General features: G+C 44.6%; 1 protein-coding gene and 1 long non-coding RNA gene across 23 annotated transcripts; one reads left to right on the top strand and one right to left on the bottom strand.

The window, feature by feature from the left end:
• The first annotated feature begins 9,233 nt into the window (after positions 1-9,233).
• BCL11A (BCL11 transcription factor A) lies at positions 9,234-111,465 on the top strand. 22 transcript variants are annotated; one of them, XM_009442501.5, is made up of 5 exons: positions 9,234-10,147; positions 17,069-17,398; positions 94,438-94,539; positions 101,204-103,226; positions 110,957-111,465. In XM_009442501.5, the coding sequence occupies exons 1-4, from the start codon at positions 10,093-10,095 to the stop codon at positions 103,222-103,224; spliced, it is 2,508 nt and encodes an 835-aa protein (XP_009440776.1). In that variant the 5' UTR covers positions 9,234-10,092; the 3' UTR covers positions 103,225-103,226; positions 110,957-111,465. The 22 variants fall into 22 exon arrangements, with proteins under 22 accessions (XP_009440776.1, XP_003309073.1, XP_001158448.1 ...); XM_003309025.7 differs by having other exon boundaries at positions 9,243-10,147; positions 101,204-101,346; XM_001158448.8 differs by having other exon boundaries at positions 9,254-10,147; positions 101,204-102,946.
• Positions 89,296-91,932, bottom strand: LOC107973473 (uncharacterized). The gene is made up of 3 exons (XR_008546248.2): positions 91,847-91,932; positions 90,363-90,457; positions 89,296-90,044 (listed from the first exon to the last, which is right to left on the bottom strand). It is a non-coding gene; the product is annotated as an uncharacterized LOC107973473 (long non-coding RNA).
• Positions 111,466-122,444: the final 10,979 nt, after the last annotated feature.

Here is a 122,444-nt window from a genome sequence, read left to right on the forward strand (position 1 = left end):
TCTTGAAATTTGGCTGTTTGAATATTTTGCTGCATTTCAAAATCTGAGAATTGAGAACAATAAAAAGGACATTTTGTCTATGGTAGATAGGATTTTGAAGTTCCTGGGAATCTAAGTGGTTTACTTTGTAAGTCTTTGTTCATGTACCAGACATTTTCCTAAGGTTCTACTCTGTGCTGAGGGAGAGAAAGATGAAAATGACAGAGACTGTGCCCTATAAGCTCTAACAACTTAGGACTTGGGTGATGTGGTGGCTTTTATGACATATATACAAAGATATTATACACACATATATACACAGATATTATATGGAATATACACAGAGAGACATGTAATTGTTTCCCCCGATGGAAGTGGGTGTGGAGTTTATAATATGTAGGTTAAATAGCAGTGCAAATGGCCCATGTTTCTTAACTATTTAAAAAATGAAATAAAATAATATAATTTTCAATTATTGAGTACTTATTAGTGAGCAACGCAAATACCCATGTCTTTTTCACTGGCAGCAGCAACTGAAAATATATTTGTGGAATTCATTCCTTGATTCAGGAAATGTATTAAGTGCCTACGTGTTAGGGAACCAAAACAAAAAATTGGCTGGACGCAGTGGCTCACGCCTATAATCCCAGCACTTTGGGAGACCGAGGTGGGTGGATCACGTGAGGTCAGGAGTTCGAGGCCAGCCTGGCCAACATAGTGAAACCCCCTCTCTACTAAAAAAATACAAAAATTAGTCTGGCATAGTGGTGGGCACCTGTAATCCCAGCTACTCAGGAGGTTGAGGGAGGGAGAATTGCTTGAACCTGGAGGCAGAAGTTGCAGTGAGCCAAGATCGTGCCACTGCATTCCAGAGGTGAAAGAGCGAGACTCCGACTCAAAAAAAAAAAAAAAAGGCACATTCACAAATACATGCTAGGAATAGTCCATAATATTGCCTACAAAACAAGTGGTAGCACAGAAAGCTCATTTCTCAAAAGTAACTAGTTAAGCCATTTGAAAACATTATAAAAACTGTGATAGAGATAGATGATCACAGATATCTATGACCAGACCTCATTATTTACCATTCTCATTTATGGGAAATCAAGTTTTTTCTCCAGAAAGTACAAATCTGGTGTCAGAGTGACCAGAGCTGTGTTGCCTCACATAGATCCTCGCTATAGGTTTAGAACCGCTCAAATTAGTAATATGAAGCTAGGGCTATACAAAATAGGATAATAGTGTGCATTTGTATGGCTTTGGCATGTGTGACTGGTGAACTTTATGTGACATGCTTGTGCCTGTGTATGTGTGTCTTACTGCCTTAAAAAACAAAACAAAACAAAACCAATCATCCAAAAGCAGGGACCACATCTTATGTTTGCACAGTGCAGTGCTCCATAAAGAAGGAAAGAATAACAATTCTTAGGACCAGATTCTTCATTTTATAGGAATCTGGAGGTTCAAACTTGTGCAAGGATTTTTTTTTTTTTAAGAGAAAGAGAAAAACAGGCAAATTGTGTGCAACCGGGAATGGGAGAATAGAGAGATTTGTTTATTCTCTACTAAGCTGCCAAAGAAAGATGACAGAGGGATAGGTATTTTCTCCTAGAAAAGTTCCCTTTGCTGAATTTGACAAGAAAAAACCAAAAAAGACTATTGACTATCACACACAAAAAAAGTCTTAATTTCTAGAAAAGGGACCAGAATAGTCTGGGCTGTGCAGTGCTCTCTGGGAATGACTGGCATTCAGCTGGAGTGGTTATGGGGTTAGGCAATTATGGGGTTTATGAGACACTGGTAGAGAAGGAACTTGAGCCTGGTGACATGTTTTGATGACTGCTTCCCTTTTGTCACTCATTGAATTCCAGAGGAGACCAACTAAAGCTATTGTGAAGTGAGAACGATCAAAGCCTGTGGTCCTCAGTGGCCTAATTTGGTGGTCTGATCCCAGTCAGAGGGAATAGAGGAAAGGAACTGCTCTTCTGAAAGTGAAAAGATTTCTGAATGCAGATGTGGTTGCTGCATAGCTCTTGGTGGGCCTTTCTGTGTGAAGTCAGTGACCTTAGGGTCTGCCAACAACATCCAGCCAAGGTCACATTTTGGTGGAGGTGCCATGAGCTGCATGCATTTAAAAACTTCACTTTAACTTGTCCGCCACCTGATGTTTATGGAGTGGCTTTTCTAAAGCAACAAGATTTGGAGAAACAAAGTGTTAGAGCTTCTAACCTTGCCCCATCTTTCATCCTATTTCTACTGCCCTCTGGTGGACATGTTAATTAGAGAAACTGCCACTCCCCACCCCATCAGCACTACCTTCTCCATCACCATCACCACCAGTATCATCACCACCACCACCGCCACCTCTATCGCCACCATCATCATCATTACCACCACCATCCTTGTTTTCCTCATGCATATACTCAGCATCGGCCACATCATCACCCATAAACATTAGTTTCATATTATGGTGGTGGTATACCAGGTTAATAGTACATATTTCAAAACTCTGGTCCACTGGATTATACAAAGTAAATTCTTCATCAGTCTGTCAACAGTCAAAGTCAAGCAGAGAAATACATGGTGTTTGTGTACAGTCCTTGGGTAACTCAGGATGACTGCACCATGCTATTGCCTTCCAAACAAACCAAGTGATGCCAGGAAAGCTGTACCTTTTATGAAATAAGATGTGAATACTAACTCTTATTTTTACCACACAGTTGGTAGACAGGATTAAGATGATCTGAGGTGCTTTATTTTTCCTTTCTGGTAAGTTCATACTTTTTCATCAGAAGGTAGCACAGAATGCATACCTCTGTGTATATGTATGAGGTCGCAACATTCCTTGGCATATAGTCTTGATTTTTAAGTTGTTTCTTTCTGTGTGTGCGCCTATATATATGTAGGAACACACACACCCACACATACATACTCCAGGATAAAATAATAAAAACTTATAAAATCGCAAAGAGTACTTGTCCAAATAAAGGACTAACTGCCTATAAAATTTCCTTTTAGGCAGTGAAGTCATAGCTGGAAGTTGGCAATAAGACAATCTGAAACTACTAAAAACATTCTGAAATGTTCTGGAGGAGAGAGAGGGAGAGAGAGAGAAACAGAAGAGATAGAGAGAGAGAGAAACAGGAGAGAGAGAGAGAGAGAGAAAGAGGAGAGCGAGAGAGATCCAAAAGCTTCCTCAGCTGAGTTATTCTGCCTTTTATAAAACAAGTTCACATCTGGACTGATAACTTGAATTCCACCCAGTGCCATTTAAATAGCCCAAGTTATAAACCTCTTAAACTTGGGGTTTATAATAGAAACACTGACAGACCCTTAACTATAGTGCCTCTATAGTAATGAAAGCACAACTATTTCATTATAGCAGTGTCTGGCAGGGCTGCTATAATTAAGAGTCTGTCAGCGTTTCCATTATAAACCCAAATTTTAAGAGGTTTTTAACTCACATTGTTTTAAATCACATTGGGCTGAAGCTGGCTGTACAAAATGTCAGACCAGATGTGTGTGTGTGTGTGTGTGTTGCTTTTTTTTTATTTACGAGAGAGAGGGAAAGAGAGAGGCATATAGGTGAGGTTGTTTTTAAGATTGGGTTTGAAAAACACGTATTAAAAAATTATTCCCTTGCTAAAGGTAAAAGATGCATGGGGTAGGGAAGCATAGAGAATCAAGTTTGAAATACCTTTTATTTTTGGTTGTTTTGATTGTATTTTTTTTCCTTTAAAAGTAGTCTCATTTGAGAAAGCAGATTTGTATGTATCCAAAAGCAATGTTAAAAAAAAAAAGAAATCATTTGATACCAGCTTATTGATACTGGCTTATTTGGAAGATATTTGATAATGTATGCTGCTGGAGACGATGGAAATATCTTGTATTGTTACTTGTTCAGCTGCTCTGATATTCGAGATAATCTTTTCTGAGCTCACCATCCTTGGTGGGAATCACTTTTATGTTTAAACACACTCTTGGAATAGGGTTGCCTGATCAAAGCCTTATTAGTTTTGGGGGAAAATGAATAGAATTTGGATGGTTATGTTGGTTTCATGTATGTGGTGATAGGATTTATTAGTTCATTATTTATCAAATTATTATTTATCAGATAACTTTATTGATTTATTATTTATCAAAGACCATTTATTGGACATCTACTGTGTGCTGATTATTGCATTAGGAACTCTCTAGTGCAGTACATTCATTGGACTGGCAGCATTGCCCAGCACCTATGTGTCTTTGATGTCAATATTAGGAAGCTAAACTGAGCATTTCATTCAGTAGCGTTCTAACTAGAACTCTTTGTCTCTTCCAAGGGGCCCCTTACTTATGTGGTAAGACTACTGCTCCCTCTTCCCCATACATTATTGACTTAGCACACAGCAGCCTCATCTAGAGGAAAGTATAGACTTAGAGCAGGTTCAGCTCGCTCCTTCCTTCCTCCCTCCCTCCCTTCCTCCCTCCTTCCTTCCTTCCTTCCTTCCTTCCTCCCTCCCTCCCTCCCTCCCTCCTTCCTTCCTTCCTTCCTTCCTTCCTCCCTCCCTCCCTCCCTCCTTCCTTCCTTCCTTCCTTCCTTCCTTCCTTCCTTCCTTCCTCCCTCCCTCCCTCCTTCCTTCCTTCCTTCCTTCCTTCCTTCCTCCCTCCCTCCCTCCTTCCTTCCTTCCTTCCTTCCTTCCTTTCTTCCTTCTTTCCTTTTCCTTTTTCTTTGGATAGGTTCATTCAGGTATTTGAAGCGCTGACTGCTAGCTAGCTAAAGGCCCAGGGAGCCTGGAGAGAAAGATGCCAGACTAATGGTTCTCCCAGGAGCCTCCTTGAGAGATGTCTGTGCCTTTGTAGAAGGTATAGATACTGTCCTCCAGGGACCTCCCAACCTGTGGGTCACACTGGGAGTAGAGGAGGAAAAAGAAGCTCATCCTCTTCCACAAGCAACTCCCTAACATTTTTATTATTATTTTTTTGAGACAGGCTGTTGCCCGGGCTGGAGTGCAGTGATGTGATCTTGGCTCACTGCAACCTCTGTCCCCCAGGTTCAAGCGATTCTTGTGCCTCAGCCTCCCAAGTAGGTGGGACTACAAGCATGCGCCACCATGCTCAGCAATTTTTTGTATTTTTAGTAGAGATGGGGTTTCACATTGTTGGCCAGGCTGGTCTTGAACTCCTGACCTCAAGTGATCCTCCCACCTCGGCTTCCCAAAGTGCTGGGATTACAGGTGTGAGCCACCACCCCCAGCCATTCCCAACATTTTAAAATTCATTTTTCCTTTGTCTTAACAACAGCCTAGCACTTCCATCCTTGAGACCCAAAATACAAAACCTATGCCAAGCATAGAATCCAAACCTAAGTTTTATTTTTATGAAGATGACTGCCTGTTCTCTATTTTGTGACCTGCCGATTAGGAAAAACAAAACAAAAAAATAAAAATTAAAATAAAAGAAAAGAAATAAAAAGAAGAAAAAAGGCTAAAGTAAAAATCAAGAAGGAAATGATTGTATTTTTAATCATTCATTCAGTCATTCACTTATTTATCTTTGAGTCTATGAAGGTGTTTCCCCCTAAAGGCAGACAGTGAATATTTTATTTTAATCTTGTAGTTTCCATCCTGACAGACCTTTTAACCCTTCATCTTCCAGCTCAGCCCGAGTTCCTCGCGCCAGGCGATCCTCCGTCCGAGGGCTGGGACTGTATTAAGTCTCCCTCTTCGAGCTGTTTGTTGACCACATTCACGTTCAGAGCCCTGGAGCTAAAAGCACTTTACACCATAAAATAAAAGCACTGTCTTTTTTTTCTAAAAGGTTACGTCTGGAGGCCACGAGGCTCATACTTCATACCGAAAACTACTGAAAGGACTATGAAATCCTGTATGATTTACACTCTCTCACTGCATTAGGGTATAGATCTACTCAACTCTAAAAATACGGTGGGTTTCTAACCGACGTGAATATATGTGCATTATTTCAGAAAGTCTGTTAGAAAACTTGTCAACACATTATAAAGCATAAACTAGGACTTGGCTATTAAGTACGGAGATCAGAGGCAGAATATATACTGCAGGAAGTCCTGGGGCGTCTCCTCCGCGGGCAAGATAAAAAGGGGGAGGAGGGAAGGGGAGGGGTCGTCTGCTGGCCTGGAGTTTACACGCAGTGTCGTCACCAAAGGTTTGGGAAAGAGCCCACGGAACGTAATTACCCTTTCAATGGGAGCAGCAACAGCTCTACAGCCCCAAACGAAGTTAACTGAACGGCCAGAAAATAATTTTAACGTTGTCATAATTTATTACTTTCTAAAAGCCACTTCTGGAAAGGTAAATATACTTATTGTGTATCCAAGTGTGCGCATTTAAAGTGACCTTTCACCCCCTCTACAAAACCACCTGCATCATTAATCAATACTTACGTAATATTTTAAAATCTCTTAAAACGACACATCTTTCTTTAAACACACATACAAACCCTCCCCTCCCCCACTTTCGGGCTCTTTAGCGAGCATCCAGCAGTGCTGAGGGAGGGGGTGTCGCCCTAGGGGAGGGCACCAGGGGCCGGGGAGGGGGGTCGACGACCAGGAGGGATCAAATGCCGACACACAGCCGTGGTTTTCTGGACTGGGTGAAATCTGGCTGGGGGAGGGGCGGGAGCGGAGGGCACTTCCCATTTCACCCTGGGCATATTATGATGGTGAAATTAAATGTATGTCGGGGAATCGTCGCTGCTTACCTCTCCATTGGCACCCAGGGAAAGCAGCTGCAAAACTGGCTTTTCAATGTATGTTTTAAGATGTGGTTTAGGAAGGAACCCCCTGGAATCTGAAACAAGTGCAATAACATAGCAGACCTACTTGTAACTAAGTGCTTAATTTCCTATGTTTTTTTTTTTAAAAAGGAAAATCAATAAAATGTTGCCAGTTATTTATTGGAAATAGCCACAGATAGCAGCCCTGATAGGGTGCCGTCGTTAGAGCGCACACAATTGTGTAATGAATTGCAATTCAGAAGACTGTTAAATGTGAACCACAGAACCTTTCAGAGGTAATAAAGTCATTACTTTTTACACTACAGCCAACCCCGAAAAGCTTTATACACACCATTATATATAAATCATACATATATATATATTTCCACAACACTCACTCGCTCATTTATATATCTTCTCCATAGATGGACTTTTATGGACGGGTGGGAACAATATTCAAATCTGAAAAGCTTGGTTCTGAAAGAATCTGGCTCACTATTGTTACCTGAAGGGGCTTTTCTTTTATTTATTTATTTTTCAAGGGCCTCCCAGTTGCACTTTCTTCTTCCCTCTCTTCACCTTCCCTCCAACCGTCCCCCACGCCGTCCTCCCCCGCCACCCCCCAAGAAGACATTCTTTTGGTGACTCCAAGCCTGGTTTAACAAGACAAAAAGCAGACTGTGGTGGAATAGAGATGCTGACCTGCTCTGAAGAACTCAGTGAAAAGGGGAAATGGTGTCACACACAAGCTACAGAGCTTAACTTCTAGTGAATCTTCCCGCTTCTTAAACAGAATTTGAGGTCTCCCTCCCACAAACTGGAGGGAAACAACAACAAACAACAAACCACATTGACACAATCCCAGTACAGCCCACATCTCTCTCAGTGTTGAGCATCAAAACCTCCTTTTCTTCCTTAGAGGGGTCCGAAGCTCCGCCGAGCTAGGCAAGCCAGTCATTTTCTAACACAGTAGACTTGAAACTTTACTAAGACGAAACAAGAATAAACAGCCGCTTGCCGGCAGGGCTGCGGGATGGGTGAGCGCGTGCAAGCCCGGGGCCCTCGCTTAAAACAATAAAGCCCCCCCACCGGGTGGGTGAGTTTACGGAAGCGACACCCTTTAGACTGAAGAGGGGGATGAGAAGACGGGGGTTGTGGAACCGCTCCGAGGAGAGGGAAGGAGGGCTCCTCGCTCTGCAGACACACTCACACATATCCACCTGCAGCTCAGGGTCTCGCGGCCCATGGCGACCCGTCTCCACCCTGCACCCTCCGCACCTCCCTTGGACCTGAGTCCATTCTCCTCTCCCCCCAACTCCTTCCAGATTTGGAATCGGACTGCGATCTCCCCGGCGGCGGCGGCGGCGGCTGCAGAGTGGTGCTGGCAGGCAGGGAGGCTGGGAGGCGGGAGGCGCCAGGGGACTTTACAGGCACGTTTCTGAATAAACTTTCCAATCGCAGGGGGTGCTGTTGCTGTACATTTTACGTAAAACTGAAAGTATCCCACGCCAGAGTGAAGCCCGCTTTTTGACAGCGGCAGCACGCGCGTGTGTGTGCGTGTGTGCATTAAAGAGACAGGGTTTTATTTCCAACAGGTCTTCCCTAATTTCCAGGGAACGTCTGCAGAAAGGCGAGAGGGGGCTGCTGGCTCCCGGGTGTGCGCCTTGGCCGGCGGCGCCTGGGGAGCGCGGCGGTGACCCGAGGCGGTCATCTCACCACCGTGGTCTCCCCGCTGCTCCTGCGAGCCTGTCGCTGTCTCTCCATTCCCATTTTCTCTTTCCCTGGGTAACAGCACAGGAACAGTTGTGCTCTGCCCGTAAGAAACATTTTCTTCCCATCCCTCTGTGCTTTTGCAGTTGCTCTGGAGTGGGAGGGGGTGTGTCCCTCCCAGGGACCCGGCTCGGGGACCTCCCGCGGCGCCGTGAGCACATTCCCAGGGACTGGGACTCCCGGGACTGCCCGCGCTTTGTCCTCGGCCTCTCAGAGAGGTGGACGCCTCGGTGCCTCTCTTGCCCAGGCCCCCGGCGCTCCCCTCCGGGGGCCAGACTCTGGCTCCTCGTTCTTTATTCCTCGGGCTCTCTTCCTGCGACCCTTAGGAGCCGGGGACTCGGCGCTTTCAGTTGCATTCAGACCCAGTCGCTTGGCGGGGCGCTCAGATTCCCGGTCCCTGGCTCGGCCTTGGGGGCGCCCTCGGGCCCCGGCCTGCGCCGCCTGCCTCTCCCCGGTCCCCTCTTTCCAGGCCGCGCGGGCTCCTGGAGACTTGGGCGCTGCCCTTCCGGACCCGCAGCCCTCCAAACTTAGGCTGTATTCCGCGTTGCCGTGCGCTCCCTCCCACCTCCCCTCGCCCGCTGCGGAGCTGTAACTTGGAGGCTCAGCTCTCAACTTTGGGTGATTTTTCTTTGCTGTCCTCTCCTCGGGCAAAGTTTCCCGAGCGCAGCCGCGGGCTCGGGGCTTTTACTTCGGCCCCTGGCGTCCACACGCGGGGAGCGAGCGCGGCGGCGGCGGGGAGGGGAAGTGGGTGTGCGTACGGAGGAGGGTGTCCGGGAGCAACTCTACCTGGCTTCCCTCCGCCCGCGCTTCCCCAGCCCGGGGCTGCAGCCTCCCGGTGCACTCTCGCTCTATTTTTTTCTTTTTTGAATAATCTTTCATTTTAGAGTCCGCGTGTGTGGGGGGGAGCAGGGCGCACGTCTTGCTCCCCCCCACCCTTTCCTCCCACCCCTGCCACCCCTTTCTTCTCTCCCGGCCACGCCACCGCCGCGGCGCTCGCTGCGGCCACTGGTGAGCCCGCGGCCCCAGCGCCCCCTCCCCTCGGCCCGCCCCTCCCCCGGGGGCCGCGTCTGGCGTCCGCGGAGCCCCCCGCCCCGCACCTCCCCCGCCCCGCACTGGCCATTGGCTTGTCCTGGTCTCTTTTTCATGTCCAGCCCCTGATGTGTGTCCATTGGTGTGAGCTTCCCCTTCCCTCCTCCCCTTCTCTCCTGCTCGCCCTGCCCATGTTTTGTGTGTCTCTGTCCATCCAGACTCCTGACGTTCAAGTTCGCAGGGACGTCACGTCCGCACTTGAACTTGCAGCTCAGGGGGGCTTTTGCCATTTTTTTCATCTCTCTCTCTCTCTCTCCCTCTATCTCTCTTCTCTCTCTCTCTCTCTCCCTCTTTTTTTTTTTTTTTTGCTTAAAAAAAAGCCATGACGGCTCTCCCACAATTCATCTTCCCTGCGCCATCTTTGTATTATTTCTAATTTATTTTGGATGTCAAAAGGCACTGATGAAGATATTTTCTCTGGAGTCTCCTTCTTTCTAACCCGGCTCTCCCGATGTGAACCGAGCCGTCGTCCGCCCGCCGCCGCCGCCGCCGCCGCCGCCGCCGCCCGCCCCGCAGCCCACCATGTCTCGCCGCAAGCAAGGCAAACCCCAGCACTTAAGCAAACGGGAATTCTCGCGTAAGTAACCCAATAATAGTAATAATAATTATTAATAATCACGAGAGCGCGCAGGACTAGAAGCAAAAGCGAGGGGGAGAGAGGGGTGTGTGCATGCATTTTTAAATTTTTCACGAGAAAAACCTCCGAGAGTCGAGGTGAAAGAGATTAAAGGGGGAAAAAACCCTCATCCCATCTGGAACCATTGCCGTGTATGCACTTTTGAGACAGCACGCACCTTTTAATTTTATTTAATTTTACAAAAATTTGACTCCTCCTCTTTCCTCCTTTCCGCCGCTTTATTTCTCTTTTCGAAAAGGAATGCAATGATTCCACTCCCCCCCCCTCCGCCAGTTTTGCAAAATAATGAACAATGCTAAGGATGCGAACAACTCACATGCAAACCTGGGGGTGGGAGCTGGTGGGGAAAGGGAGGTTGCTTCCCACTCACCGTAAGAAAATGGGGGGGGGAGGGAGTGAGTGAGTACAAGTCTAAAAAACGATTCCCGGGGAGAAAAGAGGTGAGACTGGCCTTTGGACACCAGCGCGCTCACGGTCAAGTGTGCAGCGGGAGGAAAGTAGTCATCCCCACAATAGTGAGAAAGTGGCACTGTGGAAAGGGGCCCCCGGCGCTCCTGAGTCCGCGGAGTCGGGAGAGGGGCCGCGGCGACGGGGAGAGCCGTGGGACCGGGAAGGACGGGAGACGCGGCCGGCACTGCAGCCTTTTGTTCCGGCCAGAGGTGGGTGTTTGTCCCGCTGCCTTTTGTGCCGGCTCCTCGCGCTTGCCCTCCCGCGCCGCCGCCGCCGCCGCCGCCGAAGGGCAGGAGCTAGGGCCGGGGGAGGAGGCGGCCGGGGGCACGCGGGAGAGGGAGGGAGGGAGCCCGGACTGCTGCCGCCTGGGTTGCCGCTGCCCTCCCCTCCCGACCGAACCTCAGAGGCAGCAAGGAGAAGACTGGCACATAAATAAATAAATACATAAAAATAAAATAAATAAAACAAGGCAAGAGAATGTACAATTTCTTGCCCCCAAACCGAAGCCAAACGCTCTGCCAACCCTTTTCTGTGACGGCCTTCTCTTTGACTCCCCCACCAGCCCCCCTGCAAAAATCTCACAATCTCTCATCTAGAAAAAAATTTACAATCACCCTCTTCCCCCAAACCCCTTCAGTTGCAAACTTAGGGCGCCGACGGCACGGAGAGGGAGAGAGGAACTCCCTCCTCTTACTATTTTTTGGAAGATTTTCAAAAAAAGTGGAAGTGGATTTTGATTGGGAAAAATCTCGTGTCTGAATGTTTACAAGCACCGCGTGTGCGGGAGCCTCCTGCCAACAAACAGACAGAGGACCGAGCGCGGCGCGGCAGCCCCGGAGCAGGCGGCGGCGGCGGCCTGGCCTCGCCCGGGCCTTGCCCGACCTCGCCGCGCCCCAGCCCAGCCCCGGATCGCCCACCCGGCGCCCGGCGCCCACCCGCCAGGCACGGCGGCAGGCCACGCAGTGTCTCCGCGCCAGCCTGGCCCGGGGTCCTGGTCCGCCCCCAGCACAATGCCGAGACCTCTTCTCGACCTCCCAGACTGCGAAATCGGCTGGGTGAAACTCGGCTTTGCAAAGCATTTTTATTTTGCAAAGCAACTGTAAAAGCGCGTTCTGCGCCTCCCCTCCCCTCCGCCCTGGGTACTTTCTCAGACGTCTCTTGTCCACAGCTCGGGACCGCGAGGAGGTCACCACGTGCTTTCCCTGCCCACCCCCCACCCCGCCCGGTCTGGTCACCAGTCCCCCTGCGCCCCGAGCACGACTAGGCCAGGTGGCGGGGTTGCCGGGGAAGGGCAGGGGAGAAGTGTGTTTGAGTGTGCATTTTGAGGGCGCTGGATCCTGGGACCCCGATCACTTCACCCTTTGGGTCTTGCCCTCTTCCCCAGGCCTGGCTTGGTCTGAGGTTCTTGTGAGTCTGTATAAGAGCTGGTGGTGGTGGCTGTCTCCCGCTGACTGCGCCTGGAAAGGCGGGCGGTGGGCACTTAGGAAAGTTTGGCAGCAAGGGAAAGAAAGGCGTGAGGGCCCACATTCCCCCCCCCCTACTCAATTTATGATTCTTACTTTAAATTTTTGATGCAGTTTTAAAGGACCACCTATACTTGGTTCTGTGTTTTTTTAAAGGGGTGGTGGTGGGGGGTGCGCACAGGGAATTTAATTTTTCACTGGGCCCTGGAACTTGTCACACACTTCGGAAGCTCCCCCACCCCGGCACGTTGCGCGGCCCTCCCTCTCCCCACCCCCTCGCATCCCTCCCTCGCCGCTCTCCCCCGCCCCCAACTCCCCCGGCCGCGCCGGATGCGGATCAGACGCGGCGCGCGGCGGTGTGAAGTTACAGCCCGGCCAGGTACCGGCGGGAAGGAAGGGCAGTGTTCGCAGGACTCGGGAAAGTCAGGCCCTTCTTCGGAAGGATGCAGTGGGGGCTCAAAGGACAGACCGGGGCGCGCAGTCCAGGCTGCTCCCTCGTACCCCTCTCCCTCCTGGGTCCATCTTGGGACACTCTAGGCTGGGAGGGTTAGTACCCCCTCCTCCTGTCCCGGGGTTAAAGGGCCAGTTTGGGAGGGGGTGAGGGGGCCACTTCTTTCTCTCCTCATTTTCTGGGTGCTCAGAGGGGGCAGGAGCCATCCCGGTCCTCAGGACCACCCCCCCGCCCCCCGCCTCTGCTATGTGGGCTGAATGAGCCATTCGGTCGCTAGGAGGCAGAACAAGATCAAGAAAGCTCAGCGAACTTGAACCTGTACCAGAGCCTCCCCCACCTCCTGCCCGGCGATTCTCGTCCGGGGAGGAACGAGCTTTGCGAGGGTGGGGGTGGGGGGAAAGAACGGTTAGGCAGAATTCCCTTTCTCTCCCCCATCACCCCGTATGTCTTTGTTCTTCATTTTGACTTTAAAAATGCTTCTGGCCGGGGCCGCGGAGAAGCGACCGGGCGCGCGGCCGACACCCCCGTGCGCGAGCTGAGACCAGCGCGCGCCGGGCTGGGAGCACGGTGCAGTTTTCGCTTTCTTTCGGGGCCGGCATTTTTGGTAGGGAGGAACCGGGAGTGCGCGCTCTAGGGCTTCGGGGCATGGCCGAAGAGGGGGATATGGCAAGTTTGCACTTGGTCTCCAGCCTCACTTCTTCCACCCCCTCACCCCCATGCAAAGCACAGACCTCGGTGGCCTCGGCTGGCTTGCTGGGCGGCTCTGCAGCCCGACACCCCCCCTCTCGCCTCGGAGCTCGGAATCACAACAATAGTAATAGTTATCATCATAATGATGCGGGCAAGCAGCGTCATTAATAATGAATAACCGCAGCCGCCGCCGCGCACACCCAGTGCCCAGAATTGCGGGGGAAATGCATTTGCAGAGATCCCCCAAAGTAAAAAGTGTAAGCTTGTGGACACAGAATGAATCTCAGGACCCGCGCTTGAGGTGTGTGCGGAGATACTGAGACTGCACCAGGTTAACCAGCCGGGTTTTCCAAACCTCACTTCCTTTTTCACGAACTGGCAGGCCCAGGGAACCGTCACCCCGCGGCCGAGCTGGCCGAGCTGGACGGGCATGGAGGCAGCAGTCAGGGCCCCTGGCTGCCCTCCGTCTCCGGGCCCCCGGGCCCCAAGGCCCCGCGGCCGCTGCTGCACGTGTTCGCAGCAAGCGCGGCGGGAGCCTGCAGCCAGCACGCTGCTCGCTTTGTGCCTCAGAGTCCCCGCGCCCAACTTCACTTTCTGCACGGTCCACCCCTGTCGGGGCCCCTGCCCCGGGCCTGTAGCCCCCGGCTTTGCTTTTGTTTCTTTGCTTTTCCTCTCTGAATTTCAGCCTCCGTTTGCTTCTTTACCCTGTTAAGACAATCAAGGAGAAGGACTTGGAAAGCAAACTTGAAGACACATCTCCCTTTCCCCCTCCCCCTCCGCTCCCCGGCAGCTCTCGTTTTGCTCGCTCCCTACCAACATTTCCTATAAGGATTATTTTTTTCCCTTAAATTTATTCTTTTGCAACTACACAGAGAGGAAAGAGATCTCAGTCTGTCACTGAGACATTGAGACGTTCCAGGCTGTCTTGCTGTTTGAACGTAGAAGCATTTTATTTTCTATTTCTTCCTCCCCTCGTAGAGAGAATTCGCGGCTAATTATTATGATTATTTGCCCACTCCCTTCCACTTCAATCGAGGACTCCCTGTTTTGTAGCCGGAGTTTAGGCCGGAGCTTAGAAATGTTGGTATTGTTGGGGCGAAGGAGGATGGAGTTGAATTGAGGGAGGGGGTAAATGGCTGAGGGTTAGGAAGGTTTTTAGGGAAAGGGGAATTTGCATTAAAATGCAGAGAAATTATCAGATGCCCAGAAAGGAAATGTTGATTGCCACTGAGAAAAGATGTCAATGCAAATCAGTAGACTACACCATGAGAATTGTATTTTCATATTTTCTTTGTGTCCCACTTTGTCTGATTTTTAATAATATACCAGCAATGATAAAAACACGTTTTGGTATTTCTCTGAACACCACTAGCCAAATGTTTTGCAAGGAGACCGATGTTAAACGTATTTCATACGTTAGGATATAATTCTTGTTAATTAGCAATAATTTACGTTAAGAGCATAGAAAATGTTGAGGTTACAGGTTTTATATCTGTACATTTGATCATCTTGTTATTTTCAAGAACTTTGCCTCCTATAAAATTAATTAGGTGAAATGTGGAGGTGTAATCAGCAACCTCTGAATTACCACTTCACTTCCCGGTTTTGATTGTAAATCAGTTCAGTCACTACATTTAGAAGACTTTAACCAAGTCTGTTTTGAACCACATTACCTTTAACTATTTGATACCTAGGAGAATATTTCCTTTTGCACCTAAATAATATTCCCACTTTTAGAAATGTGTCAGACCTTGGGAACAAAAAAAAAAAAAAAAAGAATCTTAACGGTGGAAATAAAAAAAATTTTTTTTTTTGCAAAGGTTCTATGTACTAGTAAGTTTGATAAAATATTTTCCTAAGTCTTCCTTCAGTCTGTAAACCTCAGAACTTGTAGCTAATGCTAAACAAAAAAGCCACATTTATCAATGTGTACTTAAAATCCTTAATTCAGACAACAGGAATATTTTGAGAATGAGTTCCCTATTCCTCACTTGGTCAAAATGGAAGCAAATGTAAGAGAAGAATGACATTAAGGCACAATGCAGAGGCACTTCCGTTTGTCTTCTTTTATTTGAAAAGTATGCATATGTATTCTGTATTTATCTTTTGGCCAGTATGTTGGGCAAAGAAACATAAGTGCTTACTTTACTGTCTTTATTAGTAGGAATATAACCTTCATATTCCTGTGGTGACCTTATGTTAAATTAGGAGGAGTACCAGAGGCTAGAAATTATGAGATGTCCTACTTGAGCACAGGTGCAGCTAGGCAGGGCTCTCTCAATATTATTTCACCTAGCACATCTGGGAGTTACTCCAGATCTTCCCCCTCAATATTCAGCCTGGGTAGGGTTGAAATAAATTTAACCTGAGTTCACTGGATTTTTGCACTTTATCAAAATCTGTTCCAATATTCTACACTCAAATTAAAATCTATTTTTTGATTCTCTGTGGCTTTAAGTTCATTAAATGTGAAATTGGCAGCTTGCTAAAGAAGGTCAGACTGATTAACTGTTTAAGACTTTTACATTTTCTGCTTCAGTTTTATTAACTGGCAGCATCCTGGATGTTTTGTATTTTGTGATTTTTTTTTTTTTTTTTTGATAGAGCAAGCATAAGATTTCACAAGCAGAGACTTACCAACTCTCTTTTCCCCTTTGGAAGCTTAAAAAATGATAGAAGCTGGTAAAGTAGATGCTGGAGTATTTTAGTACAAAGTTAAAAAAAAAGCAAACAGGAAAGAAAGACATGTCTACCTTGTTATACCATCCGCTGGTGATTATGTGAGCAGAAATAGTCTCATAATGAAGCATTTTGGAGCTCATTCAGAAAATTAGTCCACTTTGACAACATTAGGCGAAGTATTTCAAGTCTAAAGAAAGGACTTCTCAGCCTTGCTCTGAAATGTGGTGTTTGCTTGACCATTCTGATTTTTATATCATAGATGCCACCAAGTGCAAACATGTTTAGAATATTATAGGCATTCCATTTCTCAGAATAAAAAAAATGACTAATTGGCTTATTTTCTTAAGTACTCAAAAGTATCCCATTTAGCTAATGTGTCTGAGAAATACTGCCCGTGAATTTGGTATTTCTTTGATTTTGTGGCACTGCTGAGAGTGAGAGCAGAAAGGTTTTTGGCAGTTTGAATTATGCTGCGACATGATTATTATTTAGATCCGTTTCATAGGTGCATGCAGTCGTTTTCTTATTACAGCAGTGTAAATGTGGCACATTTTTCGTGTGACATAGTAGCTTTCTAATTTATGAAGCCATGTCTGTTTACTTAGGAGTATATACATTCACACACAAAGGGTGTGTGTGTTTATTCACCTCTCCTTTCATTCTTTGGCACAATGGACAACTTGGTGTATAGGAAAAAAGAAACAAATTTGGTTTCTATCCACTTTTTTTTTTAACCAGTTTTTCTTGTAGTTATTATTTAAGCTTTCTTTATGTTCCCTGTGTTAACTATTTAAGTAGCATTCTTTCTAAACTTACAAACCAGACACATTTGTTGCTGTGGGTGTGTGCATGGGTATATGTGTGTGTGTGTGTTCTCTGGAGTTATGCAAGGAAGACTGTTTTCTTTACATATGTGATGATTTGCCTCATTGACAAATTTGCTCTCTGGTTGATAACCTTCACATCCTTGTAGGTTTTGTATCCTCACATTTTCTGGGTATTATATAGAGAAGCCTAGAAACACTTTACATGATGTGGTGGGATGGCATGGGGTTGAGATGTGCTTCTCCCCTTTCTGTCCTCTCTGGCACTCTAATAATTGTGCTTTTGTTTCTCCAACCACAGCCGAGCCTCTTGAAGCCATTCTTACAGATGATGAACCAGACCACGGCCCGTTGGGAGCTCCAGAAGGGGATCATGACCTCCTCACCTGTGGGCAGTGCCAGATGAACTTCCCATTGGGGGACATTCTTATTTTTATCGAGCACAAACGGAAACAATGCAATGGCAGCCTCTGCTTAGAAAAAGCTGTGGATAAGCCACCTTCCCCTTCACCAATCGAGATGAAAAAAGCATCCAATCCCGTGGAGGTTGGCATCCAGGTCACGCCAGAGGATGACGATTGTTTATCAACGTCATCTAGAGGAATTTGCCCCAAACAGGAACACATAGCAGGTAAATGAGAAGCAAGGAGAAAAGCTGTTTGCATGTTTTCTTTTCATTTTCAGAGATGCTGTAGCCAAGCAGTAAGGAGTTGTGAAGTGCTTTCTCTATTACTCTATGTGACTGTCCATGACAGCCCTGTAATGTTAAAATAATCATTTCTGTTGCTTACGTCCAGAACACAGAAAAATAAATATTTTCCACCTCACTGAATCAGATGTAGGCAGGATAGGTACACACATCAGACACCTTCTCTCTGGATCTGTCGATTTTGGATTTCTTTTCTTCCCCATCCCCACCTTCTCATTTTGAAGTACTGAGCTTTACTACACCTAGTCCAGCTTCCATTGTCCATTTCCAGCCTTGGTGATGTGTCAGAGGCAAAGTGGCCATATAGGCATTTGCAGTTCAGCTAATGACTTGTTTGACTCAGAACATCTGGCCAGGCCTCCTTAGGGGTTCAGCTCGTTCTCAAGGCTTCCCTGAAGTAGAGTGGGCTGGCAGGGTAGTTGGAGGTGGTGGAAAGAGTTAACTGAGCTTCAGGGCTAGCCTTGGATCCATATTGGCTGTCAGCCCGGATGGGGCTGTAATTAAACACAGCCCCGTGGTGGGATGACACCATGACCTTGACTTTAAGATGCCATTTTCGACTGGCCAGGCCAGAGTAGAGAGGGCAGTTGCTGAAGCGCACAGACATGCTTACTCGAAAAGTTTAAGGGCATGTTGGAAATTTCAAAAGGTTGGTTTGACAGGAACGGCTGCTCCCTGCAGCCTGCCTCCTCAGCTAAATGATAAATGCTTCTCTGTGCTCTCTCTTGTCTCTGATGTGGTTTTGACAGATGTATCTTGATTTTGTTTGTGGTTTACACAGCCACATGTCACCCTTACAAATGTCCAGTCCAGACTCCACTGTTTCTGCTATAACACAATGTAAAAATTTTCTTGGAAAAATACACACACGTATTCAACAGCCCTCCCTCCTTCGGTTAATTTTAGCAGGGAGGCAGCTAGGTGTGTGGGTTTCTCGGCAGCTCAAGGGAAAAGGAATTAAAGGCTAGCAGTGGGACTTAAATTCCCTGCTCTAAGTGATAAACACTAACACTATATAGTGACCCTCAAAACATTTTTTGCTTGAGCATGTTAGACAAAAGTCAATGCAGATTCTGTGATGACAGACATGCCATGCCTGTTGGTGGATCGCTTTCTTCCATCTACCTACCAGCCAGCTCCCGAAAGGCAAGAGGTTTGTTCAGTTTTAGGAAAGGTAGTGCATATCATGAATTGATTCACTGGAACTTGTCTCTCCGACCTAGTTTGACCACAAAGTTGAACCATAATAGGTCAGTGGTCTAGAGGGGATTAAATGTCATATTATTTCTCCTCTCCCCCTCTAGAATTTGATCATTAAAACTAAACGTGGCATTTTCTTTCTTTTTTTAATGCTTTCTGTGATAACACTCAGATACTTTCCCTTTAGTGAAATGGGAAATCTGCTGCTAGGGAAGCTGCATTTGTGGAGTGTATTTCTTGAATCCACCACATTTACCTTATGTGACATGTAGGTGAAGATTTTATCTCCCCTACCCCCCAGCAGGATGTGGGAATGACCATTTCCATGTGTTGTCTTGTGACTGGAAGGAAAATGAACAGAAGTGTAAGGCATGATTAATGAAGCAAGAGCAGGCGGAAGGGGATTTGTCGTCTTCGGAGATCCAAAGCCTTGCTAAATCACCAAATATGGAGTAACACTTGCGTGATGTAACATCGTATTTACATATCGAGCTGCTCGTTTAAAAGACAAAACACAGTGTCTGTCAAGCAAGAATTAAAACCACACTTCTTACTGAGGTCCCAAATAGGTTATTCAGTCTTAGATTAACCAGCTCAAAAATTCTGTGCCTCTGTATTTAGAGGAGGAATCTAAATGCTGGGGGGAAGGCCTTACATATAGTTAAGGCTTTTACTGCTATAGTTGTGAATCTATGTAGGGAAATAAGAGATATTTGCTTGAACTCCCTGGTTGTCTAAAGGTTCTGTTATTATTTTTTTAAAGAACAAGTATAATAGCAGAGCCTAGAGAAGCCAAAACCAAAAGCAAATTTAAAATATATTTTATAGCGCTAATAATCAATCATTTAACTGAGACGAAAAGCTCTCTAAGATGTCTAAGATATTCAGTGGGCGCACAACAAGTGCTGTGACCCAGGTGAGGTAAACCTTTCGTGCATGAATAATTACAAAGTCTTGATTTCTTTCATTGTGTTTAATCACCTGTTCCCACCCTGGAACTGGCTGAACATAAATAGTGTGGTCACATCTCAAAGTGAGATGTCAGTAACTAGAATCACGACTTCTCATAATTCACAGTAATGAATTAAGAGTTTCCTATGGTGAAGTTAACATTCTACCATTGCACATAAATTCCGATGCTCTGGCCCTCAGGTGCCCCTGAAGCGAAGTTCTGGAAGACGGCTGTGTGTGTACCCCCAGCCCATTTCTCTAAAGCACGTCTGCACAATTCCAAGTCTGCTTTTCTTTTTATGATGAGGAAGGAAACAATAACAGTAATCATTCAGTAGATATTTGAATTGTGTCACAAAAAGAAAGGAGAAGCAATGCCTTGTATTAAGGAAAGAGATATATTGATGAATCTCTAGAAGAATATGTTTGGCAACCACATAAAAGGTAGTCATTTAAGCGTGCTGGGTAGGAAAGGCTTTATTAAAGTGATGTAAGTTGGATTTGAGTTCACTGTGAGCCTGTACCATTTTATAGGCAGGAAGCAAGAATAAAACAGTGACAGATCTTCTTCCTAAGATAAATAAAGCTTAGAATTCGGGACTTTCAGATAGGAGAATAAGGCAGAGTTCTTTAAATCTTGAGTAAAATGGTATGCATTTTCACTGTACTCAGGCCTCTCCAAGCTGAGTTTTTTTTTGTTTGTTTGTTTTTTTTGTTTTTTGTTTTTTTTTAGACAGAGTTTTGCTCTTGTTGCCCAGGCTGGAGTGCAGTGGCATGATTTTGGCTCACTGCAACCTCTGCCTCCTAGGTTCAAGCGATTCTCCTGCCTCAGCCTCCCAAGTAGCTGGGATTACAGGCGTGTGCCACTACGCCCAGCTAGTTTTTTGTATTTTCAGTAGAGGCAGGGTTTCACCATATTGGCCAGGCTGGTCTTGAACTCCTGACCTCAGGTGATCCACCTGGCTTGGCCTCCCAAAGTGCTGGGATTACAGGCTTGAGCGACCACACCTGGCCCAAACTGAGTATTTTTTAGAGGATTCTTTTTACCTGGTGAATAGATGGGTATGTGCTCCCCCACTTCATCCACGTACACATATTAGCTGTACACATAGATGTTAATCAGGTTGCTTTTTTCATTTTATTTAAATATTCAAAATATTGTGTGATTGTGATCCATTGAGATCATTGAAGTAGTATTAATTTAGCTGGGAATTAGCAGCTTATGTTGTGTGGGCCCAGTTCATCAATATGTGTGTCAAATATCCACCCTCAGATATCAGCAGCCTTTGACTTGCAGTCAGAGCTTTCAATAGGGGTTTTGTTTTGTTTTGTTTTCTTTTTTTTTAGTCTCATATTTTATGATGGGGGAAATATTCATGGAAGATTACTGAATGTGAAACTGCTGTTCCCTTATAGAAAAGACCCAAACATTATCCCATCATGTCAGATTGGAGGTTTTGGCTTATTGCACATAGGAATCTTTAAATTAGGTTTGGGCTGTCATAAAGTTAGCTTTTTGAGAGACTAGAGAAAAAATATGATAAGTCCTATAAAATGTAGTAAAGTCTGCTCCTGTTGATATATAACATTTTTTCTCTTTAAAATCATGAACATAGACATTTATATCAGGGTATTTAAAATTATTTGCCTAGACAGTATAGCTGGTATTTAGATAATGATATATCAGACAGATACTCTAAAGAAGGGAGAAATAGTAATTCAAAATGGAAATACATTAGCATGCTCTTAAAAGTAAATCAAATACAATATGCTTTTCAGAATTTAGAAAATGAACTTACCTTTTCTTTTTGTATCCATTCTGATTCTCTCCTAGCTCAGACTGAACTGGAGGATGTATTTGTGTACCTTATGGTGTAATTGTAAATGAGACTATAAATTATAGTATGCTATTATGACTACTTATTTTTCTTTTCTCTTTATTTATGTGATTCTGAATAAAAACGACTGACCTCTGAAGTGAATTTTCAGCATGGCAGTTAAAACAAAAAAACACCACTACCACAAAAACAATATACTGGTGAACATTTTACTTACCTTCAAAATCCAGAGAGTAGAGAATATTGTTTCCTAATAAGTACCTAGGATTTTCATAGGGAGCCTATGTTTGTGAGGCCACTATCCAAAGACTAATGTTCATGAAACTGGGAGTCCTATATACAAGCTGTATTTGTAAATAAGACAGAGAAAGGTTGTGAACTGGCAGCTTGGATGTTTTGTCAAAGTACAATGTCAGAGAAACTCTTTCTAAGACAAATTGTAAATAGAACTGTCACAGTGATTGCATGATTGAGCCGCAGAAGTGTCCTACAATTGTTGGCATTGTCAGGACTTTTGAAAGCTTAATTAAACACAGTGGCCCGCATGGCTGCTAAACTTACTAAGGAAAGCCAAAAGGAAAAAAAAAATATATCTAAAATGTAGAAGATCCTAAAGATCCCAAACTTCTTCAGACATTACCCTTGTGGTGACACAGAAAAGATGCATTGTGCATTTTCCTAGTCATCTTTTATAAATAATGTTTTGAGAATAGGTCCACGTGATATGAAGATCATCCTGTGTGTGATGTGGAGATTGTGTTAGTTTTTCTGTCTCCTGCTGTTACAGACAGTTAATGTAAAAATGGCCTTTTATTGGAAACACAAATATGTATTCACTTCAAGAACAGGAGCAGAGGGGGACAAAGTTTCCCTCCCGTTCTCTGTGTTTATTCTGTGAAAGCTTAAAAAAACAAAAACAAAAACAAAATAACCACACACATACACACACACACACACACACACACAAAACCAGTGCTGTAATTTCTTAAATCACCCCATTCCTTGTTGTGTTGCAAGTTGTGCCTTTACTATAAAGGATCTGAAATATGTTTTGCACACCTTTCTCTTAGTGAATGTGACATATAATTGTGGAGCTGCACATGGGCTGGAAAATGCAACTGGGTGTAGAAACGTGCAGGCAGGGTCAGGACAGGCAACCTTCAGCTCAGGGAGGAGGCGAGTTGGATGCATATTAATGGCACCTTTTAGAGTCCTGGAAAATCATTAATTTCACACTGCAGCTTCCATGTAGTTTGGCTAATGTGGGAGTACTAAATTGGGGTACATAAAAAACATGCAAATCCTAGGGAAACATTTTTTAGATTTTTGTGATTTCTCAATGAAAGTGTTTAATAAAGGAGAATAGGTGAATGGTGGCTTTGCATGCTGGTCAGTAAGAAAGGAAACAAATTTTGGCTTTCCTTTGGGGGGAAATATTAAATTTAACCGAAGTAGAAAGCACAGCTAGGGAGATGCACCAAGATTGCGTCACTGGATGTTAATTTAATCTACTTTGGTTGGTCTGTTCACACCCTTTATTGCACAAAGAAGTCATTTGACAAAATTTACCCCAAGCCCAAGTCTGTTTTTACATACAGTAGTACCAGCTTTGTGCAATAAAAAGCACTTAGCATCAAGCTGGACCCAGCCTGGCACCTTGCCACTTTTTTAGCATGAGATTTAATCACCAAGCATCTTTAGTACCTTTCTGCTTGTTCAGATTTCATTTGGGTCATGGCTATGTCAGCAGTGTTGTTATTTCAAGGATTAAAAAAAAAGATTCTAACTTAGAGCCCACTTTTAACATTATTTCAAATCAAGCAGGTTTTTATGTTATGTGTCAATTTGGATGACATTAATGAAGTTCGTAAAATATGTTCAGACTATATAATTTAATGGATAATGACTACTATTTTTATTTGTAATACAAATAGGAAATTGACTGTTGTCTCCCTCCCTCCTTGGTTTTCTCCTACCTAGGTAAATGGGCATCCTTAAACAGCTTCTCCCCTTTACGACCAGGGTATAGAGCACTGGCCAATATCAGTAAATTTACCTTTGTAATTTGCCACGTAGTTTTTACAACATGACCTAATTAATTTGAGCACGAACCATATTATTGCTACTGGAGTCATTTTCTGTCACAAACTTAATTTCCAGGAAATGTAACCTGACAAATAAGAATTCTTTAGCTCTCTACATGTGCTCCTAGAGACCAAAGGCAGATTTAAAATAATAATTTTAAAAGTGCCAGCATTATTAAAGCCAGTATACTTGATGCCAAACTCAATTTGAAGCCAGTAAACATCAGACTGTATTTCTAATCAGTTTTAAAATGTAACATATTCCATATTGGGTTCATTGGAATTTGTCTCCCTGCTTTTTACTGGCCAGCTGCACTCCCTATGCATTTTTAAAACATTTCAGCAAAGGCTTTTGCTGTTCTTAGCAGGGTTAGTAACTTGGGGTCTATTTCTGAGCTCATTCGTCATTCTGCAATGGCATTGAGTTAGGTTGGCAAGGGAAGGATTTGAGGCATGGGGGGTGGTGAGGTCACTTCTGATCCCAGCAGGGAATAGGTGAGCTTCATTTGCCTTTACAATAGGCGCACAGTTACTGCACCTTGGAGGAGCTCTCAGGTGCCGCTCAGATGGGCGCATGTAAATGCCCTGTCAGATGCGGAGCTGGAATATTAATGCTTCTTCCACCACTGCACCATAATAAAGCTGTACACAGCAAGCTTAATATGCAGCTAGTCTGGGGAATTGTATAAACTTAGATAGCCCAGTGTGAAAGACAGCAATGGAAAAATGCTCGATACGCCACAGTTTCCATTCTTGTTCTCCTTTGATCTATAGCGAAATGAAAACATCATCCTTTTCTTCTCTTGGAGTTGTCTCCCCAACTCTGCCACCTCCCAATTCACCACCAGAATTTTTTTGCATGTGCTGGTATGGAGAAATGCAACATAATTTGTTTCATATGGTTAATTACAGGCGTTTGAATATTTAAAATTTTAAATAGCCACAGTTCCAGCTTTTCCCGTTAAAAGTATGTGATTTGAACAAAGGGAGTACAGTGTAAATATTTGTGGTGATTTGCAACACCCCTCTTTCCCCATTAAACACACACACACACACACACACACACACAGAGAGAGAGAGAGAGAGACATTCAGTTTAAATCTAGTACTGATCTAAAGGACTTCTGTACCTTCATTTGTACTTTTTTTAAAAAACAACTTTCAACTGGAATTCCATTAAAATATTTCACCATTATATTTTTGAGTTCACATTGCTTGAGGTTTTAAAGAAGATTTTTATAATGTGTTCCTTTAACAGAATCAACAGCTGTCAGAAGCAGTTGTGGTAGATCCACAAAACGTATAAAGAAAAATACACGTTTCCTGAAACAAAACACTTGGAAAAATAAGCTGCTAAGAACTGGCGAATTAGAAGTTTGCAGACAGGGAACTGAAGTGTCATCTCTTGGTTCACCCTGGAGACTGATGTGAGCGGATCTGATGCAATGCTGCTGGAAGATTTACCTGCACAGGTTGCTCCTCTAAGGCAACGCGCAGTGCACGATTGACGTATGCACCAGAGCTAGGCTGGGCCTCAGCTCGCTCCATCTTTTGCCCTTTTTGATCTCTTTAGATAGATAAAATACCAAGTTCTCAGAGTGCTAAACAACAAATTATATATACCTAAAGGTGAGATGGTCAGGTTTAAACTTCCTGTAAAAGAGGCGAGAAGGCGCCTTGCACACCCTTTTCCAGATAGGGCTGACAGCATGTTATTCAGAACTGAATCGGTCTCTGCCAGGGAATTCCCAGTGGGAACCTGGAGCAGGTATGTTGATGAAGGGGATACCTGGGGACCTTTGGTCACTCACAATGAGTTTTTGTTTGTATTCTCACTGTTGTTAGCATTGCCAATGAACAATTGCACCTACAATTTGATTTTAGTTTTAGATAGAGGCGAATCCACTGATTAAAAACTCCCGTTAAAATGAAGAATGGAATTATTGTGAAACCTGCAAGGGTGCCTTCAAAAAGAAAACCAGTGCTGTTGTATACCTACCTTGCCTTTCTATTTGCTTTTTGAACTTTCTAAAAAACACAAGGAAGCTTTTTGCTAAGCATCAGGGCATTTAAATTTATATTCATCAGTTGTTCATTTTCTTAATATGTAATGATGCATAAAAAGGCTGCAAGGAAATCACATCTGTTAATTTTTAGGGAAATAAAGTGTAGCTTGGATTCTTATGTTGGAGCACAAAGCACTATGTGCCAAGTCTGTTCCTGTACATTTTAAATATAGAGTTTTAATATTTGGCCAATCCCTGCACCTCCTCAAACAAAAACAAACCTCAAAAAACTAAGAGAACCAAACCTGAAGTATTCTCCTTCACCAACTCAAGGTATACCATGATTTTATGATTTATTTACATTTAGGGGGGAACCCCTCAGTGAACCATTTACTCCCCATTTTAACTCCCCTGCCCCGATCCTTTCAGTTTCCAGTTAAAACAATGCATTAACCAATGTTAAATCTTAAATCTCATGAGTTTCTCTCTCCTACTCCATCACACCCTAATATTTAAAAAAAAATTATTCCTTTACATTTAAAACTGAACATTGGCTACTGAAGAATGATTTAAAGGCTGAAAAAAATTTTAATAATAAATCGTAACCTTCTCATGTTATGTTTTTGTTATGTTAAGGAGAAAAAATCAATAAGGAAAAATTTAATTCTGATAAAGATACTCTTGGATCTTTGAAAACAACTGCTGTCCTTTTAACTAAAACATTTGAGCAGCTTCAAAGACTATGTATTTCTTCTGATCTTGGAGCTGTGTGACTGGTAGCAAGAAAGAAAAAAAATCTTATTCTACATACAAGTGGATTGCTTAACAAGTCAGCACAGACACGTACTTGTTTGTACAATAGAGATAAAAATTCCTGTATAAAAATAATTCAGCTGCTGACAGCAGGCATTGTTGTTGGACCTGTCTTTTGTGCTTGTCCCAGCTCTGGGTCCCCCTCCCCTCCTATCTGCTTGGGGCAGCCTGCTGCCTGCACACTGCTGACCAGAAGTTAATTGCTATATATTAAGTATATAGGTGTTGTATTTAAAGAGGAATATCTCAAGGCTTCCTATATGCATTCCACTTTACTTTCTGATGTGATTGCGGTGTTGCCAGCAGGGGGGTGGCAGGCAAACGCTCTAATAGGGAAAATCACTTGAAGGCAGTTAGGGGAAATTTGGCCTTCAAGTCCCATTTGCTCTGTAGTGTAGCATTGGTTTCTAAACTTTTGTTTTTAATCTAATTCTGATTTGCCCTGTCACATCCCATATCAACCCTCATTGAACTCTACTCATGTAGAGTAACATTAGTGTCAAACGGAATTGGTCAGGACTGTGGACCTGTGGCTCATACAAATGGTTGTGGATGTGGGTTCCATGCAGCTCTGCATCCTATCCTTTCTAATAAATGTTAAAATGTGGCACATTTCTGAGCAGGGCCCAAGGATAAGAGAGTTAAGAAATCAGGGGGTAGTACCTGAGATTTTTCTCCCTTCTCTTTCCGATTTCCTTGATAATATCCACATTTCCGGTAAGATCAACTCTAGGAGAAAGTCTGAGGCTGGGGGAGAGAGGGGGAGAAGGGTGTGGAGAGAGGTTCTTGGAATATTCTTCGATAGCAGTTCAAATGAAATCCCCACAGCAGAGAGCTTTTGGGTCTAGCAGTGGAGCGGTAAGCTGGGACACGTGGCCTTTCGAAGCTGTTATTCTCAGTCTGACTTGCACACCAGCTGAGATAGGACTTAACATATACTTTCTTGCTTTCACCTGGGTTGGAGAGGTTGGGGTTGGGAGGAAGAGGAGGAGTTCATTGGGAATTCTGTCACTAGAATTTTTTAAATGTCAGGAGGTTAGCAAGGTGTGAGTTAGCATTCAAGCAAAGGATTCTTCTCCAGACTAGTAATTGGAAAGCCTGCAAATCCAGGTTCCCACGATACTCTCTAATAACTGGGGTGGGATGGTGGTGGTGGGTGGACACCACAACTTTCTGAATGTCAGCTGATGTCTGCATGACCCGTTCACCATGGATTAAATGCGGCTGGTGCTGAATGGAGGAAATCAGAAAGGCAAATCTCAAGCAACAGGATTTGCACTCCTCAGAAGTAAACCAGACCTTGCTCCTCTCCCTCCTGTGCCTCTCCTTTCTTGCTGGTTTCCCTTTGGAAGCAGAAACTTCTAAAATTAATGCCACTCCAAGCCAATGAAAAAGCTGTTTTTATACCACAGTGGATGTTTACACAGGAGAGACAACTTGAGGGGGAAAAGGCTTTTTGGAAGGGTGGAGGGACTCGAGTTAATCTGTTCTGTTGGAGGACTATGCAGTATTGCCTATGAGCGACTCTGGGCTGTTTTTGATAAATTACCATGTTTAGAGATAGGTTTGGCTCTTAAGGGCTTAGTTTTATGAACAAAGTCCGTGACGATGTTTGCAGCCTCTGTTTGTCTCTTAGCCCCTTTGGCTTGACTAGAAGCTCTATGTTTAGTTTAAGCTCAGTCTGGAAGATATAACAATTTTGCATTAAAAAAATGAGGAAATCATAGGAAGAAAAACCCTTTGCTTTTTGGATGAATCTTACTGATAATTTGCTAAAGCTCATTTGAATTTTAAGCACTTCTTTAATCTTCAAAGGCTAAATTGCTTTATGAATATGCATGGTGTGGGCAGACTTCAGTTCATTACCTAGTTGTAAATTCTAATGACCATTAGGTCCTTCCAGTAATTGCGAATTGTTTTGCATTTTTGATTGGCCTATTAACATGTACATTCGGTGCACATCAGGCTGGCCTGTCAGCCTGCTGAAGGAGAAAAAAAAGGTGAAAATTGTTTATAGCACCAAGATTCTTAGATTTTCAATCTTGCAAAATTGATGATGTAAAAAAATTAAAGCAGTGTTTTTTCTTCTCAAGATTGAAAGTTCACCAAGAGATTTGACATATTTAATTTACATGATGACTTTGCACTCCTTCATTAATGTAATTTGCATATGAAGCTGTTGTTAATCACTTTTGATCATGTTTTGTGTATTAGCTGCCTCAGTGGCTCTCCTCCTCAGATGCCCCAGTAGAAAGGAGCAAAATGATGCATCTTCTTGCCAAGTTTCCTTTAGTGAATTGAGGAATTAGAAGTCTAACCTTGAGTAATTACATATGTTTTATCCGTTTTCTTTTAACGTTAAGTACAGTTTGTGAACGTGTTGGCTGGAAATCGTTCTCATTTGGGGAGAAGACTGTAAAATTTAAGTATATGATTGAGGCACTTCCAGATACATAGAGAAATATGTATTGCCTGTTTCTGTTCCCCACGAACATTGCAGGGCAGTTTTATTGTTAGCAGTTTGATGGCAGGAAGCCTTGGCTATTCTAGTGTATTAAGACATCAGGTTCCTCCTTTGGAAGAGGGAAGGCTACAGAACTACAAACCTTTCTAACAATGCTTTAGGTTTCTTCTTTAGATAGATGGCTGGCACCTAAAGGACTTGGGCCTGGGTTTGGCTGACTCTTTTATCTTTTAGATCAAGTAAGTTTTTTCATTCAGCTGCTGCTCTGAGCTACAATGTGTCCTCCCCTCATCACCAAAGTATATCCTGGTCTCCAGGCTCCCTGGGCTCCCAGTGTCTCCCTCAAGGTACACGAGTGCCCTGGTGGTGAAAACAAGGTGCTAACTAACGGTTTCCGATTTTTGAGAGCCTGTGATTTTGGTGTTTGCCTTTGCTGTTGAATAACCTGTGCTGTATTATTGATGTTCATCTTTGGTTTATGAGTTTATCACTGGTTAACAAGCAGAATCAGAACACTGTAACTGATATTCTGATTAAAACGAATGTTTAATGAAAGAAAATAAATTGTGATGGAAAATGAACAGTGTGTAAGAAACATAACTATAATTTTAACCTCCGAGGGACCTAGCACTGCCCTACCGTGACTTCCATCCATACCATGCTAAAAGCATGCTTCAGTTTAAAGTTGTTAATATTCAGCTGGGAAACAGTATCCAGAACACAAATAAATTATTAAGTGCATGAACTTTTTAGGCAGTAAGATGAACTGATGGGGTCCATCTGTGAGATCCAGGGGCTTTTTATTTGTGTGTGTCGAGCGATTCTGCCCTCTCCGACTTCACAGCCTTTGGTCTCCGGCCAACTGCATGCATAATTGATTCCACACGCACTATCATTTTCTTGATGTAATTGCTTTACTAAGATATGATGAAATCTAATGGATAATTTGCTATTTGAAAATGGTCAAAAAAAATCTTCATACTTTATGTGGGGCTGAGTGGGCAGTGGAGAAAGGGGTATTCAGCTGACCTGGTATTTAAGAAAACAAAACAAGCAACACTAACTTATGCATGCTGCTTCAGTCGCGTTGGCTGTGGATAGGAAGGTCTTTGTGACATATGGAAGCCAGTGTATAAATCTCTCTCCTTCTATCTTGCATCACCCCCTTCATTCCTTCTCTCTTTCTCTCCTCTCTCTCTCCCCCAAACTTTACAAGAAAGGGATCCTAACAAGGTAAAAAGTAAACAATTTAGTCATCACAAGCCTTATTATTCAGTCTATCCAGGAGTTTTGCCATGTCGGTTTATTTAACTTCCAGGAATGTAAACACTGACACAGCCCTAGAAGCAGCAAGAAAGATTACAGTATTAGAGTTAAAAACGTGAGCATGGAGGAGCTGTGCTTTATACTCTGCTATAATAACACTTTACATTGAAACATAATGGTAAGTCAAAAGCGACTGGAAACTTCTGCTTATATGGAGTACAAATTTCATTCTAATAGATTGGCATAATCTAGTGTACCCAGGGTAGATTGTTATATAATGGAGAAACTGTATAAATGTCAAGTACACAAATAATTCTACAGGAAGTAAATGAAAAGTATTAGAATTTCTTAAGTCACCATTAAATTTTGTTGGTGGGACAATCTCATTAGCTCCTTCAAAATCATGTGGCTTTGCATAAGTCTTTTGAAAATGTATTTTCAGGGAATTTACAGATGGTGAAACATTGTTTTAATCCAAACCAGTTAATGCTTTAAATCTACCTTTAAAAAAATTGTACTGTTTTTCGAAGTACTTAAAGGGAGTGGAGGGGTAGAAAGCATATAAGTGAATCCATCTCACTGTGGCAAACTGTTTTTCAAGTAAAGTCATAATAATGAACAACACATGATCTGAAATTTGATCAGCAAACATATACTTATGCCAAGGAATTTTCTTTTTTTCTTTCCTTTTTTTTCTTTTTCGCCATTCACATACCAAGGTTCTGTAAATCAGTAAACCAGGCAGAGAGTAACTATTGTAAGGGGGAAACCAAATCATAATACCCAGAGTGGCCCAGAAGCTGTCTTTCTGAAGAAACATTAACGCCACCACCACCAAAAAAAGAAAAACAAAAAAACAAAAAACAAAGCAAAACAAAACAAAACCTTTTTACAAAACTGGAAATGACAGAATAGTTTTAAAAGGAAAAAAAAACCCCCAAAACCAAAAAGCAACAACCACCTTCTGACGCTCAAAACTTCAAACTATTAATAGACCACCAGTGAGATAGACTGTCTTTGTGCCTTGAAATGCAAAATGAGGGAAATAATTAGCAGAGGAACAAAATTCTCAAAATTTGAAGAACTTCTGTGATTACTGGGGGTACAGTGAAAAGAAAATGCAAATTTCTTCCTGATCTTAATTAGATTCGATTGTGCGGTGGGTGTGTTGGATTTGGGGGGAGGGGCAGAGGCAGGGAGTGCTGGGGTGAGGCGTGAGGCTGAGTGTTGTGGAGACAGGTTAGCAGGGGCCCGGCGGTGTGGCAGGAACAAAGGCAGCTTCCAACGCTGGTGCAGGATTCCGAGCCTTAACCCAGATGCTCATGGTGCCCTAGTCTTGAGTCCTTCATTTAGGTGGGCTTATTTCCCACTGGGTCTGGGGGATTTCATTTGTCCTTTGAGGGGCAGGGTGGACACTGACAGAACAGCTGCGGCCGGCAGAGAGGGTGGTTAGGAAGAGGGAAGCAGCCTGTGGGTAACTTCCCGACCACATGGGAAGGCTGAGTAAGACATTATGGACCTTGCCTTGGGTACTGGGGTCAGCGTCTCCTGGTGGTGTCTGCACAGGGCCCCCCAATGCCAGGGCACTGCCAAAACACGCTCTTGAGTTTAATGGTAGTGGTTGGTCTGAGTCCTGCCAAAGTGTATGGAGCAAGTTTCATTGGCTGGACTTTCCCCTTGCATGAAATAATAAAAGCCCTGGCCAAGGCTTATGAATCTATTTTTGTTTCATTAATATTATTTATTATGTATTTTATTAATATTTTTTGGAGGGACCTTGCTCTCATTTGACCATTTGTAGTTATAATTAATGCATTCCGTACTGGTTGTAAAAAGTGTACTTGCATTTAATTGCAAGTCAGGGTAAATTAATGGATATGATTTAAAACAAAACTCACTTAAAATATTCTTGCAGAACGCAAAGGAGGGGGCAGTCCCAGTATTTAATTTATTTTCTGGTTTAGTGTCAGTGTGAGAGGGTCGAAAAGATTCTGTGGGTCCAACGGGATTTGTGTCTGTGTGTGCAGGACCTTCGGGCAACACAGAGGGAGGAGAAAAACCTGGACCGGAGTAGGGTAGCCAGGAGCTCTTTTTTTTTTTCCTCTAATTTCTGAGGTTGCCAGGAGGGGCTTAAGCAAAGTGGTCAAGTCCATCTGCTCCGGAGAAGGTGGTAAAGAAAAGAAGTTAGTGGCAAGAGGGAAGGAGCACAAAGGGAAAATTGTACATTGGGAGCGTTACTCTCCCTGGCCATGGTGTAGCCAGACTGGTTTAGCAGACAGAATGATAGATTGTTTTGTCAGGGGTCCCAGGGTGCGCCCTGAACTTGAAGCACTTTGTTTATCTTGAATAGAAAGGGAAAAGCGCAGACATAATCGATGTCTAGTTTTTAGGAGCTCGAAAGAGGTAGGAGAACAGAGAAGACTCGGGAGGGGTAGTGGGAGGTGGGGGAGGTGCAGGCCCTGGTTGTGGTTGTCCATTAACAGATGAACTTGGCCGAGGGCCAGGCTTTAGATGAGAGCGTGTCAGGGCCCCAGTGCAGCCAAGCCTTTTCAGTGTTTTTTTTTCCTTTTTCTTTCTTTCTTTTTAAAATACCTGCTGACTGTACATCAAATGCTCCCTGGTCTTTTGGCTAAAGGCAAAAAAATAAAAAATAAAAAAAATAAAGAGACGCACAGCTCAATTTTTTCCCTCCTCTGAACCAGTTGAGGCCAGTCTTTTGGCTACATATGCGGGTTCTATCATCTTTCCTGGCTTGCCGTTGGGAAAAAAAGAGTTGTGATAACGCCAGTAACCCGAGGGCCAGATGGGAAGGGTTTGGTTGTGTTCAGGCGACCAGGTATGAGAGCTCGTGGTGCAGTGGGGTGGGGCGTGGCCGGCGTGCCTGCGTGTGCAGGTAAGAAATCAGTGGAAACTCTTTTTTTTTTTTTTAAATGGCTGAAGTTTAACTTGTTGGAAGGGCCTGTGAATTAAGCTGTCGGTGGCTGAGAACGATAATATGCAAGGAAGGCTCAAGGAAGGCTCAAGAAAGGCCAGGGGTGGGGAAAAGGTGCTCTTGTTAGAGGCGCAGCCTTTCCTGGGCAGGACCCAGGACCGATGGCAAACCCATGTGTTTGGGCTTGTTTTGTTCTCGATTTTCTTATCTTCTTGGCCTCTTCCTGTGTTTTTTAGTTTATTGTGACATTATGCATTCATATATGAATGTTGGCAAGCAAGAGTCATCATCCCAATAACTTCCTGACATTTTTAGCTCTTTTAATGTGCAGTCTTTGCCCTCCTGCCACAAGTGGCGAAGTAATTGAATTTCCCTGTTACTAACTGGCAGGAGGCATGTTCTAGTTCCCACCAGAGGAGCTGCTGGGGCTAAAGCTGGGTTCATAGAATCCCACCTAGGGGACACCAGGGCTTTCAAGTGGTTTGGGGACCTGTCTGAAATGATATTCACACAATAAAAAATATTTTTCCCATCACAGACTTGAAAAGGCACCATTGTGCACATCTATATAAAATGTGATAAAATCACATTTACTTCCCCTGGCTGAGGCCTCATAAGGGAGGCAGGATTTCCTTCTCCTTTTCCAGTAGCAAATAAAAACTGGGAAAATTTGGGGGCCTCTGGGTTTATCCCATGGATACCTGCCCCACCTCCCGCCCGCCAACTCAGCCAAGCCCTTAGAGGCAGTCTTCTCTCCCACCTAGATGTCTTTGTAACCTGAGGTGGTAAGAAAGGGAGGAGGGACAGAAAGAGGGGAAATATGCCCTTGACATATGATGTATCTTCTTTCTTTTCTTCTTCTCTTTGATTACACGAAATAAAATGGTTTAGGCTGAGGGTAAAGAAGTAATACCATTTCTAGTTGTGCAACCTTGGGCAGATTTCATTCCCTAAGCCTCCGCTTCCTCCATCTGTAAAGTGGGGGGAATCACGGGGCTTGCCTCATAGGGCCTTTGAGCATCCTATGAGAGCATGTGGGGGCGCTGGGCTCAGTGCTGGGCACATGGTAAAACATGTCACAAAAGCTCATTACTATTACGGTTATGACTCATGGCTTGGAACTGTGTGCTCCTGGGGTCTCAAAGTAGTTCCCCCATTATGGGGTGAGCAGGTTGGGATGAGAGAAGAGCAGGGCAGGTGGGGGTCTAAAGAGCTCAGGGTCTCATTATGTTTCTGGTGGCAGCTCCCTCAGTGGGTGGGAGTCCCCTCTCCCCATAGACGTGTGTTGCCTTACGAGAGGCTTGTGCCTGCCTGGGTGTGTGACACAGTTACTCTGGGTTCAGATTTCTATGTTACTGCTAGATGGTTGGGAGAGTCTGAGGGAATCATTTCACCTCTCTGTGAAATGGAGATAACTCAAGGTCCCTTACCTTATAGAGTCCATGTGAGAAGTAAATGAGGGAAAGCACAGACATTACTTGCTCCGGGGGCTGCACCTCCAGAATTGCTGTTGTCATTACCATGTGTCTGACACACTGATATTCCATCCCACAACAACCTCGGAAAGGAAACACTCCCATTAGCCTCATTTGTTAGAGGAGGAAATTGGGGTTCATCAAGGGTTAAATGACTTCCCTGAGGGTCCACAGTTGTTCAATCCTTTGGCCTGCGGCCGCCACCCTCTGCTACCTCTTCAGTACGTGTGCAGCTTTCTTCAGCGGTGCCAGGCAACAACTGGGCAGGAAGCTCTGGTGCTGGACAGTTGTCCCTCCCATGGGTTCTGTGGTCAAGTTTTTCAATCTTCTGGGAAAGAGAAGAATGTTCCCCTCCAGTTCTGGGCATATTGAAGGAGCACGGAGCTGTTGGGAAAAGTTGCAACGTAAGGAATCCTGCTTTGCAAGTAGTCATTTCCCCATCTGTCCAGAATGAGCCTGAAATCGAGTGAGGGTCCTGAGAAACAGAGGGAGGAGGTTTTACTGTTTGTGTGTGGCTTGGTCAGGAGACTGCAGTGGGCTGAATGAGAAACCAAGCTCGGACTTTTAAGAAGTGGTGAGGCTTGGCCTGCAGCAGTTCTGTGTGTTGTCTCTGTGGCATTTACTTCTCGGATCGTACCTTCAAAGGCTGGGGAGAATCAGAATTATACAGGGAGGGAGAGACTGAGTGTGAGTGAGTGTGCGTGGCAGTGGTGCTTCTTAGGACGATGGGTTCTGGGGGGTCATAATCTGCTTCGAGGAGGTTTTCATTTCTGGCTGAACAAGGCTGTGGTAAGGCAAGTCCGGAAGGCATGCTGGAAACTTGAGGGAAGTTTTGAATGGAAACTGCAGTCAACAGCTCCATATGATCCGCATGTGGCTTCCCCAGAGGCAAGTTTTCAGCTGCGTGGTGGCCTCTCCCAGTCACTCCACAGGCTGCCCTGACACTATTAATATTTGCTGAAGCAAGACCTGAGGTTCGTTGCAGATGGATTACACAATGTATTCCAAAACCAAATGTTACTGTTTTCCTGTATTCTCCATCCTTTCAAATTGGCCAGGCTAACATAGACCTCCACTGATAGAATTTCAGAATCATTTGGTAGTTGAGAAGCGCCTACTTCATGCGGAGGCCCCATGGGAGGAGTGGAAGAGTTGGCCTCAGCACTGGCGAGTATCGGATGGGAGCTCTGCTCACTTGGTAAGTCCTTCTGCTAGAACCAAGGGAGGCTGTTCAGATCCATCACAAAGAAGTTGTCAGTCACATCCAGGTTGTCTTCTGAGTTTGAGGTGGGATGGAGGTGGCTGCTGAGAATCCATGTGGGTCAAGAGCTCCAAAGCTTCACTTTTACTTCGCACTCTGTCCCGGGGCATGGACGTCCTCAATGGAGGTCATGCAAGCCCTTCCCCCTCACCCCTTCTCTTGGCCCTCTTCATTGTCTCTACGTACCCTTGGGTCAAGAGTGTAGTGGTTCTTCCTTGTCACCCTGGAAGAGAAGCTCTTAGTTTTATTTGCTGGGTCTCCTAGACTGAAATGATAAAGCTGAAATGATAAAAGGCGTATCATGGCTTTAGAACCCTTCTTATTTCCCTCGCTCGCACCCCCTAGTTTTCCTTCTCTTCCCTTGAAAATCAGTGAAAATCAGGCCACGTCTCTGATGATGGCCTTTTGTTTCTTTTTCTTTTTCTGTTTCTGCCTTCGTTAGGTAAGCACAAATTTGATGTCCCAAGAGGCAGGCCGGTGACCCTTCAGGCCAAGTGCCTGGATGTGGCAAAGCTACAATAAATATCGAATGGTGAGAGCAATGGAAATTTAACAAAGCCATAACCGGGGAGACCTCAGAGGGGCAGTGGACTGGTTAAGAGGCTGTTGGATGAGCCGGGTAGTATTTCTACTTCAACCTGATTGAAATGTCGACTAAAAATCAATGCTGTTGACTAGTGATAATTTACAACGTTCCTGGTGCTAAGTAGTTCCCCGCTTAAGAATGCGTTGGCTGGGCAGAGATTAGCGCAGGGAGTTGTGTGTGTCACAATGAATCAGACGCATTATAGGTCAGCCCTTTATTTGTTTCATCATGACTTTTACACAGTTGTCATGTAATTTATGGCTGCTTTCACGTTGTCAAACATTTTCATTGCATCTTCTTCTTTAACACACTCCTGACATAGACACACTGCACTTGAAGGCTTGGTATTGTTTCATAATCCGAGAGCAGGCCTATAAACCATCAAATTACACTATCTTTGGGCTAATCTAAATGCGCTGCAGATTAAAATCAGAGCTCATTTGTCCCTGATGCAAATTATTAAGTTCTAATTATAAATATCCATTTAATTACCCGATACATTTTTATTTTGCGGACCCTTTTGAGCACTGCTGTCTGCGATGCAGAGGGGGTGGGGGGAGATGCATAGGAGACAATCTGCAGTAATTAATGTACACTTCCCAAATGGTAAAGGATAAACATATGCTGCTTTGTTTGTCTTATTTATTTATTGATTAGATGTATAGAGACTTTGGCATGGGCACAATCTGAAGTTGAAATCCTTTTAAAGATGAAAACTGTTTAAAAATCTTTTGGGGAAGAAAGAGCAAAATATAGCCAACCAATAGCTTTCTGCTAGAACACATCATCCCAAAATATGGGATTCTGAATTTGATCAAATCACCAGTTTCTGAATTTGATCAAATCTAGATTTTGCAGAAGTTCAGGGTGAGAGAAACCATGCCTGTTTTATATCTAGAAAGTGAAATCATTGTTATAGAAAAAACCTACTGTGGTTAGAAAAAAACCACATTCTTTTTTCCCAGCCCTGCTGCCATCCTCTACCAGAAAATAACAGTATCTGCCTGTAGTATGAAGACCTTCCAATTGAGAGCATTATGATAAACTATTTTTGATTACCAAACACGAATGAAGGAAGAAGATAACATAAAAATTAGTAAAGGCCTTCCAAGTAGACATTTACCCTTCTGTGAAAGCCGTGGAGAAATTACCAAGACTGGTTTGCGGGGAGGGCATTTAAGGTCTTTTGGGCATTACAGATTTTCCAGAACCAAACTTTGACTTTTAGTGTTAACAGAGAGACACTGATCTGAAAACCAGGACACCTGGGTTCTGACCCTTATTGTATCATGCTGTGAGATTTTGGGCTCCCTTCACCTGTTAGCATTTGTTTCCTTGTCTTGTAAAGTCGGTAAAATAGATAGTTTGGACTGGGTGGGTCTCTAAGTCCCCATGATGTTCTAGCATAGTATGAACACCACTGACCAGTTTTCTCCCTGCTATTTTTTGGAATCTAGTTGCTGAATGGGGCTCACCTGCAAAGACAGCAGAATATTATTTTCTTGATTTGCCTCAAAGATGGAAGCTATGGCGGAGATTAAGGCTTGGATTCGTGATTCCCCAACAGAAAGCTTAAAGGCATCTTTCAAATTGCTGGAAGCAAAATTGAAGTGCAGTATAATGGAATGGTGATAATTCACAGAAGTTTCCAGCCTTACAAGATTTCTCCATCTTTTAATTGTTGCAAGCTGTTTTTTTTTGAAAAACTCCAAAGAATGTAATGTGTATTTTCTCCAAGTTTGCTTTTTTGGGCAAATGTAACTACATCAAAATAGAAGTACGTTTTTGAAAAAGAAATAGTTGAATTCAAACAACCAGGTATTTTAAATTCAATTAACTGACTGAATTCAGTGATATTTTCCTCCTTCCTCCTCCCAAAAGCTGGTTTCTCTGTATGGACATAGCCTACATATGCTGAGTCCCTGGAGTTAGGAATTTTTGCTTGTTAAAGGCATCCGATGCAACATGTTTAGAAGAACTCTCCCTCTGTTAGTGTTGAAGACAGCATAAATTGAGGGAAAATGTTCTTTTTTTATTCATCATGTAGGTAAAAGCATATGGCCTGTTCTGGGACATGCGATCTTTGCAATCCATTTTTTAAACTTGGTGTTTACCATTGGCTTTTAGCACGGATGTTTCTGTTTTCCACACTGTCCAGCAAATACCATTTATATGTGGCATTGAATGAGATATGAAATGATGTTTTCAGAAGCATGCTGAAAAAGGGCATTCAAAGTTATCCTTTGGATAATGATGATCTAAAACTTTCTTTTATTATCCCATGTGCTCAGAGTAAGGGGCAAATGAATCAGTTGTGAAATATGTGTTCCTTGTAGGACACAGGCACTCTTGAGATCTATAGCTTCAATAAAAAGGTAATTTATTTAAATTACTGCCTCTTTAATTTATAATGTTTTGGGGATTTTTAATAGGCATGCTCTGTAAGGGCACTGGTAATCAGCTATATCTGATTTTGCATGCTCTTCTATCTCTGGTAAAAAAATAAAATCTTAAAAAACAAGAAAAAAGAAAAAAAACAAAAACAAAAACAAGAAAAAAGAAAATAAACAAAAACAAAAACAAGGAACATAAAGTTTAGCCCCAACCCAACCCAAAAGCAAATAACAGGCCGAATGAATGGCAGCCCCCCAGAGGCTCTACTTTCCCCTTCCATTATTACCTGAAATAAAAGCATGATAACATTCATGCCAGAGATAGGGGACAAAATAATGTATTCAGACATGAAGTTTAGGATTTCATAGCCCAATGTTCTCTCTTCTCCCCCACCTCTTATTGTGTTGTGCAAACGTATCAGCCGTTGTATTGTTAATGTATGATAGGAAGCTGCCGCTAGGACAGTCTTGGCTCACTAATGCGGTCAGCTGTGTCACAATGTGATATATAGATTATATTTACCATGGCATATTTTGTTTGCGAAATGGGAGCGGATGATAAATGAAGATACCCTCCAGTTTCACACTAGTTCCTGTGGTCCCGAGTCTCTCAAACAATAAAGCACCCCGATAATGGAGAGGTATTTATGGGAACATAATTGACTTCAAAGTTTTAGATCTCTGGCTGAAGTTTAAGATGGGATAGTCCATTACATTAATGTCTGTGCTTAAAGCTCCTATTTGGCTTAAATAAATTATTTAGGGTTTACTACTTAAACCTTGGTCAATTCTTGAACGTTTGGGCTAGTTAAGTAATTTTCCAGTGACTTTCTGTGCCTTGGTGATTCATTTACTTGATTGAGCTCCTGTGTGCTCGTATGATTTCTAAATTTATTTCTCAAGTTTTGCCTGGCAATGAATGATTTTGCTTACTGGAGTCTTGTGTGGTACACCTATAAAAGGCTTATTAACTCTTTTTGAAAAAAAAAAAATCCCCAAACACATCAACACTGTCATCATAAGATAAAGCATATATACATATGCATCTATATACACACATACATATGTACATACTACATATATACATACGTATACACATGTATGAATATATGTATAGTTGTGTCCCTGTGTGTGTGTAGAAAGGGAGAGAGAGAGAATAGGAAATTCTTTAGAATTCACCATGATTCCATCAAATCAATATAGAAGTTTTTGAAAGCTGTCCATGTAGAAACCACTTTTCATCAAAATCTGACTTAAGCAAATTATCTCCATACTATTTATCTGAAAGTCTGTTGTTCACATAGCGCTGGATTGAGGATCATAGTGGCAAATTTAGGAGCAACAGTCCCAAGCAGGAATCCTGGATGGCAGGCTGTCCTTTGTGCCTCCCCTGAGTTGAGAAGACTGGTGTTTATTCTTTCTCTAGGTTGCAACACGTGTTGCCTTGAAATCTCCCTTCTTTACGGTTCTGCCATGAGTGTATTTTCTGTGACCTGCCTCTGCATCTGGTTAAATGGACTTCAGTAATCTGTACACAGTTACTTCTTACTTATTTTATATCCTGAAAGATATTAAGTCCAACAAGCTTTTACCCACAGAGTCTACAGAGAAAACGGCCAGGCAATTTTTGTTTCAATCTCTGTGTCTCTCTGGAGCACTAGTTCCAGAGGCTGATCAATAGGTTTTATTGTAGACCTCACTGTCTCTAAAAGCATTGTGACCTTATCCTGTCTAAAAATAGTATTTGCTCTTGCCTGCAGAACCTTGACCTGTGAAAACCCATTTGGAACATAACTGACATATCTAGTCAGCTGTATATCCAAGACATGCTCTGTGAATGAATTCTGTGCAGAACCGTCCAGGAGAACTCTTTCTTCCAAGACAAATAAATTCCAGTTCTGAACACTGGGAGTGCACCTGCTTGTCGGATGTGGTGATGGGCCACATGGTGGGGAGTGAGGGAGACTCAGGGCCTGTGGGGCAGTCGATGTGGGAGGACTGTCACAGAGACTCTCAGAGGGTGCATTCAGCCCTGAATAGGGCAAGGGACTGCAAGGGGCAGGAGCTTGGGCTGACATGCAAGGTGGCTTTACACAAGGCCCTTTTTAGAGAGTGTGATTCTCTGAAGCTTTTCTTGGCAGCTTCAGTCTTGAACCTCACTGGAATGGATCCTCCAAAACATGACCCAGATGGAAAGAAGTATTTCTGAGTTTAAAATAACTCCCCTATTTGATAATACGGGACTATATTTGTGACTTTATTATTTTTAGGTGTGATAATGGTTTTGCGGTTGTATTTAAAAGAAAAAAAAAGAGTTCCTATGTTTAAAAAATACATACAGAGGTGTTTACTGATGAAATGATATGACGTCTGGGATCAACTTAAATAATAAAATGGGCTAGGGAGGCGATAGGGTTACAGAAGACAAGAACGACTGTGAGCTGTGGTGGTTGGAGCTGGAAGATGTGGACTTGGGGACTGATTTATAACATTCTCTCTACTTTTGTAGTATTTGAGATTTTTCCAGAAAATAAAGGTATTGCCTGACTGGTGGAGAGCAGTATGGCCTTGTTTAGTCGGTGTTGTTTCTTCACCAAGGGTTTGGCTCAGAGGTAGCAAGGGGACAAGTGTCCTATGGGCAAGAAAGTACCTGTGAGCTCAAGTCTTGTATCTGGAAAGTTCATTGTGAAGGGGTCATTTCAGGGTCTGTACTGTGCACTGTCCCCCATTCTCCTGGAAGAACAGAGATCCCTTGTCTTTTTCAGTGCATGAGGCAGAGTCAGATGTGGCGTTTGCTTGAGTTTCAGCACAGGTGCCTCTGTGCCTCGTGGTGGGGGTCAGGAAGAAGCAGCTGGGACGTGCTCACTTGGCTGGTAGTGTTATGAAGACAAGGCTTTGGGACCTTTCTTTGGCCATTTGAGCCCTGGCTATTAGAGAAAGATGATTTGCCTGAGAGGAGATTGACCACACTCTCAGAAAGAAGGGGACAAAGAACACGTCAAGGGTTAAGCAGCCTTCCCTTTAAGGGAGGACTGGGGCACAAGATGGAAGATGAAAGGGAGCAGAATGGCAAATGCAGAGCTGGAAAGGGGCATTTTGTTCTTCTAGATAGCAAAAGCCAGGACTGTCGCTGTGTGACTTGAAAGCTAGGTCACTGGTGGGCTTCGTGCAGCCCGTCACACGGGAGCCATGGTGGGCCTCGTCTCTGCCGTATCTGCTGCCTGGAAGCTGAGACTGGCCTAACCACATCACACCATTCCCAGACCGAGGCCCAGGCCCAGGTCCCTCTGGTTTTACAAAATGTCCACTCTCTCTCGCTTCACACAGAGGCTATTATTAGCAAGTGTCACTCAGTTATCTGAGAGTGGCGCTTTTAGCTGCCATCTAAGTGCCTGATACTTGGGTTTACAGCAGATTAAATTAAATTTTAGGCTGGTTTGGCTTCACTGGCAGTAGACAATGGAAGGCAGCTGTTGTAGAAATGTAACCTGGCACCCTCAAGGATTTGTGTGAGAGTGTGTGTGTGTGTGTGTGTGTGTGTGTGTGTGTGTGCTGACCACTAGGCTACACTTCCTTTTCCTTTCCTCTCCATTTCATCCCTTTCCAAAAAGTGTTTAGACAAATAGTTTCCCAGACTTGGTTTTATCATGCTGGGTTGACAAAGGTTGTGTACAGAGCTGGAATAGTTTTTTCTTCTTTCTACTGTTGGCACATCAATATCTTTTTTTTCTGCAAAGAAGGGGCTAAGCTTGCACGAAAACACCGGTGGGAACCCACTGGAGAAGGGCATGGGTGGTTTTTGGTTCGGTTGGTGGCTGATCTGATGGGTGGTATAGGCAGAATGTCTGGCTGCCCCTTCAGATTCCTGTAGATTCCGTAGGCGACCAACATGGGGTGGGGGTGGGGGACCGTCTGCTCTTTTTGATGCAAATATCTTCGCTCTCCTTGGTGCTTCTGTGGTTGTGCCTATGAATTTAGGACCTTATGCCTCATAGTGTTGAGTCAGAGCAAAGCAGTTTACATCAAAGGCCACTTACTTAATTTTCCTCAGAAAACTCTATGAGGATAATTTCTCCTTCTTATAAACGGAAGGCGAATGTGTACGCAAATGTGTACATTATCCCACCGAAGGGTGATGCTCTTTACTTTTATAATCTAGATTTTAAAAAATTTGGTGGCACTTGATTTCAGGTCCTCAGACTCCAGAATTTATACTCACTGATTAGTAATGCATTATGCAAATAATTCAGTTTACATATCCAAATACTGTTTTGCATCATTCACACCTCATGTCTTGAAAAAAAAAGTGAAATGTTTCCTCAAAATAAACAAAACCTGCAGAAGAGTTTATTGTAAGGGTGAAAATTAAAGAGGAACCCATTTGCCTGGGAACTTTTGAGGAAAATTTTAATACTCCTGCATAAATAATTTTGCAATTATTTTTGATTCCTACCTAATCAATATATCTTGCCACTCAAGGTATATTCTATTATCTTTGGCTTTCTGAATTTTTCAATTTTCAGAAAAAGAAGCCATAATACTATATCATACACACATTTGTGCATAAATACACAGGCATAAATGAAAATTTAGGCCGAATTATTTGAAGAGGATACAATAATTGCTTGCCAGTGACATGATTCTACTGCCAGAGAGAGGGGAGAATAACTAGGTGCAAACTTTTAACACTCCAAGTCTAGAGAGAATTATCAAAGCATAGCCATGAATTCCTGAGTTATGGATTGGCAAATGACAATGCCTATGAAAACGATCTCTTTGTCTTCACTGAGTTTTCTTTGTCATTGGAGTAATTTAGGAGAATACAGGATGTGACTGGGAGCCCTTTCTGAATAAGCACAGTCCCATGCCCACGTGAATTCCTAAACCAGTGGCTCCCAGCTGCATGTGTCAGAACAGAACTGGCCTCAGAAATCTACAAGATTCCAGTGGTTCCAGCCTCACTTTCTCCAGTGGTCAACTTACTGCTGTTGCAAAGCACGTCAGATTTCAGGAGCGATTTCTCTTGTAAGGAAAGAAGGAAGGCAGGCAGGCAAGTGAGGACCTTATTTTTTCTCTGCAGCATGAGTGCAGTCACCTTTTTCCTACGATGTTCCACACCCATCTCTCCTTACAGGTTATAGACACATTTTTGGCACTGCATAAAGTAAGCGTTCCAACATGTTTTTAATCTTTAACTTTCATGTCATTAAAAAGCTGATGTACTGACTTTCAGCTGCCTGGAGATAGTTCAGGGCCCAGCACCTGACAGGTGTAATGTTCTGTGTTTTATGTCTCTCAATATGGAGGTTATAGAATCAAAAAGACCGCAAAATGCCTTAAAGGTGTTGATACCCATAGACAGAGCATGCATAGTCCTCAGGTTCCCTTTCTTGCCCCGCTTTCACACCTACTTCTTTTTTTGTAGCACCTGTATTTGAAAGGGGTTCCTGGTATACTTGGGAGAAAAGAAGCTTCTTGGTTTGGTATTACCTACCAGAGACTCCCTGTCTCCTGCTGGTATCAGGATTGAAAAATCCCACTTCTGTCCGTTTTCTCTCAAGAGTTGAGAGATGTGTGCCATCGCTCTTTTAAAGAAAGAACTCTCCTTTTGCTGTGGATTGTAGGGAGCAGATTTGGTGCTTACTGTGGCTTCAGGACCCACCTTGAATGACAGAATGTCAGTAACAAGCAGCCCCAGGAAATACGGCTGGTGGTGAACGACTGCCTCTTGATCTTTGCCCATCGAGCAGCACCATGTGGATGGTGTCCATCCAGCTTGACTTGAACTTGAACAGTAATTGATGAGTCCTTAAAATCCACGCCCGGCCCCCAGGAATGCCTTGGGGCACCCCATCCCACGTTCTGATTCTGGATGGACTTTTAAGTGAACTCTAATGATGAGTAGGCTCTTAAAACTCTTTCTCAACGTTCTCTGCTGGGTTTGTGTGTCACCTCCCATGCCCTCTCTGGTGTGTGGTGATTCTTAGATCTAGAGCAATGCTTCCTGCCTTGTCCCCCCATGCCTTTGCGTGTGGGAAGCTAAAATTCACATGTGCGATGCCCTCCCATGTGCCATTTTTACCTGGTCCCTTCTGCTCACTCTTTATTCATATTTAAATGCAGGTGAGTTGGAATGTCATCTTACAGGCATAATCCTGAATCTGCTCTAACGCAGACATTTTAAAACTAAATTAAATGTTAGTACTAAGTAGTAGCCAAATTCTCTGAGTCTGCTTCATGACAGGCTGTAACACACTGGTATGGAACGGTAGGTCTAATCCTGTGACTCCTTTATCTATGATGTTTTATGTATTATGAGAGCTCAGCAGATGTTGACAGAGGGAATGAGACAAGATGATTTTAGGTCTAGGTTTGATAGATAAAAAACTGGGCCAAATTTTATATTTTCTTTGAAAAGATAGCTAAATCTCAGCAATTATTTTATTTTATTTATTAAGCTTTTTGTAGAGACAGGGTTTTGCTATGTTGCCCAGGCTGGTCTTGAACTCCTAGCTTCAAGCAATCTTCCCTCTGTGGCCTTCCAAATTTCTGAGATTATAGGCATAAGCAAATGCCCCTGGCCTTCAAGTAATTAATTTAAAGTCTTTTAAAAATTTTCTCTCCTCCCCTAAAATTGGGTTTTAGAGTAAGGTTCTTGTTCCTCTAGTCGACAAGAGTTTCTGAGGAATCATAGAAGAAAGCACAGCTCTTTGAGCATAGATAGTTTCCTTCGTGGAAAGGCAAAGTGAATACTTATTGAGCATCTTCTATGTAGACATAGACTTGTGAAGTCATATCATTAACCCTGTCATTTTACAGATGAGAAAGGTTGAGGCTAAGAGGGGAGTGAGTGCCAGAGGCTACTTGCTAGGCAGTGGTAGACTTGGCCCAGAGCCTGGGGCTTCCCACTTTCATTCCTGGCTGACTGCACCAATCGCACACGGCCTCTCCATGGCCAGCAGGAGCCAGAGGTGGCCCGCATGTGCTTTGCAGAGGAACTTGTACCCACGCTTTTATCGGTGATGGCTGGAATGCTTTTCTTAACTGGAGCTTTGTTGAAGAGCCTGGTGCTTTTGTGGCAGTGCTAACCTGGGGAGCCCATGGTAAAACCCAAGCAACAAAACCACCACCCAATCACCTGTGCTGTTGCAGAGAATGGTCCTTTGCCCTTTCTTCTTGCCTTGTTCCTTTCCCTATTTTCTCTGCCCTTTTTCGGGGCTGGTCTTCCTACCACCTTTCCTGCTAGGGCTCCCAAAGTGTGGCCCTTCTGGGGTTTACATGGTGTTTCCAGGGAATAGCTTGGCTTTTTTATTCAGATAACTGGAGATAATGGAGTAGATGGAGTTGGGGTGGTGAAGGAACGTGTACCCTCTCAGGGGCAGATGGCCCTCCAGAATTGGCTAGCCCAACCTCTTCCTCACCACCCTAGTTCTATTTTTAAAGGCACCTCTCAATCGCAGGAAATCCTTCCTTTTGTCTACCTTCGATCCCTTATGCTTCATTTTAAACCCATTTCCTCTTCATTCCAGAGACGACAAAGTATCTCATCACCAGCTTTGGGCTGAAATGCTTCATATTTTACATTCTTCATTCCATTCTCTGCCACTTCTTCTTCCTAAATAATCTCTTTCCTGAACCTGAACTCATGCATCTATTATCTTGTAACCCATTTATTGTTTCTATGCCTCTCTTTAGAATCTGCTGGTTTTCCAGCTCTTTTACTCAAACATTAGTCTGATAACTACAGAGTCCAATGGCAAGATATCTTAGTGTTTTCCACATTCTTTAGTCTTATGTCTGCACTCTTATGTCCTGCTTGCTTTTTTAAAAACCAGTGCTTCATTGATGACTCATGCTCAGCTTGGTGTCCACTAGGAATGCTAGATCTTTGTCAGCCATCTTTGAGGGCAGTTAAACTTTCACTCCCAGTTGTCCTGATGCCACATTTCTCCCATCCCAGGTGCCCCTCTCTGTCCTTGTCCATATTGAGCTTAGCTCTCCACTCCTGACACGAGTTCCCTGACTTCCTCTCCACTTCCCCGGATGACGGTGAGTTACGATCTTGTCTCCTAAGGTGCCCCCTCCCTCTTGGCTCCTCTCCCAGTGACGACTTCATGGAGGCTGAGAAATATAGTGAGTGGCCTTTCTTGCCTCACTTACTGCTCGGTAAGTTAGCTCAGGGGGAGAGCTGTTCATAACTTTGCGCTGACATCTGGAGAACAAAGGTTTTGGAAGAGCGGAGCCCAGATTCCCTGTGAGCCAGCAGAGCCAAGTCTTTTTTGAGTTTCCAGTAAAACCTGTGTTATAATAATAGGAGTGGGTCATTGTGTTTAATAGTACAACAAAACCTAAGTGCACATAATAAGCACATCTTTTCTGTGTGCTGGGGTGAGGAGAGGTGACAGTGAGTGTGTAGGATGATATGAAAAGCATTACAGACATGGGAAAGCATCTTAGAGCACACAAAGCTGGCATGAGTCATCACAGGCTTATGGCCACAAGGCTAGATTTTCAATCCCTGCTTCCCTTTTTCATACCCCAGTTCAATGAAGACATAGTTGAAGTGGTGAGAAGAGGGGCCACCACCCTTCAGACTCCAGGGTATTTGTATTCCAGGACCCCTCCGTGGGTGTTGGCCCAGCGGTGCCCAGAGAATATTCCCTTATTGGATCTTTCTCGAATTGACTTGTTCACTTCCTGTTCTGCGCAGCCTGGTGGTGACTCGGTAATCCCCACAGTAAGACCTCACAGTGGGTTGAGTGGCCTGGGAACTCAAGTCAGGGGCAGAAATGGGGAAGCTGGAAAGTTGGGTGATCAAGAGTCATTCGGAAGCCCCCATGTCTGTGTCAGTCCACTCACATCTCCGTCCGCCACCCACCACCACTTTCTCCCTGCCTGAAAGCACTGGGCTGTGATTCAGAGAGGTAGCTGGGTCCCACAGATATTTATGGAGGGCTTGTTTCTGTATCTCCTTCCAGTGGGCTGGACCTCCCCAGGCCATTTTTCTAGGTAACTAGGAAGGCCTGACTCTGTCAGCAACTTGGCTTTCTTTGGAGGAGGTGTCACTCTGGGATTAGTTAAAAGGGGATCAGTGGTATTCACATTGGCTCGTGGGTGTATTTTCTCCTCCTCAAATTATAACCTTTTGGAGGGCAGGAGTCATGTTTTATTTTTTGTGCCTTCTTGGTGCCTCACATAAAGCTGATTCATATGTAGTATTTAATCTGTACTTTGCTCACGCTGCTTGATTGAACAGAGAAAGACCGGGCTTTGAATGGATCCCCAGCTCCCTGTCCAGGGAAGGTGTGAGGCTGGGCAAGTTTATTTCCCCCTTCCTCCCTGTGGAGAAAGTGAAAAAGTGAAAGTGTTGGGGTTGGGATAGCTGGTGGTGTCTTTGTGGCTTTCACCCCATGGTCAAGCAGTGAACTCTGCTTGCAGATTCTGTCTCGCTCACCTGGAAGCCAGTGTTGGGGAAGGAGCACGTGGGGGAGGATCCTTAGGTCTGGGCAACACTTTGGAGTTAGGGGGTCCCCTGGAGGTGTGGGAAGCTGGTAGTGGCATTCTGGAAACAAGCTAGAGCCTGTCTCACCAGAGGGAGAACGGCTGAGTTCGGAAGGGACTGGGGCCTGCTTTCCTTTGGGTGGCTCTGACTGGCTCTTGGATGAGTTTAAAAGGTGATTCTCTCTCTCTCTCTGTCTCTCTTTTCTGGTTTTTTTTTTTTTTTTCTTTTTTCTGTTTTAGTGTATGTGTATGCAAGACCTTTGATATTTGAGTAGGGAAATCCTCTCTTATCAATGGAATTCACAGCCTCTTATGGTGCCTTACCCTTTCATTGTGTTGTAAAGACAGTCAGACCAACTAGATTTATTTGCACAACTCTGATTTTTTTCCTAAGAAACTCCCCCACCCAATTTAATTTTTTTTTTTTTTTTTTTTTTTTTTGAGATGGAGTCTCGCTCTGTCGCCCAGGCTGGAGTGCAGTGCTACGATCTCGGCTCATTGCAGCCTCCGCCTCCCAGGTTCAAGTGATTCTCCTGCCTCAGCCTCCCAAGTAGCTGGGATTATAGGTGCATGCCATCACACCTGGCTGATTTTTTTTTTTTTTTTTTTTTTTTAAGTAGAGATGGGGTTTCACCATGTTGGCTAGGCTGGTCTTGAACTCCTGACCTCAGGTGACCCACACGCCTCGGCCTCCCAAAATGCTGAGATTACAGGTGTGAACCACCGCACCTGGCTATTTAATTCTATTTTCAGATGGCTTGTTCTCCAAGTCTTGGGACTGCCCAGAAATGGGTTGCCTGGTAGGGCTCATGGCTCAGCACTGCGATCCCACCAGTGGCCGGGGTGGTCCTTAGCCTTCTAGTTCAGTTGTGGCCCTTCTGGGCTTCCTTTGCTACCAGTTTCCACCACATGGCTGGAGGTAGCCCAGCCTGGAAGCCTCTCAGAGCTCCATCCTGGAAGCCTCTCAGAGAGTGCTTGGAGCACTGCTAGCTGCATGTGCTCTCAGGAAAGTCCACAAGGAGATGGCTGGTGTGGCTCAGAGTCCTTGTGTGCTGCCTCAGCCCATGCCAGGCCACCTGTGGCTGTCTGCCCTCAAGTCTGTCCTTCTCTGAGGATTTAGGACTGTGAACCTAGAGAATTCAAAGTAGTGGAACTAGAATCCAGGTCTCGACTCAATCCAGGGAGTTTTGCTCACCACAAGCCAGGAACAGCTTCTCTTCATGGAGGTGCCTGTCTGGAAGGCAGAGAATCTCTGGCTTGTTGAGAAGAGAGAGTCTGCCCTTCAGACTGCAAGGTGTTCACTGCATAGGACCCTTCGTAGGTGCTGACCCAGCTGTGCCCAGTGCTAGAGCTAGGACTCAGTTCTAATTTCCCAGAGAGTGGTGTGATGGGAGGCTATTTCTTTTTCTTTTTTCAGTCCTGATCAGGGATGAGTCTGTGCTGTTGGTTTTATTCATTTACTTTAGCGTGTAAGTGGGGAGATGGATTAGGCAGCAGGCCCTTGGAAGGGTGGGAAGATTCAGAAGAGAGAGGGCAGGACTGGGAAGATCCAGACAGGACATGAAGATTTGCTCCACAAAGAGAGAAGCAGCAGGAGTTCTGGCTAGAGGCTAACCCAGCACCCACACCTGCCAAAGGGGTTCCCATGGGGTGGCTGGCTTGAGGGGATCTGGGCGCTGGTTTCTGCTGTGGACAGCCTCAAGTGGGGAGTGGAGGCAGCATCTCCAGAAGCACCCGGCAGATGGCTCCTGAGGGAGCAGGGACTCCTTCTAGTGCCACTCCTGGGACTGAATTCCTTGTCCCCTCCTTGTCTCATATTTAGCATCTTGGAGCCGTGTCAGCTGCAGAGACTGGAGTCCGGGGCATGATGGGGTTGTACCTGAAACCTAGTGAGAGTCATCCTGACTCTGGGGAAGAGCCGTTCAAAGATGAGAAAGATAAAGTAATTTGCCACCCCCAACCCCTCACAGGCTAGACTATCCATGGATTTCAGTGGGGTGGTGAGTCCTCATGATCCCTGAACCTCTCCTCAAATGGTGACTGTTCTGGGGGTCCTTTCTCTGCCTTTCTCAGGGGGTAACCAGAGGTGGTGGTGTGGTCCACTGTGACTCGTCAGCTGTTGCTCTGTGTGTTCATTTTTGAGAAAATGTTAATCTCTGAGACGTCTAAGAGGTGAAACTCCTTTCTCTGTGTCTCCTCCAAATGGATGCCATGTGGGTGGGCAAAGTGGTTGGGTTTATTCATTTACTTTAGGTGTGTATTGTAGTAAAACCTGCTTGTTCTCCTATCCGTCATCAGAGGTGACTCATACTTGAGACACTAAAAGAGAATAAACTGTCTTCATCAGGCTGTGAACGTCGCCAGATTATGAACCAACTTCAAGTAACGTAGGGATGCCTTGATAATTATATTATTGAAACCATCTCCAATTAGATATGCAAAATGGAGTTGCTGGGGGCTTCAGTTTTCTTTAGACCAAATAATTTAGAGCTGAGAGGAGAGGCAGATACCATCTAGTCTCACTTTTTACAATTTAGCATTGGATTTGTTGAGCATGTACTCTCTGCAGAGCATTGTGATAGGTTCTGGGTTGGGAGGGGAGCCGGGAAGGCAAGCATCCCCTCTCAAAGCTGCCTTTCTCATTTGAGAGGCGAGTGTGTGTGGCACAGGGGCAGGTAGAAGGAGACAGATCCTTTATACCTGAGAGCAAGATGTGCAGCCAGGAAAGCTCAAGGACACAGGCCAAGGGAGGTGAAGTGACTTGCCCAGGCCACCCAGTTACCTAGCACAGCTCAGCCACAAGCCCAAATGAATGATTCTGAGTTCCACATCAGCGCATCGGGCAGCCACCATGAGCAGTTCCACAGTGACAGGTGGGGCTCTAGGTGGCTTCCTTTAAAACATCTGAGGAAAGCAGGCTTCCTCTCTGACTGCTCTCCAGGGGTGGTGAGCACAGGGGTTCATCTGCAGCTCCCCAGCTCCAGTGCTCCCTAGCCTTCCAAGTTGTTTGAATTAAGTTGCAAGCCCAGGTGGCTGCACACGTATTCATTTTGGAGTGACTGTGACACTTGTATTTCCTGGGAAGTGTTACCATGTCTTTGGCCGAGCAAGTATTACGCCATGAGCTGGTTCCCTTTCTTTTGCCTTTGAACACCTACATTGCTGGGAGGATACCTTAGTGAGTGTGCCTGGGCCACTGGGCGTAGCAGAGGAAGCACCTCATCATTTTACTGATTTATTTGAAAGAAAAAAGCTCCCCCCAACCCTTGCCTTCATAGAAACAGAGTGCTGAAAGCTTGGAGAAGAATTAATGACTCCCCTGCCCTTTAGTGTCTTACATGACTAGCTGCTTCTTTGCCTACTGCATTTTCAACTTATTTCAACTTATTTTCTGTGGCTTGGAAAATACGTTGACTGAGTGATGATTGTTTTCATGAAATGGTGCAACATGTAAAGCAATGGTTGTCATTAATAGTGCAGTTATGTAGAGTGTAGCTCTTTGAGTCTTCAGTTTTGAATCAGATTAGCGCTCTGTTAACTTAAAATAGCCCCAAGAAAGAAGAAGGAAAAAAAAAGAACTGTCAGAAATCAGAGGGAAATATTAGCATTATGAAACATGTTAACAAGTGGCCATTAGCACTTTATGTCTGCATGAATAGCATCTTTAAGTGTTTTATTGGTAACGGAAAAGAGTGGAGTCACATAGAATGACATTACTTCCCAAATTGGCGAGTTCTTTTAATTCAGACTTCTCCTTGTTATTGCCTACTGGGGAGCACTTATTCACCTGTCAAAATGTATGCTAGGGTGGGAAAGGGTATTTTAGCTTTTCTGGCTGCATCCCGGGCTCTCAGGTAGAAGGGATTTGTCCCTTTGCCATGGCCTCCTTCTCTCCTGCCCTCCCCAGTGCCCCTGCCAGGAGGAGGGAGAATCTGAAAGCAAGAATGGAGGGAGAGTAATGCCGTGGAGGCAGCTGGGATTTGTGCCTGGCCAGTGCCCCTGCACAGTATTGGATATGAGTATGGGCATCTCAGTGTGCCTGGAAAAGCAGTTGGCTGCACAGCCCCAGTGGGAAGAACTCTGAGGAACTGCTGGTGGTTGGCTCTTCCCCAGGCTCTCAGCCCTTCTTTCTAGAGGCTCCACCTAAGCCTTAGGAAAGACTTTCGTTTGGTTTTAACTGGCTCCTGTCAAGGGTTCCCCCAAACCAGCTCAACCCCTCCATTTACATTATAATGCAAAAGCTCTTCCCTGTGGGTCTCAGGGCCTGTGGGGAAAATGGAATCTGGCTCAAACCCAAGATCCAAAGCTAAAGTGCCCCCAGGTTGGGCTGCCTGACAGTTTTATAGATATGGCATTGAGTGGCCTCCTGGCAGTTTGGAATTGTGAAGGTTCACTCATTCATTTTTCAGCAAATATTTTGAACACCTGCCACATGCTGGGAACGGTTCTTGGTGTTGGGCATAGAAAGCCTTAAAAACTCCCTGCTCTTGTGGCACCCCCTTTCTAGCTGGGGAGAGACAGAAGATGCACCAATAAATATGTGAATTATATAGTATGGCAAAAGAAGATCAAACTGCCTGCACGAAAATAAAGTGGGGAAGAGGGGTAAGGGGTGCATGGTGACCAGGCTTTTAAATAGGATAATTAGGGAAGGCCCAATGAGAAGCAAAGGCTCCAAAGAGGTGAGGAAGTTGGCCATGAGAATTTTGAGAAGATGGTTCCAGGAAGAGTGTGTAGAGAGCAGAGACCTTGTGTGTAATACGCCTGGCTACTGGAGGAGGAGCAAGGGGCCCTGAGGTCAGAGTGGAAAGAGTGCAGGAGGAGGAGGAGAGGAGACCAGCTGGCTCCTTGAAGGACGTAGAGCAGGGATTTTTGGCTCTGACTCCAAGGGAGATGGAAGCCACTGGAGGAGTGATGTCATATGACTTGCGCTTCCAGAGAGTCTCTTTGGCTGCATTTTGAGACTCAAGCATGGGAAAGTGAGGCAGAAGCAGTCAGAAGGCAAATTTTAGGCAAGTGATGGTGGCGTGGACCAGGGTGGTGGGGACGTGAGAAGGGGCTGGATTCTGGACATACTTCGAAGGTAAAACCGGCAGGATTTGCTGACTGCTGGGATGGGTTGTATGAAAGGAAGGGAGGAGTCAAGATGGACCCCAAAATGTGTGGCTCGGTGACTGGGAGAATAGAATTGCTGTTTATTGGGATGGGCCAGAAAGGCTGTGGAGGTGCTCAGAGGATGGGTGTGTCTGGGGCTCCTTCCCCACTTCAGGACTTCAGTGGATGCTAGACTACTGCCCTGTTCAGGAAGATCGTGAGGGGAAAGAGAGTAGCCCCCCGATTGTGACTGTTCGGAGAGCCCCAGTTGACTGCCTATAGCTGAGATGATTTAAGTCGAGTCCTTTGGGGAAGGCCAGGTGTTTTTCTCCTCCTCCTAATCTTTTTGTTCTTTTTCCTTCTCTGTTGTTCTTTAGCTACCAAAGACAACTTGATCTTTTGATCCAGAAAGATGCGCTTTGTTTCTTGCATTTCTTTCCCTTCGTTTGTTTTCTCAGGTCTCAGGTAGACCATCGAGCTGCTGTTAATTGGTGATATTTAGGAATGGGTTGGAAGCTGCATCTTTTCCTGGACTTCTCAGGACTCTCACTGCCACGTGTCTTGTGCTTCCACAGAACCGTTTTCTGAGACGTCCGTGTGGCTCTGCTGTGCTCAGGTCCACGGTTAGCCCCTGGCTTGGAATGTCTTCCGGAAATCCGTTGTCCTCTTTTCCACAAGTTCTCCTCCTCCCTTTCCCCATTCCTGGAAAGAAGTGGGCTGGCACATAGAGCCTTTTTCCTTGAAAGGAGAGTGCAGAGCCCTCTAATGGAAAAGTAAAAAAATTCTTGGAATCCTCATAACATCCAAGCCAGCCAAAGCTGAGACCAAGTAAATTATTGGGGGGTAATTTGCAAGGGCCTGAATCAAACAAATTGCTTTCTTGTTTCTCAGCTTGAATCTTTAGACCAGAAGCCTGTGAGTTCGGAGTCTGATGAGAAATAAGAGTCAGTGTTTCTGTCTGAGCCACTTTTCTTTGGAGGAGGTCCTCTAGGCTTTAGCAATCACAGAAGAACCAGTGACAGGTTCCTTGTCATAGGAGAGCTCCTTGGTCCTCAGGATTCAAAAGACACCTTAAGTAGCAGTGGGTAGGGCGTAAGTTTAACATCCCTCAAGGTAGGCCTTAGGTTTCCCTCTGTCCCCTCTATGGTGCTGGCTTTGCCACATGTAGAACAAACTTTTCTGGAATCATAGGTAACCCAAGGGGGAGCTCAGAGAAGAGTCCAGGCTGCCAGTGCAAAGGTCCAGCCCTGTCGCCAAGGAGACCCTCAGGGAAATGCACAGGCCTCCAGCTATTCCCACGGCCCCTGTAGCTGAGCGCCAGCTTCTTCCTGGGCCAAGCTGAGGCTGTTTCCTGCCGTGTCCATTCTCCTAGCAACGCTTCTCTTTGGCCAGTTTGCCATAGTACCTGAGGTAAGTTTTGTCCTTTGCCTGCCAAATGCTTTACATCCCGGAGGAAAGCAAAGTCCTCTTCAGAACAGGAAAAGTCCAGTGCAGTTCCACACTGTGCTATTCCAGAACCTCCCAGTTGCATTCCTTTGCCAACTAGGTAATGTGCTAGGGATATTTGTCTCGCAGCAACTGGCAACCCCCTGTTTGGGTAAAAGTCAGACTCAGGGACCCGGCTGCAGTGCTTGCTCCTGTGGCCCCTGCAGGGAGTGTGGCCTGGGGTGTAATTCTGCACACCCAGGAAGCTTCTCTGTCTCCTCTTTCACATCAGGCCTTCCCTGTGTTCTGAACCAAGTGTGGATGAGTTTGAGCTTCCTCCTAGTTTTTATTTGTGTAATTTGTTGTTGTTGTTGTTGTTTGGGGGTGGGGGTAGACAGTGCTGGGCCTGTCAGCATTTTAGGTTGGTTCTTTGAGATGAATAACTACTTAGCTGTTGCTCAACTACTTTTGTTTGTGAAAGAAAGGGCAGTAAGCACCATGACATGAGAGAATTTCAGGTTTATTGTGATTTCTTTTTTGTGTTTGCATCTGTCGTGCTCAGTTAGGGCATTATCCGTAACCCCATAGGAACCAACACCGAAGACCATATGATTTTAAAGCTTTAGAAATCTGCGTGTGTAATATGTCTTTTGTGAATTTTTTTTTTGTTCTTTTGCTTTAGAAACTGTAATAATAATCCATAGTAATTATCCCATAGTATGCTGTCCTTTGTTACAGGAGCATTGGATTACTGTGAAAACGTGTCCTGTATACAGTTTCAACAGCTTGTTTTTACTTCTTCCCTTCTCCCCGCACCCGTCGCCCCCCACCCCACCCGCTTTCTGTCTTGTGCTATTTGGAAGACAATTTCCACATTTCTGCCATATGTGTTAGAAAAGCTGGGGACTTAGAAGCAGTAGCCGACTTAGGACAGCAAGCTCAGCTCAGGTGCGGAGGCAGCCCTGTGTAAGAGACTCTGTTATGCAGTGAGCTGTTGAAACAGCTGCATGTGGAAACAGTTCTTCCCCTTGCCTGTCCTCATTTCTTGAGAGACTCCAAAACATCTGAAAATGTAAAAGCCCTTCGCAAGGTTTTAACTTTTCTGGCTTGAACGGAAGCAGCTTCAAGTCAACAAGAGCACAGCAGTCTTTGTAGGTTTTGGACACAGTTTTCTAGCTTTTCAAGAAAGGCAAGGGCCCGCCCTCCCTCCCTCCCTCCCTCCCTCCCTCCCTTCCTCCCTTCCTCCCTCCCTTCCCTTCCCTTCCCTTCCCTTCCCTTCCCTTCCCTTCCCTTCCCTTCCCTTCCCTTCCTTTCTTCCTTGTCTTGCTTTGCATTCTGCAGACCTAGAAGAGCATTTAATCCTTGGCCCTCTGTCTGTTGGGATATTATGTTTTTTTAATAGTGCTTGTTTATGACTAAGGTCAAAGACAGTATTTCAGAACAAAAATTAGAGTTAGTTCATAATTGAGTACATATGTACGTTACTGTTTATTTTTATAGTTTGCTAATTTATTTTTAAACAGCTCAGTTACGCCAACATGTTTATAGCTCTGTTCATCACATGCCTTACCAGTCAGGGTGTTAAAAGGCACATGCTTTTCAATAGTTTGGATCCCAAGTTAAATTAGATAATGCCATCAGGTAGCAATTTAATTACATTAATTGAATGTTTAGGCGGAAAGGTAGTTTTGCAGAGGCTATAATGAAATCACATTTATAAGTACCCATGTATAAATCTCAGCATTATAGACATTATTTGAGGTTGCTGACAGAAAAATGGATATATATCAGGCGTTTAGAAGGAAACACGTGGGGGGCTGTCATCAGTGGTAAATGCTGCCTTCGCCATTTAGGAGACTGCTGGGCACGGTCGTTTCCTTAGTGAGCTGCCTTTATCATTAGCCCTCTAAGCAGCCATGCACAAAGGCGCGTGGGTGCTGTGTTTTGTATAGCCAGGGCTTTCCTGGACTCAACATGCCAGCTGGGGCCGGCTCACTGAGGCTGGAAAAATGAGATACAGTCTAGTGAGGTCTTTGCCACCTTGGAGGGTCTGAGGACTGGTGCGCTCGGGTTGACCCATGTGGCGTCCTGAGCCAGCTCTGTCCTGGATCTGAGGAACACTGTCTGAAGTTTTCCAGGAGTTTGACAGACCAGAATGGGGGCTGCTGGCAGGGCCTGGTGGCATTAGATGTGGCAAGTCAGACCACAGCTGGCCTGTGAAGGTGACTCTTCCTCTGATGCAGAGAGAATTTAATGAGGAGGCCAGAGCCCTAGCTGCTGCCTCCCCTCCATGCCCTCAGAGAAAGTGGGAGTGCTGGCATTTGGCTAACAGGACAGGCTATTTTGGGCCCAGGTGTTCTTTCTGACCTCTCTGTGATTTCTATGGTGGGTGTCAAAGGATGGCTGGGAAAAGGGGATTTTTAGGTGTGCTAACATCCCTTGCCTATGAGTGATTCACTATCTTCTCGCACCATCTGGTTTCACCCGGGCTGCAAAGCCTAGTGTGGTGTCCCATACCCTGCAAAGCCCTATTTGGGTTATTTACCAAATGCCACCATGCCATCTCCACAGCATCTGGCAGACGAACCAGGTGGGGCTGCTATTGCTTCTGGGTGTTTACGGGATGCAGATTTTTCTGCCCACCGTTGTTTTGGGAGGTATTTCCCCCTCCCTCAGGTAGAGTTGTTCTCAGAGATATCTGTAATTGGCCCTTCCCATTTAAGAGTCAGCCACGAATGATTTATTCTAAAATGATAGACCCAGGTAGAGAGGTTACCCACCCTCCGTCACAGAGTGGCCAGCTGTGTCCCCTGCTTCCGGGAGGTGGGAATGCATGTGGAGGGGTCGTTATTTCCTAACTCTCTTGCTCTGGCAGCCTGAAGAGCTATCTGTGCCCTGAACAACAGCTTAGGGAGCTGGAGGAAAGAGAAGGAGGTATGCATTTGAGGGAGAGAGGCCCACTGGGTTGGACAAGAAGGTAAAAGAGGGCTGGTTTGGCCCCTAAGGGAAGGACAGGAAAGCACCCGCTTGTTCCCTGTGTGGATGCAGTGTTTGTCCAGCTGAAGGCAGCCTCACTCGGCTGACTACCTGATGAGTGATTTTCCCCAAGCTGACAGCTGCTCCAACACATTTCACCTACAAGTCCTGACAAAGTGGTGTGTTCTTTTGGGGCTGTTATTACTGCAGCAGGCATTTGGAACAATCTGGAAGAATGGGGTGCCAAAGGACACCCTTGAAGCCGTTTCTGAGTATCCGTCCCTTCTCTTCTCTCCGATCCTCTAGCTTTTTTGGCTTATGAAAAATTGGGCCCATCCCTTTCGAATGTCCATTGTGCTGTTAATAATGAGGATACGGATAAAATCACATTTTTTTTTTGAGTAAGCCCTTTGAGGAGTATTGTCAGATTGAGCCTCACCTCATGAGTAACCCTGTGAAGAGGCAGGAGAAGGGGTAGTTGAAGCTTAGAGAGGTTAAATGGCATGTCTGGTCTCATGCAGCCGCAGGGGTAGACTAGGGATTCTGATCCAGAACTCCTTATGCTTCTGGGTCCACCCCACGCTTCCACAGCCTGCACACAGGGTAGGGAAGTTGCGGCCTGCAGAAGGCTGTTTTTTTTGGGGGGACGCTCCGTTTTAATAGTTTGGAGCAAGGAAGCTAGTGGTGGGCGCTCACTGGTAGGGGAGGCATGTGATAGGAATCAGTTTGATCTTTTAAGCATTTTCGGGGACAGATATGTACCTGATATTCCACCTCTCTATATAATTTCAAGACTTGATTGGCATTGTCCCTAAGCACCAGTAGAAAGCTTGAAGAAGCTTCTCAGTAAATACATCAGCTGTATTTCCAGGTGAGCAGTACCTGCTGAAATGCTGAGAGAAGGTTCTGACTAGGAGGGCTTGGGGGAGACAGAGACAGAGTTGGCTGTTTCAGCAGACTCATTCTGCTATTTGCTTTTTGCCTTGGAGATTATCTTTCCTGGGTGTCCCGATGCTGAGCTCCCACTTCAAGAAGAACATTGGTATAAATTTACAAACCAGAAGTAGTCAGAGGTTGACTTTTTTGTTCTGTTATTCCTTCTTTGGGAGAGCAGGCTGGCCAGGAGGAAGGTTCAAGTGTGTCATATCCTAGCATTCAGATAGGTGGCCTCCTCTGCCTTTTCAGTGTGTGGCTGGGCTGGGTGAAATCTTGCAGTGACTAAGAAAGGAAGGGTGGACCCAGGCAGACCCAGAAGGTACTGCATCTTCATCATTGATCCTGCATGCATGCCAGTAGGCAGCAGTTCTGGAATTGCTGCGGAAACCACAGTGCAGCATGAGCCCTGGGGCCTGCTCTCTTGTGCCCGGCTGAGCATCTCTGTTCTGTCTGGGGAGTCCTGCCAGGCAAGTGTGAGTCAAAGAGGAGACCAGGGCCCTATGTCATGGGGGCAGTGTCGGCTGAGTGGTACTCTTCAGAGTTCTCAGAATGTGCCGCTCGAAGCCATGTAGGCTTCCAGCAGGCTTCTAGCAGGTGGGGTTTTGGCTGGGTTGGGCCTTAACACTCAGTGTCTTTCATTCCCTCTCTGCCCCCTCGTTCCTTTCCTGCATTTCTTGCTTTCTTTTTTTTTCTAGAATCAACGAAGCAGCCAATAACCAATTTTCAGGAGGTTTAGATGAATGTGAATTACTGTTTAATATAAAAATTTTATTAAAATAATAAAGCTCTGACAAAAGATCCAGAATATCGTCCCTTGCAGTGGGCTTTAGGGTTGCATCTTGGCTCCTAAATCTTCTAGGCGGGTTAAATTAGTCCTCACAAAATGTCACATTTCCCTGGCAGCTATAGGTTTCCAGGAGGGTGAACAAGGGCCATCTGGGTGTTTGCTGAGGGCTTCTCAGTCCTGGGTAGGAACTGCTGGGTGTGGAAACCACCAAGGCTTTGTAAGCCTGAAAGAGCCACTGGTATTGGGAGCTTGGTCTGCACTCAGACCTGAGCGCCACACATTATTTTCCCAGATTTGGGCAATCTAATGGATAGGAGGGAGGGTTATGCCTCACCTGTGAATAGGTGGAGGATAGGGTCCAGAGAAAATTGTTGCAGTGCTCGGAGGAAGCAATAGCCTACTGTCTTCCAGGGACATGTCTGGCTCCTGGAATGCCTGTCCAGGCTGCGGTGGGTGGCATGGGTAAGGGTTTTTAATAAAAAGTCACAATGGCTGGAGAAGTGAGGCTCCTTGCAGCCACCTGCCTTTTCTGTCTTGGGTCTCCTGGTTGGACCCCATTCTGGCTTTCCACCTGGTCAGAGCCTCCTGAGGCTGCAGAATGGGGCTAACATGATCAAGGGTGATGTGGCTTCTCCATCTTGGGACTAGGAGTGACCAGGTTTAGAGAAGGTGGACTCATTCCTGCTCCCATTGCCAGGACAAATGCAGAGTGGATCTGGGTCTGTCCCTTCCACACAGACACCTTCATTTCAACACATTCCGTGTGTATTAAGATGACAGACACGTTGGTTTTGCTCCAAGCCAGTAGCCATCCCCCTAGACAGCCCAGGCCTTAAAAGACAAGGAGGTGTTTGGACAAGAGCAAGAAAGAAGTCTGGCTGTGTCTTCTGGGAGCCCCAGACAGACCAGTGTTCTTTCTCACTGGTTCACTCCTTCCCCAGCTCATTTTACCCACTCGAGACTTAATTCTCTTAAAGATTAAGTACCTCCCCTGGTCACATAGTTTCTGGGTGATAGGACTAGAATTTATTTCTTTTGATCACCAGTTGAGTGCTCTTTCTGCTCTACTGTGCTACCATGATCAGAGGTAAATTTGTTTTTCTCTGATGATGATTGAAAACAGTTTTATTAACATATCAAGAACAACACAAAGAGTTTCTGGTTTAAAAAATCTCTTTTCACTGGTATTTCTTAAATTCATATTTTAATATTAGAAAGCATGGGATTGGGTGTGAACACTGCTTTTGGATGTTGGAGGAAGATAAGAGAAGGAAGCTGGCTCTTTCTTTAGGAGCAATACCTGAGATCCCAGAATTGTATGTACAAAGTGTGTGGTGGCAGAGCTCAAATCTGTGCTAGCAAGAAGCCCCCTGCTACTCTTCTGAATCCGATGAAGAAGTTATTCTGTCTGTGCAGTTTTATTAGGCTGAGACTTTTTCCGATGGTTTATTTTTCCGTTTGCTCACAGACTGTAGAGGAGAGCCAGGAGGGAGCTGACATGTTCACACTGTTTACCTACTCCCTGACTTTGGAGCTCAGCAAATCTGCTATCCATCGTTTTGTTTCACCAACTTTTACAAAGCAGGATAATAAACTGTAAGCTCATTTGGAGGGACCTGATCTCTGATTGTTGCTTTGATAAGTATCTATACAAATATTTATATCATTCTAATAGTCTTGAGTTGCATTGTTACAACATGCAAACCTCTCAGTTTTCCAGGACTTCTGGTGGTACAGCTTCTCTGTGGAGTGAGGCATATTTTTGGTCTGGCCTTTCCTCCCTGAAGCTCTGTTAGCCTGAGATTTCACCTAGTGCAACACAAGTTGTGTAGAAAGAAACATAATACTACTTTATTCCATAATTCACTAGTAAAATAATTAGAATAAAAGGCTGTTTTGGAATGTAGAGAGGCAGAGGGGCTGATATAACTTCTCAGAATGCATCTTCCTGTTTTCCCCTCTTAAATTTTTATGTGAGATGAGCACACTGCTGTAATTAAGAAAGCAGTGTAAGGCTGGGCGCAGTGGCTCATGCCTGTAATTCCAGCACTTTGGGAGGCCGAGGTGGGTAGATCACCTGAGGTCGAGAGTTTGAGACCAGCCTGACCAACATGGAGAAACCTCATCTCTATTAAAAATATAAACTTAGCCAGGCATGGTCGCACATGCCTGTAATCCCAGCTACTCAGGAGGCTGAGGGAGGAGAATTGCTTGAACCCAGGAGGCAGAGGTGGTGAGCCGAGATCACACCATTGCACCCCAGCCTGGGCAACAAGAGCGAAACTCTGTCTCAAAAAAAAAAAAAAAAAAAAAAAAAAGAAAGCGGTGTCAGTACTTGCAAAAGGCCTTTCCCTCTTGCCACTCAGGGAAGCACCCGAAAGAGAACTTACAAACCAGGTAAAGTATTTGGAAGTGATTAATCATATTACAAGAGTGTTCTTCATTTCCCCCAAAGGACCATGGCTTCCTATGACACTTACCTGTGCTCTTATAGATATTAAAGACAGAGCCACTGGACTGTGAGCTCCTTGAGGGCAGGGAATGAGGCTCATTCCATTTTGTTCTGGCAAGTAGCACTACAGGTTTGGACCAAATGAATTAAATTGGCTGCCATTGAATCAAAGCAGAATGAAGGTAGTGTTTCTGAAACAATAATATAAATAAGTGCAAAATTGTGTGTTTACCAACAACTTTCCAGAAACAGGTCTTGTTTCAGAAGATGTGCCAAAGATGTCTCATGTGGGCAGGGCTCCTGTGGAGACCTCTGTTGTTGAGTGAGTCAACCATGAGGTCGGCTGAGCAGTTCAGGGTTCTCCCATTTTACAGAGGAGGATGCAGCGACCCAGAAATGCTTGCAAGCCCACCCAGCTAGGCTTGCTTTACAGACACTCTTTTAACTAGTTCCATCAGCAACCCCAGGTTGGCCATACAATGTCATCATACACATTTTACCAGTGAAGAAACTGAGGCTTGGAGAGGTTAAAGAGCTGCTCCCAGACACACAGCCAGGAAATTGGTGGTAGATGAAGGATCCAGCTCATCTGTCTAACTTGGGAACCTGAGTGTTCATCTTACCTATCCACCAAGGCTTGAAGTGAGGTGCCCCGACTGTGAGTTCCAGGTTTGATGCCTACAGCCCATCAGCCTTATACCTTGTCTTATACCTTAACTGGTGGAGGGTGCTGTCTCTGTGTAGCAGCCACCAGCCTAGCTCTGAACCCCGTCCTGAGGGGTTGGGAAGTGTGGGGTGTCTGGTTTATTCCATCAATACACGTAGTCCCTTCCATTCTTCTGCCATTTTTTCTCAGGGGCTCTCCTTCCTTCCCTGGCTCTTGGGTAGGCTGCCAGCTCTGATGTAAGTTCCTGCTGGGATGATTGCTCTGGCCAGGCCCCCAGCTGCTCCCTGCCCTTCTCTGAAGGCACATCTGTCAGCCCACAGAGGCACGGTTAATGGTGGCGGGGGAGCAGAGGCAGTGCATAATGGGGGAACTGGCCCCGGGAACCTCACCTGCCCTATCCCTACCTGCCCCCTGTCCCCTCTCCGCCTGGGCTAGACTTGGCCACTTTCACTCTCAAGACCACCCCTCTCACACACAGCTCCTGTGCTGCCCCCACAGCTTTGCAGGCTGCTGGTTTTCCATCCAGGGCACAGCCGCAGGCCTCTGGGCACCCCAGCCCTCAGTGCCCAGGGCAAAGCCCTGACATGCAATCTCACTGGCAGGCAGCCTCAGGCAGGCCTGGGCAGAGGACCGAAAGGAGGAGAGGAGGGAGGGAGCTACAGTAGAGCAGACAGGAGACAAACACCAGCTAAGAGTAAACAGCCTGGCAGTGGGGTGGGTGCCTGGCTGGAGGGGCTCACCTGGGCTGGCCTGCCTGGGAGGAGCCAGGTCGGTGGCTGCTCTCTCCGAATCTTAGTCCTGCTTGAGGTCTAGCAGCTTCCGGAGCTGCACATGGGGCTTGAGGTCTGGTGCTTATGGATTAGGAGGAAGAGAAGACAGATGGCAGAGTACCAGGCAGCTTAGGAACATGTCTGCTTCCACATGCTGTGGCCCAGGTGCTGCCCAGAGCTGTTTCACAGCAGCCTCTCCACTCAAGGTTGAGCGGTTTCCTTCAGTGCTGTCCACCCCTTTGGTCCGGGGAGCTTCATGTTCCTGGGCCTCACTGAGACCTGCATGGGGTTGGTGGGGAGGTGTGAGGGGTTGGAGGGGTCTTTTTGCTAGCCCTGGCCCGTGGCAAACACTGTCTTGAGAAAGTGGGATGTTGAAGGAGCTTGGACTCTAAAGTCAGCTACACATGAGTCTTTTCACCTGCTGGCTAGGTGGCCCCGGACAAGTCAATCAGCCTATTGGGCCTCAGGCTCTTTATCTATAAAATGGGGCTAATTTCCTTTTTTGCCCCTGGGAAGAAATATCACTTAGAGGAGTTACAGAATGTGCAACCTTTCCCAGGAGTATTGCTCCTGAAGGAATAAGGCACGATGGGCTTTGACTTCAGCCTCCAGCACTGTGGCCCAGAAGGGTATGGCTGGGCAGGGGCGTCACACCCCTGCAGCTCTGTGGGAGTGATGGAAGGGCGCTATCCACTCGCCTTGCACATGGCTGTCTTGCTCTACCAGGCCTTAGGTTCTGTGGCCAGATACTGTTCTCCAGCTCTTTGGCTTGGGCCCCGAGACCAGAGAAGATAATGGCAGCCCAGAAACCTGAATACTGGGGAACACATTGTAGGGTGATCTCCCAGAAAAGCCAGCGAGAAATGGACTGTAGCTGTAGCATTCTTCCCTTTGGATGCCTGTGTGGGGACAGAATCAGTGGAATGGAAAATGAAGAAGAAACACTGGCCCTGCCTCTCATCAATGCCCCCCCCACCACCCACCACCACCACCTGCTTCCTGTTCTATTAGACAAACGTAGTTTCTGGATGAGTTGGACAGTCATCTGAGTTTGATCAAGATTTACAGGTAATTCAAATGTATGTATAAGGTACATACATATTAGTACATCCATCAAAGAGGCTGCCTTAAGCCACAAGTCTCTAGCTCCTCAGAGAACTGGCAGTCTGGCTGGGTCTGTACGAACTTGGACCTATAGATGACCTCACTGGTTTCTCCCCTTGTCACCTCATCTGCCTGCTTCCTTCTCTTTACTGATCTTATGTGAGTAGGTAGAGGGGTCAGATCACCTCTGCTCAGCTCTGCCCAGCACACTAAGCCTATTTGCTATTAAAATTTGAAAAACAAATGCAGGTGCCAGAGGTGGCTAAATGATGAATGTCCCAGGCCAATTCTAGGAAGGGAAGTGGGTATGGGGCAGCCCATTGCCTTCCTGGTACCAGGATGATGCAATGCTTGGAGGCTGTGAGCTCCCCACCTTCTCAGGGCACACCCTGTGATCTTGTGGGACCCCTCTGTCCAGCCCAGCCTGGGTGTGCATCTTGTGTGCTTGGTCGGCACTGATAGGGGTCGCGGTAGGGAGTTGTCGGCACACACTGCTGCATGTCCTGTGAGCGGTCCCCAAGGCTGTGCCCAGCCTTCAGTGTCCAGGGCCTCTTCTGACAGGCCCTGCTGGTTATCACTGTTGGCATTATCTCCACGCACCACTTCTGTGCCCAGGGCTGCTGGGTCACCTTAAGGAGCCACACACCCGTCTACATAGAGGCCCTTCCTGCTTGGGGTCTGACCCAGTTATCCCCTCCACACCTCCATTCTCCCAGACTTTTGACTCACCCCAGCCCTGCTAAGAGTGATGTCCTCCCCCAAAGAGAAGACCCCTGCTCTTGAGGGTCTGCCAGGTGGGTCCCTCATCTCCCCACCTCCATGGGCCTCTTGGATTTTGTGCATAGCAATCTCTGCAACACCCTGACCTTTATGGGGTCATCCTTGGCCAATGAAGCGGTGGGTCCAGGCTCCCCCTTCTATCACCTGGCTCACTTCCATCCTGCAGAGGAAGCTTGGTTTCATTTAGGACAATGTGCAGGATCCTTTTGATCATTTCTCTACTGGATCATCAGCAAAGGGAGAAATGAGACAAAAGAGGCCACTGAGTCCTTTGGGGGAAATATGTGCCTATAGTAAGGTGATAGTTCAGAGAAAGAGAAGAGTAGGAGGCTGGACCTGAAGGCCTTCCAAAAAAAGTAAAGGATGTTAAATTGCTCTGGAAGGTGCAAAGTGCCATCCAGTGGAAGCTATTATTATTATCATCATCATAATGGTCATTATCATAATGGTCATTATAGGATATGGCACTGACGTAGGTAGTGACTGGTAAGAGCCGATTGAGTTTCTAGCTGATTCCTGACGTTAGGGGCCATGAATCTGTCTACCTGGAATGTTCTAATTCAATTCAGGAGCGGCAGTTTAAGTCTAGACTTCAAAGCACTCTCATATATCCTTGGCCTGCTAACCTGAGGGCTAGTTTCTAGGGATTGATTAACTTAAAGACAGTTCATATATGCTTGAATACTAGCTATTCATATTCTGAAAAATCTGACTTGATCAAACAGAGCAGTTAAAGGCGATGCTTCGTTTTACAAAAGATTTTCCCCCCTCTTTACAAAAGGATGCACAGTGGTATTCCTTTCAATGGAATGTTTCTCTGGCTCATTAAGTGTTTACAGGTCATTAGCTATTGCATGGAAGGACTTTGCTAGAGAAAAGGAAGGCTGCAAGGAAATAGCTCTAGCTCTAGCTCTAGCTTAGGGGATGCTAGCTAAAGGGAATTAGAATTGGTTGGCCAACAGGTGTCTGCGGTGTACTCCCTGTCCACTCAACACTGGGGGAGGAGTAGAGATCTTGCTTCCTTCCATGTGAGAGCTTATAGTCCCTTTGGAATCCAGATTTATCGTGAAGTAATCGTGAAGACAGAAATTAAGTGCTAAGTTGTGTTCACTCATCTCTTATGACTGTCCATGGGGAAATGGGTCCTGCTTTACAAAAATTCAGTTTGCATGCTGCTTTTCAGGCCTATGACTGTGACATCCAGTGAGGGAGATTTGAGGAAGGGGTTGATGTAAGACTCCTCTTGGGAGCATAGTGAGAGAGAGAGAGAGAGAGAGAGAGAGAGCACTCACAATGGAACCTAGAGTGGGAAAGGCTACCTGGTGGCTGTCCTGGCATGTAAGTAAGTCTGTGTGGTCAGGGCTTGCATTCCATAAATGGCCCAGGCCCCTGCTGGCTGCTGGGAGAGAAAGTCGGTGAGGAGAGAGGGTTGTACAAGGCAGGAGAGATGTACTCACCAGGCTCTTCCAGAAGGGGTAACTGTCTCAAATCCTTGCCTCGAACCTGCAGCAAAGTGGAAGATGGGTGTTATCCTCCTCTCTTCCCTCTTTCCTGCTTCAGGCTACTCTGAACTCACTTTTGCTGTGTGTCCAGAGCTGACCAGAGGACAATGGCAGACTTATTGTCAGACTGGCAGCACCAGCCTAGTGCTCTGTCTCTGCCTGGGAAATGGTTTCACAAAGCTCCAGTTCTGCCCTGGACACTTGCCTCATAGGGCTATCCCTTTGCCCCTCAGTAACACCACTGGGATGGTCCACTCCCACCCTGTCCCCCATCTGTGGTAGCCTGTGTTGCCTCGTGGGACAAGGCATTCTGTAAACGTGTATTGGACTTCCATTGCTTAAGTCATGATTTGTTTTTCCGACTTCCAGAACTTTCCCGGTTCTGGTTTTCTGGGATTTCATGAACAATTCCGTTTCCGTAATCCATTTCCTGCACAGGTGCATTGCTTTCAATCATCTCCCCTCCGGTTATCCTAAAGCCTTCATTATCAATTGACTTTTCACATATGAGGGTGACCTCTGGATCCCTTCTCTTTGGTTTGTTCTCTTTTCCAGAGCTGCAGTATGTTTCTTAGGTGTTTTAAAAAATATGCTAAGAATAGTGAAAACACCCTTGTAATTTAGAGACTCTCAGAAAAATGACAGCACCATTTAGAGCCTGGAATTACAGTTTGACTTCACTGTGCCTTCTCTGCCCCAGGCTCCCATGGTGGCAAGGGTTTTTGGTTGGGGGAAGGGGTATTGAATTGCCTGTCTTTGAGCAGGAAAAGAATTACAGTTTTCCAGGTACCTTTTGTGTGTATGTGCTGATTGAGGGCCCATTGAGAATATTTTGACTTTTAGGGAAGCTCCAAACTCTCAAACCACAGGGATCACAACACATACGTGTGTCTGTTATGACGTTATATGTAAGCATCACAACAGGCAGAGAATGTCTGCACCCCACCCCGGAAAACAGCCTGACTGTCCCCCATGGGCAAACCAGACTAGTTTATAGGGGGTTCTACTCTGAGGTACTGATGGACCTTGGGTGCTATCCCTGTGATAAGGAAGGCAGCTAGACAGGACTTGGGAGTTATCTGTGGTGAGATGGCTGAAAAGCGATACAGGGCTGGCTCTATGCCCCAGGTGTGCATAAGTAAGAGCAGATAGCTGATTCCAGTGCAAAGTCCATACAGGTAATAACATAGGCCAGAAAAGAGATATGGCATCTACTCTTAGACATAACACACCAGGGTCAATACAACTTTGAAGCTAGTCTAGTGCAAGCTAACAGTTGCTTTTATCACAGGCTCCAGGAAGGGTTTGGCCTCTGATTAGGGTGGGGGCGTGGGTGGGGTAGAAGAGGACTGGCAGACCTCTCCGTCGGTGGCCGTTTGCCCAGGGGGGCCTCTTTCGGAAGGCTCTCTTGGTGATGGAGAATTGGATTTTATTTCTCAATGGGAATGAAATAATTTGTATGCCATGCCGTGTGGACTCCCAAAATTGTAAAGGAGGTGAAGCTTCCCCTGTCTGCACTCTCCCCTCCTCATAATTGTCCATTTTTCATCTGTCGGGCTGTCCACCCATCCATCACATATAGGCACCTATCAGGTACCAGCTACTGTGTTAGGATCTGTGTTCCCAACTGACTTGCCTCCCCCTGACATCATATTCTTTTCCTTTTTCCTCTCCCTTTTCCCTTTTCTTCTGACCCAAACTAGGAATTCGGGAAAGGGCCTGATAACTTTGTTTCTGCTGAGGTGTAACTAATAAATACCAGGAGGCAGCATTTTAGTTCACAAGCTCGGAGCACTTACTCTGCTCTAGGAACTTTACAAATACGCACTCATTTTATTTTCATACAAACCCTATGAAGCATATACTATTATTATTCCTATTTTACGGATGAGTCCATATTTTAAATTCCAGCTGAAGAAAGAACATTTGGTGATAAATCATTAGGAATGAGCTAGGAGTTATTTGTCATCACAGAACCAGTCTGTATTGCCCCAAGTCTGGCTTTGCCAATTGGAGATTAGGGAGATGGAATGAACACTTTTCCTCCCCTTTGATATCTCATCTCACTGAGCTCTGGGCCGTTTCCACTCTTCTCTCCCCACACTTCCATCTCGGCAAAAATTGCATAAGATTTATAAGACATTAGGGTATTGGAGATAATTTATTACAACCTCCTTGTTGACAGAGGGGCAACCCAGGTCCAGAGTGGGGAGGTGACCAGGCCATGGTCACTGCCCAGTTTAGAGGCCATGCACAGATGAGAAGCCAAACTCCCAGCTCCCAGCCCACGTCTTCCCACTCTCCCACGTGGCCTGTCAGCATCACCCTCTCTCACTCTTGCTTAGCCTGTGTAGCTCAAGGATGTATTTATTGCCCCAGGCGTAAGAATGTGCTCAGGTTTCTTAAGTAATGTAGGTGTGCCTCACCCATGGGGCTTCACTTTCTCTCTGTTTATTGCCAGTAGTGGTCTCTGTTCTGTTTTCTTCAGTTTCTCCCCCTTGCATTGTTGTCTAAGATGGCTGTCCTGTCTTTTGCCCACTTCCCCTCCACTCCCCGTACCTTCCTTTAATCAGCTTCCGCCACTGCCTGGGGCCACTCAGCTCTGGTCCCACTGGAGGCCCTGTCTCCCCCAGGGGTCCTTCTGCTTCCTGTTCACCTCTGATCCCCCAGCCCTGCCCTGGCCAAGCTGATGAGGATGGGGGAGGGGGAGGCAGGGGGAATCTTAATTTCCTGCACCGAAGCTTTGCTGTCCACAGCACTGGGCAGCAGCTGCCTCCCTGGAGTGTTGTGTGAGACCTTGATGCTGTCTTTCTTCCCAAGGCCTTTGGCAAGGTAGAAGTCATCTCCTCAACTCTCCATGCTGCTAATGGGGGAGGTCAACTAAGTCCATTTCTGAGCTGGTGGGTGCTCTTAGGACTCCGAACACCACATTTAAGTTATCTCTGACCCAGAGTCCAATTCATTTGGCCTGATTCAAATGAATGCCCATTTTAAGAATGTTTTGGGGTCTCTTCCCATCATTTCCTTAGTGTAGTGGAGAGGTTTCTATTCGGAATAGGATGACATTTGGTAGCTGAGCCAAACAGATAGCTGGGATACAGGGTTTGGAGTTGAACTCTCCAGGGAATGGGGTGGGAGGGGGGCAGCCTGGAGGATGACAAAATGAGGGCTCCCTGGACTCAAACTCAAAACCTTTTCTGTGTTCTCGAAATGCCTTAGGTGTTTACCTAAGAGAAATGTAGACATACATTCCTATAAACACATCTACACAGTGTCCATTGTAGCACTGTTCATAGTGGTCAAAAAGTGGTCACAACCCACATGGCAACCAATAGGTTGAATGGATAAACGCCCTATGGTGGAATACAACTCAACAGTAGAAGAATGAAAGAGTAACACACTCCACACCATGGATGAATCCCAGAATCATTCTGCTCTGTGAAAGAAATTAAACACAAAAGACGATATCCTGTATGAGTCCATTTGTAACAAATTCTAGAATTCTCAACACTGTGGTGGTAGGTGGGGGTTCAGTGGTTAGAAGGAAGGGGTCAGAGGGTTAGGGAAGGGGATTGACAGCAAAGGGGCATGAGGGGGCTTTCTAGACTGGTGGACGTGTTCTGTATCTTGATTTTGGTGGAGGCCACACAGCTGTATACAACTGGCAAATTGAATCCAACTGTACACTTAAAATGAATGACTTTTGTTGTATGTAAATTATACCTTAATAAAGCTAAAGCGAAACAAAACAAAACACCCACCACTGGAGTGGAACCAAGTCTGTCTGTAACCTTTAACTGTTTGGGTCTCCTCAAGACTCTAGCCGTCTTTCAGGGTAGCACCAAAGTACATTTCAGGGAAATGAGAATGCCCTTTGTATTCTGAGATTTTATAGAAGTTGGTAATGACAGAGAGAGAGAGAGAGAGAGAGAGAGAGAGAGAGAGGCCCACTGAGATGGGGTTATCCACCATAAGCAGAGCATTTGGGTCTGAGAAGCGCATGAGTACTGGTGAGTATGTGAGGAAGGAGAGAGCAAGGGGAGGAAATCTGTTTTCCTAGAATTCCAGCAGGCTTCAAAAAGTAAAAAGGGGAGGGAGTACCCAACTAAGTTTTTTTCTTCCCTAGAAATACATTTATTCTAAACATTAGCCCAATTAGTTGTCTTTTGTTTGTTTGTTTGTTTGTTTGTTTGTTTGTTTTTGAGACAGGGTCTCGCTGTGTTGCCTAGGCTAGAGTGTAGTGGCATGTTCATAGCTCACTGCAGCCTTGATCTCCTAGGCTCAAGCCATCCTGTCACCTCAGCCTCCTGAGTAGCTGGGACTACAGGTGCATGCCACCATGCCCGGCTAATTTTGTAGAGATGGAGTTTCTCCCTGTTGCCCAGGCTGGTCTTGAACTCCTGGGCTCCAGTGATCCTCCTGCCTTGACCTCCCAAAGTGCTGGGATTACAGGCGAGAGCCACTGTGCCTGTCACCAACTCAGTCTTATTCATCAGTATGTCTTCTCCTTAAGCGGTGATGCTAACAATGTAGCATCTCCTGTGCTGAATTCCTGTAAAGTGAGGGTTTTTGTTTTTCTTACATCCATCTTCCTCTCCAGATTCCCTCTCAATTTCCAAGGTATTTAGCATAAATGCAATATCTGAACTTCATTTATTTGGCAGATTTGTGTGGACTGCCTTTTCTGAACCTATTTGGGTGCTAAGGACTGTATAGATTTGGGTTCTTAACATGGAAAACGTCTGTGCCTGCATAGTGTTGGGTCCTACCTGGCCACTTGGCTCTCAACACGGAGTGATGATGCCTAGGGTGTTTTGACGTGGGCAGTCAGCCCAGCCTGGAGAACTGAGGGGAGCATTTCTTTCTTTTTTTTTTTTTTTCTTTTTTCTTTTTTTGGTGAGACAGAGATTTACTCTTGTTGCCCAGGCTGGAATGCAATGGCGCGATCTCGGCTCACTGCATCTTCTGCCTCCCAGGTTCAAGCGATCTCCTGCCTCAGCCTCCCGAGTAGCTGGGATTACAGGCATGTATTACCACGCCCGGCTAATTTTGTATTTTTAGTAGAGACGGGGTTTCACTGTGTTGTCCAAACTGATCTTGAACTCCTCCCAAAGTGCTGGGATTACAGGTGTGAGCCACAGCGCCTGGCCGGGAGCATTTCAAATGATAGTTAGGACTTCCTTTTACTGTACTTAATAGCTGAAGGGGGCCAAAAGTGTCCATGTTTGCTGCCCTCTGGCATCAAAATGAGGTCCTTTTTAGTAGTGCTGCATTTAAAACATCATTAAGAATATGTTGTTAGAACTTAGCTTTTTGCATTGAGGATGCGCAGGTGGCTGAGACTAACTTCTTTGCAGATGACCATGGTTGAAAGTCAGCTATAGAGTTGCACAACCACGTAGTTGGGCTTCACATATAGAAGATGTTGTCATTTTTTGGTAACTCTGTCAGACTTTACCAACCTGGCGCACAGTCTGGTTGGCACATAAACTTCACATTTGCTCTTCTCCAGGGTGTGGGGTGGCTGTTTAAAGAGGGTGGATATTCATGCTAATCTTTGTGTAGCATAACATGTTACTGCAACTTGCTTTTTTTTTTTATCTGAAAGTTCAAGTAGATATCAGAAGGGAACTGTTTGTGGGTGCTAAGAAGGTTAAAATTACCATTTTGAACAGAAATGATATTTGGAAAAATAACTTCCCTTTTAGGAAGGTAAATCAGTCATTTATATGCTATTTGTTGAATTCCTAGAATATATGAATATCATGTCACATGCTGTGCTGGTACTTTCAAATATAATAGAAGCAAGTAGGAGAAAGAGTCCCCGTATTTAAGAAACTCACTGGGAACACATGAAATTAGTTAGAGGCATAGAGGGTTAACCAGCAATGTAAGGCCTAGATATGAGTCAGGGAGTGGTGCATGGGATGAGTGTTCTATGAGGTTGGAGAAGGATGAGATTGATTCTTCTTGCTAAGGTGACTAGGTAGACCTTCATTGAGGCCTTGAAGTATGAGCAGGATTCCAGGAGGTAAGAGAAGAAGAAGAAAAGCCAGGAAGGAAATGAGAACGGAAGGGATTTTTACTTGGGCAGAATATTTTCCTTGATGGGTACGGGGAACTAAGACTGGAATAGAAAATTGGAGTTGGATTGTGGAGCTCTGGAATGATGGCTTAAGGAGTTGGACCATATCCTATAGATCATAGAGGGCTGCTGAAATACTCTGATCAGAAGACAAAGGCAGCATGCTAGGGGATGTTAAGTGAGGACTCTGCAAAGGGGGTGGATGAGTTGTTGAAATTCTCTGTTATACCCTTCATGCCGAGTTCTCCCCTGTTGACTAATATGTTCTAGAGGATGGAGTTGGTTGACCGTAGGGTTTCCTTTCACTAGCAGAATGGAACCAGATATTGTAGGAGCCTAGCACATGGGTCTGTTACTAATATAGAGGACTGTTTAAATCTTGGAAAGCTTTCCTTTTGCCTTTGCCCCCATTGCAGATGGGGAGTGGGCAGGAATGAAGTTCAGAATCAAGGGCCCGTCAGGGTCTGTATTGGTCCCTTGTCCCTCTCCTCCAGTCCATCCATGTTGGGATACTCAGGGCATGGATGGTGTTTCATGATAGCATTTATCATTTTGATGATATGTGACAAAATAAGGCAGGCATCAAAATTCATATCCCTGTGATCTCTCTTTAATAGTGTCCTCCTGCTTTGGGGGTTATTAAGCTAGCCTGAACTTGAGTAAACATTTTTGGATGGGGTGAGAGGGGGGCTGATAAAAGTGGTTAGTAAATAGACAGTTGGAAAGGAGAACGGCCCGGGGGCTCAGGAGATGAGCCAGGGAACAAGGAAAGCAGAGATGCTAGTGACCCAGAGTGTCCTAGAGGGGAAAGAACCTCTGTTAGAATTTCAAATGTCAGACTTTCTTTTCAGCTTCCTTCAGGTGCTTCCTCTTCTACTCAGAATTTTCTTTTGAGATAGGTGCTGGTCAAACAAGCTTTTGTTTGTGGCTGGTCACTTGGCACACAGTGTGGCTCTTTGTCATCCTGGATGATGAGGCAGCTATTTTAATGGCAGGCAGGGCCGCCGTGTGTTTACTGCCAAGAAATAAGGGCTTCTAGGAGACTTGGTGGTTTTAGGAACAAACTTCCAGCGGCAGAAATTAGTTAGGAAGCAGAGTAGCACTGGGTTCCAAATGCCTCTATTGTATGAATTTGGATATGTTGTGGGCAAAATGACATAAAAGAAATGGAATGAGAAATAGTGTAAGTGACTGACAAGGACCCCATTGGCATGTGGGCTAGTGTTGACTGGCTCTCACAGTGTGAATTTAGTTAGGTGTTTCCACTTTATTTTCCCCAAACTCTAAAGCAACAGTTTAATTGGGGTCTAAGGTACCCTTTAGAAACATTTTGACCACCTATTATTTAGGACACACAGCATTTTTTTTCTTTGAAGATAAATTTGTTTTGGGTATGGCTGGGTGTGGTAGCTTATGCCTATAATCCCCGCACTTTGGGAGGCTGAGGTGGGTGGATCACCTAAGGTCGGGAGTTTGAGACCAGCCTGACCAACATGGAGAAACCCCGTCTCTACCAAAAATACAGAAATTAGCTGGGTGTGGTGGCGCATGCATGTAATCCTAGCTACTTGGGAGGCTGAGGCAGGAGAATCGCTTGAACCCGGGAGGCGGAGGTTGCGGTGAGCCGAGATTGCGCCATTGCACTCCAGCCCGGGCAACAAGAGCGAAACTCCATCTCAGAAACAAAAAACAACAAACAAACAAACAAACAAACAAAATCGTTTTGGGTAGCAGTGGCTTTAGGCTGTTTTTGGATCTTTGGCTATTGATACTGATTTGAAATTTTTTGTTATTATTTTCATGTTAAGCAAAACTAGAAAGTTTTACCGAATTCCCCTGCAGTACAGTAAGTATTTTCTTTCATTGGGGGAAGCAAACTATTTACAGCCATAACAGGGTTTCCAGTGAATTGTATAAGTAGCACTGAGTTCTGTGTCAGCAAAAAATGAAACAAAAACTGATCATAGATGACATTACCTAAATGACAGTACCTACGTGTGTCCTTTCTTTCACATTTGCTGTAATCCTGTTATGGCATTGTCCTATTATCTCAAGTACTGTCATCTTTAAATGCTGTCAAATTGTAACTGGATTGCCAAGGACAGAGGAGAGGAACCAGGGAGGACACAATGGCAATTCCCACTGCACCAAAGAGACGGTCTTCTTCCCCCTCTCACAGTTTGAATTCTTGGAGACATCGTTCAGTTAAAATCATGACTCAGGTATCTTTTACAGGCTTTGATGAAATAGTCAGATTCACTCCTCATGTTCCTAGAAGGAAAGGAAGAAACACTCTTTGAACAGCCCATGAGACAAACTCTTCCAGGATAATTTAAATGTTTCTACATAATGAGAATAAACTGTAAGTGTTACTGTGTTTTTAAAACCCAGGTCAAAAGTAATAGCACAGAGAGGGATCTATAAGCATTTAATATCTAATTGTTCATATATTGCTTCCCCAGGTTTAGATGAGGGCTCCATTCTAGAGTTGGGAAAACCAAGTCAGTAAACCTTTAGTGGCAGATGTTATCAGGGAGCTGGAGTTGGAGTATTTGCATTTTGTGTTTGTGCCAGCTGTCCATGTTCCTCTTCATATATTTAGACCAAATTCTTATCCAGATTTCCCATTAAAGGTTCATAAATTTCCAGTTTTCACCTTTCTGCAGCTTCCTTAGATAGAATGGTTGATGAGAAAATTACCGCATTAAAATTAAGCCTCTTGCTTTTTACATTCTGCTGCTCATAAATAAGGGAGTGGGAAATGGTTACTTTGAACACCCTCGTTAAAGGCTGGTTTGGTTGCCAGAGAATAGGGCTAACTTAAGGGGGATCCGCTAAGCCTTCTTTTTCATGCCTTTTTTTGTTTTGTTTTGTTCTGGATTTTATAAAGGCATCATTTAGTTTTCCCTTAATCTGAATCTGTATTCATTTTTAAATATCTAATGTTGATTAGTATGTTCTATTATTTATAGCCCTCCAGAAGGATCCCAAGGGAAGATAATCTACATTTGAGAAGACGATTTCCCAATTTCCATACAGATGACAAAAACGTAACTGCCCACTACACTGCTCCCCCTGCTGAATTTTCTTTTTCCACTCTCGGTGTGTGGCATTGTGGGGTGCAGACACCTGAAAGCCTGACTGGAGATGTAACATGGGCTCTGCTGACATTAGCATGAAGAGCTTGGCTAATCGACTTGCAAAATATAGGTTAGGGAGTTTTATAGGATATCAAATTATCTTACTCTTTCATTGATTAAAGGCAAAATATTACATTAACTAGATCATTACATGGGTAAAAGGTTAGAACTTCACACACTTAGGGGTGTTGCACTATCCTTCCCCTTCCTGCCTTGTGGCAAATCACAGGTTGGAGGCAGGGAAACTCACTGTGTCTAGCGCTCCTAAATGCCTGAATAGCAACGTTAGACTTAAAGGAGGGGCATTTGCCTTCGCTTTGAATCTCCCGAGTCTTTTTTATTCTGATAGAATAGTAATCTTAAAATTAAATATTAATTTGTTCTGATTCCATTTCTGTTAGCAGGGAAAAGGGCGAATACATGAAAGGGCGTGGGCTGAGCCATGGCCAGGTTTGAGAGACAGAGTGATTCGCAGTAGTCTTCCCAGGGTGTTGAGTGGGAACGTCTCCCTGGGAAGGGATGTGGTCATTCTCAGACTGTGGGCTCAGACTCTGTCACACTGTAATACCTCTGTCAACCATCTAATGCTATCAAGGCCTTCCTGAGAGAAGTTTCAGGCCCAATCCTGATGTTGAGTTGGCATGTTCACATGTCTGGTAATAATCTGCCAGCTAATCCATCATGCTGCTCATTTCTGTGCATTATTCATCTCAAAGCCAGAGGATCTCATGTCCATCACAGGGCTGTGGTCTGTGGATAGGGAAAATTTCAAGGCTTTTCTGGGCCTGATGTAGCCATTTTCTTTCAGTATCTTAGATTGGTAGGTCTTTAGAAATTATCTCTCAAAATGTGTGTGTGTGTGCCTAAGTATAGTTTTCTTGAATTTCTCACTTCAGTACTTAACTACACATATGTGCAGAAAGTGAACTCTTAGAATTTGGCTATCCGTTCTTTCTCATTGTGTGAGAAGGAGGCAAAGTTGCCAAATTGGAGGTGGGGCAAGGTGGGCCAGTAGAGCTGTGATTGGTGTCTCACTTTGATGTGTAGGAGAGAGAACAAATCACAAGTCATTCTCTGGAAAGGAGCCATGGTCCACCCACAGAACAAGGACCCTGAAATCCCCAGTACCAGTCTCCCTAGGATGTCTTGCCTTTCAGCAGCTGTTCAGTCAAATGCATTTCAGAATGGAGAACAGCTTGTCACAGTTCTCTACTCTTGACCTGCTGATAGAACAAGGGGCTTGGAGATTTTGGGTAGATATGGAAATAGATCCCTAAACATACTAAAAAGATTTTTTTTGTACGTGTGGTGGGGGAGAGGAGAACCAGAGCAGAAGGTTGGAGAAAGAAAGTTGGGGAAGGAAACTAAAATGTGCAATCTCATTCCTCAGCCTTCTTGTTGAAAATGAGAATCAGATGCAGCAATGTATTATTTCCAAGAGCTATCTGGTGATGGGATCCATCTGGTGAAGGGCTACTTCTGGGGGACCTGGAATTGCTGTGTGACCTTTGGGAAACACTTGCCTTCTCTGGGTTGAGCTCAGCCCGTAGTTCACAAGGGGCATTGCTGGTATTTATAGACTGTGTTTGACAGTCCCGAGTGAAAGGCAACTTCACTTCTCACCCCAGAATAGCAAGCGTTGTTTCTCATATCTAGGTTGCTGGGACAGCTTCCCAGGAACCTAATATTCAGCAGCTTCGTGACGTTGGATGGAGGGTTTTTCTTTTTAAATGAGTTGATTGGCTTTTGCCACTTTACACATTATTTTCCAGGTCTAGGTTTATTTTTCCCTTATAGGTAGAATCTAAAAGAGTATGGGGTCTGCCCTGGCTCACACCGTTCTGTTTTTGCAGTTAGCTTAAAGGCATGGAGGACATTCCTGGGACTAGCGTCTGCTAGCCAAGAACGAAGATGACAGCAACATGGCCGTAGAGGCATGGGCCCTGCTGGGGCTAATAACCCACTGCGGCGGCAGCAGCTGCTGCTGCTATCCTTGGCATTCTTGCTGGAGTGGCCTTGCTCCACCCTGCCTGGTCACTGTGCCGTTCAGTCTGGGCTATGGCCTCTCACCCCACCTCATCCCATTGCATTTCATAAGCCAGTAACTCCAAGGCCAGACTTCCATTACACTCTGGATGACTGCATTTGTTTGCAGGGACCTCAAGGAAGAAGGGGCCTGTTTAGGAAATTAGGCACTGGCCTGGTTAAAAGGTCAACTTGCGAAATTGTGGCTGCAAGGGATGCCTTTTTCTTCCAAGGCTATGCCTTGGTGGTGGTGGTGAGGGTGTACAACTCGTTTTTATATTTCCTATTTTGATTTAAATACTGTTTTTTGTTTGTTTGGTTGGTTGGTTTTTTTTTTTTTTTTAAAGTCCTAAACAAGTGCCACAGAGGATTTCTTTTTGGCTTGAACTTGATAAAATTTGGAGCACACAAGTTTACACACATGGTCATGAACACCCACCCCTTCTCCCATCTCCCCAGACCCCCCAGCACATATGTTCCATAATGAGGTGTTCCTAAGTGAGAATTCCCATAATTTGAGGTTTTATACTGGAATGGTGATAAGGGCAGGAAACCTCAGCCCATGTGCATTTTTTCTCGAGTGGTTAACCTTTCCTCTCTTTCTCCTTCTTTTTTTGCCCCCCTCCAAATTCCCCCTTCTCTTAAGAAAAAACATGTGAGCCATGTTGGAAGTACAGCCTTGACCTCAGCCTCACCAGGTGCGGCTGCTGACCGGTGCAAAAAAATAGGAAATATTATTTAAAAGGCAGGGAGGGGAGAGTTTCTGTTCCACAATCACTGCTGTTTCAGTGAAAAGCAACCCGGTTTATCTGTAAAACCTACTTCCCTTTCTGGTGAATGTGGCTGTTTTTGACAGCAGAGGACCCCAGTTGTTGAGGACTAAAGAGAGAGAAGATGAGAAAGAAGATGCTGGAAACAGAGGTTGGAGAAAGAGAGGCAAGGAAGTAGAAAGGAGGAAAAGGGGAAGAGAGGAGGCAGGGGGAGAGAGGGTTGGAATTCGAGCTATTTTCAGCTGAATGTGAGTGCAGATTTCATCAGGCTTCTGGGCTACAGGGAAACTGACTGTGTGCGGACCTTGCGTGTAACTTCCTGTGAAGCAGCCGTGGTGACTGCATTTTCTGACACTGTCAGAGTCTGGACAACCCTGCCAGCTCCTAGAAGGGCAACCCAACAACTGTCACAGACGAAGCATCAAAAGCATGAGCTGTCGATAGTGACCTGCATTTGCAGAAAATCTGAGGGCTTTCTAATTAACAGAGGAGCTCTAAATTAGAGTAAAGCTGTTCGACAAGACCCCTCATACGCGGTAAGTGTCACAATGCAGATAATCATTACATCTAACAAGCTTCTGATTTTTAACAGAAGCTATGAGACCAACTCATTTATAATGGTTCAGTTTCAAAGGGGGAAAAAAAAGCAACCAAGAAAGAAAAAGAAGGAAAGAAGAAAAGGGAGAAAAGGAAGAAAGAAAGAACAACCAGAAGAACAAAAACAGGAAAGAAAAATAAAAAGAAATCCTCCTTCTAGTGCTTTGGGCGAGTGCTTAGACCCAGTCCCCAAATTCTTCCTTTGTTGTCTGCTGAAGCATCCAGATACATCTTCTGTTTTAGATTTTCCTTACTGTAATCCACGTCTGCTAATATGCCAGCTCATTCATTTGATGTTTCCTGGAGACGAGCATCCTCTCTTGAGTTATTTCTGACAATTGCAGCATTCCACAGGGTCTGAGTTGTTGAACACAGTGCCCTAACTTAAATATTACAATCAAAACACATGACATAGACAGCAGTTGATTTGGGTTCTGCCTTGGACAGAGAAACAGACTGGGGCTAAAGGGACTGCAGCTATACCTGGGGACTTGCCTGAGATCATTTGGGACTTGCCTGGTCTCAAGTCTTCTGACCTTGGCCAGGGATCTTTGCACTGGGCAGGGGAATTTGAGTCCCAGTTTGAGGCATCGATTTAAACCACATTTCAAAGGCCTGAATGGAGCTGATTATTTGTGTGTCTTCTTTTCCTGGTCTTCCCCTTGTCAAGACCATTTCTCTACCACGGGATATATATTAGAGGGGAAAACGGCTGTAAACCCTGATTGTTGGCTAGCATTGTTCAGGAAGTGTAGCATTAAGGAGCAACACTTCTCTCGCCTGTGTTGATTCTCCTCCAACTACCCACACTATCCTTGCAATTATTCATGGGAAATAATATAAATCACACTGCCTGATTCTTCTCAAACATCTCGCAAAGTAATCATGGGCTGAAGTGCAGGTTTTCTTGCAGTGCCTTTATCAGTAAATCAGATTTTGAGCATTTATCAGCAAAAGTTAGACTTAAACATCATCATTTCTGTAATGTTTGAAAGAAAGATTTGTTTCAGTGGGGACTCTGCCAATCAATGATCTTCCAGCTTGACTCTGCTATCAATTATTGCTGCAATTATTTGTCTAGTTGGATATTTAAAATGTCATCAGAAAGAGATGATTACATATTCTAGAAAGCAAGGCACTGTATAATCACATGAACTGAATCCAGTTAAATGTAGTGTGGTACTAACCTGTCCTTCAAAATAGAATTTTTGAGCTACCACTGAAGCAGCAGTCTTCTGCCCTGTTTTCAGGAAGCTGATCTTAACCTTGGGATGCAGTGTGCTTTCAGGGTTGGGTGATACTTAATTATGGAGAACTTTCCAAGTCTGAAAATGGAATTGCTCCTTCACATACGCGAGAAGTGCATGTTGGTTATCTCATTCATCTGCAAATCTATAAATAAGCAGTCCCTCTATTCTTCTTGCTTCCTGTGGATTTAAATGCCAAATCCTGATTTGTGGCAAAGTTGTCACATGCCCCTTTCCCACTCTGTATGCCTGGTGCCCAGGAACTAAGCAGTGGCAGTGGAAATTACAACTGTTTGGAAGCCAAGAAAAAAGCTCCATTTCTCACTTTTCTCCAGTTCCGGATATTCTCGGCTCTGCTCCATGTATCAGCCTCCTCCCCACACACCTCCTCCACTGCACACCCTCCTTCTGTCCGCTCCGTGAACAGGAAACAGAAATACAGCTCCAATTTTTTTTTTTTAATGGAGGAAGAGAAACCACAACCCGAACAAAAAACTCAAAAACTAAACTCCAACCAAACTAAACTCTCAAGATAGAATCATGAGAGATGCAAAATGTCCAAAATGTCCTAAGTGGATCAAACCACCCGCCCCTTAACAGGTCTGCCTCTCTTCCTGGGAGTCAGAAGTGACCTTGATGAACTGGATGTTAGGTCCAAAAATGACAAACAAGCCCTCCACTGGGAAACATCAGTCCAACCCCTTTCTTTTGACAGCAGGACTAGAACAGACCAGAGGTTCCAGAGAAGGTCTCTATACCTAGGTGGGTTTCCTGATCTGGAGAATTTTCCATGGGGCTGTCTGTGTGTTGAGGCTTTTCCCCATTCACTTTCCCAATTCACTTCCCAGAGAGCATGCTGAGCTCATTCCAGGACACTGTGATGGTCAAAAGGCTCTCCCACCATCACACAGAATGTACTAGGGTTCTGTTAGAAAATTAATCTCACTTGTGGAAAAAAAAATGCCCTTAAAACACTGGAGCCCTGAGTTGTATGTGCTGGAGCATGTGGGGAAAAGAAAGATGTAGGGGGTGGAGCATCAAGAAAAACAAGACAAAAAAATTCACGAGCCATGGAAATGGAGAAGAAACACTGTTTCTGCTGCAGTTGCTCTTAGCCAGGGGCCAGCGTGGACAGCACTGTCACCTTGATCCCTGTCCTCCTTCACCTGCCAGCTTGTGGGCTGGGTGGCTTAAGTTCTAGCCCTGGGTGACCCTCTGACTCTTGAGAGCATGTGTATGTGCTTGCGGTGGGTGGGGTGTAGTGCGTTAAAGCCGCAAAGCAGAGGTGCGAAGGGCCTGGTGTAGGTCGTGGGAGACAGAGAGAAGGCCCTGGGTTCTGAATGTTTTTGCTTTTCCTAGGATCCCTGCTTCATTTTTGTTTTCAAGGAGTTACTTGTTTCTCTCTTCTTGCCTTCCAGCATGTCCCAAGCAGAGATGGGTGGCTAGGTTTGGGAATGGGGTGCTGGGAGGGGAGGGGATATCCCATTCCAGGGCCCTTCCCAGTTTTGGGGCTGGGAAGCCTCAATCTCCTTGAGCACAGCAGGGCTTTGCCTTCTTTCTTCCCTGAGCTGCGGCCACCACTGGGCTGTACCAGGATCTAGTGCAACTTGGGTGACAAGGTGTGGGTGGCTGCAGGTGTTCTCCCTGCATCTGAGGCAGGGAGGCAGCTGGGGGCTTCCAGCCAGCCTGTAATGCCCCTCCCCGGTCTAGCTTCCTAGCCTTATTTTTAAGCCCTTTTAGTGGAGCAAAAACTATTTAGAACTATGAGTTCAAAAATAGGATTATTCAAGCGGAGGTACTTCACACAGTTCTTTCTCTTGGGACAGAGATGGGGGTGCAGATAGGGGATGAGAATAGAGGAAAATGTGGAGGATTGCTAAAACAAATTGAGAGAGGAAGGAAGAAAGGGACCCAGACTAGTAATTGAGACCAATTCATCAGAAGACTTAAGGAAATTTGACATCCATTGTAGCTGTTTTAACTGTGTAATTACACAGCATTTGGAAAGTGAATGATTAACCTGATTGTCCATAACAACCATTGAGTAAATACACTATTACAGATTGCCAAAATAGTACAGTGAAGCGATGGACCAGCAGCCACTTTCAAGGGGCTGTAATCCTCTCCTGGGTCAAGGCTGACCCAGAGGCTCCTTGGTTAGTGAATCATTTACTAGGGAAGGTTTCCCCTGGTCACTGCTGGCTCCATGGCCTGGTCCTTCCAGCCAGGTCATTTAGAATGGCTCTCCAACAGGAAGAAAAGTTCACTGCACAGCGCTTGAATCCTAATTATTTATTGAGGGGCTCTTCTTTGCCCAGCATGGTGCTGGGCAGTCAGAGGTAGACCACTGAGTCTTGGTTCTTAGAAGCCTTGAACTTTTAGTTGGAGAACCAGTGGTAGATACATGCTGATTACAGGGAGACTTGGATCCAGGAGAAATGGAGTGGAGAGCCAGGTTCAGAAGAGAGACATATCCTTTACAGGCCTGTGTGTTATCTAGCCAGTGCCTTCATGTCCCCAGCCCCCTGGCCTCCAGCTCCTCCACCCCCACCTTCCCCCCTCCTCGCTGTCCTTGGTGCAGAGTGGGGCAGTCATCTCAGTGGGGCCTCCTCCCGGGGAAGTCCACAGCTTGCTCCACACCGGAGGAGCCGCCAAAGTCAGCCAAGAGCCGCAGGCCATAAATGCAAAGTATGATTTAACAAAAGCAGCTTTTGAGTGAGAAAGCTGAGTGGAGTTGTCCCAACCTGTCAACTTCAGATTTCTTTCCTCCTCCCCATAAATCAAAAAACGGTTGGTGGAAGGGAGGGACAGAAGTGTTTCATTTTCAGATTTTGTAAGAAAATAAAATAAAATCAAAAGAACCTGTCCCACGCTGATACCTTACATGCCAGGTTTGAGCCTGAGGCAAATTTTTGTGGCCATGTAATAAGCCTCTTTAAAATGGTGACAGACCCTTGACTCTTTGCCTTGAATTACATTGATAAAAGACATTTTATTGCATTAGAGCTGGGGCAGGAGTACAGGACGGTTCTTGCCTGGTCGGCCTCTTTGAAACCGTGTCAGCCTGCCGTCCACACTCTCCACCGCCTGACAGGGTTTGAGTGTGATGGCGGCTGAGATCTGTGGGCCGGTGACAGAGGGGGCTTTCTACCCAGCAGTAGAAGGTTGAGGCCCTGGAAGCAAAAGGATTTCAGCCTGAGGGGCTTGTTAAGGGAGAGTTATTCTTTCCTGTTCCTAGCAGACCTGAGAAAGCTTGACATTGGTGGCCTCTGGTAAGCTTCATGGTTGGGACTGCGTGGAAATGCTAGACCTGAGAGACCTCATTTTCCAAGCAGTCTTAGACTCAAAACAAAAAATGGTCTCCGGGTCCCACCGTGGTGTGTGGCCCCTGTGCCCGCAGAGGCCAGGTGTCCATAGGCTAAGTCCCCACGTGGACCTGCTAGGTGGGTAGAAAGGAGTTGAAGATGTTGTGCTGTTGGTTGGAGGAGCTTGGAGGTGTCTGGGAACATTGGATGTTACTCATATGGAATCAGCAGAATTAGTAGACCCAAGAACAGACGGCAGTGCCCCACCCCATGGCTGGACTGAGGCTGCTCCAATGATGGCAGGTTGTATCTGCCGGCATCTCCGATTTGCTCAGGGAACTCTCTCCAGATTGGTCAGTGGTATAAATGAAGGATTAGGAAATTGGGTAAAAAGCCAGGGAGGAGGGGAAAAAAAAAAAAAAAAAAAAAAACAAAGCACGTCAAAGCCAAGGCCTGTGTTTTGTTCTGTGGGACTTTGCCAGAGAGATGAGGACTGAGGCTGGGCTGCTGTGTGCCTGGGAGGCGGGAAGGTGCTGAGGCACTGCAGAGAAGCAGCTGCAGCATGCCCCGGGCAGAGGCCTGTTTTCTGAAAGAAGGACTTGCCGTCATGGGAGGAGGCCTGGCCTCGCAGCACCAGAGCGCTCCTTCATTCAGCCTCACCTCAGGCGAGAGGGCAGCCTAGTTTTATTCCTGAAGAAATGTTAGAGCCTGACCTGCTAGACCATTTTTTTTTTGGTAGAGCTTTGAAGCCTTAAATTAGTTCTTATAATTTCTGAGCAGCTCTGTGTTAACCATAGGACATAATAGGTTTTAATTCTGGAGAATGGCCAGTTCTGGTTCTCAGAATCTCTTGGCCAAGACTGTCACAGTGTATTAGGCCTGTGAAGTGCCTTCCACGCTTCCCCTGAAGTCCACACACCACTCACTCAATAGTGCCAGAAAGGCAAGTGAGGAGATTGCCTGAAAGGGGCTGTATGACCAGTGTCCAGACGACACGTTTCTGCCGCGGCCCTGAGGTGGCAGTGGGAGGAGTTTGTCAGAAGGTGGGCAGGGTCCTGAAGCCCAGCCCTGTCCTCCCTGTCCACAGCAGGACACTTCTGAGATCTTCGAGTTCCTCACTGGGAGGTGAGGCTAATACCTTCCCTCATTCCACAGGGCGACTGTGGGGGCAGGATGTGAGGAGAGTACTCTGGGAAGAACATAACACTTTCCACCCAGCCTGGGCAACATGGTGAGATCCCATCTCTACAAAAAATACAAAAATTAGCCAGGTGTGGTGGTGGCGCATGCCTGTGGTCCTAGCTACTTGAGAGCTGAGGCAGGAGGACTGCTTGAACTCGGGAGGCAGAGGTTGCAGTGAGCCAAGATTGCACCACTGCACTCCAGCCTGGGCAACAGAGTGAGACCATGTCTCAATTAAAAGAAAAAAAAAAAGCTTTCCATAAAGGCCAGGACAGATGTGCTTCCTTAAGAAGGGCTAGAGTTGGAGGCCTTGCCCTCCTCTGGGCTTGTTGGCCTTGGGGGAGGCCTGACAGAGCCTTCCTGGGGCTGCCCGTTCTTCTGGCCCCTTCTCCGTGCACAGACCAGTCTTGGATGATAAGTCAGGAAAGCCCTCCACCTGGCCGGGCTGCAGTGTCGCTGGGGCTGCCCACACTTGCTGACCATGGCTCCCCACTCCCTTGTCTCTCACAGCACCACTGCCCCTGTTTCCACAGTGCCCACAAACAAAACATCAGGAGTCTCTTGGAAACACCATGTTTGGTTCTTTCTTTCTTTCTTTCTTTCTTTCGTTTACTCTAAGTTCTGGGATACATGTGCAGAATGTGCAGGTTTGTTACATAAGTATACATGTACCATGGTGGTTTGCTGCACCTATCAACCCGTCATCTACATTAGGTATTTCTCCTAATGCCATCCCTCCCCTTGCCCCTCCACCCATGTTTGGTTTTCTTTAGCTTATTCTAGTATTTTCTCAAGACCGATTGAAATGATAATATAGAGGCATAAAGCACATTTGTTGTGAGTTGATGCAGATAAAAAGGCTTGGGGTGGTCTTCAGAGTAATTTGGGAGTTGTGTGTTCTGCTGGCTTTGATAGACAAGCCCTTCTCTGCCCTGGCAGGTGTTATCAGAATCAAACGTTTGCAAATGATCATTTTCATCGCATCCATCTTCACAGCCCCATGCCTCTTCCTGAACGCTCAGTTGAAAATGCGTATTTCACCTTCCTCAGGTATCTAATACTTAACCTGGGAGAAACGCAAGTGTGGTTTGCAAGGCTTTCCAGGTGTCCAAATGATGATTTCCCATCCTTTTCTTCATTTCTCGAGTGGGGCAGGGAGGCATCGGGGTGTTTGTGATACGTTTGTGTGAAGCTGGACAATTCAGGTGACAGAAATATGTTCAGGGCAGTGTCTTTTATCATCCCTTCTAACTACAAAGGCGTGGATTGCAGTTGAGCCCCACTTTCAGAAGGCCCAATACACACAAAAATCTCATTAATGGAAACTGATAAATTAGAGAGTGATTTTTCACATTACAGAAAGATTGTTAACTTTTCAAAAGGTTTCACCACAGGGTTTCTTTAAATAGTGAGCTCCCCCACTGAATTTAAAGTGTTTGTTTACAGATCATTAACTACTTGACAGAGAGGATATTGGGGGTTGGGGGAAGGAAGACACACTTAAAAGGTAAAATGTTAGAAGCCCTGCCAATTTTCAATGAGCCTGGAAGGGTGACGAAACATCTCTGAAATTATGTTGGTTAGCAAATATGATTTATTTTACAGAAATTCATTTTACACATGGCTTTCCAAGAACCCTCCATGCTGATGGGGTGTGGTGGGAGGTCAAGGACCACAGGGTGCTGGGCTTTGCTGTCCTGGTTTGTGGTGGCTGGGGAGAGGACTCCCTTTTCTTAGAGTCCTGTGTGTGCCTTTGTGAGCAATGGGTGCCAGGCTCTGGCATGAGGCCGAGCTTTGCTACTGGACTTCTGGCATGAGCCACTGAGACCTTTTCCCTTGACATTTAGCCTGGGTTTGGGGAAGTTTCTTCCTGGTTCTCTGACCTTCAGTCTCATTGGCTCAGGACGCACCTAGGTTTCCTCCTTGAAGCTCAGACAGGTAAACTTTGCAAGACTGTGTCCCAGGAGGTTGAAATCCATCATCAGGCTCACTCTCTAAGCCTAAGGATTAGCCTGGGGACCGAGCCCAGCCCTGAACTCTCCTATAAGGCCCTCCTCATTCAGGTCAAGGTCATGAGGGGAACAGGTGTATCCTGGCCAGCTTCTAGCACGGCCTATAGTAGGTCTCTTGGTTGGTCCAAAGGAGGCCTGGACTGGCATGGGAGGCAGGAGAGAGAAGCCACCCCATCTAATCCAGTCTTCTCCTTTTAAAGATGGAAACACTTAGGGCCAGAAAGAAAGGATTTATTCAAAGTCACGAAACAGCTGGTGAGTGGCAGAGTTGGGGTTGCAGAACTTAGGTTCCTGACTTTCCTCTAGCAGTCTCTCCAGAGGAACAAGTCCCTGCTTCCTAAAGGAAGAAAAGAATCCGGGGAGTGGTGGCAGTGGGAATACATAGAGCAAGGGCATCTCTGAAAGTAGCTCCCAAAGAACCTGATAAATACCTCGGATAGAGGCAAGGCTACACCCCTCCCCCTGCCCCCACTACACACAAACAAGATCCTCAGCTGAGGACTCAGAGCAGGAGTAAGGGCACCTCTATCCTCCCCATGGCTTTGAAAAGAAGAAAGAGGGGAAATTTGGAGGGATGGTCAAGTTGATGATTGAAGAGACAAAGTAGTGTAGGAAAATCTCAATGTTTCTTGCACAGTCATTTGTTGAAAATGTGTCAGCAAGTACAAGCCCATCTTAAACTGGCAATGAGACATCTGAAATAGATTATTTAAGCCAGGGAGGCAGTATTGCAAGGAAGAACATGGCTATCAACACTTGTTTGTCTGACTCAGAGGAATAAAACATAGTAAATTTTGCCTTAGCGGGCCACCCACATTCATTGGGGGAAGAAACAATTGAGGTGGGGGGAAAACAGAACAGATGAACCTTCATGGAGTTTCACAAGAGTCCACATGGTTGTGTCCCTTATTTTCAGAAAATGTGAAATTGGAAAATACGCACTTGTGAAAGCTGAAGATGTCACAGAAATCTTCAGAGGATTTATTTAGATGGTCGTATCCTCCGCTGTCAACTGGATGAATCAGTGTGCAATATTTTGATGTGAATGTAACCGCCTATTGGGCCCCATTTACTCTGTGCCCACCTTGGGCTTTGCTTCTCTCTGAGCATCTTTACCTGCTTTTTCTTTTTATCTAGGATATCCTTTCTCTTGGCTCTCCAGGTTTAACTCATATGTTTTCCTCTTTCCCAAAGCCTCTCTCCCTCCCTTCCAAATGGAAGTAATTTCTCTTCTTTTGAATTTCCATAGCAGCTCATCTGTACCTCTCTCATGACACACTTTCTACATGGGGGCAGAGCAATTTCTGTGCAGGCCTTACCTTTTCTACTAAATGAAGCCTGCTGTGGGAGAAATCTGTGTCCGTGTTTTCTTTGTACTGCCCACAGCGGCTAGCCCATTGCTTTGGGCATTGTAGGCACTCGGTAAATATTTGTTGAATGAATGCATGAGAGGTTGAATGAATGCATGAGAGAATGAATGAATGGAATTTATCCTGGGAACACACATTTTGCATAGTGAGGTATGTGATTAAACAAACAAAAAAAAATTGTCCTAAGACAATTTGTCTTTTTATGCAGCTGCCCTCTCAGTCTCCTAGATAAGTTCCACCATTCTAAGGCAAAAGCTTAAAGTGTAATAAAAATTTATCTAATTCACGATCAAGTGAAAATACTTTGGGCCCAGAGCCAAAGAATATTATTGGAGTGAACTTTTTTTAACACCCTAAATTTAACCAGCTGGAATTCTTTTTTTAAGTACCATCCTATTCAACCTTTTGAAATGAAGGATTTGCCTTTTAGTGGGAAATCTGCATTTCAACACAAAGATGGAACACAATGTCTTTGGCTTAGTTGCTTTTCAGAAAAGCAAGATTTTTTTTTTTTTTTTGGAATTATATGCTTTGCTTATGTTAAAGACACAGCTTGCAGAAAAATTTTGTTTAGGCCTGACAGATTGGTGGCTGGCATTTTTATAGATAAAGGGGCACGCAAAATGTCATCTCTACTTCCTCCCTTTATTGAGAAAAAGCCTAGGAGGAGAACTCTTAAAAGGTGAAGTTAGTAACCTGTTGTTTGAGTAATCAAGGCTCTGAGAGGATAGCATTGATCAAAAAAGAGTTTTAAAATGAGTGATTGATGTTATTAAAGTCACTGGTGAAGTATCAAGGAATCTAAGGACCATGAGAGAGTTTCAGGGAAGAAATTCTATATTGTAGTGTCTATAATTATTGCTTTCTTTTGTTTTTGCAGAATACACTTTTTAAAGAACATCAGGATTTGGTAAAACCTTAGCCAGTAAAAAAGCAATGAAGGAAAAAAATGCACATGTAAATGCTCATTTCTAGAACAAAAGAGAGTGCGATTTTGACAATATCAGAAGGTTAATTAAGAAGTCTGTGAGTGATGATAAAGCTGGCACATTTTCATTACAGATTGACACAACTCAAGACACAGGCATAGCTAATGTTTGCTCTATAATACTCTGATAAGTCAGAGAATCTAAGTGAGAAGAACTGGTATCTATGGTAAACATAGGGTCAAGAGCTAGATGCGGCTGAATAGAAAGGACATTTACTTTGCAGTTAGGTAAAGAAGCCTCTAGCTCAGACTAGCTGCACTGTTGTTATTTGTGTGGCTTGAACCTAGTAATCGGATTCAGAACTGGAATGGGTTCCTTCAGGGTACTTTACAAACGTTCAGGATGCATTTTAAGTGTAGTCTAGAAGGTGGCTACATGGAAGAGCTGAGGGACTTGAGGATTATGGACTGCAAAAGGACTGTAGGTAGTCCTGTATTTTGGCCTGTCACCAATATAGAGACCCCTCCTCATCACAGTGTCATCCATTCTCTTTTTGAAGACCCAGGGTGAAAGAAAGGGGGTCACAGTGTCACGAGATAGCCCATTCCACGTGGGACAGCTCTACTGCTTTTGTGCCTGTCTCACTGAAAAAAAAAACAGGGAAATTATCTAAAAACATATGTTTAGGAATACACACATGTACACAGACACATATGCACACACATATACACACACGAACACGCTAACACACATATGTGCATGCACATGCTAACACACATGCACAAGCATACACACATGCACACAGTCACAATATACACACATGCACATGCTCACAAACACATATGCATGCACACGCTAACACACATATGTACACACAAATGCTTGCAAACACACACACACGTATATTTTAGTGAATAGCACACATCTATGTACTCCTGTGGAGAGTCCTGTGGTTTTAATACCTGTTAAAGTTGGGCTCCCAAAGCAGTCATTAAACGTGTTGGAATGATGCTTTTTGCTTAGCTGTTTTGGCACATTTGGAAATCTGCAGTATTACCTGTTGATTAGTAGACAGTAATGTGGCTGTATTACACACCCAGTGATTAGTTTCAGAAACAAATAGCATGTTAATAGTCAAGGAATCTTTGAGATGTTCTTGAGGAAACCAAAAAACTTGATTTAATGACTTAAATTCCAGGAACATCCCACTGGGCTTAGAGCTCTTTGTCAAAAGTTGGTACCCAATATATGTAGAAATGTAAAGTGACCAAATGTATAACATTAAATCAAAGCCATTCCCAGTTTGCTGCATATTTTTTAATGAAACCTGAAAAATAAGAGTCACTAATTTTAAATTCAGCCATAAGGAAACTTTGCAACCTAATAATGTGTAAGGCATTTCTGAGGCCCCAAGTGGAAATACTGGGTCTAGAGAGACCTTTATGAAATAGAACAGGTTGAAACACCTTCCACCAGAAAAGTGTAAGACATTTGAAAAAAGATTGAGTCAGAAAAGGGAAATGTGTCCCATTTGAGAGACCAGAAAGGGAAACAAGAGTCCAGTTCCTGCTGTGTCCGTGCAGTTGCCACAGCTGCGTTCTCTGACATGTCAGCTTTTATGGAAGCAGTGAGGACACAATCTGTCTGGCACAAGCTGGTTTGGGTGTTGTCTCATGCTAAGAAGGCCCTGGACCTGATGGAGAGCCTGGACCTGTTCCCTGTCCTTATCAATGACAGACGGAGGGTGGAACCTGAATTTCCTAATGGAGGGATCCTTAGGGATTCCCTAAGCTTAATTTGTTTTTGACTGTTCCAGTCCTAAAGGAGGTGGGTCCTGGATAGGAGGGAAAACAGCCTCATGGCCCATGGGTCTCTGCCCAGGGAATTTCAAAGCTTCCAGCGTTCATACTTCCCTTACCCTAAGACAGCAGTGCTGATTCAGCTTGAGTGTGCATGAGAATCACCTGGAGAATTTATTCAGCATAGACTGCTGCTTCCCCACCCTCAATTTCTGATTCAGTAAGTCTGAGGTGGTGCCCAAGAATTTGCATTTTGAACAAACTCCCAGGTGATGCTGATCGGGGGTGGGCCTGGGTCTGCGCTGTGAGAATCACTTGCCTAAGAGCACTAACAAAGAAAAAAAGAGGACATAACTAGATCACCCACTTCCTAGCCAGCAACCAGAGCCCATCTCTGGCTGGGGAGAATGAAAGCGAAGGTGGGAAAAGAAGAGGCCCTCAACCAGGGGCAGCTCCTTTTCCCCACCTTGGCCTGGGAAGGCAGAGCTGCTCCTCGAGTTTGACGCTCAGAAGCATTAATTGTGATACTTTACTTTGCCTAAGCCGTGATGAAATAATTGAAGGCATCATAGCAAGAAGTTAAGCCCTAGGGAGGCTATTAACAATTTAGCATTTCCAGTTCATGTGGGAATGTCGATTTTACTTACCAAAGAGAATATTATGGATGTGTTTAGTGGAAGAAGCAGCAGAATCAGCTGGGGTCCCCAGTTGGCTTTGCTTTGACCCTCTTCCTGAAGGAAGATAAATGCAAGGGTGAGTCTCACAAAGACAGTGTGCTTTTTTTCTAAAGTAAATAGCTTCTTAGGCTGATAGAAATGTTTTTAGCTGTCTAATTCTGCAGGGGAAGCAGAGGTAGAGGGTGAACACAGCAAAGGTGAGGCCAGGGGGCCCAGGCAGCAGAGCAGGCCTTGTTTTCCAATTGTGAGACCAAGTCAGTTCATTGGCACCTTTCGAAAGCCCCATGTAGCGCTGCTGGGCTGGACCCTCCCCCAAGACTGTTAAGTACTGCTTAATGGATCAGTAGAAACAGGACCTTCTTGTTGGGCAGTGAAGACCACGGCAGGAGCAGCAAGGGGGAAGAGACAAATTCCCAGGAAAGACCACTGGATCAGGAGTCAGGAGATTAATTCTAATCTTCACATTGTGGTTAATCATCAGTGTAGCCATGGGCAAGTCACTTAATTTCTCATGGCCTCAGTTTCCCCATCTGTAAAATGAAGGGACAGACTTGATGATAGCTAGGGTTTTTTACAACTTAGAAAACAAAAACAAAAACAAACTATGCTGCCAGATACTCAGATGAGACCTCACTTTGCCACACGGCCAGACACTGTAGAGATCTGGTCCTGCCGTCAGCTTGTTTAGGGCTAATGGGTTTGTAGACAAGTTTGCCAACAAGAGATTCATGCGAGGGGCTAGGCATGGATTAGGTTAGCAGTTCTCCCATTTCTTGCTGGAGGCCTGCTGAAGCACTTCAGGGTCTCTTCCCAGAGTAAGTGGCAGAGAATTTGAAATTCGATACTCCCCATACAAGGATCCAAGTACCTGTTGCTTTTATGCTGGGATCACAGAGATACCTGGGTTGCCTGTGTTTCCTAAGAAAAGGATGTCTGTTTTGGCAGCAAACTTAGTGAACGGCTGAGGCAAAAACAAGTGCAAAGATGGATTCTCAGATTTCTCATTGAAAAATACCATGACAAAATCTGTAGTAATTTTACACCACACTCTCAATTCACTTGACATAAACAGTCAAATGTAGACATACTTGTTTGTTAAGTCCGGTCTTCCTGCTTGTGTTGGTTCACTTTGTGGTGTTTATTTTGTTTTGGGTCAGAGAGGATGAAATGTCTCTGTAGATGTTCTCAGACTAGGTGGTGCTTCCACCAGGGCTTCCCTCTGCAGGCCTGGTAACAGCAGACCTATGCTGTCTGTGTAAGAGCCTTCTCAGCAGCACACCATCGTTACCCACCAGGCTCCTTGCGAAAGGAAATCTTGTCCCAACTGCCTTGGCTGTGCTTGGCAGTGTGCTCTATATAAGGAGAACAGGATGTATTTTACACTTGAGACCTGCTATCCTAGAGTACAACAACAACACTTCTAAGTGCTCTTAATATTAAGCTAATGGAAAACATACTGTTTGTTCACCATCAAAGTCTGTTTTTCTTGTCTCCCGCCCTCCCCAATCATCATGAACTCCAAACCTCTAGAACACACAGAGCGTCTCCTGCACCATCTATCCTCCAGTCTGTCTCAAGATGGACAGCTACATGGTTAGTTAGCTAGAGGAGGACTTGGAAAAGCTAGGCACTTACCACATAAACCATAAAATCCCCAGATTGCACAAACCAAATTTTCCTCTTCTCAAAAAAATCTCAGTGCTACAAATGTTTCATTGACTATTAGATTCATTTTATTAGTGTGAGAAGTCACTTGTCTTCACCAGAGTACAACAAAGTGCAGTAAAATGGTGAAGATGGGTCAGGGTTTCTGGGTACTGGCATTATTGGAATGCTGGTTCTTTCCTTGTCATTTAATGGTCAAAGTTATTTGGACCCCAGAAGTCTAATCTTTATCTTCCATTGCTTTGTATTGTGAGAAGCCACATCTGTGTAAGGTTTCCAGTTGACAGGATTCTAGAGTATGGCCCAGCTCAGTCCAGAAATGCCCAGGTTTCCCCTATCACTGAAGGCGCTATCATAAATATAGCATGGGAAGAGGGGGGCAGAGGGACAGAGAAAGCAAAGTGGGACTCTGTCCCATAAAAAACGATTCACAAATCTACTCATTTCCTATCAGCATTTTGCTTTTTGCTTGGGTTTGTCTATAAAGTAAAGTTAATGTATGCATGTAAACCAGCCTTGCAGATAAAATCCCCCCATGTTTCCAGGCTACCCACAATATTACCAGTTTTCCCCTTGCTGTTTACACATCTTCTTTCCACAAGACAATAATCAAACAACAACAAATAAATAAGCAAATGAACCAAAGACCACCTCTCCCCTTTCCTAAAACAAACCCTTTCCCTTTTGTCAAAAAGACCGAAATTGAAAACAAAACAGAAACTCTGGGAAATAACTCACCACTATTCTTTTGTTTCAGGCCTTGGGCCTGTTAACTATCTGCAAGGCTGTTGTAATGATGTTGTAATCTATTTTAATGGAATTGAAATGTGATATCCTGTGGTTTATGATGCACGTTGTTTGTAGCTGTAGTGCTTGATTTTGGGTTTCTTTCACAGATAAACTTCTGCACTGGAGGGGCCTCTCCTCCCCTCGTTCTGCACATGGAGCTCTAATCCCCACGCCTGGGATGAGTGCAGAATATGCACCGCAGGGTATTTGTAAGTTGAGCCTTATTTCTTCTACAAATGTCCATGTGTATAGAGATGAGAATTTCTGGAAATTGCCCTTACTTTTTAAGTACTGAAGGAGTTACTTCCAAAATAGATTGTCATATGTATTATTCCATTACTCACTTGGCAGCCGCTCCCCACTCCACTCAGCCCCAGCGGGACTTCTTCCCTCCCCTTTTTCTTTCCTCACTGGAGGCTGGGAGCTGATAGTAGCTCATCCCTGTGGGTCTTCTCCCCAGGGTCTTGTCTTGCTCCGTGGCTAGTGATTGAAGATGCCTGTGCCTCTGGAGCCCATTTTATTACTTGACATTCACTCCTGTGGTCTCATTTAGGACTTTGGGTATAGTCCATGGCACACATCTTTAGCCAAGGCCAGAATCAAAAGGAGTCAGTTTAGGGTTATTCCAGGGTTATTCCAATGCATATTCCTTATGTATTTACATGTGTATTTGAACATAGTATATGTTGTATATTCATGCCCACACATAATTTTGACTAATTTTTCTCCTGGTTTTAGAGAAAAATGCACATCATTGTAGTTAAAATGTGAAGGCTCTACTATCACCACCACCACCACCACCATCACCACCACCACCACAACCACCACTGCCACCATCACCACCACCACCACAACCACCACCATCACCACCACCATCACTACCACCACCACCACCAGTACCATCACCACCATCACCACCACCACCACCATTATCACTACCACCACCACCACCACCACCATCACCACCACCATCACCATCACCACAAGTACCATCACCACCAGCACCATCACTACCACCATCACCACCACCATTACCACCACCATCACTACCACCACCACCATCACCACCAGTACCATCACCACCATCACCACCACCACCACCATTATCACTACCACCACCACCACCACCATCACCACCACCACCACCACCACCATCACCATCACCACAAGTACCATCACCACCAGCACCATCACTACCACCACCACCACCATCACCACCACCACCATCACTACCACCACCACCAGTAGCATCACCACCATCACCACCACCACCACCATCACCACCATCACCATCATCACCATCACCACCAGTACCATCACCACCAGTACCATCACCATCAACACCACCATCTCCACCACCACCATTACCACCACCATCACTAACACCACCACCATCACCAGTACCATCACCACCATCACCACCACCATTATCACTACCACCACCACCACCACCATCACCACCAACACCACCATCACCACCACTACCACCACCACCACCACCATCACCACCACCACCACCACCATCACCACCACCATCACCACCACCATCACCATCACCATCACCATCACCACCACCACAACCACCACTGCCACCATCACCACCACCACCACCATCACCACCACCATCACCACCACCACCATCACCACCACCATCACCACCACCACCACCACCACCACCACCATCACCATCAACACCACCATCACCACCACCATCACCATCACCACCACCACCATCTCCACCACCACAACCACCACTGCCACCATCACCACCACCACCACAACCACCACCATCACTACCACCACCACCATCACCACCAGTACCATCACCACCATCACCACCACCACCATCACTACCACCACCACCACCACCACCATTACCACCACCATCACTACCACCACCACCATCACCATCAGTACCATCACCACCACCACCACCATCACCACCATCACCATCACCACCATCACCATCACCACCAGTACCATCACCACCAGTACCATCACCATCATCACCACCATCACCACCACCACCATTACCACCACCATCACTACCACCACCACCATCAACACCACCGCCATTACCGCCACCATCACTACCACCACCACCACCACCATCACTACCACCACCAACACCACCACCACCATCACCACCAACACCACCATCACCACCACCACCACCACCACCACCACCACCATCATCATCACCACCACCACCACCACCACCACCACCGCCACCACCATTTACTTGTTCAAGTGAGGTTTACAGTAGGGACCATTTTATGAAACTTAAATTTGTCCATTTATACAAATGTTTTCTGAAAGATACTGTTTTAGAAAATAATACAGTTTGCTTCTCTGTGTAGGAACACATGGTATGAATCATGCATGGCTAAAAGGTTAGGGGGTGGGCAGTGATTCCACCCTAAACACAAAAAAGCAGGTTCAAGAAGAAAAGAAGTGTGACATCTAATTTTTATTTGAAAGTAAATGAAAAATAACCTGCTGTGGAAAGAAAAAAAAAAAAGAAAAGGAAAAAGGTCATGGAGAGAGAATAACAAAGAGCAAGATGCCAGAGTTAAGGCTCTAAGGGGGACTGTTTTTAGATGGGAGGGAGATGACACTTACCCATCTTGTAAATGGTATCTGAAGAGCAGGGCATGCACCCTGAGACCAGATTCAAAGCCAGTTGTTTATTTTTGTTAACTCCTAGGTAATCCTAGGTAACAAAGAGTTATTGTGTGAATTTCATAAGCCCTCAGGTCCTGAGGGCTGGGTGGTTCAGGGGTTAAAAGCACCTCATCTGCTCCCTTCCCCCAAGCTGGGCCTAAGCCTGGGTTAGGTCACAGATTGCAGAAGGTTTAGGAGGTTGGGCTCACGGTTTCTAGTCCCTGCATGCTGGCTGGGTGGGGAGAGCTCTCCTGTTGCTGGGGGCATCTGGGGCCTGCATGGGGCTGTGGGAACGGAGCCACTTTTGGAGGGAAGGGATAGAAGGGAGTTGAGCAGTTGAGAGGAGGGTGGAGTTGAGAGGCCAAGGGCTGTTGCCAGGGAAACATAGTTCTCGGTCTTCAGCCTGGTCTTCCTGAGGGCTGGGAGTTTGATTTGACTGGTAGGAAAGTCTGAGCTTGATAGGGAACCCCTGTCCTCTCCCACCTTCCCACAAAGGGAGGGTACATAGTTTGCTGGTGCCCCTGCTGGCAGGACCAATTTAGGAGTGACCAGAACAAGGTATGTGGAAGTGGGTTGTGGGGGTCCAGAAAGCTCTAGAACAAACCTGATGCCCATTCCACTTGGCGGCATTAACCTGCTGCCCCTGGCTTCCAGAGCTCATAGCACTTCCCTGTGGCCACCCTGCTGTGTGCCAGTCACCCCTGCTCTTTAACTAGAGCCTCCTTTTGGCCTGGGTTAAGGCCTGGACTGGGACCTTCCTCTGGAAGCCGTTTGGGGTGTGTAATGTGGTTAGTCATTACCCTCAGTAATTAATCACCCCTGGTAGTAATGAAAACTCACATTCACATTCGACCTGATAGTTTACAGAGGGCTTTTATATACTTCTGTCATTTGAACCTCCCAACAATTCTTACAGGTACTGTTTTTATGCTCATTTTACAGATAGGAATTCTAAGACTCAGAGAAATCAAATGACTATCCCAGAGTTACAATCTAGTGAATAATAGAGCTAGGACTCCAGTCTCAGACCTCCTTGTTCTTCTGAATCGTGAGGCTTAGATCACATGACTTTTTCACATTGGTGACATACTAGAAATGGGGGTCATTCCTTGCCATAAAGTAAAATGAAATAAAATAAAAGCCAGTAGGTGGGCTAATAGCTGATTTTAACCCTTTTGATGTCTCAAGTTCCTATGCTTAGGGGCCAGGTGTCAGTTTATTGCTCTAAATCAAAACAATCCCCGTAAATGCCCAATGAGGCTCTCAAATTGAGAAGTTGATTTTCATCAGAGTAAATGAAGAATATTATTATATTTTACACATCAATAAATCAATGTAGGCCTAATTTTGCCACGCAGGAAATCAATTCCAGTCTTTCTAAATCATCAAAGATGTTATGAACAAAGTAATTTCACAAATTATGGCAAGTAACACATTTATTGATGACTGCAGTTTAGGAATTTAGAATCTGTGAGCACTGTAATATAATATGGTACACTGGCATGAGCTGAGTGAAATACAGATTATATGGTGAAATTGTAATGCATCATTTGCTATTAGTGGACTGGTAATAATTACCAGTTTCAAAGCAGCTCTCTCCATGTAATCTTTAGTCTCAATCGTAACAGCCCTTCTCATTGACATTATGATTACACTAGCTGCCCTCATGATCTAGAATATCTAGTTGATGGGAATACTAAAATGCGATAGTGAAAACTGTATGTTGTATGCTCATTATAAGATAAAATGCCATTTTCTCTGACCTGATGTATGAGAGAGAGGGGAGGATAACATCACAGTGTTAACATACTGTAGCATGATCACATAACTGGCTCTGTAAAAAAGTTTAGGATGCTCAGGGCAGCAAAATAAAATGGACTTTTCTCATTTAAGCCTTTTTGAAAGGATACAAATGAGATCCTTGATGTAGTGCTGTATGCTACAGATTTTGGCATTTATCAATGACTACAATTCATGGCACATGTGAAACCAGCACCACTAATTATGAGTCTAGTCCTGGATTTCAATCGATGTTTTATAAGGTAAAATATAATTTTAAGGCATTTGGAGTGATGAACGTGTTAAGGACTTGGATTATCAGACAAATCTTTTTACTTGCCCAACTCAGATCCTCAGGCTAAATAGGTATGATAGTCACCCAGAGATCTAGGGAGGACAAGGAGGAAGCCACAGAGGATCATGTAGTTGGAACCAGATAGTTTTTTTTCCAGCCTATTTGGGACCCAAGTTATTGTTCAACAACAACAAAAAATTTATAAAAATGTTCTCAATGAAGCTTTTTATTTCCCTTTGAAGAGAGGAGGCAAACAAAAATAGGCAGATAATGTGATACTAATGTCAGCGTTTTCTTTCAAAATCTTTCTGCCTTTTTTCCCCCTTCCACATTAGACAAATGTTTGAAACCTAATTTTGGTATCTTACCATCTAATCTTGTTTAAGAGATTTACCCAGGAGTGAGATATATTGAGTGGGATTATAAATGCATTGTAAAGTAAATTACAAGGTCAGGGCAGGAGTCCATTATTTAGACAAGTGCTTGAGCGAGGCTGGCTTATTTTGGAATACCAGTGTTTGGGGGCTCCTGAGAAGACCCTGCCGGCTTTTCTTTCTGACTTGCTAAATGGAGGCATCATATAATTGATTAATTCCTCATTCTCACTCTTAACCTCCCTGGTAGATTTTTTTTTTTTCCTTCTTAGAAAGTTACTGACAAATATTAGCTGTGGCCTTAAAGAACTCTTGCAGCCCTTCTTTTAAAAGAAGGAGAAAAGTTTGTTATTTCTCAGTTATATTTTAAGGCTTTTTTTTCAGAATCTCTGGGAAGTTTTGTTTTTCTCATCGTCGTCCTTTGGCTACCATTACTTCTGCCCTTTTTAATGTTGCAGTTGACTAGTAAACTGTTGGTTAGTTATTCCATATATATATATATATTTAATGTAGCTATCTCCCCATATATATTTAATTTAGCCATCTCCCCAAATGAAATATTTTGTGAAGTCAAGCTGGCCCTTCTTTGCCAAAGTGGCATTTACCACTCTTGGGTTCTTTTCAGCAAGGGAAATAATGTGACTTAAGCAGGGCCCCTCTCCAGACGGCTTGGCTACTGGCCAGAGTTGACTAGCTGAACTGTATCTTTCTGTTTCTTTCTCAACTGAAGCTGAGTCCCAGCCGAGGGCGCAGGATGTTGTATAATTTGGTTCACGTTGTTAGCCTCTCAAAATAATGAGGAGGAGGATAGTGTAGCATTTCTCAGCCTGCTGCCTGTCATGGTGCTGGCTGTTTTAACTGTTCCTTAAACTAGGATGCTGTGTCTGCTTAAGTCGGCACCAGCCACTCCTCCTAACTTTTCCAGACTTGCATTTGTCTGACCGGGGGACAACTCCTAAAGATTGGATACAGCCTATCCGTTAAATCTGAATGAAGTTTTTCTTTCAGATTTTTTAAACATTCTTTGAGATAAAAATGGACGTCCCCATGGGGTGTTGTGGAACCAAAATTGGGACTCACTGATCCTCCCACAGTCTGGGGTGTGAGAATGTTGCTAGTCTTTTTTCCACGGAAGTATTTTATGAGTACCCTCTCATTTTAACAATATCAACAATTAGTGTGTTTCAGGCTAACGCTGAAAGCATCTTTAGGGCCATAGAACATTGTAGTGAGTTGACCTTCTTCCCCTTTTTTGATACCTCTATGAAATGTTTGCCTATTTAGAAAGTTCACCTGCCACCCAGGGGGGAATAGAAAGCTGGGATTTAGGAAGCCAAAAGTTTCCTTGGGTCACCTTGTCCAAGTTTCTCACTTAACAAGGAGGAAACAGAGGCACATGGAGATGAGATGGCTTGCCCCAAACTACAGCTGATGGAACTGGAAAGTTTAGAAGACATTTGTTGAGGTGCCTAGAATGTAGGGACCTTCATCCTCAAGCCAGAACTGGTCAGGATTTTTCTGCTTTGGGGATTGGATATAAAATTTCTAGAACTGAGTTTAATGGCAGGAAGACCAATTGGACCAATATTTACTGGGTACCCATGCTCAGACGTGCCAGGCACAGGGGGTAGGTCAGTGAGGGCTTAGGCCTTGGGGTTGAGGGGTGGGGGCAGGGAAGGCTGGAGGTGGAACATAAATAAGCAATTGCTGATGCCCGCCTCGGTGATTAAACATTGATGTTGGTGTTGTATTATTTTGCAGGTAAAGATGAGCCCAGCAGCTACACATGTACAACTTGCAAACAGCCATTCACCAGTGCATGGTTTCTCTTGCAACACGCACAGAACACTCATGGATTAAGAATCTACTTAGAAAGCGAACACGGAAGTCCCCTGACCCCGCGGGTTGGTATCCCTTCAGGACTAGGTGCAGAATGTCCTTCCCAGCCACCTCTCCATGGGATTCATATTGCAGACAATAACCCCTTTAACCTGCTAAGAATACCAGGATCAGTATCGAGAGAGGCTTCCGGCCTGGCAGAAGGGCGCTTTCCACCCACTCCCCCCCTGTTTAGTCCTCCACCGAGACATCACTTGGACCCCCACCGCATAGAGCGCCTGGGGGCGGAAGAGATGGCCCTGGCCACCCATCACCCGAGTGCCTTTGACAGGGTGCTGCGGTTGAATCCAATGGCTATGGAGCCTCCCGCCATGGATTTCTCTAGGAGACTTAGAGAGCTGGCAGGGAACACGTCTAGCCCACCGCTGTCCCCAGGCCGGCCCAGCCCTATGCAAAGGTTACTGCAACCATTCCAGCCAGGTAGCAAGCCGCCCTTCCTGGCGACGCCCCCCCTCCCTCCTCTGCAATCCGCCCCTCCTCCCTCCCAGCCCCCGGTCAAGTCCAAGTCATGCGAGTTCTGCGGCAAGACGTTCAAATTTCAGAGCAACCTGGTGGTGCACCGGCGCAGCCACACGGGCGAGAAGCCCTACAAGTGCAACCTGTGCGACCACGCGTGCACCCAGGCCAGCAAGCTGAAGCGCCACATGAAGACGCACATGCACAAATCGTCCCCCATGACGGTCAAGTCCGACGACGGTCTCTCCACCGCCAGCTCCCCGGAACCCGGCACCAGCGACTTGGTGGGCAGCGCCAGCAGCGCGCTCAAGTCCGTGGTGGCCAAGTTCAAGAGCGAGAACGACCCCAACCTGATCCCGGAGAACGGGGACGAGGAGGAAGAGGAGGACGACGAGGAAGAGGAAGAAGAGGAGGAAGAGGAGGAGGAGGAGCTGACGGAGAGCGAGAGGGTGGACTACGGCTTCGGGCTGAGCCTGGAGGCGGCGCGCCACCACGAGAACAGCTCGCGGGGCGCGGTCGTGGGCGTGGGCGACGAGAGCCGCGCCCTGCCCGACGTCATGCAGGGCATGGTGCTCAGCTCCATGCAGCACTTCAGCGAGGCCTTCCACCAGGTCCTGGGCGAGAAGCATAAGCGCGGCCACCTGGCCGAGGCCGAGGGCCACAGGGACACTTGCGACGAAGACTCGGTGGCCGGCGAGTCGGACCGCATAGACGATGGCACTGTTAATGGCCGCGGCTGCTCCCCGGGCGAGTCGGCCTCGGGGGGCCTGTCCAAAAAGCTGCTGCTGGGCAGCCCCAGCTCGCTGAGCCCCTTCTCTAAGCGCATCAAGCTCGAGAAGGAGTTCGACCTGCCCCCGGCCGCGATGCCCAACACGGAGAACGTGTACTCGCAGTGGCTCGCCGGCTACGCGGCCTCCAGGCAGCTCAAAGATCCCTTCCTTAGCTTCGGAGACTCCAGACAATCGCCTTTTGCCTCCTCGTCGGAGCACTCCTCGGAGAACGGGAGCTTGCGCTTCTCCACACCGCCCGGGGAGCTGGACGGAGGGATCTCGGGGCGCAGCGGCACGGGAAGTGGAGGGAGCACGCCCCATATTAGTGGTCCGGGCCCGGGCAGGCCCAGCTCAAAAGAGGGCAGACGCAGCGACACTTGTGAGTACTGTGGGAAAGTCTTCAAGAACTGTAGCAATCTCACTGTCCACAGGAGAAGCCACACGGGCGAAAGGCCTTATAAATGCGAGCTGTGCAACTATGCCTGTGCCCAGAGTAGCAAGCTCACCAGGCACATGAAAACGCATGGCCAGGTGGGGAAGGACGTTTACAAATGTGAAATTTGTAAGATGCCTTTTAGCGTGTACAGTACCCTGGAGAAACACATGAAAAAATGGCACAGTGATCGAGTGTTGAATAATGATATAAAAACTGAATAGAGGTATATTAATACCCCTCCCTCACTCCCACCTGACACCCCCTTTTTCACCACTCCCCTTCCCCATCGCCCTCCAGCCCCACTCCCTGTAGGATTTTTTTCTAGTCCCATGTGATTTAAACAAACAAACAAACAAACAGAAGTAACGAAGCTAAGAATATGAGAGTGCTTGTCACCAGCACACCTGTTTTTTTTTTTTTCTTTTTCTTTTTTCTTTTTCCTTTTTTTTTTTTTCCTTTATGTTCTCACCGTTTGAATGCATGATCTGTATGGGGCAATACTATTGCATTTTACGCAAACTTTGAGCCTTTCTCTTGTGCAATAATTTACATGTTGTGTATGTTTTTTTTTAAACTTAGACAGCATGTATGGTATGTTATGGCTATTTTAAATTGTCCCTAATTCGTTGCTGAGCAAACATGTTGCTGTTTCCAGTTCCGTTCTGAGAGAAAAAGAGAGAGAGAGAGAAAAAGACCATGCTGCATACATTCTGTAATACATATCATGTACAGTTTTATTTTATAACGTGAGGAGGAAAAACAGTCTTTGGATTAACCCTCTATAGACAGAATAGATAGCACTGAAAAAAAATCTCTATGAGCTAAATGTCTGTCTCTAAAGGGTTAAATGTATCAATTGGAGAGGAAGAAAAAAAGGCCTTGAATTGACAAATTAAGAGAAAAACAGAACAAGTTTATTCTATCATTTGGTTTTAAAATATGAGTGCCTTGGATCTATTAAAACCACATCGATGGTTCTTTCTACTTGTTATAAACTTGTAGCTTAATTCAGCATTGGGTGAGGTAATAAACCTTAGGAACTAGCATATAATTCTATATTGTATTTCTCACAACAATGGCTACCTAAAAAGATGACCCATTATGTCCTAGTTAATCATCATTTTTCCTTTAGTTTAATTTTATAAACAAAACTGATTATACCAGTATAAAAGCTACTTTGCTCCTGGTGAGAGCTTAAAAGAAATGGGCTGTTTTGCCCAAAGTTTTATTTTTTTAAAACAATGATTAAATTGAATGTGTAATGTGCAAAAGCCCTGGAACGCAATTAAATACACTAGTAAGGAGTTCATTTTATGAAGATATTTGCTTTAATAATGTCTTTTTAAAAATTCTGGCACCAAAAGAAATAGATCCAGATCTACTTGGTTGTCAAGTGGACAATCAAATGATAAACTTTAAGACCTTGTATACCATATTGAAAGGAAGAGGCTGACAATAAGGTTTGACAGAGGGGAACAGAAGAAAATAATATGATTTATTAGCACAACGTGGTACTATTTGCCATTTAAAACTAGAACAGGTATATAAGCTAATATTGATACAATGATGATTAACTATGAATTCTTAAGACTTGCATTTAAATGTGACATTCTTAAAAAAAGAAGAGAAAGAATTTTAAGAGTAGCAGTATATATGTCTGTGCTCCCTAAAAGTTGTACTTCATTTCTTTTCCATACACTGTGTGCTATTTGTGTTAACATGGAAGAGGATTCATTGTTTTTATTTTTATTTTTTTAATTTTTTCTTTTTTATTAAGCTAGCATCTGCCCCAGTTGGTGTTCAAATAGCACTTGACTCTGCCTGTGATATCTGTATCTTTTCTCTAATCAGAGATACAGAGGTTGAGTATAAAATAAACCTGCTCAGATAGGACAATTAAGTGCACTGTACAATTTTCCCAGTTTACAGGTCTATACTTAAGGGAAAAGTTGCAAGAATGCTGAAAAAAAATTGAACACAATCTCATTGAGGAGCATTTTTTAAAAACTAAAAAAAAAAAACTTTGCCAGCCATTTACTTGACTATTGAGCTTACTTACTTGGACGCAACATTGCAAGCGCTGTGAATGGAAACAGAATACACTTAACATAGAAATGAATGATTGCTTTCGCTTCTACAGTGCAAGGATTTTTTTGTACAAAACTTTTTTAAATATAAATGTTAAGAAAAAAATTTTTTAAAAAACACTTCATTATGTTTAGGGGGGAACTGCATTTTAGGGTTCCATTGTCTTGGTGGTGTTACAAGACTTGTTATCCATTTAAAAATGGTAGTGGAAATTCTATGCCTTGGATACACACCGCTCTTCAGGTTGTAAAAAAAAAAAAAAACATACATTGGGGAAAGGTTTAAGATTATATAGTACTTAAATATAGGAAAATGCACACTCATGTTGATTCCTATGCTAAAATACATTTATGGTCTTTTTTCTGTATTTCTAGAATGGTATTTGAATTAAATGTTCATCTAGTGTTAGGCACTATAGTATTTATATTGAAGCTTGTATTTTTAACTGTTGCTTGTTCTCTTAAAAGGTATCAATGTACCTTTTTTGGTAGTGGAAAAAAAAAAGACAGGCTGCCACAGTATATTTTTTTAATTTGGCAGGATAATATAGTGCAAATTATTTGTATGCTTCAAAAAAAAAAAAAGAGAGAAACAAAAAAGTGTGACATTACAGATGAGAAGCCATATAATGGCGGTTTGGGGGAGCCTGCTAGAATGTCACATGGATGGCTGTCATAGGGGTTGTACATATCCTTTTTTGTTCCTTTTTCCTGCTGCCATACTGTATGCAGTACTGCAAGCTAATAACGTTGGTTTGTTATGTAGTGTGCTTTTTGTCCCTTTCCTTCTATCACCCTACATTCCAGCATCTTACCTTCATATGCAGTAAAAGAAAGAAAGAAAAAAAAGGAAAAAAAAAAAAAAAAACCAATGTTTTGCAGTTTTTTTCATTGCCAAAAACTAAATGGTGCTTTATATTTAGATTGGAAAGAATTTCATATGCAAAGCATATTAAAGAGAAAGCCCGCTTTAGTCAATACTTTTTTGTAAATGGCAATGCAGAATATTTTGTTATTGGCCTTTTCTATTCCTGTAATGAAAGCTGTTTGTCGTAACTTGAAATTTTATCTTTTACTATGGGAGTCACTATTTATTATTGCTTATGTGCCCTGTTCAAAACAGAGGCACTTAATTTGATCTTTTATTTTTCTTTGTTTTTATTTTTTTTTTATTTAGATGACCAAAGGTCATTACAACCTGGCTTTTTATTGTATTTGTTTCTGGTCTTTGTTAAGTTCTATTGGAAAAACCACTGTCTGTGTTTTTTTGGCAGTTGTCTGCATTAACCTGTTCATACACCCATTTTGTCCCTTTATTGAAAAAATAAAAAAAATTAAAGTACACATTGTAAGCTTCTTGTGTCCTCATTTGACACACTCTGTAAATTACTTTCAAGAAAATAACAGGTTTTAAGAGAAGGCCAGTCAGTCTTTTTCAGGATTATTTCTATGGGCATTCTGATGCGTGTATTATACCCTAAAGGAACATAAAGTACTTACTATATTAAAATAGACATATCTCAAACCCTGGACATAGTTTTAAGGCTTTCCAGTTTAGAATAGATTTCAAGAAATGGAAGGTGTTTTCAGTCTGATGTTAAAAACTTACTCCATCTCTTAGCAGAAATCCATTCAAACGTAAGTGAAAAAACTTGCTGGTAATAGCATCTTAAACTTTTATTTCCTTTAAATTTTTTGCTGTTCTTGTTGTCTAAAAGTTCTTTTCTATTCTCCCATCCTTGCTTTATCTTAGAACATAATGTAAAAAAGATTTTTTTTAAAAAAATCAGCTCTTTGGTTTCCATGTAAGAGTCTTTTCTCATAACAAAATAACCCCACTTTTGAAATCTAAAAATCTGGAAACAAAGGCATCAGGTTTTGTTTTGTTTTGTTTTGTTTAAAAAAGAGGGAGAAAAAAAGAGAGAGACGAAAGAAAAGAAAGCAGCCACTAGGGGTGTAGCCAGACATAGTGAAATCTTTGGAATCAGCCACTGATTTCCTGAGATGCATAGTGGTTTGCCTTGTGGTTCTGAGATCCCAGGAACCCTAGATGCTACAGATTACTTTAGGTGTTTTGATAGGGTCTTCCTGGATGACAGCAAATAAGGGCGGGAATACCCTTCAATTATCTTCTGACCAGCCAGTTAGGTCTATTTTAAAAATCCTTAGAAATCTGTGTTGTCACTTTTACAAATACTGCATGTTGCAGCATCTATTTGCTTTACTAAACACATACCTCTGTGATATCGTGTCCCTGTTCCCAGTGTAGATGAATGAATACGACATTGTTCTTATTTTTGTAAAAAACCAAAACAAAAGCCGTTCTGTTGTCTTCTTGTGGTAGCATTTTTTGTCGCTCAGTTCTTATGCCCTAGTGCCTGTGAGGTGGCCTTTTCATGTCATGCCTTTTATCTGAGGCAAGAATAGTTTTATCTTTCTAAAGTATAAAGAAAGTCAATGTTTTCTGAAAAGCCAGTTTGGGTGGGAAGGAGAGAGTGGGGCTAGAGGAATCCACTGAGAAAGGATGTTGGAGAATATTATATAGGAGGTGGGGTGGGGTGGGCGTGCGGTACCTTGAGAACTTGATGTTTGTCACTGAACTTAGAAAAGATATACTGTATGTGTTTTGGATTAGGTTTCTCCAAAACTGAATCCAAAATGCTGCTCAAGACAGATAGAAATAATTCCCCAGTGCCATGCCAGCTTTAGATGTGGTGACTTCGACTCCACCCTATTAAATGTCCATAAAACCTCTGTGCGTCCCTATTACTCTTTTATTAGGAGCTATGAGTGCAACTGTGTAGGTTTTATATACAGTATTCATTTTAATTTCTCAGTATATGCTGCTCTTAGCGTAATTAGGTTTTGCATCCTGACAGACAGAATTAATGGTGGATACTGTACACTTGTCTGTTCAAATTTCTTAAATCAAATGGGGAATGGGGAGGAGTGCAAACATCTGGTGATAAATCACAGATTATGTTTGATTTACATGGTCCCAAAGTTAAATAAATTTACTGGGAGATGGGTTCTTCAGGTTACTTAGTCTCCTGACTTATTGACGCCTTCTGATAAAATATTATTTCTGAAGCTGATGAACAATAGAAGCATGAGAACCTAGCCAACATGATATAACTTATAAATGATATTTTGTATCCAGAACTCTAAAATTTAAAATCTTAATATAAAATAACATGCACATTTCCAATAGTAAGATGAATTCATGATCTTTTTTTTTAAAATGAGGAACTACTAAGATCATTAATGTCTCTTAAAATCCTCAAGTAAGTTTTTGTAACAGGCTTGACGTGCTGATGGAATGTTCTCTACATACCTGAACTGATGCTTAAAATGTTCTTTTTAATCTTCATTTGAGAACAACTTAATAAACAGGAATACCGCAAATTCTATTTCTCACAGATTTTAAACCAGAAACTCTTCCAGTGCCTATATTACCTCCTTTCTGAACCCATTTGCTATCCTCTCTTTGTTTAGGACCTACAAAAAGGCTGGAACCAACACATTACAAAGGTTGCTAAGAAGTGAGGTGAACACAGTTCTTCATTTGCACTGGCCATGGCAGAAAGTGTGAAGTAGTTGAGTTTTTCCCAGGGCATTCTGTAGATATAGAACTGTTTATTTAAATACCATTTTTGTATATGCAATAAGTACATATTGTATATATTCATAATGCTAGAAGTGAGAACTTGAAAGGAAGTGGCGGGAGATGGCTTAGGTATAATTCCAGTTGGAGAAATAAGGAAATGAGGTGGTTTATTCACAGACACAGTTTGCTGAAAGGTACTGGGATTATTTTGGGCCTTCCTGAAAAGGAGTTGAGAAGCTTCAGGCCCCATCCTCTCCTGCTTGTAGTACTTTGCTCACAGAGACTGAGGGAGGAAATACAGTGTTTTCTTGTTTTAAGCCTCTTTTCCCCCTCCGTACACACATGAACATGACTTCTTATGACTGTGTTGTAACTGTGTGTTCCTCATTACGATTCTGTTACTCCATTGTCCCTGGGCCTGGTGTGTTCAGGAATGTACCCATCCCATTCTCTTTTTTTCAGACAACTTCCCATAAAAAAAAAATTGTGGGAACTTTGCCGATATGAGGATGGGATTGGCAGAGTTCTCTCAACCTGCTTGGAAAAATGTTTCTTAAAAGACTGCTAACTTTTAAAAGGCATGAGCCATCTAGCAGATTTTCCTAGTTGTCTCCTAAAGCCCTGCATATTTCCCAATTGAAAATAAACGAACCCATTGTTAGAGAAATGGACATCAGAACACATAGAGGGAATTGGTATGATGTGTATTTACTCTAGGGCTGCTATAGCTATGAACTGTGGACATGGGTTGTCCGGTCTGCACTTCTGCTTGCTGGCATCTCGTTATCCCATTAGCCCGCTGTTTAATTTACTACATACAGCACGAGGCCAGTGACTCAGCCTTTAGGGGGATGGGGCTGTTTCTCTCTCTCTCTCTCTCTTTCTCTCTCTCTATTTCCCAGCGTCATCTACGGTCATGGGATACTATTAATTCCTCCCTTCCAAATGGGAAAGAGACCAATCCAGTTCACACGGGTCATTGTACTTGAGAACCTAAACTTGGCTGAACACAGCTCGATGGTTGATCCAAATACGTTTTTCCTTTCTGTAAAGTGGCAAAAACTATTTCAAGGGAGCACGTGTATCAGATCTTTCATAGAGATGGTAGAAAAGGCAAATTAAGCCATTTCCCCAAGTATCCTCTAAAGCGGGAGCCCCTAAACCCATAGGGGGGCTGTGCTTTTAAATAGCTGTGAACGTGGTACATGCCCATGATATACTTTGTCTATTAGAATTTGAATATTGGTAGCAGGTTGGACGAAAGGGTTTGATTGGGGTATCAGCTAAAGGGGCCTCGACGACAGTGACTTAGCGCTGGACTGGGAATGGGATTCCCCAGAACCCACCTGGACACAGCATGCCCCTCAGCCCAGGTCTCCGCTGCTCTGCTCAGGGGTGGGATGCGTGAGAGCAGCTGAGATCCAGACCCCGGGCCTCCTGCGGCGCCAAGTCAGGGGAGAGGAGGCCCCAGGCCCCTGCTTCGGGTCGCCATGGCAACGAGGCCTGGAATGCCACAGTGGTAGCCCTCTTCCTCGGCACATCCGGACTCCCAGTTCTGCTGCTTCAAGTCAATGTCCACAGCAAGGGAGGAACCCCGGAGGAAAATAACCACTCCCTTCTTCCCTTCACCATTGCCTTCCCCCTTCCAAAAAAGAAAAGAAAACTGCATGTTTGAAAGAAACTACAGGCAGTTTTTGGTGCAATTTGAGAGCAACTCTTTTGGGTTCTGGTTTTCTCTTCAGAGATTTGTTCGCCTCTTGTAAATCATTGGCTGCTTTGACGTTGAACTTGATGACATTTCATGTTTTCGTTGTGCTGCTTTTACATCAGTTTTGATTTTTTGTTTCTTTATAATTTTATTATTATTTTGAGAAGGTGTCCCCTTTCCCTCCTCCCTCTCCCGCTCTCCTCAACCAAAGGACTGTTTCTTACTAAGTTTTCTCAGTCATAAGGGCAAGTGTTTCCTTCCAGGTGTGTCCCGAGTTTATTAGGACTATCATACACTTGGGCAGGGGTGGGGGGACCTGGGTCCTCCTTGGGGGGACGGAAGGGAGGGAGGCATGGGAAGACCACTCAGAGGTCAGAGATACTTGGGGAGGGGAGGCTGAGTATGAAATCATGCTTAAGATGCCAGTGGCTCGACCTGTGGTTGGTTTAAGTTCTAATTTTTAAAAAGCTAGTTAGAGAACAGAAAATCATTGGGCCAAGTCACACCTGTACTTTTTTTTTCCCCCTCCTCTGTCTCCAACCTCTTTCTAGGTTCTTCACACACCCCCATTCGGCGTAGTACCCAGAGAGCTCAAGATGTGTGGCAGTTTTCGGATGGAAGCTCGAGAGCCCTTAAGTTCTGAGAAAATTTGAAGCCCCCAGGGGTGGGGTGGACGCGTGCCGCCCAGTCGACGTCAGCGTGGTCTGTCATCCTGCTAGTTTGTGATGTTTTCTGACAGTAGCCTCCAAGAAGCCGTTGTGCGAAGACAGAGTCCTGCAGAGTCCTTCCAGCCTAGGCCTGCAGTGCCATTTTATTTATATTTTTTAATAAAAAGTAAAAACAAAAAAACAGACCCACATTGGAACAGTGAATCAGTCCCATAGAGAGGGCCCGTGGACCATCGCTGTCATGAGTGATGCCCTGGCCCTTCTGAAACCAGCCAATCTAATTACCTGTATTGTGGAAATGCGCATGAGTCCCCAACCCCTTGTTTCTATACATTCTATGTTGTCTTTTAAAAAGTGTGCTTAACATTGACACAATAAATGTTGGAGCTTTAGGTGGTGTTTGCTTGTTCTTTAATTTTTAATGCTTATAAGACAATGAGGCTGCTTATGATTTTGTATTTCTGTACCCGTTTCCTACAGACACCCATCGGGTGGGTAGGAGGAACAGATTTGAGAAATGGGCAGGAGATGTAGGAGGGGAACTAGGTTACCGCTTATCAGATGGCATAAATTTTCAAGGAGAATCAAAATGCAAAACTTGGGAATAAATCATAGCAATATCATAATTAATGTAGTAGTAATATTGCTGTTTATTAATGCTGAAGTGTGGTTTTCCTAACTGTCTGACTTATAATTTGCATACCATTAAATAATGCATAATATGGCACGCCGAATCCTGTTTTTCAAATATATGCTTTTGGTGGCTACCATGCAGGATTTGAATTTGTCTTTTAATTTAGCTTAGGAAAGAACATCACTGGGCGAGCGGTAAATCCTAAAGAAGGTGATAAATGTCAGTAGTTTCTTATTAAATATTCTAATTTTAGGTTCCCAAACCTTCAGGAAATATATCTTAATGCAGACAAACAAACAAACATAAAACTTCTTTAGTACTTACATCAGGAAATTTGGGGCAGATTTTAGAGGGGGGAAATTATAGGAGGAAAGAAGTTCGCATCAGAACAGACAATCACAGCAATGCTCTATTCCTTAGAAATTAGTGCCACAAATAAGTTACATCTACAAACAGGTGGTAAAAATTCTTTCTGGCCCAGTTAATTTGCACAGAACTTTTCTTAGTTTGGTATTTTTTACTGCTTGGAGATCCAGAAGAGAATTAGAAACAATATAGCAAATTAAAATAGGTTTGTCAATAATAGAGCTCAGACACCTGTGTGCTGTAGATTCACATACAGGCCGTGAACCTAAGTGGGGAAAATCCTACCCATCCACCTTCTGGCTAGATTACCTAGCTTAGTGAAAAGATAGCCAAATAATTGGCATGTGAATTCTTTCCTGCTTATTCATAATAAATAATGACTGTCTACAGTAGTGAACTACCTTATACTGTATACAGTGCTGTCTCGTGCATTATTTCACCTGCTCTCTGGGACAGATCTCATGACTTCTACTTTATGGAGGTGGAGACTGAGGCTCACCAAGGTTAAGGGCTTGCCAGAGGCCACATCAATAAGAGAGAAAGCAGAGAAGCCAGGTTTTCTGGTTTCTTGTCCAGAGCGAATTTCACCAAACTCTGTTTAACTGATCAAAGGGAGTATCTTTTCCTGTGTTAGCACATAAGTCATAAATGTTCACAGACACACACATGTGGCTTACACATACAGACCCAGGATGGCCTTTGGTAAAGGCATGCAGAGTTGCCCCTTCCTACCAACAGATGTGTGCACTGAGAAAGGGAGGTTGCAGCCTCCTTGCCATCACCTTTCCCCTGTGGCTTTTCCATGACAAATAACCCTGATTGCACGAGTGGCCCGTTTGTGACTTCCTATCAATTAGTTGGGACTTTCAGACAAGAAGTTATTTCATAAAGAAACCCTCTCCCTGCCCCATGCTCTGCCTATGTGTTGCTGAAACATAAGACCATTAGGGTTTCTGTGATGGCATCCTCCCTAAATGTGCTGAACTCCTTGCTGATGCCTAGAAAGAGTGACACCACTTCCAAAGGATGGCCAGAACTGAAACAACAATCCTGGGTCTTGAGACAAGTTCAGCCTTTGTAACTGCACTTGGTGGTCACTACACTTTCATTTCTGGTCTGTGTTTCTACCCCCACTTTTTATATATTTCTTCTCAGAGTCAGTTTGTAAATAAGTGGGTATCTCTAAAAGTGGGATTTTTAAGGGGCAAGAGGATAACAGAAGTGGAGAAAGGATATCTTTTTATCCTCTTCACTGTGGAGAAGAACCCCCTCAAAACAAACAGAACAAAAAGACTGTCTTTTCCCATGGCTTTTAAAGTTGAAAGACAACAAATATTTATTTACAGAATTTATTAGGAAATGGTATTGTGTTAGGGCTAGCCATTTTTTTTTTTTTTTTTTTTTTTTTTTTAGACAGAATCTCGCTCTGTCACCCAGGCTGGAGTGCAGTGGCAAGGACTCAGCTCACCACAACCTCCGCCTACTGTGTTCAAGGGATTCTCCTGCCTCAGCTTCCCAAGTACCTGGGACTACAGGCATGTGCCACCACGCCCAGCTAATATTTTTTGTATTTTTAGTAGATACGGCGTTTCACCGTGTTAGCCAGGATGGTCTCCATCTCCTGATCTCGTGATCCACCCTCCTAGGCCTCCCATAGTGCTGGGATAAGAGGCATTGCACTACCTCACCTGGCCTAGGGCTAGACTTTTGAAACCCCATACAAGATTGACAATTTGGGAAGACATCTCTCTGTGTGATGAGTCAAGATCATGGTTATCCATGAATGGCAGAAGCAGGGAAGAGGCTCACAAATCTGCCAGGGGTTCTCACTGTGTCCTCTCTGCAGAGTGGAACTTCAGATTGCAGAGAGATAAATTGGTTGCCTGACATGAGCACAGACTAGAGGACAGAGTCCCAGCCACTCGGATGGAGGAGACCAAATACAGGGCATTGTTTTTACTTTCCCACGCCTTTTGTGGGCTGTTCAGATTATTATTATTATTACTGTTGAGATGGAGTCTCACTCTGTTGCCCAGGCTGGAGTGCAATGGTACGATCTTGGCTCACTGCAACCTCCACCTCCCGGGTTCAAGTGGTTCTCCTGCCTCAGCCTCCTGAGTGGCTGGGATTACAGGTGCGTACCACCTGGCTAATTTTTGTATTTTTAGTAGAGACGGGGTTTCACCATGTTGGTCAGGCTGGTCTCGAACTCCTGACCTCATGAGCCACCTGCCTCGGCCTCCCAAAGTGCTGGGATTACAGGTGTAAGCCACCGCGCCCGGACAGATTATTACACTATATAAAAAAGGTCTGTTAGAATTGGGGTCCATGATGGGAGAGAAAGACACTCAAAGCCCCTGCAGCACCCAGCATCCAGCATGTTGAATATCAACCTGTTTGAGAAATAATTGTTTCCAAAACCAGTGATCATTTAAAGAAAACTCTTAGGCAAGGAGTGCAATCTTGGAATCTGCTGAGGTCTAACTGAGTGCCCCAAACCTTGGCAGCATATTTTCTGGGCACTTTTGCTTGGAGTTTCCAAGAGCATTCAGATTAAAACCAAGCCCTTCAAGTGGTCAGGAATATCTTTCAGGTTTTGTATGCATTGACATGATTTTTTTTTTTTTTTTGATAGTGAGGTTAACATTGACGAAGATGGCTATATTTATTCCTATTTTTAAAAATTCTTATTTTATAATTCTTATTTTATAAATCAGTGTCCCCGGAAGTAATAGTAGGATTAGAATGGAAGTATTTTGTAGGCTGTTGGTTCTGTTCTTACAGTATGCCACATAGCTTTGACTCCTTTTGGAGTATAGTGTGAAGGAAGCAGATTTGAGGAATTTTGAGTCTGGTAGAAGTTCCGAAATAACTGGTGATGCAAGCACACCTTCCTTCTTCAAGAGTTCATCTTGAGTTCCTAACCAGCAGTGAAACAATATTATATTTCTTTCCTCTGACTGCCTAGGAGAGACAGTACTCTTCAGTTTGCATTCCCCTGGAGTTACATTAAGTCATGGAACTTCTCACTTCCAGTAAAATCCAGAAGCAGTCATTGTCCGTTTTTCTATCTTAGTTTAAATTAGGATATCTTATTACAAACCACATGGCCTTTCTTTTTGCTTTGTATTTTAAAAAATGCTCCCAGGAAGTACTTAAGCTTTATAGAATACTTTTATATACATGATAGAATCAATTTTCCTTGTGATTCTATAAATTAGATAAGAAAAGAATAGACTGAAGTTGAAAGGAATCCTAGTAATCACTCATTTTAGAGATCAGAATAATAAGGGCCCAAAGATTAAGTGAAGTACCTAAGATCACAGTGTGAAAAAAACATCATAGCCAAGCTTGAAACCACACAGTTAGTGGCTGAGTCAGAATTGGAACCCAAGTCTCCCAGCTCCTGTGCAAAGGAATTCAAGTGGCAAATCTCTCCCTAGTGACCCACTAAATTCAGAAATAGGAATAGCAGAAAAGTATGCATTTCAGAAGGATTTAAGAACAAACCCAAAAGCTTGTTTTGGTAGTGCCAGTACTAGCAGGGAACATGTCAGCCTGCCCCATACAGAAAACAGGTTTCTAAAATAGTATTCCTATGACGGAGAAGATTTAGGTCACAACCTGAATGGATTCTTCTTTAATTCACCCCTCCAATGGTAGAAATAAACCTGGAGACCAAGAATTGCTGAGAGACAGCTTTTAAAGTTAAAAGGGCTGCTTATCAAACCAAATTCATCTCCAATGACTTAAGTGGGTCTCACAATCTGTTCCATTCTCTAGACAAGATATAAGAGAAACACCCACTGCATTTGAATTTCAATGCCACATCACATCCTGTTAGAGAATCCAAATAACCAATAGCATAACCTGTATCTTTTTCTTTCTTTTTTTTTTTTTTGAGATGGAGTCTCACCCTGTCTCCCAGGCTGGAGTGCAGTGGCGTGATCTCGGCTCACCGCAACCTCTGCCTCCCTGGTTCAAGTGATTCCCCTGCCTCAGCCTCCTGAGTAGCTGGAACTACAGGCACAAGCCACCATGCCCAGCTAATTTTTTGTATTTTTAGTAGAAATGGAGTTTCACCATGTTAGCCAGGCTGGTCTCAAACTCCTGACCTCAGGTGATTCGCCCACCTTGGCCTCCCAAAGTGCTGGGATTACAGGCGTGAGCCACCATACCCGGCCTCTGTGGCCATTTCTTTTCTTGCCAGTCACCCTTTGATTCACATTTATTTCTAGTGGACATGGGTTGACTTTGAATGTCTTGGGGCCCGGTAGGGCAGCAGTTGCTGTGCGCAGCAGCTGTTTAGAGCCTGCACAGGCAAAGCCCTCCCTGAAATAGGAGAAAGACAGCGGGAAGCCTCACTGAGCAACAGCAAATCAAACATCCCTGTTGAGGATGGTCTGAGACGAAGTAATTTGCCTGATTTTTCCCCCAGTGATAGTTCCCTGAATTTCCTTAGATGGTAATGCAAGCAGACAACTCCCGCTGCCATTTCTGAACTTTCTGCTTCTCTCTCCCTGCTGATTTGTCCCTCTTCTAGAATACGTAGAAAGCCAATTGAGAGGTAGGAAGAGATTAGCTTCCTTTGGGCTCTAAGATTTGCAGAGTTGCTCATGCTTCTATTTCAGAGTGACTGATTTTACCTGTTGCTTCACCACACAAAGGGGGAAAACCCAAAATGCAAATATTCCTCTTCAGAAACTCACCCAAAGCTCAGAACTCAGGAACACAGGAGATTTTTCTTTAAAGCGGTCCTTTGTGTGGATTTGCCTGCAGCCAATATGCCTTATTTGTGGAACTCTTTTTATTTTTCAGCTTCTCTGAGAGCACATTTTCTTTTCCCTCTGACACAGGCCTATGTGTTGGGGGCAGGATGAGGATGGGGTTCCTGTGCTTTTTGGTCTGGACTGGTATATGGTGCTGTTCTCTGAGCCCACAGCTCAGGGTTATGATCTTGGCTTTATCATTGCCATGCTGACCCACCTGGTGTCCCCTCTTTCTGCATGTGACACATTCAAGGCCCATTCCTCCCTCTGAAAAAGGAAGGACACAATCTGCTTCCTACCTCCTACTTCCCAGCAGCACGCAACAGTCACAGCAGTGGGAGACATTCTTGTGTTCCGGCCTCTTGGGACTGGAGTGTTGACATCCAGTCTTGATGGCCACGGGGATGTGGGGTGGTGGTCCATGTTAAGGGTGGGCTTTTCTTTGCTTTTGGCTAGTAAACCCATTTTTCTTTATAAGCTTATGTCACAGAAAAAAAGCAGCAAGCGATTTTTGTTCGAAAACTAAAGCCGTCGTCATGCACACATTTTTTACACAGTTGCTTGTACAGTGCTCAGGGTGCATCTTATCACTTTGGTTGTACTTTAAGGTTGGGGGTCCCTCTTCACCCCTTTTCCTGCTGGAGGGTAGCATGGAGGGCAGCCCTTTCCCACAGGGCCTTGGCATCTCACTGAGGGTGGCAAAGCACCAAACTTCTTCGAGTGCCTGGAGATCCAGGCCCAGATGTTTCTGAAATGTGATCTCTGACTGAGAACCTAACCCTTCTCGTCCTTGATTGGCAGACTGCCCAGAGCTTGGTAAAGAGGAAAACGTAGGTTAAAGTAGAAATAATCATATCAGCTAATGTTTATTGAGAATTTACTATGTTCTAGGCACAGTGATAAGGATTTTCCAAGCATGTTCTTTTTTTTTTTTGAGATGGAGTTTTGCTATTGTTGCCCAGGCTGGAGTCCAATGGCACGATCTCAGCTCACTGCAACCTCCGCCTCCCGGATTCAAGCAATTCTCCTACCTCAGCCTCCAGAGTAGCTGGGATTATAGGCACGTGCCACCACGCCCAGCTAATTTTTATATTTTTAGTAGAGGTGGGCTTTCACCATGTTGGTTAGACTGGTCTCGAACTCCTGACCTCAGGTGATCCACCCACCTTGGCCTCCCAAAATGCTGGGATTACAGACGTGAGCCACCGTGCCTGGCCTCCATGCATGTTCTTATTTCTTCTTCCTGATCATCGTGTGGTATAGGTACTATTACTATTTTCATTCTACTTAAGCTTAGAGAGACTTTAAATGACATGTCTAAGGTTTTGCAAATAGTACTACTACTGTCATATAACTACAGAATGCTTACTCCCAACCTCTACCTTTTGACTCCTAGTATCTACCTCATCCTGAAATTTTCTCACCAGTTGTAATGCCAATGCTGAGTTTACCATCTTAAAAAATTAACAGCAGTGCTAATTAAACTGATTAAGAAGTCTATTCAAAGTTGTTTTGCTTTGAGGGCTCTGGTTCTGCAGACTATGGAGCAAGGCTGGTGTCATTTCGTGCTGTGGTGCTTGCATTTCTGTCCATTTCTGGTGCTGGGAGGACCGGTATGGTTTTGTGAGGCATATCTGAGGAATTCACTCTCCAGTCTTCTCCATCTGCCGTATGGCTCATTCATTTGTTCAATCAACAAATATTTATTAGGTTCCTGCTATATGCAACCTGCTGAGTTAAGTGCTGGGGAAGGGATGCAAAGAGGTAAAAGGCACAGACATTGTGCATCAGAAATTGCTACCAGTGGAGAATTAAATTAATTAGAATCCTATTAAATAACTGGTTGCAGTTAAGCTGGTATGGTGAGAATAGTGGGCTTTACAAAATGCTGATATAGAATTCACTTTGCATGTGTAGCTAGCAGTCCCAGGCAAAGGGCCTGAGTACTCTGGAATGAATGGGAACGTTATTCTTCATACTTCATCAGTGGTACACACACTTAAAACTTGTTTTTCAAATGGTAGGGATGAGTATACATTGATGTTTCCTCACATATTTGGCCCAGTCCTTCTTGTAAATAACAACACCAATGATTTAGAAAGAGGTTAGTAACAGGAACACAATCTTTGTAAAGATAAGAGACCTGTAACAGGGGATAAGTCCATGTATTTTAGCCTTCTGAACTGACCTCTAACTGATTACCTGCCACTAATTCATTCCAAATGGAACAAGACAAAGAAATCTTTACTTCTCCTGTTTGCAGGATTATCTTTCTCAGATCATCAGCATAAGCAAATATTTTCCCCCAGCCTGCGGTGTGCAAGAGGCTCTAGGCATGTGGGGAACTATAAATAGGTACAAGATCAAACCCCTGTCCTCAAAGGGATTACAGTTGGTCCTATGGGGGGGCTGAGATTATATGCATAAAAGCACATAACAATAGGAGAGGGTAATATGATTAATCCATTATTGAGAGATGCCAACTGGAGGAATGCAGAGGAAGACAATTTCTCTGAGGCCCACAGAGATGTTAGGCTTTTAGCCATCAAAGACAGGCTAGGATTTAGATGACAGAGAGAAAAGATGACAGCAAACCAGTTCAAGGCAGTACTGCAGTGTCTGGAGGGCACTGACCAGACCAGTATGGCTGGAAGAGGTTTGTCTATGAAACTAGTGGAACATAAGGTGGGAAACTAATTTGGGGCCATGTTATGGAGAAATTTTGACAATAGGCCAAGGGGCTTGTATTTTATCTTATAGTCAATAACATTTTCTTAAATCTTTTTTTTTTTTTTTTTTTTTTTTTGAGACTGAGTTTCACTCTTGTTGCCCAGGCTAGAGTGCAATGGCATGATCTTGGCTCACTGCAACCTCCGCCTCCCAGGTTCCAGCAATTCTCCTGCCTCAGCCTCCCGAGTAGCTGGAATTACAGGTGCCCACCACCACGCCTGGCTAATTTTTTGTATTTTTAGTAGAGACAGGGTTTCACCATGTTGGCCAGGCTGGTCTTGAACTCCTGACCTCAGGCGATCCACCCGCCTCAGCCTCCCAAAGTGCTGGGATTACAGGAGTGAGCCATCGCACCTGGCCTTTCTTAAATCTTATAGTCTGTTAATGATTATTCAAAATCATGTCCATAGAAAAGTTTTGGAAGAGTGTAGCAGGGCATGAAATAGATTGAAAGGGAATTCAAAACAAGCCAAGAGACCAGTAGAAGGCCGATCCTGGAAGGCATTGGTTGTTTCATTGAAGAAGGATTCTGCTGTGCATACAGTACTTGGGTTAAACTATGTAGTCATCCTTGACACATTCAAATAGACATTGACCCTGTTGTTTGAAGCTGTGTCTAAATTCCCCATTTGTGCTGGTCTAGACCCATCAAAGACTGTAGAAGCTTGAAAAAGTTCTTCCTTATGGGTTGACCCCACACCACACCACACCACAAACAGCCTAAAGATAAAGACCTTGAGGCCCAAACAGGTCAGTTAGTTCCTAGGGATTGACTATTTTTACAACACAAAGGACGACTTCATGTCTCATTAAGCACTTAACACTTTAGTATCATGTCTCAAAGCAAAATGATAAACCTAACAGGAAAAAGAATAGAACGCTACAAGATTTTTGCAGATCAGAGAGGTACAAAGACTTCTTTTTTGAGGGGAGATATAAGAATTTTTTTCTTTTTGTAGACACAGGGTCTTGTTTTGTTGCCAGGCTGGTCTCAAACTCCTGGCTTCAAATGATCCTCCTGCCTTGGCCTCCCCAGGTGCTGGGATTATAGGCGTGAGCCACCACCCAGCTGTGATTTAAGAATTTTTTGATTCTCCTGACTATTTGTAAAAGTTACATTATATTGTTTTTTCTTTGCAATATGCTTGTTGGTACAGGCCCGTGTCCTGTAATAATATTATTTTATTGCCATTTGGCCACAACATTAGATGAATTTCGTAATAAAGGCATGGATTAGAATAAGCAAGCATGTATATACATAACCAAAGAAGCATTCTCTGCACAAAGTAAGGCAGTGCAGGCTGGGGCTTCACTCTCTTGGAGCTTGCATTTCAAAAATAGAGACTTGGTATTTTTGTACTGCAGTCATAAGTCATATCATCTGGTGTCCTTCCCTATGTCTCTCCCCCATGCCTACTATCCTGTTTCTCCTGGAAGCAGGACTAGTCTATGACTGTCCAGTGTCTTAAGTCATAATATTTAGGGCATATAAAGAATTCCTTTTTGGTGCTGGATTGCAAACTCTCTATTTCATCCTAGAGTTTCTCCCAGAGCTCTGTGGTCTCCACTCCTGTGACCTGCCATGGTCACAAGTCTCAGCAATGCCCACCCTGCAACACCCCCACCTCAGGACGGTGGCCTAGGAGCAAGCGTGTAAATAAATGCTAAGGATCAGTCACAAGGGAACGGCCGGGAGGCGTCTGAGGGGTTCAACACACATGGAAGTGTTCCCCTGAGGTGTGAAAACACTCTGCTATTACCAGGACGCCCCATATTTCCCCTCCCACTGAAATATAGTAAAGTGTAATGAAAAAGTGAGGTATAGACCTTGATTGGGGACAGGGAGGAAAGCAAGGCCTGTGTGAGATGAAGTCTGTGAGCAGGCAAACTTCCTTCACTAGCTAAGCACCCCCTCTTCATGTCAGCACAAGGCTTAATCCGTGCCTCAGCAAAACATATTCACTAAAAGTCATACATACTATACTTGGGTTAGGAAATGCAAGCATGCATTCCAAGGGCCTGTTTGCATAGATTCGTTCTTTTCCATTTTGCCCATGAGTCAGAATCATGGTATATGTATGGGAAGTATGCACATATGCACAGTCACACATATAGTTCCTTGCGTATATATCTATTTATAGCACATGCCTATTCATGTGCCACCCGTATACACACATCTATCTAGACATAAAAAAATGCCTCATCTGTAACGACTATGACGATCTCAATGACATTACTGGCCTTGATCTTTGATAGTCATTATCCTCTAGTTTCTGTAGTCTTATCCTCAGAAGCTGTATTCACTCTGGGCTCCCACTCTTCTCCTGGAGTTAAAGGTAAAGGCTAGAAAGCCAGGCCAGCAAAGGTTAGCATATATCCTCTCCTGGCCTAGGGGGTCCTTGTGTCTATAGAACAGATGTGGGGTGGGCTGGAGCCAAGTAAACCTAACCCCTCTCCTACTGGAAATCACATTGAATTCTGACCCAAGGGGCCTCCGTGTTGCAAATGGAAAGGTAATTAAGCTACAAGACTTTGAGCCTTTTGGGGTTGAGAGGGCTTTTCACATCCAGCATATTTTCGAAGAGCAGAGGGTAGAGGTCAGAGAGACGTAGGAGGCCTTGAAGAGAATAGAAACAAGATAATAGGTGCTGGGTGCATTGCCATTAGGGGGCATGGATAAACAGAAAACACATTTAAAAATTAATTTTAGTTTTAAAACACACTGAGAATTCTACCAGCATTCTTGATGGTGTGACAGAAGCATGGGGTTACCAACTTGCCCAGTGAGTGTGCTGGGAAGACGGATGGGTTGGAGTGCTCCTTCTGCTATTATTGTGATTATTTTTTAAATGATTATCATCGTGGAAAAGTT

The sequence above is a fragment of the Pan troglodytes genome, chromosome 12 (assembly GCF_028858775.2).
Source record: "Pan troglodytes isolate AG18354 chromosome 12, NHGRI_mPanTro3-v2.0_pri, whole genome shotgun sequence".
NCBI classification, from domain to species: domain Eukaryota; kingdom Metazoa; phylum Chordata; class Mammalia; order Primates; family Hominidae; genus Pan; species Pan troglodytes.

What these genes read in the sequence shown, in the direction of transcription:
- BCL11A (XM_009442501.5), top strand. Translation starts at nt 10,093, where the DNA reads ATGTCTCGCCGCAAGCAAGGCAAACCCCAGCACTTAAGCAAACGGGAA. An exon ending in CAAACAGGAACACATAGCAG is followed by an intron (nt 17,399 to 94,437) that starts GTAAATGAGAAG and finishes TTTCTTTCACAG; the next exon opens with ATAAACTTCTGCACTGGAGG. An exon ending in ATATGCACCGCAGGGTATTT is followed by an intron (nt 94,540 to 101,203) that starts GTAAGTTGAGCC and finishes ATTATTTTGCAG; the next exon opens with GTAAAGATGAGCCCAGCAGC.